The sequence below is a fragment of the Gymnoscopelus braueri genome (assembly GCF_963280865.1).
Source record: "Gymnoscopelus braueri genome assembly, chromosome: 18".
Lineage (NCBI taxonomy): Eukaryota > Metazoa > Chordata > Actinopteri > Myctophiformes > Myctophidae > Gymnoscopelus > Gymnoscopelus braueri.
In genome coordinates this window covers 26332881-26477059 of record NC_137618.1, presented here as the reverse complement: position 1 = coordinate 26477059, position 144179 = coordinate 26332881, and the positions used below count along the sequence as shown (strand labels likewise).

Genomic DNA, 144179 nt, shown 5'->3' with positions numbered 1-144179 from the left:
TCTCTCTCTCTCTCTCTCTCTCTCTCTCTCTCTCTCTCTCTCTCTCTCTCTCTCTCTCATTCACCAGGTCAGGTCTGTTGGTCCAATGGCTTCTCGCTTAAGTGTGTGCCTTAGAACCTCAAGGTTGCCAGTTCAAGCCCCACTGGATGCAGACTTCATTTAAGTTGCATTGCACACAACATGATTGTGTCAATTAATGCAAGTGCAATTGTTAAAGATAACCTGAAATGCTTATTTGAGAGTATGTCTTTTCAATGTATGACATAGTTCATTCTGAAAATAGCCGATCTACAATCTCAAAACTTTTCAGATAGCAACGTGTTTCTGAGCTTGTAGATCGGCTGCTTTCACTGGTTCACTTTTATCTTCAACAGACAACCTCAGCCTGTACAAAGCTATAGCACTATAGGTAGTGTTGCAGCTTGTCAATCCGAAGGTTCAGGGTTCGATTCCTGTTAATGGCAATAGGTTGAGATGTCAATTCCCGCTTCCATCTCTCTTCAATCTATTATGTTTCCAAGTCTCTCTCTCTCTCTTCAATCTATTCCGTTTCCATGTCTCTCTCGCTCTCTCCCTCTCTCCCTTCAATCTATTCCGTTTCCATGTCTCTCTCTCTCTTCAATCTATTCCGTTTCCATCTCTCTCTCTCTCTTCAATCTATTCCGTTTCCATCTCTCTCTCTCTCTCTCTCTCTCTCTCTCTCTCTCTCTCTCTCTCTCTCTCTCTCTCTCTCTCTCTCTCTCTCTCCTCTCTCTCTCTCTCTCACCAGGTCAGGTCTGTTGGTCCAATGGCTTCTCGCTTAAGTGTGTGCCTTAGAACCTCAAGGTTGCCAGTTCAAGCCCCACTTGATGCAGACTTCATTTAAGTTGCATTGCACACAACATGATTGTGTCAATTAATGCAAGTGCAATTGTTAAAGATAACCTGAAATGCTTATTTGAGAGTATGTCTTTTCAATGTATGACATAGTTCATTCTGAAAATAGCCGATCTACAATCTCAAAACTTTTCAGATAGCAACGTGTTTCTGAGCTTGTAGATCGGCTGCTTTCACTGGTTCACTTTTATCTTCAACAGACAACCTCAGCCTGTACAAAGCTATAGCACTATAGGTAGTGTTGCAGCTTGTCAATCCGAAGGTTCAGGGTTCGATTCCTGTTAATGGCAATAGGTTGAGATGTCAATTCCGCTTCCATCTCTCTTCAATCTATTATGTTTCCAAGTCTCTCTCTCTCTCTTCAATCTATTCCGTTTCCATGTCTCTCTCGCTCTCTCCCTCTCTCCTTCAATCTATTCCGTTTCCATGTCTCTCTCTCTCTTCAATCTATTCCGTTTCCATGTCTCTCTCTCTCTTCAATCTATTCCGTTTCCATCTCTCTCTCTCTCTCTCTCTCTCTCTCTCTCTCTCTCTCTCTCTCTCTCTCTCTCTCTCTCTCTCTCTCTCTCATATTCACCAGGTCAGGTCTGTTGGTCCAATGGCTTCTCGCTTAAGTGTGTGCCTTAGAACCTCAAGGTTGCCAGTTCAAGCCCCACTTGATGCAGACTTCATTTAAGTTGCATTGCACACAACATGATTGTGTCAATTAATGCAAGTGCAATTGTTAAAGATAACCTGAAATGCTTATTTGAGAGTATGTCTTTTCAATGTATGACATAGTTCATTCTGAAAATAGCCGATCTACAATCTCAAAACTTTTCAGATAGCAACGTGTTTCTGAGCTTGTAGATCGGCTGCTTTCACTGGTTCACTTTTATCTTCAACAGACAACCTCAGCTGTACAAAGCTATAGCACTATAGGTAGTGTTGCAGCTTGTCAATCCGAAGGTTCAGGGTTCGATTCCTGTTAATGGCAATAGGTTGAGATGTCAATTCCGCTTCCATCTCTCTTCAATCTATTATGTTTCCAAGTCTCTCTCTCTCTCTTCAATCTATTCCGTTTCCATGTCTCCCTCTCTCTTCAATCTATTCCGTTTCCATCTCTCTCTCTCTCTCTCTCTCTCTCTCTCTCTCTCTCTCTCTTCAATCTATTCCGTTTCCATGTCTCTTTCTCTCTCTCTCTCTCTCTCTCTCTTCAATCTATTCCATTTCCATGTCTGTCTCTCTCTCTCTCTCTCTCTCTCTCTCTCTCTCTCTCTCTCTCTCTCTCTTCAATCTATTCCGTTTCCATGTCTCTTTCTCTCTCTCTCTCTTCAATCTATTCCGTTTCCATGTCTCTCTCTCTCTTCAATCTATTCCGTTTCCATGTCTCTCTCTCACTCTTTCTCTTCAATCTATTCCGTTTCTCTCTCTCTCTCTTTCTCTTCAATCTATTCCGTCTCTCTCTCTCTCTCTCTTCAATCTATTCCGTCTCTCTCTCTCTCTCTCTTCAATCTATTCCGTCTCTCTCTCTCTTCAATCTAATCCGTCTCTCTCTCTCTCTCTCTCTCTCTCTCTCTCTCTCTCTCTCTCTCTCTCTCTCTATTCACTGGCCCCGTATTATCGCTGCTTGCAGCTATATTAATACTTGTTTTTCGCTCCCTCTCAATTCAAGGCTAATCTTAGTTCAGGCTTAACCGTGCGGTCGCTTTTTACGAAATTCGGCCGTATGGTAGTGTTTCATGTAAAACAGTCAAGAAATGAATCTCACAGTCATTCGTCAAAGGGTGGCGCTATAGCACTCAATTGAAAATGCCAACTTTGAGCAGGTACAACTCATGCCCTGTTTGACCTACAGCCATGAAACTTAAATACACATATGCGTCTCCTAATGACTGACAACTTTCGTGATCTGACTTTTGACCTCTGACCTGTAGATCTCCCACCATTTTGAATTTTATGAAAAGCAGTTAAAATCTATCTCCTCCTGGGATTTTTTAGCAATCTGCACGAAACTGTTTACACATGAACTTTGGACCTATGCCAACAAAACGATGCAGCGGATTTTCCATAAGTGAAAAAAATGAAGCTTTAATGAGCCAATGAATATTGCAGTTTTATGATAATTATTCATCTGCCCCTAAAACATACATGCAGACTCACATTTCTTTGAAACTTTGCGGTAATGTTGAGGGTCATTCCAGATATCACTGAAACCAATCTTACTCCAATTGGTCAAAGGGGGGCGCTATAGCGATTTTTTGAAAATGCAAACTTTAAACAGGCAAAAGTCATGCCTCGTTTGGCCGAAAGTCGTGAAACTTGCTTACACTTGTGCCTTGACTCATGAGGAACACATGTATCACTTTGACCAGTAAGCTCCGCCCTTAGATTGTCCGCAATTTTGAGCAGTTTGAAAAACACTTAAACCCAGGATTTTTCAGCTATTTGCGTGAAACTGTATCATCTGTCCGATTTCCTTTTTCACAGTTCCTTGTCTGTTGGTCCAATGGCCTCTCCCTTAAGCGAGTGCATCACAACCTCAAGGTCGCCAGTTCAAGCCTCACTTGATGCAGACTTCATTTAAGTTGAATTGCAAACAACATGACTGTATCATTGAATACATGTGCAAATGCTAAAGGTAACCTGAAATGCTTATTTGAGAGTACGTTTTTTCAATGTATGACGTACTTCATTGTGAAAGTAGCCGATCTACAATCTCACAACTTTTCAGATAGCAACGTTTTGTGAGCTTGTAGATCGGCCGCTTTCACTGGTTTCGGTTTCGAGGAGACATACAATTTCTCTATTGGTAAATGGTTTGTGAACGAGTGATCTTAGTGTTAGTGAAACAGGGGCTTGGTTCATAACAGAAGGCAAGAGTTTATGATCTTCAACAGACAACATTAGCCTGGACAACGCTATAGCACTATAGGTAGTGTTGCAGCCTGTCAGTCCGAAGGTTGAGAGTACAAGTCCTGTTAAGGGCAATAGGATGGGATGTCCAATCAATCCATTCTGTTTTCATCTCTCTCTCTCTCTTCAATCTATTCCGTTTCCATGTCTCTCTCTCTTCAATCTATTCCGTTTCCATGTCTCTCTCTCTCTCTTCAATCTATTCCGTTTCCATGGCTCTCTTGCTCTCTCTCTCTCTCTTCAATCTATTCCGTTTCCATGTCTCTCTCTCTCTCTTTGATCTATTCTTTCTCCTTGTCTCTCTCTCTCTCTCTCTCTCTCGCTCTCTCTCTCTCTCTCTCCAATCTATTCAGTTTCCATCTCTCTCTCTCTCTCTCTCTCTCCAATCTATTCTGTTTCCATGTCTTTCTCTCTCTCTCTCTCTCTCTCCAATCTATTCCGTTTCCATCTCTCTCTCTCTCTCTCTCTCTCTCTCTCTCTCTCTCTCTCTCTCTCTCTCTCTCTCTCTCTCTCTCTCCATTCTTAGGCTTACGCGTAGTATTTCTTGAGGTTTGGGGTAGGCATAGTTTTACTGAGGTTAGGGTTAGTGAGGGTTTAAAATGTTAATTTGTTAATTAATTGCATGGTCTTTCTCTCAAGTTCAGTCTTCTATGTTTCTATGGCTTATTGTGCATATTACTTATCATTGCTTCTTTCTTTCTTCTCTCTGCAATCACTGGCCCCGTATTATTGCTGCTTGCAGCTATATTATTGATGCTGTTTTTGCACAATTAAGGTAATTTAGACTTTTTCAACACTCACTGTACACACTGACACACTTTACTTTCTTTACACACTTGATACACTTTTCACTTTATTACTATTGCTTATTGCATATTAAAGGGATATTTCACTTACAAAAAAACTTTTGGTCATTTTATCGTCTACTCAGGCCTTTGTGAGCCCCCCAGACAGTTTTTAAGTTGCTCGATTCAGTATTTAGACATTTGATATTCATTTTATCAGACACGCCCCCTTCCTATACAAACCCATTGTAACTTCAAACTCCATTTTAACCATGTTATTCATCAAAAACACCCGTCCTTGGTTCTGGTGACTCACCCTGCCCCCCTAATACGTGAGGGGGCCTTTTTTTTTCAATTACTTTTTTCATTTATTTTTTTTAAAAAAAATTGAAAATTGAAAAAATAAAATACAGTGGAAAAAATTAAGAAAATAAACGAAAAAAATAATCTGAAAAACACGGCCCCCTCACGCATTAAGAGGGCAGGGTGAGTCACCAGAACCAAGGACGGGTGTTTTCAACGAATCTAACATGGTTAAAATCGAGTTTGAAGTTACAATGGGTTTGTATAGGAAGGGGGCGTGTCTGATAAAATGAATATCAAATATATAAATACTGAATCGAGCAACTTACAAACTGTCTGGGGGGCTCACAAAGGCCTGAGTAGATGATAAAATGACCAAAAGTTTTTTTGAAAGTGAAATATCCCTTTAATTACTATTGCTTCCAAGATTTTACTTGTATTATATCTTGTTTTTTGTTTTTGTTATATATTTCTTCTTGCATGTGTCTCAGATCTCGATGGCACTCGAAGGATGATGATGATATGATATATCTCTTGCACAGTCTGCGGAGCATGTCACACCAACATTTCACTGACTGCATAATACAGTATTTATGTGACAAATTAACCTTCAATTTTGAAAGTGATGCTCAGCATCTATGTGAGTGTGTGCATGTCAATGTTGATCTATGGGGTCAGCAAGGAGACTTTCCCCCTGACAGGGCCAAGTGTTTGTCAAGCAGCCCTAATCTCCTCAACACACACACACACACACACACACACACACACACACACACACACACACACACACACACACACACACACACACACACACACACACACACACACACACACACACACACACACACAGAGGACAGGCCCGGAGCTGTGGGGGAAGCAGCACATCAGTAGTGTTCTCAGGCCTGCTTCACTTTGCTGACGTTGTCCTTTTCTTTCTTCGGCGTGGCCTCATTTGGCTGTTGAACCCCAGTCAACGGCACAAGAGAGTTGAATAAACTCAATGCAAGATCACGTTGAGAGCGTGGACCAGTTCCTAGTCACTTGGCAGTAAGAATGAGGCTGGATTCTGCTGACTGTCCTCGTGTTGGCGAAGAAACATGTGGCCAAAGACCTGTTGTCATGACTACAGCAGTGAGAGACAGTGGAAACTCTTTTTCATATTATACACTGATCGTCACTGGTTCCACTCCCTGTCTGGTCATTTGAGTGTGTGTGTGTGTGTGTGTGTGTGTGTGTGTGTGTGTGTGTGTGTGTGTGTGTGTGTGTGTGTGTGTGTGTGTGTGTGTGTGTGTGTGTGTGTGTGTGTGTGTGTGTGTGTGTGTGTGTGTGTGTGTGTGTGTGTGTGTGTGTGTGTGTGTCTGTGTGTGTGTGTGTGTGTGTGTGTGTGTGTATGTGTGTGTGCGAGCGTACGTGCGTTCCCCCACACGTTCCTGCAAACAGTGTAGAACCCACTGATTTGTGTTGCAGTGTACTCTCCCTGGGTTTTCCTAACCTTCCTCCTCTGTCTCCTTTCTCTCCTTTCTGTCCCTCTCTCATTCATTCTCTCTCTTCCTCCTTTTTCTCACACACTCCCCAGCTGGTCTGGCATGACCTCTATTCTTCATTCTTTCTCTCTCCCCTCTGTCTGTCTGTCTCTCTCTCTCTCTCTTCACTCTCTCTCTCTCTCTCTCTCTCTCTCTCTCTCTCTCTCTCTCTCTCTCTCTCTCTCTCTCTCTCTCTCTCTCTCTCTCTCTCTCTCTCTCTCTCTCTCTCTCTCTCTCTCTCTCTCTCTCTCTCTCACATCTCTCCCACACACTTGTTTCTCTGTGCCAGCTGTGTTCCTGTGTGTGAGTTACAGGGATAATGTAGATAAATCTGACGCTACAGGCTGCATTCCTCTCCTCAAAATGTACAGTTTGAGCATTTAGCAGACGCTCTTATCCAGAGCAAAGTGTAACTTGTGTGTACTTGTACTGCTTGTACTGCTGTTTGGGAAATAGACATTTTGAGGACAATTTCCCTGGTCTTTACAAAGGCAATGGATGTTTTGTGGTTACGAAAGAGAATTAGCCTTATAAAAGAATCAGGTTGGGATAAAAAATTGCCAAACAAAATGTTTAAAAAATGGCATTTATAAACGTTACTGCCAGAGAACGATGCACACCCTGCTGCAGGTAATCTCCACATTCATAGACAAATCCTGCGGTTGGTTATTTTTTTCTTCTTTTTTTTTCAGACATCAGACGTGTACAGTAGCACATACTGTATGTGTATGTCTCTCTCTCTCTCTCTCTCTCTCTCTCTCTCTCTCTCTCTCACACACACACACACACGCACACACGCACATGCACACGCACACACACATAAAGTTATCTCATGTATAAATGTTGTACTCAAAAGTGTAGTAATATAAAAATGTTGTGTCTATGCGTGCACGTGTGTGTGTGTGTGTGTGTGTGTGTGTGTGTGTGTGTGTGTGTGTGTGTGTGTGTGTGTGCGTGTGCGTGTGCGTGCGCTCGCGCATGCGTTTCTTTTTCTCTTTCCTCTCTCACTAGCACTCCCTTTCTCCTCTCTCTTCTCTCTCCCTCTCTCCTCCTTCAGTAGCACAAACACACGGGTGTGGCTCGTAGCCACTGCACAAGCTGTGTTGACCTCAGGGAAACAGCACGCTGCAGACAGACACACAAGGTTGAGGTTCTGAACTGTCGCCTGTCCACAAGCCCCGGGATAGAAGTGATAATGATGATAATGTTGATGAATGGTGCGTGTCTGCCATGTCAAGTGTGGAGAGAGGGCTTCAGGCCTTTTTATGAGTGACACTGGATGAATGGCCCACTTTTCCTCCTAATCTTGCCATGTGTGAGTGTTTGCCTTTGTGTTGTAGCGATGATAATGTGCATATGTAGATAAGGTATGCGCAGACAGAGACGCGCACACCACACACACACACAAATATAGCTCTGCTTGTCCCAGATGGTGTTCCCACACTTGCATTCCTCCAAGGACAGCGTCTCAAAGAAACACCACAATACTGGAGAATTGTTTGTGCGTGCACGTGCGGATGTCAGCATGTGTGTGTGTGTGTGTGTGTGTGTGTGTGTGTGTGTGTGTGTGTGTGTGTGTGTGTGTGTGGGGCTGTGTGTGTGCGTCTTGACCTTTACTCTACAGAGGCCAGGAAGTTCAGTGGAGGCTCAGAGCCGGACCTGTTTTTGAACAACAAGGGAAGACATTTTTCTCTCTCTCTCCCACTCTGTCTGTACCCTGGAAAGCCCGGCCGCTGCCGCCTTCAACCTGATTACCATGATTGCCACAGATGATTTCCTTTCCTCTTAACGCAGGTCACTAATATTATTTCACTGCCTAATAGTCTGGCAAATTATGGCCCGCATGGGAGGAAAGCTAATATGGTTTTCCTTCTCACTCCTGTGCTTCAGTTCAGTGTAGATGGCTCTGTCAAAGCCTGCTTTCGTGAGCGAGAGACGGACAGAAAGAAAGAAGGGAGGGAGAGAAAACAACTGGAAGACAGAAAAATAAAGAGAAAGGAATACAGAGAGTTAATAGCACTAATTAGCATAGCTAGGTTTAGATTCAAGTCATTCCTGTCCGGAACTTGATGGGCCTAATTACCTCAACGTTTAGGAAATGCCTCTCTGACTGTGCAGCACGGCCATTTCCCTCCCTGCCAACGGACACAGCCCTGCCGCACAGCTTCTGTTTTCTGGTACAGGGAATGAGCTGATTAGCCTGGTAAACCCTCCCTCCGGAAATCTCATTTCCATTTGATTCCAGGAGTGAGTCTGGCCTGATGGCTTGTATGGGCGTTTCTAGCGCATTACCAAAAAAACGAGCCTGTCAGCGTCGTCGCACATCGTTCTGTGATTGACAGCGACAGTTGGCCAATCAGGTGGCGAGTTCGAGTGAGCCCGAATGGCACAGAGTGCAGCCTGAATGCAGCCGGCAAAACACGAACGGCAGCCATCTTTTCTGTCCACTATTTTCTCCGCTGTTTTTTTACTTTTACTATTTTGAGGCACGGAATTTACTTATAAGATATCGTTTGGATAGAATTTAGTTGTTCAACTTCATATATGTGGTCAATTAATCATGACAGAGCCTATTTAAAAATAAAAATTTTGAGAACCGGTAGGGGCGGGCAGTGACACGCATGTATCCGAATAAGGCAACCCATTTTGGGCATGGCCGTCTCAAAAGTCCCGTTGCGTCACATTAGTCTGGTGAACTGCTGATTGGCTGAAGGGGAAAAACGATCATTGGCTGAAGGGGTTGTCAGTCAACGGTATTACTCTCGCCCAACTCCAGCCCACAGCCAATATTGCAGAATGGGCGATCAGGCCAGACCGGGCCAGACTCACTCCTGGAATCAAATGGAAATGAGATTTCCGGAGGGAGGGTTTACCAGGCTATGAGCTGACGCCACTTAGCAGTATCCTCGGCACCAGTCAAACAGGCTGCCGCCTGGCCAGTGAGCGAGTGTCCCACAGGAAGTGGGATACGCTCAGTGGAATGCTATGGCGCGTGCATAGTGGGTTATGGGTTTGCTGTTCTTTATTGTCTTAGTAGAGATAGGCCTACCTGTTTGTGTTGCCCAGCATACATGTTGCAAAGGTCTGTTGCGCTGTTACTAATCCTTCACCGGTAAAGCAGCTGCTGCCCTTGTATCTCTCTGTTTCTTCCCTCAAACACTAGGCTTATGTATTTTGTCTCTCATTTTCTGTAAAGCACTTCAGTCAATCTTGGTTGTTTGTAAATGTGCTATACAAATAAAGTTTGAGTTGAGTTGAGTTGAGCTCCATATTGACAGGCCTGTTGGTGTTTAAAGGAGTAGTTCACCCAAGAAATGACTTATTTTCTATCAATTGCACACCCCATGAAGCCTTGAATCCATGGATTTATTTGTGTTTTTGTCACATTCCTAAGCTAATAATTTGATTCCTGTCTCCTACCGGCTAATGTATCCGGTAGGAGACACAAAGTAGATTATTTGTGTCTCCTACCGGAAATACACCCGGGCATCAAATTATTGGTTTAGGAATGCGACAAAAAACAAAATAAATCTATGTATTCAAGGCTTCATGGGGTGTGCAATTGATAGAAAATAAATATTTTTTTGGGTGAACTCCTCCTTTAAGCTTAAAGCTGTTTTTCTATGAATGTAAGGGATGTACATATTCTTTTCTGACTGCAAGGTGAATTAAATGAATTTGGAGCTTGTTGTTCCACTGTCCAGTATGTATGCACCCGTTGCCATATATAGTAGCTTTGGATTTGCTGTAATATTCTAAGATAATTAGGTTATAAGGGCCCTAAACCCCCAACCACATGCTAATATCCAAGGCCTGCCACCGGCAGTTATATCATACATTTTGTTGTGAATTTAGTAAACCCTCGATGTGGTCCTAAGAGTTTTTCCTCTGGCTGGTGAATTATGATTCAGTTGAGCTGTCAGTTCAGAGAACAGGTTGACACCAGTATCACATGGAAGTGAAGTTTATTAAATACATACAACAATTTACATACAAAATTAAATGCACTTATTTAAATTTAGGGTGGAGTACGCAAGGCGCCACATACATGTAACCGACCCCACCTTTCAAAACCGGAACCCTTAACATCGTTGCACAGGAAACAGTGAAGTGCCCCGTCGGATCTTTTTAAAAAAAGGACCAAATACAGGTTCTTTGTCCACCGATCGACTGGAGAAATAGACACCACTTCAAAAATGAGTCCGCTCTCCGGAAGACACGGGGTCTTTCGTGGTTGCCATTTGTCGTATATGGTCCATTGATCAGACAAGAAAAACACTATTCCATAACTATTCCCTAAGTGCAAGAATACAACAAGAATCCAGTTTGAAAGAGGGTTTGTCCATAGAAATGTATTTATTTCCATAGACGTGACACCTGCGTTGCCAGTCCACAGAGTGTACTTAAATCACAGACATTGTACTTTATACTGAAACCTTTGACATATTAGCTCCCCCTCCCAGGTCCATTTCTAACCATTCACCAAGCTGTTTCTAGGAACAAAGGACTTATTAGGCCAACCTTCTCAATCAGCTCAAGAAATTAACATCTGGCTTAGTTTAAACGTGTGACAATTTACTTCAACCCTTATCTATAAAACTATACTTTTACACAAGCTCATATTATGAAATCTTTGTTTAACATCTTATTAGCTTCAAAATAAGACCACATATATATATATTCATGATTGTAAACAGCAGTTAGAAATACAATGATTAAACAAAAACAACAGTTACTTTAAGACTGAATATTTTCCTTAAATTACATTTCTCTTTGTTAACAACACAAGTCATAGTTATCAAGACTTTAATCATTTTAACTACACACTGCAGACCCAAGACTGAAGAATAATCAAAGTGTATATATTTTACTGTTTACTCAGTCATCTTGACCTGGCTTCTAACCATTCACTACACATTTGCTGTCTGTGGCCGATGCCCAAGAAAGAACGATGATTATTCTGATTAGTTCAAATGAATACTTGCCCTGATAATCAAGACAAGACAGAGGGTGTCAATGCCTCTGAACCAAGGAACAAAAGGTTTATCAGAATGACTGTTGTGACTCTCACCTCTCACCTGGACTCTCTAGTGTAGCACAATGGCCAGGAACTCTGAACCGATTGCATTACAGCTGAACCCACACAAAGTTGGGTGACATCTCTCCCCAGCTTACAGTACTTGACCAAAGGTCAAACTCAGTTCCAAGTACAAACCTTCAAGTGTTTTACCAATTAAATGGAATATCATGGAAATCCATGTTCTCATGTTTGAAACGATACTCTTAGTCCTGGATATACCATAGTTCTTCCTTGGCCTACTGGGAGTGTGCATACAAAGTTTGATGCCGATCGCTCCAGTGATGAGTCACACACACACACACACACACGCACACACGCACACGCACACGCACACGCGCACACACACACACACACACACACACACACACACACACACACACACACACACACACACACACACATACTGACGGGCAAAAACATTATAATCTCCTGGCTTCTTTGAGGTTACAGGCTGCAGTTTCCGTCTTGATTCATGGTACATTAGCCCTAAAGTATATTCCGATTGGGATCTGCAGCCCTCAGCATCCAGTTGACTTACAACCTAAGCTCAGCGGTGTAATTCACTGTTCATGACAAGTACACACGGTTCACAGAGAGCGTGTGCAGCATGCAGCGTCTTGTTTTGGCCTTCTCTCGGCTTTCCTTGTATCCGTCTGTCTATTTATTCGTGCTGGTGGTAGGGAGGGAGGGAGGGAGGGAGTGATGGATGACAGGAGGATAGAGGCCTGAGCTTGTGGAAGAGTGAGGATGAAATGCTCTAATATGACAACACTTTATTATTATTCTTCGTCTCCAGTGGGCCTGCGTCCCTGCCAGAGAACGATGCACACTCTGCTGTAGGTAATCTCCACATTCATAGACAAATCCTGCTGTTGGTTCTTTTTTTCTTCTTTTTTTTCCAGACATCAGACGTGTACAGTAGCACATACTGTATGTGTATGTCTCTCTCTCTCTCTCTCTCTCTCTCTCTCTCTCTCTCTCTCTCTCTCTCTCTCTCACACACACACACACACGCACACGCACGTACGCACACACACATACAGTTATCTCATGTAATTTATTGTTTGGAAAAATGACATCAGTAGAGAAACATAAATCTAGGCAAGCATGGACAGAACTTTTCATGGAAAAAAATCTCACTCTCCCTGTCTTTCTGTCCTTCTTTCTCATTCTCTCACACACTCACACAATTACATGATGTAATTTATTGTTTGGGAAAATGACATCGCGAAAGAAACATACATTTGGGCATGCTTGCATGGACCTTTTAATGGAAAGCTGGAAACATTGTGGGATCTCTCTATCTCTCTCACACACACACACACACACACACACACACACACACACACACACACACACACACACACACACACACACACACAAAGAGAGAGAGCAGGTGGGGGGGCTATTGATAAAGCACTATAAACACTCCTGTCCATTGTGTGTTTGGCCTGTGCTGGGCAGTATAATTATGCATGGCTATTTCACCAGCACCCTGCAGTCTCTGCTGAAGATGAAAGGTGCCCCCTGGGCTCCTGCAGGCAGGGTTAGGAGGACAGTGGTTTTCAAACTTTTTGTGCCCAAGGCACACCAATATGGGCGAGTCAAAATCTCACGTTTCAAATATGTTTATTGAGCAATTTGGAAAGCAAAAACATACATGTTCATCTTCAAGATGTGCTCAGTAGTCCCCCCCCCAAACAAACATAAGACACACATAAGAAACAAATACAAATAAGATAAACTAAGCACACATAACCTGCCCCTGACACCCACCCACCTTATCCTGACAACACTCTATACCTAAAAAAACATCAGCACACAACCTACCTTAACAAACGTAAGACAAGACGTAACACAAATTGCCCACTAATCTTGGCAAACTCTCTAACTATCTAATCCCAGCTGTAACTCTAGTTCAATCTCAATTTTTTTATTTGCAACAAAACCATTTCTTATGACAATTGTAATTATTTGCCTATCACATCACAAAATGGTTCTCAAAAGATATAATTAATCTAAACTCTGATGCATAAACCCTGGTTACTAAACATAAGTGAAACAAGGCCTTATTTGAATTAAATAATAGTAACTTAGGGCCCGGACCGCTGGCGTAGCGGTCCAGGCGCCTGGGCTCCGGTGTAGCCTGGTAGCGCGGCGTGGGCTCGAGTGCCGTTCCCGACGATCTTTCCTGCATGTCTCTCCCCATCTCTCTCTCCCTGTTTCCTGTCTGTCTACTGTGGTCTATAAATGGGGGCCGAAAAGACCCAGAATATATCTCATTTTAAAGAATTTATAATAATGGTAACTTAGGCCTGTCATTACCTACTTGTCAAACTATAATAAATATACAATCTTTAATATTTTATTATCCATCTATAATTAATAACCAGTAACCCCATCATTTAAGTTTAAGAGTTAAGGTCCTTACACACCGGGGCGAATTCTTCATGCGAATAAATACGTTTTTTTTTAACCTTATAAAGTCAATGCAAGCGTCCACATCAGTTTCGCGAAGCGAAAAAGCGTCTTTTAATTATTCGGAACGAGTCCGAATTTTGCGTATATTCGCATATTCGCCGGTGTGTAAGGACCTTAAGACCGAATAGATATAAGATTATCTGCAGATCCTGGGATGTTGGCCAAAACCATGGGCATATTACAGCACTCTGCAAATAAAAAAGCAGCACTCCGAGGCTATAAAGTGAACAATTAATGTAGGCTACTGCAGTTCATGTGGCAATGCCATATTCTGAAAAACTCCTTTAGCAGTTACAGTACATGCAGGCACGGTCTTGTCTATTCAAAATAAAATGGCATGCAAAATATGATATTGACATCTGTGTCAATAAAAAGTAGAACCCAGAGGCTATAAAAAATGTACAATTAATTATCATTATTACTGTTCACGTGGCAATGCCATATTCAGAGATCCTCCTATCCCAGTCGCCTGCAACTGCAAGCACAGTCTTTTCAAACGTCATCTGATAATCACAGACTACAACACGATTCCCTTCACCTTGGAAAAAGGTCTAGAGGTATAGGGCCGAAAACCCCAAATACTTGTGAACCTATAGATTGGCTATTTTCGTCCGCGACAATGTCATGCAACGTGTTTATTTGGACGGGACATCGCATATTAATGGACAATACTGTACATGACGTTATGTCATGTCAGTGTCATATTAAAAGCAAGTACTCCGGCCCGGACGGTTGGCGTAACCGTCTGGGCACCTAGGCTGGTAATCCAGCTCGACAGCGTGTCGTGGGTTCGACTCCGATCCCGTCAGCCTTTGCTGCATGTCACTCCCCTTCTCTCTCCCCATTCCTGTCAGCCTATACTGCCCTATCAATAAAGGCATAAAAGCAACAAAAAAAAACAATCTTAAAGGTATCATGACATTCATTTTCACTTTTTTTATTTTCAATGTTTTATTTGGGGTTTTATGACCTCAATTACACCCAAAAAAACTGAACTTAGAACATTCAGTGGATTTTCTGTGGTCTGGGGTTTTCTGAATAATTAGGCTGAAAAGTAATCTGAGCTTGGCCCTTCGACAGTGAGGTCACAGTCGATTAATCCCGCCCACTCTCCTCCTCGCCCCTCCCCTCCCCTATCCTTTCCTTTGGGGGGGGCGGAGCAGAGGCTATGATTGACAGGCAAAATCCCTCACCAGCGACACCCGCAGGCAAAGATTTATTTTTTCATTGCAGTTGAAAAGGCTTTAGAAATGTGAGAGAAAAACACCTGCCATGGATCACTGGAATGGAATTTTCACTTAAAACTTTTTGTACACTTTTGAAGGACCAGGACAAAGACTTTGAATGTGGTGTAAAAGTGAATGTCATTAAACCTTTAAAAAAGCAAGAACTCCAGTACTTTAACTCAAGTACAAATTTGACAGAGCAACTTTCACTTAGTAATATTTGACCAGGAGTATCTACTGTATACTTTAACTTCAGGTACTGCCTGGGGCTGAGTACTTTGTCCACCACTGGTTACAGTTCCTCCCCTGAGGGTCCAGTCCCAGTAGAGATAATCTGGTCACGTGTTAACCTGAGCTCTAATGACAGGGTGCTGCTGCTGGTCCTAAGCTGAACCCTGATCCACAGCTCTGACCCGCCTGGCCACAGGGATGCCAAATGGAGAGGGAGAGTAGGTGAAGAGAGGGAGGGTACGAGTGGGGAAGGGAAGGTATAAGAGATGGAACAATAGACAAGAGAGGGAGGGAGGGAAGGCAGGAGGCTACAGGGGGTGAAATAATTAACAATGAGAGAGGAAGAATGGGGTAAAGAAATGGTGAGAAAAGTATAAGTATAAGTATAGGCCTATAGTCCAACATTCCAGAAGATAGAATAGTCCCCACTTCTTGAGGTTTTATTTTGTATGTATATCTGCACATACGTGGAATTTGTCCTCTGCATTTACCCATCCTATAACTACTAGGAGCAGTGAGCGCCATTCTACGGCGCTCGGGGAGCAATTAGGGGTTAAGAGTCTTACTCAGGGACACACATCAACACATTGCTGGCCTGGAATCGAACCTGGGACAACCAGGGCCTCTGGCTTCCCACTTCCCAGGCGAGCCCACTAACCACTCAGCTACAGCCGCCAGAAGGGGTGCAGAAAATGTGGATAAATCCAAGATACGAAGAGATGTGAAAGAGAGACAGGAGAGTGGATAAAAGGGAGAGAGGGGCTCGTGGGTCAAGAGATACACGGTTAACCACTTGAACCCCAGCTTGCCTCTTCTGGGGCTGAACATTCGCCCAAAAGATTTGTAGATTTTGTAAGCTTGTCGATTTTTGGCAAAGAAATAGGGAAAAAAGCCTCCAATTAGCCTACAGTTTTAACTTGATTCTGTTTTACTAGGAATAGACGGTTTAAGTGGTTAAGGTGCGTGGAGAGTAGAAGAATAAAAGGCTGGGAAGGGGTTGACAGAGAGGGAAGGACAGAGTGATAAAACACAAGGATGGGAGGAGAATTTAGAGCCGGAGGAGGGAGAGAGGAGACAGCATCTGTCAGCACTTAATTATTAACAATGGCCTTTGTGTGTTAAAATAATATTTACACAGGTCTAGATTAGCTCAAAAATATTTATTTCTTATGCATTTGGAACTCTTGCTGAGTGAAGAGTAAAAGAAGGAAGCTTGTTTAACCACTTAAAACCTATACTTGGTTGACCGGAGTCCCTTAAGGCTTTATAGTGACTTTTCTGTTTTCGCTCTACATTAAATATCTTAGCTGATTTTCTAAGATATTTTCTGCTAAGGTTTTCCCCATAATGTGGATGCTGGGGTTTAAGTGGTTCATTGGAGCAGGTTCCCAGGCTATCTGCGGGGGCAGCAGCTACAGCTTATCAGATGTTAACCCATGTCGTGCTTCATCAGACGGTGAGCCAAAGGGGGGCGTCCTGCTCAAGACAGTTCATCCGCTTTTGACAACAAACACAACTACCGCCGCTTCACAAAGCCATCGTGGTAAGCACTTCCCCTGTAAGCACATTTTCTTTCTACGAGACAGAAACAGTCCTACACTGAAAGTACTGTCAGAAAGACTTAGCGCTACTCAACTCAATTACAGTAATTGCGTTTTAAACATTTTTTTGGGTGGATTTCGATGCGGGGCTGGAGGAGGGGGGAGGGGGGTGCAGGGAGATGAAAGGGGTCTGTCTGGCTGGAGTTGTTTACCAGTACTAAGAGACCCTGTGTGCTCCCGCATGAGGCGAGGAACGTGGTTTGGGTGTAATTAAAAAGGCATTTGTGGAGGACAGCTTGTCTTTCACTGGCTCAGCTATATATGTACCCCCCCCCACACACACACACAAACACACACACACACACGCACACGCACACACGCACACACACGCATGCACACACATGCTCGCGCGTGCACACACACACCCCACACACACACACACACACACACACACACACACACACACACACACACATGCTGAGGCAGGGAGGATTGAAGGTGCCCTTTGATTTTGATCAATCCTCCATCAGTGGATCGTTGTTTGTGTGTGTGTGTGTGTGTGTGTGTGTCTCTCTCTCTCTCTCTCTCTCTCTCTCTCTGTACGTTTTAAATTCTCTGTTGGCGACACAGTATTAGATAAGCGTAGAGCAGAGAGGGGTCTATTGTGAGAAGAGAGAGCATGTATTGTGCCTGCAATGGATGCCATTGAGGAACAGAGGGAACAAGTTTATACCAATTGACAACATTCCTCAACAGAGATCACAGGCTCGGACACAGACAAACTATTCCTAGAGACAATGGACCTCACTCTGTGTTCCTGCTAGGTGGCATTATTAGATATTACAAACTTTCATTGTTGGCTCAGTATTTTTCATGACATGGAAACATGTCCTGCTTCTCTCACTGTCCTAAAACAAAATCTGGCTCATTAAAAACGGAGGGGTAATTGTTCTGAGGACCTTTCATCGCCATCAATTTACCCCTGCCTCTCCGTCTCTGTCTCTCCATCTCCGGGTCAGAGGTAGAAGCTACTAATAGCTCTTATCTGTTGATCTTATCTGTTAAACCTCTCTGACTTGACCCTCCCCTGCCATTACTCACCATCATGACAACAGCACAGCTTCAGCTGACAATGCCTTAGTCTGCTGGTTAAACCATTGACCTGCCTACACTGTGAAATACGGGTCAATTTTCACACTAATTAACCACCTGAACCCTAGCGTCCCTATTCTGGGCAATGTCATAATAGGCGAACACTCAGCAGAAATAGGCAAATATTCAGCAAAAATAGCAAATCTTCAAGCTTGTAGATTGGCTATTTAAGGTAAAGAGATGGTGTAGAGGGGGGGAAGGAGGGGACCAAGTACAGACCCCTGGGGCACCCTGGTCAACGAAGTATATAGGGTTTAAGTGGTTAAACCAATACTACAGGTCCATTTAAATACGGGTCCGTTACATGAATTGATACTCAGGATTTTGCAATGTAACCCTGAGCTTCAAAGACTGTTGATGGTGTTAGAAGAACAGGACCGCTCTTCTCTTAAGATTTGATAAAGGTGTTGAATGTGTTCCCGCCTCATCGTTATCTTGATGAGTCTCCCTTCTCTCATTGTCTTCTGCCACGGCCACCCTGACAAAATGATACCCTCCAGGTATGGAGGTGATATTTGCATATTAGCTTCAGTGATGAGATAATGAAGACAGGTGAGGGATGCACTGAAACATGTGAATTTGGAGGTTATGTCATTATTACACTTTCTCAGATCATGTTTTTTTAAGTGGGAAAAAAAGGCTGAACCAAAGGTAGTAACAAAATTTAATGAGTGTGTATGTTAATACAGCGAAGACACATCTTCAGTGGACTGAGGTGAGGTAGTCTCCTATTGAGAAATGTAGACCCGCCTGTATTCAGGTAGGATTCGGAACACTGCTGACAAGTGGTGTTGCCTGAAGCTCAAAGTGCAATATCATCTCTGGCTGCCCAAGCAGGCTTTCTGTCTTCGCTCATCAGGGCCCACTTGAAAATCTCAAAAGTGTATCGCTAATCAAGGGTTTAAAGAAAAAATACCATTCCGTTTTCAACATTTATTTGTGTTGATGTTATTTTATCATTAAAATCTTATATAGCCCACAGGTTGAGAACCCCTGCATTAAACCGCACACCTTAAGGTGGATAACAGGGAAACGTTCTATTATTTCAGTGTGGAAAACTCAACCCTACACAAATTGCGTATGTGGAATGATGTGTGGAAATGATTTGATGAAACTGGAGCGAGAATGAGATCAAGAGGACAGGAGATTTCTGGACGGAGGTACAGGAAGTACAGGAAATGGAGGGATGGAGAGTGGGACATCTTCCAAACGTCAGCAACAGATGGGAGCCAGCCAGACAATCCCATCAATGGGGAAGGAGAGGTCAGCGTGACAACAACATAGAGCCATCTGGGATCTGCCCGGTCACACACGCACGCACGCACGCACGCACGCACGCACGCACGCACGCACGCACGCACGCACGCACGCACGCACGCACGCACGCACGCACGCACGCACGCACGCACGCCACACGCACACGCACACGCACACGCACACACACACACATACTGTAGTTATGCATACAGGCATACACGCACCAGTATGGTCAGAGTCTTTCTCATTTCCTATATGAATCTGTAAATTCTGTAAACTCTGTGACCTTTGGGTGGCCTCAGAGGGGTTATTCTGGTGAGGAGGGTTACAATTAGTCATACACGACCACACACACATGCACACGCACACGCACACACACACACACACACACACACACACACACACACACACACACACACACACACACACACACACACACACACACACACACACACACAAACAAGAGGTCCCACAAAAGAATGCCCTAGATCTGGGGGTCCCATCGTTCTAAATCAGCGTGACCTGACTGTGTGGCCCGTGGGACACATTCCAGGCATACACACTATGTGGGTGTCACGGACATTACTGTTACAATCAATCAGTGTCTTGTGTACTTGCTTTTTAAGTGTCAAATGCTTTTCTAAACAAAAATAAAATAAAAAGGTTGTTCTGTTTTCTGCCTGCGTGGAAATGGCACCAGTTGAGATTGAGATCCATGTTTACACCCTGCTTAAGAGTTCATACACTCTCACGATCCAGAGTATTAATTGAACCACATGAACCCTATAGCATCCCTATTCTGGGCATGTCATAATAGGTGAACATTCAGTGAAAATAGGTAAACCTTCACCGAAAATAGCTGATCTACAAGCTCACAACGTGTGGAGTAGAGGGAAAAAGGGAGGGGACCAAGTATAGACCCCTTGGTCAATGAGGGGTTTAAGAGGTTCATTTGATTGTAAATAAATTACCTAGATTTGGCTGTAGACCACTACAGCACAACTGATACAGTAGATGTGTGGGATTTATTGTTTGTGCTTACTGTATTATTATCATTATTCTTAACTAAGCCATTCAACTCAAACACACCTCTGTGTTCCAGTGACACGTCAGTTCTTACACGTTGGGTCAGGCTTGTTGCTATGTCAGTAAACGTTACAGAGTGACTCACTGTCCAGCCACTGGCCACATAGCCGACCTTGATGATTCAACTGGGCTGAGATCAGCCACATGGGATCTGCTCAGTGATGTTCTACAGTACGTGTTCACACTATTATGTACAGCATTATATTGTAGACGTTCAAGCAACACAATTCAAGCTAGTGTTCTAAATGAGTTTGAAATGCCTGAGGAAGAACACTGGTTGAAAAGACATCGCTTTTGCTGCTTGTATACCTTTCTGCTACAACCTACTGTGTTTCTGGCTTCTTAAGCGATGTTTGAACTATGTCAGAATAGAATAGAATAGAATCAAACTGGTGTTTTGATTCACTGCTAAAACTTTATCCAGTGTGAGTCATCCCAGCTCAGGTAAACCCAGGGCTTTATAAGTGCATTCAGTGCAAGCGGGGGAAGACAGCAGCTGTATCCAGACCTTGGCCTTTGGCCCAGTGACATCATCTTTCTTCACCCAGCGCAGCATCATCGTCCTTCCATCATTATCCTCCTTGGTTACACCCACATGACAAATACCCACCCAGGAACCGAATCGCTTGCAACACAACAATAATGATGCATTTATTTTAAAAGAATGTTGCATTGACGTAACTTCATTCATTGTTTGTCAAGTCAAACAATTCTTTTCAATTGTGATTTTAACACCATAACAACATCTGTCGTGCGAGTGAGTGTGAAAGAACATTGCCCAATAAAATATCATCCGTCAAAGACTAAAGACTAATCTTCAGCTATTATACTTGATTGTCAGACTTGTCATAACATCCTGTGCTATTTGTTATTGAATTTCATCAACCACCTCTCATTCAGTGTACACATTCCACCATGGCTGTCTGCTGCAAAACAAGCTGAAAATAAAAGTCACAAGTCTCTCGTTCTTTAAATGAATGAGTCTTTAGAAAGCCATTCTAGCACCTGCTACTGAGCCTTCCATTCACTACCATAGACACTCACAGCAATAAACTCACAGATGTGTCAGGCCAACACGCCCAGGCATTATTCATGGTGTGTGTGTGCGTGTGTGTGTGTGTGAGTGAGTGTGCACAGGACGCGGTTGTAGGCCTACATGCCTGGCCGCCTGTGTGCATTTGTGTACTTGCATCTGTGTAGCCTGATTTTGACTTTGTTGTATTACAGTGTCGCACGCCGAAAATGCCTGTCTGCTGTCGTGCTGTGTGTGCAAAACATCTGCCTGCTCTGCACCATGTGGCCCTCCCCAAGGTGGAGATGACAGTGCGTTTCATCATGCGAGTGCTATTTGAGGTCATAGGAGTCAGAAGTCACATAGGGAGGGCCGACTGTTCTCCAGAGTCAGCCATCCATTCTTGGCCGAGAGAAAAACTCCTGCCCAGACAGCGAGTCTTCTTCAGTACAACATCGGGTTAGGGAGGTCATTGTTTTTCAGGTCACAGATGAGTCCAGCTGATAAGGAACATGGCGACCATTATGGAAGGTGCGAGACTGTATAGGATCACGGAAATGACAGAAATTGTTGACATAATAATAATGTCCATTACAGCTGTCCACCCACAGTACAGACAGATCTGGACTGTGTCATAACGTTGAATGTTATTATTACCAGAGTCTCAGTTCAGAGTAGTTGTCTGTGCACACATGTACACAGAATAGAGATATGGGTGCTCAGCCGTACAGTGGGTGCACAATAAAATACACATACTATGCATACATGTTCACATGTGCACATTATGCATATGCACACAAACATGCACTCTGAAACACACAAGAATAAAACACATTTACATGCACACATGCATGCACATACCCATGCGTACACACACACACACACACACACACACACACACACACACACACACACACACACACACACACACACACACACACACACACACACACACACACACACACACACACACACACACACACACACACACACACACACACACACACACACACACACACACACACACACACACACACACACACACACACACACTTTCACCCGTCCTTGGATTGCCAGCAGGGACATCTGGCCACCAGTCATGTGAAGACCCAGTGGTAAGCTGAACCTGATATTTGGCTCTGTGTATTTCTGTCTCTTTGTGATGTGGACGCATACATCTGTGCCTGTCTCTGCCCAACTTATTCATAGAAAGACTTTCTTGAGGAGTCTTGCTGAAACCTCCTCGAGAACTCGTCTAGAATCTTTATCGTGACATTCCTAGACTGCAATGTTTTTTAGTAAACGTTCATAACTCCCATCCGTATAACTCCTATGGAAGTATCTTCAATACATCTGTATACCTCCTAAATGTATTCTCAGTATGTCTGTGTATGTCCTAAACCTATCCTCAGTACCTCAGCTGTCCCGTCTCTAGCCTACTTGTGCCTTATACATTTTCACTTCTTTTCTCTGCCAAGCTAATCCACTCTCTCCCCTCTTCTGCTGTCCATCTTTCTCTCTGTGCCTCTATGCCTGACTCTCCTGCTTTCCCACACTTCCAGCCCAATGCACAGCCCGGCCCAGCCACGGGCTGGTGGCTGGGTCTGATGCCAAACCCCAGCACTGCTCCCGGGGGCTGACCCGCTCTGCCAAAAAGGTGCCTGCTGCTGCCAAGTGGGTAGGTTGTTTTAGAAGACAAGGGGTCATATACTGTGCCAACACAGTCTCGCAAGGCAGTGCTGCTTATCACCCAGCCTCTGCCACCACCTCTGCCCCCCTTTTCTCTCTCCCTGGCTGACAGATGGGCAGGCTGTGGAACACAGTTAGCTGTGCCCTGCTGCCTCGCTTTGCCAACTGGACTAAAGAAACAACACGGCGACAGGGCGCCTACGGTATGCCAGCTTCCTGCTCTCAGATTAACACAGAGCTGTAGGCATTGCTAGTAGGCCTTGCCAGCACCACCACCAGCTGTGAGTGGCAGCCACATGCTGCCTGTGGATACTGACCCTTATTATGGGAACTTGAAAAAGATGGCTTCCTCCTTCCCTAGCACCCCAAATTAATTATAGATCTTACATAACTGGAAGGAACCAAAGCAAAGGCTGCATCACATGTATTTAATCTAATGCATCAGATCAGTGACCGTCCAAAGGTGTGGAGGGAATTTATCCTTTGCTTTACAACTGGTTGGTTGCCAAATCCAGACAGACAGCCACATTAGACTCTGAGAGAGAGAGAGACAGACAAGTAGAGACAAGTATCTTGGATCGGAATAGAAGTGCTTCCTTGCACCTGCTGCAGTGCCCCATTATGGAACTAGATGGAAATGTGTCTGCCTGAGGAGAGTGACCTCTGGCCCCTACCGATCAGCTGACCACTGGGCGTTCCTATCACTAAAGGAACCCTCCAGCCACACCTGCTGTAGGGCCAGCAAAGGGTCGCACCCTCCTGTCTCCCACCTCCTCTGGAAATAGACCGTTGCTACAAAAGTTACATAACTATCTGCTTTGTTGAGTGGTTGACTAATGGGCACAAGATACACCCGATTTATAATATCTATTTCAATGTGCTTCTTTGTGTGTGCGTGCGTGTGTGTTGTTGCTGAGTGCTAGGGGGTACATTCTTTGCAGGCAGTGAATGCCAGGCCTATTACTACAATATGCAGTCTTTTTTCAACCTGTCATTCTATTTCGTTGACTGTACAGTCAATTGTAATTCCAGGAAAATCACCTATCAATTGTGAACTATTGGCTACAGCTACACAACTATAGCTCCAGCCTGATGATGACGAGAAAGTTGGTAGAAATATTGCTCATGACTGAAAAATCCACATCAAGTCCAACAAGCCATTTGATGATCTGCCTAGTGAACAGGCCTGAGATCTCCCTAGGATAAGTGAATTGAGAGGGATTGGCAGATATTTCTAGGCCATTGACACTTGGACAATGGACAGTGTTGTTAGACAACAAGAAAATATCACACAGACAACAGGTCTGTGTGCTGCAATGCACATTAAATTCATGTCAGTATTATGTTACCAGTGAAACGTTATTGGTAGAAAAAAAAGATGCTGTGAAATAGGAAGAAAAAAGACACATTTTAAAAGAACAATATCTCATAGTTTATTATCTCTGATAGACATTAGATGTGTTAAATACAATGTATTACTTTCCAGTTTTTTCAGTATTGCTTTCCAGTTTGTTTTTTCAATATGTTCTCAGTGAATTAAGATGTCAGTTCACATTCGTCAGAAGCATGAAACCAGCTTGACATCAGTCAATGAGTGTCAAACTTAAATCTGACCACAGCGGTCTTCTTAATAGCAAGGCAAATATAATTTGAAACAATTATTATTTACATAAGATAAAAAAATATATTTCACAAAAAAGGTATTACTGACAAATTTACAATAACCAGCTCTATAAAATTACAAATATACTTCTATTATAAAAAGCCTTTTCTTTTTTTAAATACTCTTGCTGCTCAAGTTTTGCATGAGGGAGCATAGCCGTGCGTGTGTGTGTGTGTGTGTGTGTGTGTGTGTGTGTGTGTGTGTGTGTGTGTGTGTGTGTGTGTGTGTGTGTGTGTGTGTGTGTGAGAGAGATTTGTAATAAAGATAATACACATTCCAATTACTCTTTGTTGCATCTTTTCCCTCGTCCTGTTTCCATGTTCTAGGGATCACTGTTTAAAACATTACTGTTGTCCTCAATGTCTATTTTTAAAAACTTGTTACTGTACTGTAGTACACCGTAAAGTGTTTATTTAAATCTGAGAGTGTAAAAATGGACCCCCTTAGTTATTACATCAACACTCAGGATTTTACATCGTATATGGGGGTCAGCTGCCATCGTGGAGTCAGTCACTTGGCAGTTGCGGTGCCATCCATCCAGCTGTATCCTGTCCTGTGGTGGTTGGAGGTGTGTGCATATGTGTGTGTGTGTGTGTGTGTGTGTGTGTGTGTGTGTGTGTGTGCGTGTGCGTGTGCGTGTGCGTGTGCGTGTGCGTGTGCGTGTGTGTGTGTGTGTGTGTCGGGGGGAGGAGAGTGCAGGGTCTGCTGCCCAGGGGTCCAGGCATTCACTCCATTCCCTCCGTCATGGCTACACTCCAGGATGGGTCTCAGTCTCCGTGTCTCCATGTCACATGCCTAAAGAGAGACAGACAGACAGACAGACAGACAGTGTTCTGTTTAGGAGAGGACCTACTGGCTCCTCGGACTCTGGCACTATTCTTAGGGGGTCTGATGTTCGGTTTTACAGAATGGTCATCGTAAACACGGGGTGGCCCTAATAAACAGGCCATTCTGCTTTACAGCTGGCTGACTGCCTGCCTGGGTGACTGACTGACTGACTGACTGACTGACTGACTGACTGACTGACTGACTGACTGGCTGATTGAATGTCCAGCTTTAAGATCGCTGGATTTCCTCTTTGCTTTTGAATGGAAAACTTTCAGTGACCAAAAAACACAGGAAATAGTAGGAATTAGGAAACACTGGGATTCTCCATTCAGAGGCAAAAAAATAAACCCCCAAAAGAAGGAAGTGATTCAATTCCTAATCATGTGCTGCTCCATTCCTGAGATTTATAGTCGGAATCCTACCCCAGGTTTTACATGTGCACATTCCATGTGCTCTGATGCAAGTTCCAACACTCACAAGCCCTGTAGTAAAGAAGAGGTCCAAAACAAATAAAGTGAGCTACGTTGGTCCGTTACCAGAGGCGTTCTATAGCTACTAGACTGCTCCCGGTCGCTCTCTCGGGTTACACCGGTACATACATCAACTATCAAGGATCTAGAGCTGTGCATGTACACAGAGAGATAAAGAGTGTGAGTGTGTGTGTGTGTGTGTGTGTGTGTGTGTGTGTGTGTGTGTGTGTGTGTGTGTGTGTGTGTGTGTGTGTGTGTGTGTGTGTGTGTGTGTGTGTGTGTGTGTGTGTGTGTGTGTGTGTTTTCACAAACGTATATGGGGTGTTGTATGCAGTGTTGTATGCGTGCGCCTCTGAACTCCACTTCTTCCTAAGATGAGTGACAGGTGAAAAGGGATACTCCGGCCTAACCCCGGAGGCCTCCTGCCCCCGGCCAAAGAAGGAAAGCACCTCTTTAGCTCACATCATTGTTTCTTAGAAACCTGGGGGGACGCCATGTCACTTTATGAGTGGTCGTTAGCATAGCTTACATAGGGAACACACGTCACCACTAATCTGGGGAGGGGGCAGCGCCAGCGCCTGCACCAATTCATCATGGTCTTTGACAGCCATGCTGCATTAACACTTACTTGCTAATGTCCTGTCAAGGTCAGCGATGAAGTCTTCCAGTTCCTTAGTGTCACCGAGCTTGGCTGTAGGCACAAGAGGGAAAGACCCAGGTTCAGTACATTGACAAAACACAAACTCTAGTTAATTTAATGCAAATTTTTGGAGGGAGTAATGCTGAAAATGTGCGTTTGTGTGTGTGTGTGTGTGTGTGTGTGTGTGTGTGTGTGTGTGTGTGTGTGTGTGTGTGTGTGTGTGTGTGTGTGTGTGTGTGTGTGTGTGTGTGTGTGCGCGAGCGCGCTGCGGTGTGAGTGTGTGTGTGTGTGTCTGAGTGTGAGAGAGAGACAGAGAGAGGACAGAGACCTTTAGGTGATGTAAGAGTGGGTGAGGTCACAGGGGAAAACACAGTGGGGAGTTGAGCCTCTCGTCACTGAAGCTGAAGCTGTTTCTGGCCGAGCGACTCTGCACCTGAGATAGAGAGAGAATGCAGGAAAAAGAGAGAAATTCAATTAGTGTTCAGCTTTCACTGTGCCCTGAGAATCCAGGCTTCATCCTACGCAGACACACACACACACACACACACACACACACACACACACACACACTCACACTCACCACTCACACTCACACTCACACTCACACTCACACACTCACACACACACACACACACACACACACACACACACACACACACACACACACACACAAGTATAGCGTTTTCCAGTTCTGTCTGTTTCACTGGAGGACCAAAAGGTCAGACAACTCCTCTCCTGCTCTTCAAATATGAGTTATGTCTGGCGCATTCAGAGGTCAGTGTTAAGAGTAGAGCAGTCCTGTCCGGATAGGACTGCACTTTCAGTCTCATCCTGCCTCCTCCGTGCATCCCCAAATCTCTGTACAGTTAGTTACATAAGTGATATAATAGCCACTTAGGCTCTGCCAAGCCATATTTCAAGCCGCTACGTGACATATTTTCACTGTTAGTTTGTCTGAGGGAAGGAATAGATGGACTGAGAAAGAGATATCTTGTGGGAAAAGCTCTCTGTGTCTTCTGTGCAAAGTAAAGTACAATATGTGCACTGTCCCTTAAATTAAAATGTATTTAATCTGTTCACCTTCAATTCCCTTTTTTTAAGAAACAGTCTGCACTCTTTTTTTTAAATTTATAGCAGCAGCAGTCTGACAAACAGACGCGTTTCGGCTACTCAGACCTTCATCAGTGTTTCAATTCCCTAATACCAACTTACAATACACACAGAAGTTGCTTAGAAGTGCTTCCCACCTGTGCTATCTATGTGAGTATGGAGTGAGTGACTGAGAGAGAGAGAGAGAGAGAGAGAGAGAGAGAGAGAGAGAGAGAGAGAGAGAGAGAGGAGAGAGAGAGAGAGAGAGAGAGAGAGAGAGAGAGAGAGAGAGAGAGAGAGAGAGAGAGAGAGAGAGAGAGAGAGAGAGAGAGAGAGAGAGAGAGAGAGAGAGTGTGTGTGTGTGTGTGTGTGTGTGTGTGTGGTGTGTGTGTGTGTGTGTGTGTGTGTGTGTGTGTGTGTGTGTGTGTGTGTGTGTGTGTGTGTGTGTGTGTGTGTGTGTGTGTGTGTGTGTGTGTGTGTGTGTGTGTGTGTGTGTGTGTGTGTGTGTGTGTGTGTGTGAGTGCGTGCGTGCGTGCGTGCGTGCGTGCGTGCGTGCGTGCGTGCGTGCGTGCGTGCGTGCGTGCGTGCGTGCGTGCGTGCGGTGCGTGCGTGCGTGCGTGCGTGCGTGCGTGTGTGTGTGTGCATAAGAAGATTAGCCCAGCACTTAAAGCTGTCCTTGTCTATCTGTCTCCTCGTTGCAGAGCTCCAGCAGACCCTGACAGAGTGTCTGAGCTGTCTGCCACTTACCTAGTCTCCCCTCTCTGACCTGAACCACTCCTAGCACTCAGCACCCAAGACAGACACCCAGTCACCCACAGACACACGGCAAGATGGAAGATACTGTCGGAAAAAGTGCCGGCACAGACAAACAACCATACTAGCCTGAGATGATAAGCATCAGCTTCAGGAACTGGGAACTCTTTTACTCTCTCTCCCTCCCTTGTTGTAACTCTATTGCTCACAGACACACACACAGACACACACAAAGGGGTGCATCACTGAGGGTGCACATGTCGTTTGGCCCCCGCTTTCAGCGGTCTATCCATCAGACTTCAACACAATAGGCCGTCCCTGCATGGGACAGGTCTGTCTTCAATAGACTACCATGGAGAGGACAGGGCTCATGCAGGAATCTGATCCTCACTGACAAATCAAGAGGCTCCAGCATGGTTCCTGTGCTTTTAATTATTGGAGGTGGTTTCTGCTAAAGGTCAGTCCTTACATCAACGCCATCAACTTAACTCCAGCGACACCGATAAACGGTGTTGGCATTTCCCAGGTGCCACGCTGTGTAACTGAACTGCCATCCAGATGAACTAATCGTTATATTTTTTATAACAGCAATCAGATTATTTGTTACATAATCTTTTACATGAAAGACAACACCAGCATTTGTGCCAGACTGTCTGATTCCCATTCCGGAGTCAGTCATAATGTGTGATTGGAGAGCTGTCTGGTCTGCAGTCAGCTGGACAGTCTCTCTTCATCTTTAAACTATTCCACAGGCTGCCGTTCTAAAATACTTAGGGCTATAAAGCTCCTTTTCACATCTTCCCCCGGAAATCCCAACCCACTCGCATGTGGTTGGGGAAATTAAATAACTTTGCACATGGGGACCGGGAGCATATTTTCTAACTATATGTAAGCATATCATGCCTTTGGTCTGGGGCATTCCTGGGGCTAACAGTGCAGCTGGGTAAGTAGGTCTTTAAGACACTGTATGGTATGGTAATGTACAGTTTGTAGTCTACGGGAGGGTGTTATATAGTCAGCTTTGTGACAATAAAACTAAAGACTGCCACAGAACGGTGGCTGCCTGTCAATATGCGAGCAGGTCTGCCAAAATATGCAGCAGTAGCTCAATCTGACCCCAAGATCTCTGGAGCAAGATCAAGGATTTCTCCCTCTCTCTTGTCCATGTGTGCATACGTGTGTGCACACGTAACAGCTTGCCAACACTTGAAGGTACATGATGAGGCATTGCACAATTTGCACACATTCGTTTGAGAATTCATTTTTGGACCAGTTACGCTTAATTTAGGCCGTAGTCTACTTTGTTGTAAGTGACTTATTTATAACTGTTATTTTCGGTGAGTGACTTGTGTCATAACTCTTGAGTGAGAGAAAGAGAGAATGAAGTAGGCCTATAGGCTCTAAAATTGCAGACTGTCAGTAGAGTTATAGATGTTTAATGTTGCACCATTGTATGCAGTAAAATCTTCAGTGTTATTTAATTCATTTGCAACTCTGAGAGTGTGCAAATGTAACCAAATGGACCTTGCAGCCAGGTCTAATATCGCCCCAGGGGGGTCCCCACATGATTGGGGTGGGGAGGGTCCCCAGATGACAGTGAAGTGACAATTTAAGGACTTTTACAAGCTTTCAAACAAAAAGAAAGAAGAAAAATACCATTATCAAAAGTAATCAACAAACTACACTATAAAAACTGGTCAAACGTTGGCCAAATTGTCAAATAATATAAGAAAGAGGCTTGAGAACCACCTGTAATATTTATTGCATTTGTACACTTTCTTTCTCTATATAAAGGATGACAGAAGGAAGGTGTTCACTTACTCTCAGAGTCGCTGATGCCGCTGTCACTGACGCTGGCGCTGCTCCTTCTCTTCATGGTCTTCAGGTGCTCGTCGTACCTGAAGTGACGTTTGTCCACCGGCGACGTGAAGTCCTCGATCACGGCGTCGAACTCACACAGCACGTCGGTCAGATCGTTGGCCTCGTTGACCAATTTTGCTGCAGGTACGACAAAATTGACAATGTATTGAGATTAATGTAAACATACTGTATAGGCTACATCCCGAGTGTTATTATTATTGTTCAAAATGTTTTTGTTCAATTTTCAAGTACAGTAATCAGGAAGGAAAATTCTATGTCAAATGAAAACTAAATCCCGAGTGTTAATAATAAACAAATGAATAATACACTGAAGATACATTTACTGCTACATTTCATTGGCCTATAGTTATTTACTGTAGGCTATAGTCAATAAATCACAGATAGCCTACTTTGATGGTATGCCAAATTTAATACATGATCAATGTAGTTTAATAAACATAAAAGCAAAACTAAATATACATTTACCTTGGGATTTCAGTTTAGGAGACTTCATGATTCCTCTCTTGGTGCTTTTTATCATGGGATATTATCCAAGTGTTGTATTGAAATGTTTGTTATGTCCCAAAGTTAAGTCCCAGAGTCTTATTCTCATTCCACTCCTGACACTCCTGTAAAGTCTTCTAACAATCCCGCGCCCGAAGACTGGCTTTTTAATCTCTCCAGCTAGGCTCTTTGGGGCGGAGAGAGAGAGAGAGAGACTCTTGGAGAGAGAGAGAGAGAGAGAGAGATGAGAGAGAGAGAGAGAGAGAGAGAGAGAGAGAGAGAGAGAGAGAGAGAGAGAGAGAGAGAGAGAGAGAGAGAGAGAGAGAGAGAGAGAGAGAGAGAGAGAGAGAGAGAAGAGAGAGAGAGAGAAGAGGAGAGAGGAGGAGGGGGGGGGGGGGCAGGGGCAGAGAGAGAGAGAGATGAGAGAGAGAGAGAGAGAGAGAGAGAGATGAGAGAGAGAGAGAGAGAGACTCGTCACTTGGCTCAACTCTTTTCCCCGGTTGAAGTTACAACTCCCTGGCGTCACTCTCATATAAGCATGTGTTTGTAAACAACTTCTGTGTCACTTGGCGGCCAGAGATGTAATACAGCTGTATTTATAGCCACGAGCCTGTGCTTTTCATACTTTTATCACGAGGCAGATTTTGACACAACGAGGACAAATGGTAACTGATAGGCTGGGCCATGGAAATCAAGCGCTATCAATTTATTGTCCGTTTCACCTTCCTCTCATCGGGCTAAATTGGAGATATTCACGATTAGGCTATATTTTTTGGCTAGTATAGGCCTAGTACTAATGGTGCTCCATAAATATGTTGGCCCACAAAGGCATAGCTACTACTCCTACTTAAATGTGTTACCACAATTTGCTACCACTCAATTTGTATTTTACAGTCAAATAAATAATAATAATAATAATTAATAATAATGAAAATACCTCGGATGACATTGACGAGCTTCGTCTTCCAGCTAAAGTGGGTGGTTTGGTTGTGACACCTAGCGGTGCAATGTAACAACTGCATCCTGTGCTTTTAGCATACTGTAGTAACTCCAAAAAGCAGACGAGGCTACCTGTCAACAAGTCAATTCAATTCAATCTTTATTTCAGACTCAAGGTCCATATCACAGACAGAATGACACATACAAACAATTAAGTTGACTCTGTGCATGGCCTTTCTGGAGAAATAAACGGTTTTCTTGGATAGCCTACATAAAAAGTGATGACTCTTTAAAATGACCTTCCCACTGTTTTCCCTCCCAACTCGACTGAACTTAGTGCAAGCACCATGCTCCTGAGTCAGGAGGACCAAGATGTGATGTCAGGACTCAGGAGCCCTGACATCACATCCAGCATGTATCCCTTCTCTGCTCTCTATGTTTATGTCTATTTGACATCAAAATCACATTGGACAGACCAGATGCATTGCTTGAGTGTTCTAGTGTTGCACATTTTCAACAGTTCAACACCTCTTGTCCGTTGTCCACAGGTGAGGTGTACAGCTCTGACCTAGGTTTTGTCTACAGAGTCTATTTAATGAAGCCAAAAAGCAGAAACCAACACCTGCTTGCTTCTTATCAGCATTCCCCAACACCCCCTGGATCTCCCCAGACAGATCAGTAGCATGCATGGCGGCTGATGGCGCACTTGTAGGGATTTTCACACCTTCAGTGCCAGTTTAACAGGGAAGGCAAATGGACAAATGGGGATGTGTGTTTGCAGCTGCACGTGTCTGTTGACTCTGGGGGCCCAAGGTGTTTTTTATCATGGGACTGGCCTGGGTGTTAAAGATGACACCTTTTACTTACGCCATGCAAGGGATCTCACGTTCACACGCACATGTACGCACGCACATGTACGCACGCACATGTACGCACGCACGCACGCACGCACGCACGCACGCACGCACGCACGCACGCACGCACGCACGCACGCACGCACGCACACACACACACACACACACACACACACACACACACACACACACACACACACACACACACACACACACACACACACACACACACACACATGACTAGTGGCTGTGCTGTGCCCATAACATTACACGTAGATCAATGTGCAAGTAAACATTGCATCGGCTTAACTGGAATAACCAAACCAATGGCAACCAATCACCATGTTTGGTGACGTCACGCGATCTTATAAGACAAAAAGGCCTGTTACTTCAGTCCAGTTCAGTTTTTAAGCCTGTACTGAGCTAATTACTCTTAAGAATGGACTCGACAGTGTGTTATGACTATGAATATGACGATGAAGTGGAGGAATGCAGTGACGATGACACCCTGGAGCTCGGAGAGGTGGAGTTAGTGGATCCCACTGTAGATCCAGTTGGAATCGGCCACAGCCGGGGGGAGGACAACGGCTGCGAAGTGTTGACAGGTGAACAGGTCCACCAGCATATGGTGGAGTGTATCCAGAAGGCCAACGAGGTCTTCCAGAACCCTGTGACAATTACACGCATTCTCCTTAGTCACTTCAAGTGGGATAAAGAGAAGCTAATGCAAAGGTACTTTGATGGAGACCTGGACAAGCTGTTCTCTGAGTGTCATGTTATCAACCCCAGTAAGAAATCACAGACCAGTCGCCTGATCAACACAAGATCATCTGCAAAGGACGCTCCATGTCATATCTGCTATCTAGACTACCCCAACTCCTACTTCACAGGCCTGGAATGTGGACACAAGTTCTGCATGCAGTGCTGGGGAGATTACCTGACTGCCAAAATCATGGAAGAAGGAATGGGACAGATCATTTCTTGTCCCGCTCATAGTTGTGACATTCTGGTTGATGACAACACAGTCATGCGCCTCATAACAGATTCAAAGGTGAAGTTGAAGTACCAGCATATAATCACAAATAGTTTTGTAGAGTGTAATCGACTGTTAAAATGGTGTCCTGCACCTGACTGCCATCTCGTCATCAAAGTTGAGTATCCAGATGCCAAGGAAGTGACGTGCAAGTGTGGCCGTCAGTTCTGCTTCAGCTGTGGAGAGAACTTGCATGATCCTGTCAAGTGCAAGTTGCTGAAGAAATGGGTCAAAAAATGCAACGATGACAGCGAAACCTCAAACTGGATCTCAGCAAATACCAAGGAGTGTCCGAAATGCGACGTCACCATCGAGAAGAATGGCGGCTGCAATCACATGGTTTGTCGGAAGCAGAGCTGCAGCTACGAGTTCTGTTGGATCTGCATGGGTCCGTGGCAACGCCATTATAACTGCAACTCTTACAATGAAGAGGATGTCAAGGCAGAAAAAGATGCACAAGAGCGCTCCAGGGAAGCCTTGCAGAGGTACCTGTTCTATTACAACCGCTACATGAACCATATGCAGAGCCTGCGCTTTGAGCAGAAGCTCTATGCCGAGGTCGAGCAGAAGATGGAAGAGATGCAGCAGCACAACATTCCCTGGATTGATGTGCAGTTCTTGAAGGAGGCTGTGGACGCGCTGGGAAAGTGCCGCCACACACTCATGTTCACCTACGCGTTTGCCTTCTACCTCAACAAGAACAACCAGTCCATTATATTCGAGAACAACCAGGCAGATATGGAAAATGCCACTGAGGTGCTTTCTGGCTACCTAGAGCGGGACATCTCCAAGGACTCCCTGCAGGACATCAAGCAGAAGGTACAAGATAAGTACAGATACTGTGAGAGCAGGAAAAGTATGCTACTACAGCATGTGCACGAAGGCTACGAGAAGAACCTGTGGGAATACAGAGAGGATTGAGGACAGAATCTCCCCATGCTTACAGCATGAGATGGATCTCACGTACATGCACACATGCATGCACACATGAATAGGCATGACAGGGTCCCCACTAGCGCTCTCACTGTCTCTATCTCTTTCTCTCTCAGTTGAATTGAAGTTAATTGAATTTAATGGGGCTTAATTGCTGAAGCAAGTATGAAAAAAAAGAGAAATGTATCAACTGTGTAACAATGCAATAAAAAAAAATAGTAGGTATTAAAAACACAAACAGAAAACGTGTGCTTTTGCTGTAAAAACTAAACTGGGTCTAATGATGGCATGGCTCCTATCTGGATCTTAGACTGTGGCCAGTCTATGATGTATTTATGATTTATGCCTCCATATATGGGCTTAGCCCATATATGGTGATTGTGATTGTATAATTACAGTTACACATTTCAAAACATCTGCACAATATGTGAAGAAAAAAAACATTGCTCCAATGTGGATCTCGGACTTCATGTGACGAGCCTGTGGCGTCAGTCATCTATGACCTGACGTATCTTTGACATATGACTCCAATTTTGGGTAAGGTTTAAGCACAATCACAGCCCCACTGACTTTATTCATTATAGAATTAAAGCCTATTGCAGTGCCACGCCAAAGATATGCACGTAAGTATTTCCTTGGCCTACTGGCAGCCTGCACAAGCAATGTGATCAGTCCAGCGGTTTGAGAATATCTCCAGATAGCACACACACACACACACACACACACACACACACACACACACACACACACACACACACACACACACACACACACACACACACACACACACACACACACACACACACACACACACACACACACACACACATAAATACATTTAAAAATATTTACAGTTCCATTTCAATATGCCGATTGGCAGCATACACAAGAAGTCTGGCGATGGATGGACAGACAGACAGACCAACAGTTTTCTAGTTGGGTGCCTCTTAGGCGCCACACTGTAATAAAAATAGAAACAATGTTTTATTTTCTTCCTCTTTTTTTTCACAAAAGGTATCTGCTCATTCTACTCATTCTCACTCCTAACTCGTATCCCAGCTCATATGTTGGTACATGGTCAAAGTTAGGCTACTGTACCTTTCATGTTCGAGGCTTGACGCACAATATGCTAACTGGCAGCTTTCAAGAAATGTGTTGTTAATTGTGGACACATCTCCCAGGACTCCCTGCAGGACATCAAGCAGAAAGTACAAGATAAATACAGATACTGCGAGATCAGGAAAAGTGTGCTGCTACAGCATGTGCACTAAGGCTTTGGGAAGGACCTGTGGGAATACAGAGGGGATTGAGGACAACAACCCCCATGCAACGGACTCTTGAGTATCTTGACAAAAAGGAGCATTGGTGCAACTGCAAGTGAGTGGCACAGGCCTCTGCCGTGTTTTGTCCCTGGTTTTGTTTAACAAAATCTTCAAAGTAATTATACTGTATATAATTACAGTAATACAAAAGAGTACCAGTAAAGTGTACCAAAATACTAACAACAGAGTGAACTCAATATGAGAAAGCAATAGATCCATGTAAAACCGAATACAGCCTCTTGGTTTGTATTGCATGCCTCCTTTCCCCTCTTTTCCCGCCTTTTTTTGCTCTCGTGGATCTTTGCTTAATTTTTTTTGCATTAGTGTGAAAATGTTTTCAACACATTTGAATTTCCCTGGCCCTGTACAATATTGCCAAAACGTTGTGAGGGTGAGCCTGAAAGATTGTAGGTGGACCAAAATCCGAAAGTCGCCCATTGACTGAGCTGCAACCCAAATGCTCAGAAAGTGCTCTGAGCTCAATTTCAATAACCGATTAGCAGAAAGGACAACCAGGTGTATCAATGAGAACAAAGTCTGGACAATATAATATCTGGTGCTCTTGGAATGATGATACAATTATATATCAAGATAAAATAACTCCCAGGCACAAACAAAAACTGTCTCAAGGAACAAATACAGTATGTATTTATAAGAAGCCTTTATTGTTAGGTAGCTACATAATTAAGGACAGCAACCTATTTAAACCACACAGATGCCATGTTAGAGGCCGGTCCATACTGCTTCTGACAGCTGACGTTTTCAGGCTAGGGTGTTGCTTTTCGATGAGCACAAAGTAAGTTTATGAACGTGCCAAAGTACCGCGAGACTGTCCATCATTGACTGTCTGAAATATCGCAATACTACCGAGCCTGAAACGATACCTGCCGCTGTTTAGATGCCTCATTAAAATGACATACTGTGCACATCGAAAGAATGTCCTCCCTGGGGGAGGACAGGGTTCCCGTTCACCACCACCACCTGTTCTCTCCCCTCCTGATAGGATTTCATCCAGTTCACCGATGTACTATCAAAACCAATTGCCTTCAACTTATCAATTAGTATAGAGTGATTTACAGTGTCAAATGCCTTTTGGAGGTTCAGCATGACCATGCTGCAGTATTTGCCTGAGTCCACCTCACGTTTGATGTAATCGGTCAGATAGAGTTGGCAGGTGTCAGTGGAGTAAGATGTTCTGAAGCCATTGTCCAGTGACTACGGTGTAAGGTCCCCTATATATCATATAAAGGGGAGTCACAGAAATGAACAAAGAACAACCTTGTCCAATAACTGACTTCATGTGGCCAGTCTATGACGTGTCTATGACATATCCTTGATGTATGATATTCCATATTTGGGCAATGTTTCAGCTCAATTCAAATGCCCTACACTTGCTTTGAAAAGGGCCTAGCCGATGAAGTCATCCCTGCCCAAATTTGGGGAATCCAAGCACCATTGACTGCCATTATATCGTTGCTGTCGGGTGGAAACCTCATACCGTATTACTTTTCACAATAAAAATAAGCATCTACAAACATCTACGAGCTCAAAGCGATGCAACGCGTTTTGAGCTTGTAGATCGGCTATTTTTGCTACTTTTGTGTGACTTTCTAGTATGACGAAGTAGAGCCTTAATTTAAGAAAAAACATAAAAAGTATATGGAGATAATAGGTGTATAGAACATAAACAAGTTAATTCAGGAACACTCTGGCCATAAATCGATTTTCCCTAATTTTAGCAAAGCAGAATGCTAAGCAAAATCTGGGAACGCTATGCAAACCCTCCCATGGGTTAGGCCAGGGTATAGCAAGACATTTAATCAGTTCACTTGCAAACTTGAATTACAGTTGAACTTAGGGCAATGCAACATTGAATTTCAGTTTACTTTAGAGCCATGCACACATGCATTCCAGTTTAACTGTTTAACTTTTGAGCCATCCCCCGCCCCCAGCCCCCTTACCCAAAAAGCCAGAAATCTGAACATTCAGTTATTTATGGTCATGGCATTTCTGAATAATGAGAACTCAAACAGGCCACCTGATTAGCCCTCCAACAGTGACGTTATCAGTTAACAGTAGGAAGTACCCACCATGCCGACTCACTTCCAGTGCATGGGCATGCATGGTGATTGCCCCGATTTGGTTATCCCCATTCCCATGCATGTCCATGGGTTGGGAACATGACGGACATGGTGATTACTATATTTGGGCATAGCTGGTGACTTCACGCTATGACATGGATGATCTTTATAAGCACACCATGGATGAGCTTCATAACGGGTGAGAAGACAAAAAGGCTGGTGCTAGTAGTGAGTTTATAATCACCACTAAGAATGGGCTCTGACAAGAGTTATGACTATGAATTTGAAGAAGAGATAGAATGCAGCGACGACAGCCCCGATGAGGAACCTGAGGATGACACTCTGCAGCTTGGAGAGGTGGAGTTGGTGGATCCCGTAGTGGATGTTGGTGGAATTGGCCATGATCTGGCGTACCCCTCCAAAGTGTTGACCGGCGAACAGATCCACCAGCATATGGTGGAGATTATCCGGGAGGTCAATGATGTCTTCCAGAACCCTGTGACAATTACACGCATTCTCCTTAGTCACTTCAACTGGGATAAAGAGAGGCTAATGCAAAGGTACTTTGATGGAGACCTGGACATGCTGTTCTCTGAGTGTCATGTTATCAACCCCAATAAGAAATCTCGGAGCTGTGCTCCTATCAACACAAGATCATCATCTGCAAAGGACATGCCATGTCATATCTGCTATCAAAACTTCCCCAGTTCTTACTTCACAGGCCTGGAGTGTGGACACAAGTTCTGCATGCAGTGCTGGGGAGATTACCTGACCACCAAAATCATGGAAGAAGGAATGGGACAGAGCATTTCTTGTCCAGCTCACAGTTGTGATATTTTGGTAGATGACAACACAGTCATGCGCCTCATAACAGATTCAAAGGTGAAGTTGAAGTACCAGCATATAATCACAAATAGTTTTGTAGAGTGTAATCGACTGTTAAAATGGTGTCCTGCACCTGACTGCCATCATGTCATCAAAGTCGAGTATCCAGATTCCAAGATGGTGAAGTGCAATTGTGGCCGTCAGTTCTGCTTCAGCTGTGGGGAAAACTGGCACGATCCTGTCAAGTGCAAGTTGCTGAGGAAATGGATCAAGAAATGCGACGATGACAGTGAAACCTCGAACTGGATTGCAGCAAATACCAAGGAGTGTCCTAAATGCCACGTCACCATCGAGAAAGATGGCGGCTGCAATCACATGGTTTGTCGGAACCAGAACTGCAAATCTGACTTCTGTTGGGTCTGCCTGGGTCCATGGGAATGCCATGGCAATTCTTATTATAAATGCAATTCTTACGATGAAGATGATGCCAAGGCAGCCAGAGATGCACAAGAGCGCTCCAGGGCAACTTTGCAGAGGTATTTGTTCTATTACAACCGCTACATGAACCACATGCAGAGCCTGCGCTTTGAGCAGAAGCTCTACGCTCAGGTCGAGCAGAAGATGGAGGAGATGCAGCAGCAAAGCATGTCCTGGATAGAGGTGCAATTCCTGAAGAAGGCTGTTGATGTGCTGGGCCAGTGCCGCTCCACACTCATGTTCACCTATGCCTTTGCCTTCTACCTCAGGAAGAACAACCAGTCCATTATATTTGAGGAAAACCAGGCAGATCTGGAAAACAAGACCGAGATCCTGTCTGGCTACCTAGAGCGGGACATCTCTAGGGACTCCCTGCAGCAAATCAGGCAGCAAGTACAAGATAAGTTTAGATACTGCGAGCACAGGCATAGTTTGCTGCTACAGCACGTGCACGAAGGCTATGAGAAGGACCTGTGGGAGTACAGAGAAGATTGATTATCTTGACAAAACATAGAGCGCTGATGCAATTAAACAGAGTGGCACAGGCCTCATGCCGCGTCTCCCTCTGCAAACCAGCCACTTTTTTGTGTATTTTTTCTCCCTGGTTTTGTTTAATGAAATCTTCAAAGTAGTTATATATGTATATTATTTATATATATACATACAGTATAGTACAATAATAGAGTAAGTGTACCACAAGTATTGTTACAGTAGCGACAGCATGACATCTGAGGAGGCAATACCTCCATCTAAAACATAATACAGCCTCTTGACTTGTATTGTAACACATCCTTTCCCCCTCTGTTTTCCTGTCTTTTTTCTCTTGTGAATCTTTTGTTATGGTTTTTTATTGTTTTTTTTTAACAACATGTTCCTACAGTACTATGATGGCAGTCATCTCCATATTTGGGCTAAACCGTGGACAAACTGACAGATGTGTCTGACTTCCAGTAGGCCAAAGAAGACACTCACTGAATATTTTCCCAGTCAACAATGTTATTTAATATTTTTGTGAATGCATTACCTCACGTCCCTGTCCCTCAAGAATAAATATAGGGAGTGGCCCCCATATGGAAGTGCATCTACCAGTTACACATAGGTCCATTTGGTTATATTTGTACACTCTTAAGTTAAATTACTTTAAGGATTTCTGTTTGCTAATTACACCAAAAGTGGTGACCTGCTTAAAACAGGTCTGTGACTCGGTGCTAACTGTTTGTCAATTTCTGCCACCATCAGGAGTAGAATCCAGATGCTTAGTCAGCCGAACAGGTTAGTTTCAATGGGCATAAATGTAAAGGGCCGTTCACACTGAGCACTATAACTATAACAGCGTTCTAAGTCAAGTGGATGGCAGAGTTCACACCAACTATTAAAAAAAATACAATGGGGAACGACAGTTGGTTATCGCTATAGTGCTCAGTGTGAATGGCCCATGCGTCTTCAGTAATAGCCGGGCCTATAGCCAGGTATATGCCACAATGACCGTTTTGCCAGTGTATTCTCATAACAAACTGTAAATAATGGTTGTAAATCTACGCATTGTAATGTTGTTACTTTATGGCAGAGATCTCCATTTATGCACTGGCCTAGTCCTACTATAAATTAAATCTCTGTCTCTCGCAGAGAGGTTCCCATGACATCATAGAATGGCCTCCAGGTACTATGATAATTCACTAAGTTCTCTAGCAGCGGGTACTCTGACAAACAGCCTGTTGTTCCTGTTTGAAACTGGTACTCTGACAACGGGTACAATGTGGGTATTGCATAACTCAACAGGCATAAACCTAGTATATTATTATTCATATAAATGCGCAGAATCTCTGTCTCTGTGTGTGTCTGTCCCTCACATATCTCAAGAACCGTCTGACCAACTGCTTTCAAACTTGGTGTGTGGATCGCCCAGGACTCGAGGGTGTGTTGTGCCATGTGGGAATGCAGTCGGACCAGCGGCTGTCCAGAAAAGAAAATCCAAACATCTCTGTGTCTGTCTGTCTGTGTCCCATTTAATGCCCATATATGGAGATCTCTGTATCTGTCTGTCCCTATTATGCCCATGCATGGAGATCCCTGCTGTCATCAGCATGACATCATAGTGAGGTCGGTTGGTGGCGTGCTGCATGTGAAGGAGACACAAGAACCGGCTTCATGCTTCAGGAATATGATACAATATGTTCATAACACCATGTAGCAGTCTGTCAGGTCTGGTTGGTACCAGCATGAACCAGAAACTGGTTAGAAACGCCCTTAGAAATCAGCAGTGCACTCGCCGCCTCATCCTCACACGGACAACGTACCAGCATCTGAACTTCCTCAAACGACAGTATGTATCAAAAAGCAACAATGACCTTCACCGACAAGCTAACCCTAAACAACCGTCTGTCCTGGCCATGTCCGTGTATGAGAGGGTGCCACTGCCACATATACCAGCCATCGGTCCTACAGTCGCAGGCATCACGCTACACAGAGGAGAGGCCACCAGTAAGATAATAATGCAGTCTGTGACCTCCGCACCCACGGAGACCTCGTTACAGGCACCTGGGGCGGAGAGGACCTCTGAGGAAACTCCCCATGTGCAGGTGGAGACAGAAGAAGCCAGACACGGCCGTCTGCACAGACAGTGGAAGGAGCTGAAGGTCGAGCTGGCTGATCTGCCAGGCGTGTACGCCAGACTTGCCAAAATCAAACTCACAGCACTGGTGGTTACGACTGCCGCAGCGGGCTATGCAATGGCTCCGGTCCCCTTTGACCCCACCATGTTCTTTGTAACTTCTCTGGGGACAGGCCTGGCCTCATGTAGTGCCAACTCAATCAACCAGTACTTTGAGTTTCCCTTTGACTCCAACATGAACCGCACAAAGAACCGCCCCCTTGTCAGAGGACAGATAAGTCCCCTACACGTGGTGTCATTCGCCCTGGCCTGCGGCATGCCTGGGATCACCATGCTCACGTTGGCGGTCAACCCGCTGACAGGCTTACTGGGGGCCCTCAACATCTTTCTGTACACCTGTTGCTACACTCCCCTCAAGAGACTCAGCATCACTAACACCTGGGTGGGGGCGTTGGTGGGGGCCATCCCCCCTGTCATGGGCTGGACGGCTGCCACAGGCTCTCTGGACCCAGGTGCTCTTTTGCTGGGGGGCTTCCTCTACTGCTGGCAGTTCCCGCACTTCAACGCCCTGAGCTGGAACCTGAAGGAGGACTACTCCCGCGGAGGCTACCGCATGATGTCCGTCACACATCCCGGCATGTGCCAGCGGGTGGCCCTGCGCCACAGCCTGGGCCTCATCGGCCTGGCATGCCTGGCCCCCGTGCTGGGTGTCACCACCTGGATCTTCCCTTTGGTATCCCTGCCCATCAACATGTACATCAGCTTCCTGGCCTTCCGCTTCTACAGGAAGGGTGATCGCAGCAACGCGCGCAAGCTCTTCTTCTGCAGCCTCTGGCACTTACCCACGCTGCTGCTGCTGGCGCTCACGTGCAAGAAACCCCACAGGGACCTGGAGAGTTCACCGGCTCTGCCATGAACAGCTAACCGGTTGCACGTCTCTGAGTGGCGCATTCTCGCTCCCATGTCGTCATGTTGACGCTCTGTCAACATAACATTTTGCGTCCGATGTAGAGTATGTACCCCTTTCGTGTACCATATTGACAAGGACAGATCATTTACTATTCTTTGCCTATCACACGCCTCACAGGGCTCAATCATCAGAGACAGACAGTGTGTGGGGCAGGAAATGTGGCAAAAAGGGGCACATGATTGAACATGCTTGTAAAAGCTAGGGAGCTTACAAAAAAACCTATGAAAGGCCACACTACAGCTGAAAGCTCATCAGATGAGGCAACACAGTGTATGTACTTTCAGTTACTGGATCTCTCCTCTGCTGGAGAGAACAAGGTTTGTACCACCTCAGTATAGTAGCTACATGCAGGCCACTGTGGTATATGGTCCGCATGAAAGAACTTGCTCTTATTATCAGTATATAACACGTACCACGTTGTGGTGGCTCAGAGGACAATGTCTTTGTTTTAGGGTCTAATTATTTACCTCAGTGTTTTTGGATGTACTTGTTCATTTAGTGGGGAGGAGTATGTGATTATTAGCATATACTGTAGTGACTGACACCTGTGGGCAAGAACACTCCTTAGTTAGTCACCAGAGGGCACCTCTAACCCACGTTGCACCCAGAAATTCTCCCTCTATTTAACGTTTTAATTTTACTTGTGGCAATATTCCATAAAGACACAACATGAATAACTAAATGCAACTGACTGTGTTGTTTCATCTTACCGCTGCTTTGCATAAGCCTTCATTTACTCTAGTGTCAGGGGACACATCTAACTTAAAACTATACTTACTTCACATAGATATTTCCACATTCAAAATCAGTGCAGATAACATGAGGCAGATTAAGGAAGTTTGGAGGTAAGGGCAGCAGCAGTATTCAGAGAGCTACCTGTCCATTGATGGACATATCTCAACACAACTGTTGGTGACCCGAATTCCATACCATCCCTTCCAAAACTGCATATCCATGCCTCCATGAATAAAATATATATATCGCACCCCTGGTCCATAGTTCTTGAACACATGGGAGATGTGATTCCATTGCTGATCATTCCGTCGGTAAAAGATGACAGTGTCGGGAGCAAATGTCTGAACTGGGTTCTTTCTTTTATCCAGCAACTCGACACGGATTTCATATATACTACCACTGTCACAACGTGGTGCATACCAATCAGATATTGCGATATCAGGCTGAAAGAGGTCCATGAATGAGGGGCCATAACCCTCTTTCTTCAGGGTAATCAGCTGGGACTTTCTGCACATGCAAAAAGAGGTGACAAATACCTTCTGGATGGCCTTATCAGGATGTGGAACTATCGGATCCTCAACTTTCCATCTATCTCCCCCATTGTCCACAATATGCCAGCCAGCCAATTTTTCTTCTGCTCTTGGGTTCTTGAGAAGATTGTGTCTCTTTGTAGACAAGAAGTAAAACAGTCTCCAGTCGCTGGGTACTTTGGTGGCATCATAGAGAATATATCCCTCTCTTCGACATCTTTCTCTCCACAGAGATTGACTGTCAACCAGTTCTTTCCATTCACAACACACTAACCGGCAAACACAGACCAGCTGATGGGGAGGAAGGTTCATGAAGATCTCTTCCAGGGCCTCCCAAGGAAGACCAGTCAGCAGACCTGACCAGACCCAGCTTCACCCAAGCTGTGTGTCAGATCCATACTTCCCTTTTCCATTCCGGTAAAGAGTCGGAAGTGCCGCTGGAACACAATACCGAACCGCTGGAACATCTAATATTTTACTTCTTTACAATCTGTGAGCCAATAAATACTTTGTGCTTTGAGGTGTGATGTCACCAATCATTCCCAAATATGGTGTGATCCAAGCAGGAAGCTTCCAGTCTGAAGAATATATAGCCAAGCAAGTCTTATATAAAGAAGGAATTAACTATCTATCTATGTATTAGGGCTGGCTGTAAACCGTGAAAATGTTTAAATCAGATTAATGACAGATTAATTATTAAATAATCATGATTAGGCTAATCACCATTCGTAACTATGCCCAAAATATTTTTCATTTTTTCTGTATATTTTTGTGGGAACAGAAAGATAACTCGCTCTCGCTCTCTCTGTCTCTCTCGCTCTCACCCCTCGATCGATCAATCTGTCCGTCTGTCTGTCTGTCTGTCTGTCTGTCTGTCTGTCTGTCTGTCTGTGGGAATTGGCTTTGGATGTTGAGGGTCTGACATGAATGGCACATCTCTTCAACATTTCAAAAAGGGGGACCAGAGGGTGTGTGCCAATTATAGAGGCATCACATTACTCAGTATTTCTGAGTAATGTGATATCATAGAATCTATGACATAGATCACTGTTTCCCAAATAGTGGGTCGGGACCCATATTTGGGTCGCGGACACATTTTTATGGGTCGTGAGTAAATATCCCCTTTTTTTCGTTTCCTACATTGAAATTTGTTTTCAAAATAATTAAAAAACAAGTTTAAACAAAATAAATTCACAACTTTTCATCAATTAAAAACAATTTAAAAATGTTTCTAAAATATTTCATAAATACAATTTAAAAAATCAAATAATTTCCCTGAATAAATAATTGAAGTGACGCTTTGTGACTTGTGAGCTTGTTGATCTGCACATTCCACATTGTAGCCACGCCATGTGTATAACATGTTTCTCTCTAGATAGTCAAAGATATCTTACCTTTAATGTTCTAGGTTTTAATGTTATTTGCCGGCATAATTGATCCACTCTTTTGCATACAGATCACAAACTGAAGGGTAATTAGATTTATTGACAAATAAAATAAACTTATACTACTTACATATTTACATTCATTCACATTCATTCATGACACAATGCAATGTATATAAAAGTGTACATTTGGCAATATATTTCCTACAGTATGTAAGGAAAAGGCAATAACACTGTCTTAGGTTGCAGCATCCGTTCCTACCTAGAATGTAACTTGAGTTCTCCTGGCGGTTTGAATACTGATTTATGATACAGTAGAGCTAACTGTAGCTGTTGAACTTCTCACGTACACTTCACGATGAGTTTAGGGAATGGCCTAAAAGCAAGACGTGGATATTTGATCCTATAGATATGCCTGTTTGTTTTCGACTGCACGCACAGACTATATAATGTGTCAGGTTAACTTTGAGTTTGGATGTGTGTGTGTGTGTGTGTGTGTGTGTGTGTGTGTGTGTGTGTGTGTGTGTGTGTGTGTGTGTGTGTGTGTGTGTGTGTGTGTGTGTGTGTGTGTAGGTGGGGGTATGCATGTTCTTGCATACAGTGTACGTTTGTACTGTGCGTGGTACATTAAGGGGTGCATAGCATATGTTTTATTCCCCCCGTCTTCTGCGAGTTCATCACTCAAAGTCACAGCCCAGCAGTTCTATTCTCATGGTGATGGAACTCCTCCAACTCCTGGGGAGGATTCGTATAAAGCGGGAGAAGATGGGAGGGTAGATGTAGTTCTTCACATGACCGTTGTTGTCCGTGTTCCCGATAAACGTCTGGAATGGAAAGGTGATGGACATGTTTTGAATGATTTCAATCATCAACCGTCCGTGTGTCTGTGTCATTCTGTCTGTGAGCAACTAATCTCCCTACAATGACACCCTAAATTCTTCAAAACGGCCTCATGGTGGCACTATAACAGGCAGATTTCTGTGAGCAGCTAATCTATATGGCACCGTTGGACCGATCAGTGTGAAACTTTGCACGCACACTCCCTAGAGGCCAAGGAAGAACCTTGGCCCCAAAGCTTTCACATCAGTCTGTTATAGCGCCACCAGGACACTCTGTCTGGAAAGACTGTAAGTCTGTGCAATGATGGGACTTTGGCCTGGCGTACCTTTGACATGTAGTCCGGATCATCTGTGTAGTCGCTCCAGTGGACGCCATCGTTGCTGTATTGCAGGGCGTAGGAGATCACATACATCTCAGTGCCGATTGATTTGGCACCCTGTGTGATAATGCCAGTGATTTTCTTCACATGGGCGAGCTCTACCTGTAGCCACTGGTACATATTACTAGTCTGGAGAGAGAGAGAGAGAGAGAGAGAGAGAGACAGACAGACAGACAGACAGACAGACAGACAGACAGACAGACAGACAGACAGACAGACAGACAGACAGACAGACAGACAGACAGACAGACAGACAGACAGTGTCATATTCTTTGTGTGAACACACAGAAATAAAGTTTAATTCCTTGTATATGTGAGCATACTCTGCCAACAAACCGTCTCCGATTCTGCATAGACAGCAGTCAGACTGGGACATTTTCATAGAGTCGTGATTGTGTGGTTTTTTATCCCTGAATTCCCTTCCAAATTTTAAGACTGATATTAAATCATGGCTTCACGGTCTATATTTGTATTTATTATTTGGTTGTTTAGGTCAGTTGGGTGTTGTGATGTTTAATGGACCACAACAAGCTTCGGCATTTTTGTGTACAATCGATTTGACACTTTTAATTGGTGATTCTTTGGTGTTTCATCGTGGCCAAAAACGTATTCTATCTATTCTATTCAAAGTAGATTTTCAGCATTTCTGCTTTTACTCAGAATTAACAAAACAATTAAGATACAACTGCTTCTGTACCTCAAACCCACAATGTAGATGGCATTCACCTTACACTGTACCACCATTCCCAGGTCACTCATCATGTTTTTGTGCATTTCCAAGCACAACGGCAGAACAAACAGATGGGGATGGTAGATACAAGTTACTGACCCTCCATCGGCCATTTGAATCACGCATGTGCTTGCTGTGTGTATTTGTGTCTAATCGGTTGTACCTTAGCCTGCCATGCGTTGATGGTGCCTTGCATGTTGAGCCGTGCCAGGGACGGTTTCCAGGGTCCAGAGTACCAGCTGGTGGCGGTGGAGCTGGCCTTAATGCGGCCGTCCTCAATCAGCCTGCTCTCCATACCCAGGGGCACTGAGCAACCTGGGGACGGAGTCACATCAGAGGCAGCTGCTAGTTTGCAGAACTTTCACCACACATCAAAGAAGGTAGTTGCGTTCTCTACAATCTCCTACCGTCAAGCTCACAGCCATAGAACTCCATGCGTAGCGTGGGATTGTTGTAAGAGTTGACGGGGTGGAGTCTAATGAAGCGGCCAATCAGAGGAGGGAAGAAGATGTTCACCTTCGTATCATAGGCTTCCTGGTTCCCAGGGAATATCTAGGTACAGAGAGAGGGATTGTGTGAGAGAAAGACCAAAGACAGAGAGAGAGAGAAAGATAAGAGAGGGATGAAAGAAGGTGATGCTCACTAATGATACTGTAGGGTAAGAAAAAAAGCAGGTGCGCTTCCTCTGGATGCCATAATTTTTAGGCAGTGGGTGCTCAGCTATAAATATAACTTGTATCAAATACCACCGAAGTGGAAAAAGCGGCACTTCAAAATAAAGGATGCAAGGCTCAGATAAACATTCTCATTTATTGGGAACGCTTGACGCGTTTCGGCCTCAGCCTTCCTGAGGTTTAAAAAGTATTATACTGTAGGGTAGGTTGTAGTTTAAAATGTGTTTGGATAATAATAATCATAATCATAAATGATGATGATAATAATAATTGCATCCCCTTTTAATTGTTGAAGGGGTATTTTTTACATTTGCACATACTTGAAATTCATCCTCTGCATTTCCTCATCATAACTATAACTTCCACCCACCTTCCTGAATCTGTTGCTATCGCCCTTGTAGTAGAACCACTTCCTGCGGTCGGTACTGTAGGAGACGGTGTAGTTAGTGACATACTGCGAGTGGAACATCTGCCTGGCTCCCTGGGTGGCAACCTGGCTGATTACCACTGGCCGCAGGAAGTCCACCTGTGGCAAGGGACAGGGGAGACACATGGGCAGATATCAAAACAGGAACGGCATTTACATACTTTGTTATGCATCCATTGTGTCCTCTCTTCCATGCACACGCAAATATAAATATGCCCACCCACACACACACACACACGCACACACACACGCACACACGCACACACACACACACACACACACACACACACACACACACACACACACACACACACACACACACACACACACACACACACACACACACACACACACACACACACACACACACACACGGTACCTGAATCCAGTTGTGTTCCCCCTCTGTGCTCCATGCATTGTATTTACCCTGGTTGTTCAGTCTGGCCAAATGAGGTACCCAGTATCCTTCAGAGGCAGAAATGTATTTATAATTTTGTTCTATTCTTTTGCCCGAACCTTTACATGAATATATCCCCATTAAATGTAGACCTCTTTTGAGTAAGTAAAAGTATTTTGTTTCTTAATTTACTTTCTATTCAGCGTGTTCAGGTGATAACTCAGACAACAATACGAAAGAAAGACAGACAGAAAGAAAGAATAATAAGGGGAGTAATAGAGGGCTGTGGTAAAAATAGATAGATTAGTTCAATTCATATGAATTAAAATTAATTAAAATTAATTAATTAAGAAATCTATTTTCAATGCAATACTTTTACAGGCCACTGTGGCTGTGATACAGTAGGATTATGAAAGATCTGTTACTGGGAGATATACAGCATGGTTACCTCTGGTATCGCTAGCAGTGATCTGATTGTCTTTCACACTCCCTGAACTTAGTCCCAGGGGATGGTCACATTCTAGAAAACATACATGAGCAATGTTACAGAATATGAAGTAACAGAACATAAAATGACAATGAAATTGTGTTCTAACTTTGGTGGTCTAGTGTTAAGTGGGTCGTACCTTTATCTAGAACCAGGAAGAGGGTCTGCATGCCTTTCTGCTGGTTGAAGCCAACCTCTGTCTCCAGCTGCCAAAGGCCAGGCTTGGCTGGCTTCATCTCCAGAGTGGCAAAGCCTCCTGGGACAGAAATGACATGGTAAGGGGACATATTCTGGTTCAAGTGCTTATTTTGGGTTACATCAATAGTCATTGCTGTCAGTTATACAAGATAAGAGTTGAATAACTATCTGTGTTTGTATATATATATTTTCTTTCATTATAATTCAATATTAAATCATTTTGAAGCTGCATATTATACCTCAGCTGTAAGAACACAAACCTGCATGTAGGCACGTGACCGTGCCTACCTAAATAAAATGAAATGCACCTAAAAGACATTTCTGTGACTGCTGGCGATTTGAAATACGGAAAACCAATACATCAGACTGCAATGGACAGGGTGCTAACCAGGCAACAGCGGGAAGACAGCCTGTCGGTAACTCTTTGTTTGCTTGTGGAGGAAGGTCTGTCCGTGGAAGTAGACACTGTGAACGTCCCTCTGAGATCCCATGTTCAACAGGTGCCAGCGAACCATCTGGTCTGTGTACATCCTCAGCCCCTTTAGGCTGTACACAATGCCATTGATGGCTGGGGGACACAACATGGAGACATCAGTGATGACAATAGTGATCAACATCAACATCCATTTCCATCCGAGAGACATTGTATTGCTATTCTATTTGTAATGTATTTAAAGTAGGGTACGTGATATTTTTGGGTTAAAACTAAAAGTATTTTTTGGGGGGGGGGGGGGGGGGGGTTTGTTAAACGGTTAAAGCACTTTATTCTGATTGTAATCATTGCTATAGAGTGTTTGCTAATGTTATAAAGAGCTAAAGTTGTACTATCAGAATGAGCTATTGAGAATGAGCTATTTAACACTTATATTAACAAAAATATATCAGTTACCCTTACCCTACCTTTAATAGTTCTTAGATGCCTATGGGGGAAAGCATTTGACTCAGATGGTCAGCTATATTCTTTTGAAATCTACACAGTGAAATACTCTATGGTAATTGAATTCTGAGATGCTAAGCATGGACCCAACACTGAGGATGTTACTCTGTACATAGGTTATTTTGTCACCATGTGTTTGTGGTGTTTTTTTCAGAAATCAATAGAATATAAATCTGTGAATTATGGAAGCTCTTACAGGGAAACTTGAGGTTCTCTCTGAAGTTGGGGTCCCTGACTGCCCTTTGGTTGGTCCTCTCCATTAGCTCACGGTTCTTGTCATAGTACCAGCTCCGGGTCTCATCAAAGGTCATGAAGAGCAGCACAAACTCCCTCATGTCAGTCGCATGAGGGAGGGTGCCCTCCCGACACACTAGCAAAGGCCCAATCAAACCAGAGTGGATATCCCTCTCCTAGAAAATGGAGTATTTATAGTACTTTGTTACTATTTCATTAAATTCAGAAATAATTCTCACAAAAATATTCAGTGATATACAGGTGCATATAATTTTTTTTTATATTGTGGGAAAGTTTTTTCTATATGTAATTCAAAAAGTGAAACATTCATATATTCTAAATTCATGAAATATTTCAACCTTTTTTCTATTAATCTAGATTATTACGGTATATACAGTAGCTCATGAAAAATGAATAAATATTAGTCATTTTGTATTATTATTTTTCATTTTAAATATTAGAATATTGTATAAGAACAAAATAAAAATTGGAAAAAGGATTTATAATACAGAAATGTCAACCTTCTGAATTTGGCATATTTCGACGGTGCTAAAACAACTAGTAACTGGTTTGCTGACCATGGTATTACTGTGCTTGATTGGCCAGCCAACTCCCCTGACCTGAACCCCAGAGAATCTATGGGGTATTGTCAAGAGGAAGATGAGACACCAGACCCAACAATGCAGACACTATCAAAGCAAACCTGGGCTTCCATAACACCTTAACAGTGCCACAGGCTGATCGCTTCCATGCCACGCCGTACTGATGCAGTAATTTGCTCAAAAGTAACCCAGACCAAGTATTGAGTGGATAAATGAACAACCTACTTTTCAGATGGTCAACATTTCTGTATTATAAATAATGTTTTAATTGGCCTCAATGTAATATTCTAATATTTTGAGATACTGGATTGTTGAGCTGAATGCCATGATCATCATAAAACTAAAAGGTTTGAAATATTTCACTTCATGTGCAATGAAAGTTTCAATTTCCACAATATTCAATTGTTTTGTAATGTACCTGTATAATAAACAAAATCTGATTCACAAAATAAAAATTTCTAGGAATACTTTGAAGCAATGTTACTCTATTTTACTTTACTCACAGGATTAACCCCAGAATAGTAAGCCCAAGTCCGACAGGAAGACTCGTCTTTCGTTGGCCCGACCCTGGCAGGGACCTTCCACAGGTATGTGAAGGTGGAGTTGGGTTGAACCTCATTGTCATATTTATACCAGTATTTAGACTCATCGTCATACTCCAGTCCCTCGGCCTGCTTGTTATAGGTAACCCCATTCGGGTGCAAAGAGTAGGGACGACTGGCCTTGTTTCTGAAGATCACCTACAATCCAGGAAGACCAGGTGGTGAGTGGATAGATTTCTTTTAGGTCATATACCGTAGTTTAGTTATTTGCACATCATTGCTGTCTCAATATTTCATATTTTTATGATATTTCATAAATCAATGGCCTATATTTTATACTTTGTCATATGACATTGTCGTGCAAAAATAGCAGATCTACAAGCTCACAACGTCGCATTGCGACGGGTTGCACGCTTGTATATCTGCTATTTTCGCTACTTTAGGGATGTTTGTGTGTGAAACTGTAGCTGCACTATAACTTCAAACTGATGCTTGGTAAGCTTACCAAGATGCTCTGTCCAACTTCGGCCTTGATGAGGGGCCCCAGGAGGCCCAGGTGCTCCTCCAGCTCACCCCGGATATCTGGGGTGGTGAAGTCACTGTCCAGGTATTGTCGGAACACAACCTTGGTGAACTTGGTTTCTTCCATGCTTTGAAGCGTCTTCTCTTGCCTCCTGTGGTGAAATGAGATTGTGTATGTATGTATTTCTACTTTGTTCACAGTAGCATTGTGCATTTTTAGCAATAATATCCTCAAACATGCCATCTTTCTTTTGACAGTGCATGTCATTCTACCCCAGTGCTTACCTATGTCCATAGCCGCCATAGTCCCAGACTACCTCCTCTGCAGAAATGAAGTAAGTTTTGACGTTGGTGCCAGCTGTTTTTAGGTAGTATTTAGTAGTCTCATCCAGGGTGATTTCTTTGTGGCTACTGTAGGGGTCTATGTAGGACACATACTCGTACTCGTTCTCTTTGACGTCCTCCGACAGGTCGAGATGATCTGGGTCATCCCCAGGTACGTAAAACGTATATTCGCTGAAATCGGGCCGTGGCACACCGATGATCACAGGTGTGTTGAGCAGATCTTCCTTGTTAGAGATGGGCTGTGGCTTGTTAGAGGTGGGCCGTGACCCACGTGGGGACAATCCTGGGTTTAAGCCCCGTGGAGAAAAGGGCAGGACTGGTAGTCCAGTCCTGGCCTGGGGCTTGTATGCTTTCCTCCGCTTGGTTTTCATGGCGTGGCCTTTCTGGGGCCACTGTCTGAGGTTCACCGTCCTTTTGGGTTTCTTTGTTGTGGTCGGAGTCGGTGGAGCAGTTGACTTCGGGGGATCGTTTGAAATATACTTGATCATGTGGTCGGGCAGCTCCATGGGGACCGTCTGGTGTGTACCGTTGTAGATCCAGTTGTGTTCCTGAGAGTGGAGGGAGGTGGTTATGATCGCTTCCGAGCTGTTGTTCTTTAGGTAGATGACCACTTCCTCACTCCCCTCCTCAGAGCTGCTACTGTCTGACGAAGCCATAGATTCATTTGATGATATACTCATATTATTTCCAAGTTCACGGGAATCAACACTGGAATTTGTTTCTTCTGAAGAGGAATTACTTTGATTTCCATACTCCTGTTCCACTGTGGTGTCCTGCGTACCATTTACGCTGGTCATATTACTGCTTCCTTCCACCATCACGTCAGTGCTGGTTAGGTTGAACTTGTCTGTATTGCTGGTGTTAAAATTTGAAGCTTCAGCACTGGAATTGGGCAATGTATGGTTTGCTACATCTTTTGATATATTTAATGTTGCATTATGATTCAACGCTGTTATGTTCTCAATGGATGAAACTGCAGTTAGAGATACATTGCCTGTTGATGAGACATTTTGACCAGATGTCAGGTCTTCATAAATGGAAGTCTCATTCTCTGATGCATATCCTGTCTTGGCCCCTGCATCAGGGACCACCATCTCCCCTGTGGTGTTAGAGGTGTGGTTAAGAGCAGTGTCAGAGTAGAAGACATCTCCTCTTGTGATTTTGTCCTCTGAATCCTCACCCTGGGTCATGTTCGCAGAACTCTGGTTTACACTTGTCTGAGTTGGATTCACTTGCTTGTCCTCCAAGACTGAGCTAGCATTTCCTGATAATGTGTCCGTAACATTGCTAGCTTCTGTAGTTATGTTACCCATAGTAAATGATGAACTCACGTTATGAATTGTTGTGTTGACAAGACGTGTCGATAAGCTGGTCATATTACTGCTTCCTTCCACCATCACGTCAGTGCTGGTTAGGTTGAACTTGTCTGTATTGCTGGTGTTAAAATTTGAAGCTTCAGCACTGGAATTGGGCAATGAATGGTTTGCTACATCTTTTGATATATTTAATGTTGCATTATGATTCAACGCTGTTATGTTCTCAATGGATGAAACTGCAGTTAGAGATACATTGCCTGTTGATGAGACATTTTGACCAGATGACAGGTCTTCCTTCATGGTGGTCTCATTATCTGATGCAGACCCCATCTTGACCCTTGCATCCAGGAGCACCATCTCCTCTGTGGTGTTGGAAATGGGGTGAAGATCAGTTTCAGAGTAGTAGAAGACATCTCCTCTCGTGATTCTCTCCTCCGAATCCTCACCTTGGATCATGTTCACAGAACTCTGGTTTACACTTTTCTGGGTTAAATTAGTTCTCTTGTCCTCCAAGACTGTACTATTTGATTCAGGCTCCGAAGGAACGCTGTCATTCCCCATCTTTCCCTTCTCAGCGGCAGACCTCAGGTTGACAGTGGCGTCCACATCACGTTCAGACACACCATAGTCGAAGCTGGAGAGATCCAACTCCTCCATATCCGAGTTCTGGGACTTGTTCTTATGAGACCTGAGGCCGAGTTCGTCTGGAAACGTAACCGTGTAATCATCAACCACCAAGTCAGAGTCTAATGTGCTATTTGATTCAGGCTCTGAAGGAACGGTGTCATTCTCCATCTTTCCCTTCTTAGCGACAGACCTCAGGTTGACAGTGGCGTCCACATCACGTTCAGACACACCATAGTCGAAGCTGGAGAGTTCCAATTCCTCCATATCCGAATTTTTGGACTTGTTCTTATGAGACCTGAGGCCGAGTTCGTCTGCAAACATAGCTGTGTAATCATCAACCGGAAACTCTTCCTCCTTCGCGTTTTTTAACGTTAACGCCTCCACTTCTTTCTCAAGCTCCTCTTCTTCTGGACTAGGAGGCTTCCAAGTTATAAAGTCTTTGTTGCCCCCCTCATCGTCTTCGTATTCATACTGATAGTCACGGAAGCACTCCACATCCCGGAACTTTACTCTCATCCCTTTGGTTGTCTCATGGGAGTTGAGGGAAGCCAGGAGCCAGATGCCTGATTTAAAGGAGACATACAGCATGCATTTATCATCTGGGGTCTATATTTTAGCCAAATTAGCCACTTGACCCTAGCGTCCCTACTCTGGAACCGAACATTTGGCGAAAATAGCCGTTTTACAAGCTCACAACGTGTTGTGGCTAAGAGATTTTGGTGTACAGGAAAAAAAGGAGGGGGCCTAATATAGACCCCAGGGGGACTCTGGTAAATGAAGTACATAGGGTTTAAGTTGCATACTTCTCTGTGATGACATCATAGCTGACACTAAACTCCCATCTATGCTAAACCAAAGGATTGTTTTAGCTGCAAATGCTAAAAAGAATTAATTTAATCTGATAATTACAAATTGCACAGATTACAAACAACTGTGCAATGTTACATAACAAGTCACTGTAAGCCATGACTGACCAATATTGTCCATGTTCATGGAGATGGTCTCTCCAGTCATGGGGAAGAGGCTGAGGAAGTCCTCTGTGCGTTCATTCAGCTCAAACGTGTGTCCATAGAAGGTGGCTGTCTGGATGTAGTCCTGTGCTCCTATACTGGACATGTGCCACGTTGCAATCTCACCATTACAGAAGCCCAGGGTCTGACCGCTCTCAAACACATAGCCGTTGATCGCTGCAGGGACAAAATAATACATAATAATATGGGTCAGAAATACAATGGGGTAAGAAATACATCACACAAATCTGCTTATGACAGATGGTAGGCCTATGATGTGATATGGTGAATAAGAAAATGTTTGCATTATGAGTACCATTCAGTAAAAGGACAATGAGTTATAGCAAAACTCACTGTGCATAACATTAGACTTATAAAAGTCTGGATCTGCCTTGTTGACTCTGGACCGATCACTGTAGGTACGAATGTTGTCATCCAGGTACCAGCTCTTATTTTCATCAAAGACTGCAAACATGGCATGCTGCTCTTTGTCTGATTTCAGCTATAAAAGAAGAAACATAAAAACTGGGTTCATCTAAGGAAAGTAAAGCTGCACAGGAGCGTTTTCACACTTAGTGTATTTTGGCGGCCCCAAGTGGCAGCGAGAGGTAACATGTAACAAGTGGCAGCGATTGGTAGTGTCACACCAACATTTCACCGCTTGTACCTGTATGAGTGAGTGACAAATAAACCCCGTCTTGATTCTTGTTTTGATTCTTGTTCCACCTTAAAAATCTAAAAATCCTGTGTAGTGCTACAAATACTATAATTTTCACATTTTTGTTTGTTATAGCTCACTGCAAGTTCTCTGTAATAGTGACACACGGTGACAGTGACAACTACCATGTTATCTTACTGACAAAGTTGCATAATGCAGATGTCTTAGCAGTGTCTGTGTGAAACGTGTGATTTCATTACCTGCACATTTCTGACATTGAGGGACTGACTCTTGCAGATGAGGATCGGTCCCACAAGTCCTGAGGCGATGTCTCGAGGTGTGTCCACCGCGCTGTGGTACATGCGTGTGAGACACCGGGAGTCTCCATCCAATGGCTCGTCCTGCTCCACCACTTTCCACGTGTAGATGTGAGTCTGGCCTGGCTGGACGCCATGAGTCTGGTTCCCTGGGAGGACACAGGCAAGTATCTCTATTCAATGATGGATAACTGCAAGGGAAAATGGGGTATGTGCCCTGAGGTAAACATAAAACCTAGCAGACAGTATACAATATGTCTATCTACAGTAAATAACATACATAGAATATGTGAACAAGTACCCAACATACATCTGCATAATGTAGTAAAACTAATATATAGAAATAGACAACAAGTAGTCATACAAGGAATGCTGAGTGCTAGAGGGTGAGGTAGAGTCAGAATAGGTGAGTTTTCAGACTGCAGCGGAAAATGGGGAGTGAGTCTGCTGTCCTCATTGAGGGCAGGAGGGGGGGGGGGGGTTATTCCACAGCTTGGGAGCCAGGAAGCAAATAAAAAGGTAGTATCATTGCTGTCCATGTATGGGATCTTTGTGAATTCGCCAAATTAAGAAATTAGATCAAATCAAGGTCAAATTAAGCAGTAACCGCAATTTTAACATGGAAAAGGAATGAACTGCATATGTTGGTAATGTGTAAAGCCAGAGATTCAGCTTTGTTTCAGCAAAAGTAAAGTTCCCCAATGTTTACATTGGAGTGGACAGCTCATTACAACTAAAGTGAGGAGATTTATTTACAGGATTTGAAATCATATATTAGACATATGCGCAGGGTAAAGACACGTATCAGAATAAGGCACCAGGATGCTCAATTCATTGTTGTATTGTGTTCTATGCTATTCTGTTGTATTTCAGACCATTTAATTGAAAATTACATTTGCAATTTGCAATTTGGTCTTGGCTGTGTCCGATGAATGAATGTTGCCTCTCAAAACACCATCGACAGAAAGACAGTACCTCCTGCAGGGTAGTTGACCCCTTCTTCTGATTTCTCTATGGTCAGTCCATGTGGGTAGATGCTGTAGGGCCTGGAGGCCATGTTCTTGAAGTAAATCTGACAAAGTGCCAGGACAGATGGATGTGAGAGCCAGTGGTGGAAAAGGTATTTTTTACTTATGTATTTTTACTTATGTAAAAGTATCAATACTGCAATGTAGAAATACTCTGTTACAAAAGTCCAGAACTAAAAGTACAAAGGTATTGGTATCAAAATGTACTTAAAGTACCAAGAGTATAAAGTACTAATAATGCAGAATGAACATAAAAAACAACAACTTGATCACAGGACATTGTGCAGAATGTCCAATCTCACAAGTTTTCAGATGTATAAAATGTATACAAATCTTTTGAAAATAGCAGATCTGCAAGCTCATAATGCGTCGCGACACATTGCTATTTTCAAATGGCCAAAATGTGTATAGGGCCGAAGTGGGTAATGTATGTTTTGAAATAATAATCAAAATCTAAAAAGAAAAAAACTAGTAACTCAAGTTTTCAAATAATTTTAGTGGAGTAAAAGTAATACATATTTTCCTCTGAGATGTAGTGGATGTAAAAGTATTGAAAATTGGAAATACTCCAGTAAAGTTTAAGTACAGTACTTGAGTAAATGTACTTAGTTACTTTACACCACTGGTGAGAGACAGTATTTATGTGCTATAGTCAGAGGGTGAGTAGTGGGAGTGTGATGTCACCTTGATAACGTCTCTGATCTGGGCTCTGATCACTGGGCCCAAGATGCCGACTTCATCCTTCCTCTGTTGGTTCTCTGCTCTCATGGTGAACGTATCATCTGTGTACTGCGTGTATAACGCCTTCCTGTACTTTCCGCCTATGCGATTCAAGCCTGGCGTCAGGTAGTCGAGCTTGTAGTCCCTAAAAAAAACATGTACACAGACAAACAAGCAGCTTCAGTACAATCGTTTTCCACTCAACGCTTCAGGGCAGCTCAAATAATAAAACATTAAAGGTGGTAAAGATGTCATTTGGCAAGAAATGCATGTTGCATTGGAAATGACACGCCAACAATAATAGTGAATGAAAAAATGTAATGTAAAATTAGTTCAAGTATTATTAAGGATCAAATCAGTGAATATAATTTTACTTGTCAATGGAATCTGGCATGTTGGGCGCGTAGTTCCAGAGGAGCTCCTCAGCGGCAATGTAGTACTCCCACACTTTGCTTTCACGTTTTTGCTGAATGGTCAGTTTCTGCTTGGGTTCATCAAAGCCAGCACAGAACTTCACATCCACAAAACCATGCAGGCCAGCTAGAGGGAAACAATTATTGATAAAAGTGCAGTAAAGGTCCATTTGAAGGTACGTTATTGCATTTATATTATTATCTTGATAGACTCTAATTTGAAAGGAGGTGGAATTTATTTCAAGCGTTTGTATAAACTCAGTATCCGTGCTTCTTTTTTTACTTATACCAACTTTTTCCTTCCTATCCTTCCCTTCCTTTCCTAATTGTTGTGCTGTACAGAACAGGAAGTTATACAGTGGAAGATACCAGATCTGTAGTGTGATAAATAGAACATACCTTCCAGGTGTTTGGTGGTGTGTGAGGAAAGCATCCATCTGCCAGGGTGAACAGCTGTCATGCTGGCGGTGGTGGCAGAACCACTGACCAGGCCCACAGATGACACTTTATGCCCGTCCTGCTGAAACACCTGTCCGTTCATATGAACAGAGAACACCTCAGGCTCTGAATTCATGCCCATCAGGTGCAGGCTCACAGAGCTGTGAGCACAAATACTGACATCTGGAGGGAGAGAAGGCCACAGGTTATCTATTTTCTCTTGAGTTTACTGGATATTTCACTTAAAATGTCTAGGGGTGAAATGTGAATTGAATTGAACTAATTCATCAACTGACAGAAAATGTATCACATAAGTAATTAAGTCTAATTAGTAATGAATTAATCGGTTTAGTGATGTTACTATTTATGACTTATCTTTTTGCTAATTATAAAATGGAACTTTGTCTTTTTAACTGCTGGGCAATTTCAAGATGTCTTTTTGCATTTAGATAATATGAATATCATTCACCATCATGTTGTACTCTATCACCTCATTTAGGTTCTAAATTAATCACACTGATTAATCAAATAATGGAGAAGAAATTGACAGATGAATTGACAGATTAACCAATCAAAAAAATAATTGTATCAGGCAATATGAACCACAAAGGCCCGATGTGTGAAGTAAACCTGGTGTCACACACCACAAATTATAGTAGACCTACAAGAGCTCAAAACACGTCACAGATGACACCATCGTGGGACGGAGCATAAATTAGGCTGGACTAACTGACCGGGTAGGGATCCACTTGTGTATCCATTGATGGTGTATTTGACTTGGTTGTCTGTGCCGTGGCCTTTGCGGTACCAGCTCTGTCTCTCATCAAACACTCCAAACAGGAACACATATTCGTGGTGGAACCGGAACTGTTCCCTCGACTCGTCCAGACTGCCTGTTGAGAGCGAGAGATAGACAAGACAGACAGTGAGACAAAGACACAGACCGACAATGGAAAGAGAGTGAAAATAAAAGATAGGAAGAAGAGAGTATGGCGTGATGGAGGGAGAGAGAGAATGTGTGTGTGTGTGAGAGTGTGGGCTAAATACTGTATTTGCAATACTATTTCATAACTAATTTCCTCCCAAACAATGTATCAAAATTTTACTGTATGTTGTTTTTGAAGACAGAAGCCCTCTAGTAACCTGACTCTGCCAGATGGGGGCGGTATTGAGTAACTACGTTTCTCAAGCTGAGAAACAAATGTGTGTCGTAAGCTTCTTGGATCTGGAAGCGTCAGGTTACTTGTCTAGTGGGGTTCACTCTTATCTGTCTGCATTCCGTTATGTTGAACTATTGCAAGCAAGGTCATTAGTAACAATAGAGCTGTGTGTACGTGAAATGCCCTCTTGAAATCTACCACTCCCCAAGGTCTCAAGACGTACTCTAAACCTTGCAAACATTAAACAAGACTGAGAGTGATTGTGTTTAGTGATTAATCTCACCAGTGTTCATTAAGCGTGCAGTGGAATTTGCACAACATGGTGCATGTTGTTGCATAATGTACAGTACCTGGCTTGCAGATTATGGTGCATGCTGAATATGTATCTGTCTTGCAGATTATGGTGCATGTTGAATAAATACTGTTTCCGGCCTCCAGATGATGATGCATGCTGCATACATTATACTGTACCTGGCTTGCAGATGAGCAGGGCGCCGATGAGGCCTGAGTTGTAGTCCTGCACCATGCTGAAGTGGGACAGGTAGGTGTAGGTGAGGCAGTCGGGGTCATTTATCTGGGGGGCCACATCTGATGTCAGCTCCCAGTAATACGTGTGCTCTCCATTGGGTTGTACCACGTCATCCTGCTTCTCCTTCTGTGACGTGTTGTCAAAATACTGGGCTCCTGGGAGAGAAGAACAAAAATGTTCATCATCATGATCCAGGAAAGAAAATGTTTTAATTAACTAAAAAGTACACTCAGTACTCTCTGCCAGGACCATGGGTGGAACTCTGTATCTGGGAAAGTCTGTGACGTCAGATATTTATGACATATCTATGACGTATGACTCCATATTTGGGCAAGGTTTCAGCGGAAAATACGACCGTTGACTTCCATTACAAAATTAACTAGAAAATGTGCTCCTCGGAGCACAGGTCTCCGCCAGTACTGTTCCTGATTAATCCTGTCTTACCTATTTATATTACATATTGTCACGTGTCACTTGACCAATGTTAGCTTGGCTGATGGAAGCTCACTTCAACAAATATATATTATTTTTTGAAGTGACACACCTATTTATAGGTTTCTATGTCATCATGCGTCTCGCTAGCCAATCAGAGCATTGGTGACAACAATATTGTCACGTGTCACGCGAAGCTTGACCAATGTTAGCTTGGCTGAGACGGGGGGACACACGGAAGGACAAGAACGAAAACATACTCTCCACCTCTGGCGGAGACAATAATGTGAAATATTTCAAATATATAAATAGGTGAAACAAAATGCATGGAGGTACATCCTTGCCCTACTGGCAGTGTGCACAAGAAATTCTAATACCAGTGCAGGGGTGCAATCAATTTCTGTGTCAACTGGAGTCAGATAAACATATGACTCATGACAAAACATGCTGGAGGTTTAAGCCTAGTAGCACAGTTAATCATTTAAAGAGTTTCCTGTACACAAGTCACAAGTCTGTTACGTAATTTCAGTTATTGAAATAAGCATGTGCCAAAACAACATGTGCCAAAACACATGTGTCCATCCTTGATGGCACATGTGTTTTGTACAGTGTTAAATGTATTTAAACGTTGTCAAATATAAACCAAAACAAGGTTTTCCTCTGCACTATTATATATTAATTAAATAGTGATTAGTCTCAACCCCCCTGAACCACAATCCCAGGAAATTATTTCTTATTACTATTGTCTGTATGTAATGACACAGACAGTTATTTCCTTTGGCTTAACAGGGCATGCTGTTGGACTTCAGTACTGTCGACTGCCTTAATTTGCTTTTCCTAGTTAATATTGCAGAAAAAGACAAACACAGCTGTTTGTCTATTGCCCAATTTTGTGTACTTAAATGAATCAGTACATCAAGAACACCCAGAGTAGGGAAACCATTTGCTTAGTTTTTTTATAGCACGTCTGGTGTTCTTCCGTGTTTTAACAGATGGGTGAACCTCCTCGGCCACAGTAAGTTGCCATAACAGCCATGACACATGTGTAGTCTACGTGTTTAACAGTACCAACCCTCCGACTGTTTCCCGTAAGCGATCCCATGTGGGTGGATGCTGTATGGCCTGTCCGCCATGTTCCTGAAAGTGACGACAATGACCTCTCCCACCTGACCCCTCAGTGTGGGTCCGAGTAGACCTGCAGAGAAGTGGGTTAAAGTTTAATAAGGCTTCTGCCCACTAGCACTCCTCACATAATACTACTAAATTAGTAGCACTATTTATGTGATGAGACAAGGATAGTGGGATATTAGTCTAATACCTCATAATCAGTATCCTTCTAATTGTGTGTGCTGCAGAAAGTAATAAATTATATTGATGTGACAATGCAGTTATTTTCCACATGTTTATTTGTTTGGGTGGGGCCTGGATTGGGAAACGCAGAAAGTTTGTGATGATGAAAGTCAGACAGGCAGCAGGCAACAAGTAACACATTTACCTAACCAGGAGGGATGAGTCTTTGCCTGCTTGAAGCCTCTCTCATACTCCCTGAAGACCACTTTCTTATGGGTGGGACCAGACCTGGTATAAAGGTGGAAGGGGGGATGGAACAGTGACTAACTGCATCACATATTCTCATATATCAGTCACACCAACAATGATTGAACATTTAAAATGAATAAATAACACGTTAAAAGTAGCCTCCCAAATGTTAAAGACATTTTTAATTCAGATTATCAAAGCAAATGACCCTGAATAGTTGCAAATGAGATCCCTGTCCACTCCAAAATGCCTGACAGCCCTACCCGAGTTGTTCACAAAATATACACCTCTTATATAAACAAAAATTATCTATGTATACATTAAATTATCAAATGATTGTATGCTATGCAGTGATTATACAAGAATAAATGTAATGCTACATCTAATTTTAAGCATATCGGCCATGGAGACAAGACCATCTAGTAAACATAATAAACCCATCTCTGTTTTTTGTGTGACAGGTACCCTACCTTTGTGGTCCATCGCCTGAATAGTCCCAGTCAATATTAACAGCGGCGATATAGTAGTGTCTCTCCTTGAGTTTGTCCTCATGAGCTCTTATTGTTGAGAGGACAGTGAGAAGAACCAGGACAGGCAAGAGGCAAGGAGCTCCTGCCCAGGAAAAAAGTCTCATATCTAGGGGTTGGAACTCAGTCTGTTCTGGAAGTCAGGAAACTATGATCTGACAGAGGTCCACTGTGTGCTTTATCTATCACTGACACATGCGCACACGTACATGCGCACACAAATGCTCAGATACACGTTTAAACAGTATGTCCCTGGGCAGTGAACTGAGTCTCAGCTTTTTTTTTCACTCTCCTAATCGAAACCATGTGCATTTTGCTGTGAGTCCCTCCTAGTGGTGTGTCTATTCCTATCCTCTATGCAAAGAAAAACAGTGGGGATGACACAGATTTAATTATATGACGTATTTTGACCACAAAATGTCTTAGGAAAGTTTCCAAATTGTGTTCAGTTCCCAAAACATTCCATAATTGAATTTCATCAGACATAGGATTGTCTTAAGATTTGTGATAGGAAAGGGAATAATAAATGTGTTACTCCACAGCCCGCTTTTCCTAATCTCCCTCTGGCTCTCTCAATTCTTAAATGCTACATATAAAACTGATGATCTTGCTCACAGACATTTTGTCCATATACAATCTAATCTTAATGAACATTCCAACATGCCATGCTCTCTCCATTAAAACAATTGTATTCATTCTTAGGTAAACAAAGCAGAGTGAATAACTAAATAAAATTGTACTTTTAATGGACAGTGTCAATCTTCTATCAAATTGTATAGACTTTCCGTGGCAGCACCGTTAATCTTGTTATTTTCATTTTATTTCATTTTAAACAGTGTCCATGCAGAGCAATGTCTTATGACCTATCCTATAGGTTACAAAACAAAGATCACTAACATCAACATTAGCAGTTTAGCTTGAATCATCATGCAAAGAGGATGTATAACAAGGTGTAACCAAAACAGTCAGTGCTGTTACTCATTGTTAATAGACATAAACCATATTAGTTTTCAATCAAATGTTACATTACATATTGGAGATTTTTCTTTTTAAACACAAGTTTAGAAATGGTACAGATGTAGAGCAGAGTAGGTAGGCAGACACACTACCATTACAAACGAAACCAGGTTATATATTGTCATGAGCACGGTATATTTTCAACCTTATGTGTTGAATATCACTTGACAGCAGCAGAATTCACAAATCTTCTAAATGACCTATGACAATCCCTTTTGTTCTGAAAACACCAAAATGGATATAGCATTTGAGAGAAAATGATCAAAATACTTAAGTCTAGAAATCATACAAACAATAAAATGAGTATATGTGGTTAACCCATGCATGTAACAGTATTTAATGATAGCTCAGGTGGCTAGTAGATTAAATTATTTTGCTAAACATTTTCATTTCTTAACAGATCAGCACAAACAAATGGTCAAGACAGCGCATGTACAGTACAGTAAAGGGTTTTTGAACATTGGTAGGTGCTGAAGACAATACTGGAGGCATGAAAATAAAGGTTAATTAATGTAAACTGAAGATGACTGACCAGAAAACTAAGGTTTGCAGCAGTCAAAGCTAAATGAAATGTAGGAGCTGCAGTGCATCTGGATACAGGCTCAAAAGAATCCTAATATATTGGCTGTGTTTCGTCATTGCACGATTTCTATGAAATGTGTAAAAAGGTAGGTTGCTGCATACAACGATAAGAATGTCAGGGCAATGCATTTCACACTTGAGTTTGTTATTTTTATTCCACCTTTCTTATTCTACAGCTCCTCAAAAGTATATTAGCATGCTTCAAGTGTCAAAAGAAAGGTAATAATCTAGTTTCAAAATATCCAGGTTATTCTCAAAGCCTCTCTATAGTCTCTAAGTTAGCTGCAACCTGTCATTCTGCAATCAGCAAGAACCTAATTTGGATGCTACTGTACCGGAACCATTCAGAGGTTCATCAAATTATAAAATGTATTTTCAATGTGCACATTTGGAAGAATTATATTTTAACAGATAAATTCACATAAAAATTACGCTGTTCCCGTAACAACATAACAGTGGCCAAATGTTAATTAGTAAAAAGTAACGTATAATATTTTGTTAAAACTCAGTACTGTCAATAATCAAATGTTTCCTATTCACCCATAAAAACAGCTCCACTGGCAAAATGGCTCTTTAGGAAAACGAAGATGCCAACAAGCCATCACATTAGTGTGGGTAAAGCAAAACACACTAAAACAAATACAGCATTTGCAGTTTTGCAAATGCTAGAATTAACGGCAAAATAGTGGTATCCAACAGAACCATCTTTACAGAGTGTCCTAGAAATGCTTGCTTAGCCTACCCTATTTTTTTTTTTACAGTACTTATGGGTCTGTTTAAATCCATGGGCATGGCTCAGACCAGAGTGATAAGAGTGGTTTATAGAACACTAGTTGCGGCAAATGAAAGCACAAGGAAATGACTAAATAACAGTGCACTCACAATAACACCAGTATATTATAATATTGATTGATCAAAAATGATCATTATTAGCCAAAGTACACTTTTTATGTTGCTTTACCTCCCATTCTCCTATGGATTTGATCTTGAGTACTTAATGACTAAATACAGACCAGCAGCTAAAGCAAAGTAGAGCAAAAAATAAAGTAAATACTTCTACTCTCACAACCTTAAACAGTCGATTAAAAAAAAGTAAGAAAATGTCATATCCGATAATCCAACCGGAGGCCATTTGCTGCATGTCATCCTCTCTTTCTCCCGCCTTTCCTCTCTCTCTGCTGTCAATATCAAACTTTTAAAAAGGAAAAAAACGCAACTGATTTTGTCCTGCTCCCAAAAATATAAAATATTGTTTTGAATTTACTCAGAAACAAAATGATCAGGTTTGCACACCAGTGGGAACAGAACTTCAGTTCCTTAATATTAAGAACAAATGGATCTTGTGGAGTGAATGGGTGAATCTTCTTTCACACTCGCCTTGAGCATGATGGATCTGCACTGTCCCAGAATGAGTCTTACATCCATCCAGTTTTAAAACCCAAGTGTTTAGTGGTTCACAGTTGACCTACGCAGTACAGCGGGGGTCTTGAAACTGTTTTGTATTCTTTTTCAATTTAAAGTTGTCCCTTGTAATTGTAACAGTTTCCTCCGGTATATTTGATTTTTGAAACATGGAAGGGAGCTTATTTCACCTCCTCTTTATGTCATGGTACAGAAACCTTAAGGGAAAGGTACAACCTTATTTTACTAAACTAAATGAATGCAAATAAAATGGAGTCTGTGTAGAAAGGAGGAGATAGCTCATATAGCTGGGTAGCTGGTTACTTTTCTGTGTATTATTGGTTGGTGGTCAACTCAGTAGTCGATGTAAGGGATGGGTAAGTTGTTTCTTAGGCCTCAGAACTCATGGGGGTTCGTGTGGGACTGGGAGGGAGACGAGCTGCCGCACTGTGCTCTGTGCGGAAACTGTAATCATATTCTTTTTCAATCTCATCTAGTGACTTGATTGTAATGCCCATCAGATCCACTTGCTGCAGGTCACTTGAGGCACAGGCAAACTTCTCGGAGATCATGAAAGGCACTCCATCCATTGCTGTGATGGCATAAAGATTGGAGTTTTGGTGCTCATAGTCTGGCCTGGTAGCATTCTTGCCTCTGAAACTGGCTGGGAGGGTCATGGATATATGCTTAGGCATGGGGGTGGCAGCGTTTTGGGCTGGAGTCGAGGTGGAGTTGGTGTTCTGGACGTTGTTGGTGGTCGGCGTGGGCCCAGCACAGTCCTGGGCCCGGGGAACATTCCCCATGCGATACCAGATCCCCATGTTGTTGAGCTCCCCGATGAAGGTGTACTGTGGCGGGGCCTGCTTGGACCTCCCCAGGATGCGGATGTTGCAGATGGCCGCCTCCGTGGAATCCCGTGGAATGAACTTAATACACAGCCTCTTTCTGCGGAAGGCCTGCTCCTGCGTGTCGACGGTCTCCTGGATAGGGATGAAACCCACGGGCAGGGTGTCTTTGATGTCGATCAGTTTCATGTCCACCAGAACGTTACCTAAATGGCTGTTCTCCTTGGAGAAAGCCCTGGTGAAGCACAGGTACCGCGTCACTTTGGACTTGAAAAGGCCATCTTTCCACAGATCGGCGTCCAGGCCATCCGTCGTCGTACAGACCACATCGTAGCCGGTGGGCGCCCTGTTCCTGGAGGCTACGACCCCCACCCCGGTGATGGGGTCCATGGGCATCTCTGGCAGAGCCTCGGAGAGCTCGCGGACCTCGGGCATGTTGGCACACGGCCAGACGAACAGCCAATTTAGGAAACGCAGTAAAAGAAAATAAAACAAGATCTCCGTTCTTCGTCCTTTGGTTGGGACGTCCTTTCTTTAAAGAACGTGATGGTTGTGGAGAATGGACGTCTCGCAGACAGTAGCCAGCCGATAGATAGATATCTCTATATAGGCCTATATGTTACTGTAACTGATGACGTAAGACGGTGGGTCTGACCGCGTAGAGTATAAGAATGGAATATTTCCGGGACTGGTCATTTAAAAAAAAGTCAAAACATGGTCAATTTCAGCCCGTTTGAGTAATACATTTACAACTAGCGGTTTTAGTGTTTACTTCTCCATTTTATTTATTACGGCTAGCTCTGGGTTCACTTCCGCTCAGAGTCAGACAGACCCAGTGTTGCCAAATTGGGCGAGAGAAATAAGTAGCCACTGGTCTATGAAAACAAGCACCAAAGAAGCGACCACTCTAACCTTTATACATTGGCTATTTGAAGATAGCAGATCTACAAGCTCACAACGCGTCACAATGCGAGATCTAGATCTGCTATTTTCAAAGAAAAATCTTGGGGAAAAGTTAAAATGTAGCCAAATCCATTTTGAATGATTTTCAAAATCCACAAAACCTTTTATGGGGGTCTCTGGCACAAAATAGTTTCAGAAGGTCGGGTCTACAAATATTAATTTTGGGGACCTTGACGTGAAAATGTTTGATTACCACTGGTTTAAACAACATCAGGAAACAAGCCCAAATAAGCAACTACACTTTAGAAACCGGCCCAAAAAACTGCAACCAGCAGCTACCAATATTTACAAGTGACTTTACAGAAAAACAAGCCCAAAGTCGCTTAAATATAAGCAGACATGGCAACCCTGGCTTAGACCGGACATTACCTCACTCTCTTTCTTTGCGTTGTCTAGGGCGGAGTCTAGATCCCATATGGCGAAGGGGCAGCCAGGCTGTGATTGGTTGGTTAATTGGTTGTCAGGCAACCTGCCGACACAAAGGAAACGTCAGACATAAACATAATTGTTTAGAAAGCAAATAGTATAATACTACTGGAGAAAATAGTTTTTAGTCATGATGTTGGTTTTTCTCTTTGATATCTTGGAGACATCATCAGTTGTAGAGACAACTTAACTTTTAGTGGTGGAAGAAGTACACACATTTTTCTACTCAAGTAAAAGTATGAGTAGCCAAAGTGGTTAATTTAAGTTTTGTAATAATATTAAAAATATACAAAGTAACAATGAACTATAGTTGTCAAATAATTCTAGTGGAGTAAAAGTACAATATTTGCCTCTGATATGTAGTGGAGTAGAAGTAAAAGTATTGAAAATTGGAAATACTCCAGTAAAGTAAAAAATCCATCACTGCTTACCATGAGTTTACTGTCACGCACCAGATTTGACAACTAAACACACAAAAATACTATTACATTAAGTTAACAAAGTATACATAAGGAGTAAAAAGCAAAAAGCAACATTACATTGGTCAGAAATACTGAGGGATTTCAGCGGTTGCCGGGAGAACCAAGTAGCCAATCACTGCACGGCTGTCCCTTCTGGCTATGGGAAGCAAGACTGATAACTTCTGTAGTGCGCGTGCGCGCATACAGAATAAGCAGGATTGCCATGTCAACTTATTATAAGCGACTTTGGTCTTATTTTTCTGTGAAGTTGGGTAGGTTGCGGTTTTTTGGGCTCGTTTCTAAAGTGTAGTTGCTTATTTCAGTTATTTGGTCTTAATAGTATTTAAACCAGTGGTTCTGAAACATTTTAATGTCAAGGAACCCCAAATTAATATGCATGTATCCCTTCTTTCTACAGTCTATGTGATTTGTCCACAGACCCCCACATCTGAAAATATTTTGTGCAAGGGACTCCCCCCAATTTGTTTTGTGAAAATATTTCAAAAATGTCCCAAAATTGCGCTATTTTCCCACCCAAGATTATTTTTCTCTTTTAAAAAAAATTAGCAGATTGTAGCCTCGTAGATTGACTATTTTCAAATTGCCGTAGCCCATCACTTCTTTTGGGCTTGTTTTCATAGGCCTCGTTCCTTATTTCTCTCACAAAATCTGGCAACACTGAGAACAACCAGGAAACGTCACACAACAAACAATGTATCTGCATCAATGTCTTGTAGAAACAGCTGGATACTGAAATGTAAGTTAAATCCAAGCATTTCGCCTTTGCAATGTGAAGATCTCCTCGCTATATGATCTGACCACAGACAATGTGTGACTTATTGAAGAGCTGGGCGTTTTGTTTGGTCATTTTCAGACTCTGTGATTGTCTTGTTTTGATTATTATTGTTATAGGTGTCAGTTTAATCTGTGAAAATGATGTTGCATCTTTCAGTTGTTATATCAGTATATCAGACAGATAGGTACGTGTTTTGTGACTGAGTTCTTTCCATGATAATGTACTGTAAACATGCACTTACTGCAGGCAGGTGTATGCTTGTTTTGTATATATGTTGCTATTTTTAGCAAATTTTCTCCAAAAATTACAAAAATATAGCAAACTTATGTTGCTATATTTTTCAGAAATAATGCTTTTGAATAGCCAAAGACATCTAAAATGACACAGATGCTTTCCTGGTCATAATAGGTTAATAATACAACAATATACACCCTCAGCAGTGCTAAGTAACATTGTTACTATTCACTGACTCTACCACCTACAGTATATTCATGGCATACTACAAAATACTGCCATTTTAAACAACAGTATGATAGGCCCTACTATAACTATATTTGTAATATTTATAATGATTATTACTATTCTCATATATTATACGATGAGGATGGAGACCACAACTTTCGAATGAACACAGTCGAAAGCATACTTTCACTCTCCCATTTTGTGATTTCAATCACTTTGGACTTGTATCCTAGAGATGGCTAAGAGACTTGAGATTGAAAGTCTCACTAAGAACTGATTGAAAATAACTTTGTACTTGATATTTAAAGTCATAAAAAAAATCATTTTATAAGTCATATTTATAAATTCCAAATATTATCAAAGTATTCCGCAGCACCCCTGGACTGCCATCACGGCACCCACTTTGAGAAACCCTGCTGTACTGTGTGGATTCTGGTCAAGTGCACCTTTCTAGGGTGGACAGGACGGGCCGGTGCTTTAATTTAATGTTCATATACCATGACAGTAGTACATCAGAAGGCTGTGTTTGTGCTTTCCCTGTGTTAGCGTGGCTTTGAATGTGAGAGGATCGAGCCTCCAGCCCTGTCCCAGCTGCAGCCATGGTCTGCTGCCGTCCCTGCTCCAGGCTGTGCTCCCGGTCGTCTGCCTACACTCTGGCACTTGGCCTGGGCTTCGTCACCTTGGGGACTAGCCGCATCCTGCTGCTCAAATACTCTGCCAATGCAGGTGCCTAAAAGACACTTAGGCAGATAGCGTTACAATTGAGTGTAAATATGGCATTACAATTGAGTGTAAATATGGCAGTTTATCTCTTTATAAACCTGTGAAGTTAGACATCTGCTCCCTTGATCTACTTTGACATTTTGTTCTTATTCATTGTCAGTAACATAACATTTACAAGTGCTGTTTTCTCTAAAAGTCACATAGACGCCCGTGTCGAAGTTTGATGTGCATTCCATCTTCTTGTTAACTGAGTGCTTCTTGTTAACTGACTGCGTTTCTTTCCTAATGGTCTGTGTGCAGAGAATCAGTATGACTTCCTCCCTGCATCTGTCAATCTGTTGGCTGAGGCGCTCAAACTGCTTTTCTGTCTGGTCATGTCACTCAGGGTCATTGTTCAAGGTAAGGCTCCCATTGATTTAAGGGACAGCTGTGTGTTTACATTGGTACATTTGTATGTGATCGAGTCACTGACTGTTTTTCTTTCTCCACAGAGGGCCGCTCATGCAAAGACCTGGGCTTTTCCTCCGGTCCGTCCTTCCTCCGTTTCCTTAAGTGGTCTGTCCCTGCCTTCCTCTACTTCCTGGACAACCTCATCATCTTCTACGTCATGACATACCTGCAGCCGGTGAGTTATTTACCAGCAACAACAATAGGTTCTATGTACACCTGTAGTGTACACACATAAGTGTGTTGTTTAAATCTGGATTGTCACTGTCCATTCAACACTTTGTTTCATGATTAATGCTCAACTAAGCTTAACAATCTGTGTGTTTTTCTGGACACCTAAACAAAATGTTTTTCATATTTAGCTTGAATTGTGGCCCCTGAAAGAGCTACACAAGTAGGTTTTTAGAATGGCTTCTCAAGCTTTACTTTTACACATATTGTTGTGTGATGTCAGAGAGTCTTGAGCCACAAATCACCCAAGTCCTGATGACTACTTAACCAAAAGCCTTTGTTGCCAGTTTTATACCAGGTTTTGGAAGTCCCATCTTTGATGTTCTATGCACTGTGTTGTTGTTCTACTGCTGCAGCAGTAGGTAAGCTCCACAATCAGTATTTATTATCTTTAAACCCTACCCTCCTCCACAGGCCATGGCGGTGTTATTCTCCAACTTTGTCATCCTGACCACAGCCATACTGTTCAGACTGGTACTTAAGTGAGTGTAATGTTCAGTTCTTTTGTGGTTGGACAACGGAGGCCTTCATATCTGTGTGTACCTGATAATAAAAACATAAGTGACGAGGTGACTGCGTCATTCAGTCGGTGCACTTTGCACACATAATAAATGTATGTAGTACATAGTTCTCTATCAATGTTATTATCCTTTGATAAAAACGGTCACATGCAGTGATGGAAGAAGTACTCACATGTTTTACTTAAGTAAAAGTATCAGTACTGCAATGTAAAAAATACTCTGTTACAAGTAAAATTCCAGTATTCAAAGGGTGCTTGAGTAAAAGTACAGGTATTGGCATCAAAATATACTTAAAAGTACCAAAAGTAAAAGTACTCATTGTGCATGTGTCCCATTTCACAAGTATAAAAACATTTTGAAAATAGCTGATCTACAAGCTCACAATGTGTCGCATTGTGACACATTGTGAGCTTGTAGATCGGCTATTTTGAAAAGGCCGAAATATATATAGGGCTGAAGTGGTTAATATACATTTTATAATTATAATCAAAAAAAGTAAAAGTACGTCAAAATTGTATTTAAGTACAGTACTTGAGTACATGTTACTTTGTTTACACCACTGGTCACATGTGTTTCCTCTTCCTAACACCAGGAGGCGATTGTCCTGGGTCCAGTGGGCAGCGTTGGTCGTCCTCTTTTTGTCCATCGTCTCCCTGACGACGGGGTCAGGGGCCAGCCAGCACTCCATAGCCATGCCAGGTCTCCGCTCCTCCCCCCTGTCTCCCCCCTCCAACTCCTGCCTGCTCTACACACAGCTGCTGGATCAGATGAGAAACAGCAGGTATGGCAGTGATAACGAAAAAGATGAACGGATTTGTGCGTTGTACCCACATGATTGAGTATTTTATTGACATTTGTAAAAGTACAGCAGCACAACTGTTAAAAACGCCAAATGGATGAGACACAAAAAAGCCAAAGGCTTGTTTCCATTGTGGTCCATTAAACATTCAACACTCAAACAACTGGACAGACGACAGTGAAACAAACAACGGCACAAAATATAAAATATAATGTACAGTTTAAAGCGATTCATGATATGTTCTGATCACAAATGCGTTGCTCACACTAATATGCCATTTTAACATCTCTCTCTCTCTTTCTCTTGCTCTGACAGACACACACACACACACACACACACACACACACACACACACACACACACACACACACACACACACACACACACACACACACACACACACACACACACACACACACACACACACACACAAATAGCATGTGTTTAGTTTTTACAGCAACACACCTGACGAGAGGGAGAAAGAAAAATAAAGCGAGCAAATGGGAGAAAGGAAAGGACATCGTATTGCTACAGTATTTCATATTTTTAGAGTATACAATATATGAATACAATATAATAGGTTGTGCTATGGAAAGTGTAAACTATCTCTATCCTCGATTTGATGTCTGTCACCTTCTGTCACTGTCGGCCCAGTCTGCTGTTTATATCCCATATCCCAGAGGGAACATGACAATACCGCTGCTGTGAAACGGAATCGGTCACGGCTTGGTCCAGTTTTATATCATTGCCAATGACAGTTTTAGGATTCTGTTGCAAGTTGCTACTCGTTGCGTTGGGATGCTGTGTATCCGTTCACCTTTTTGTCTGACATGTTTCTGCCCCCTGCGTCCCAGTGCCAGTGAGTCGTGGGTGTCGTCCCTCCCAGGACAGGCCTGGAGGGACAAGGTGGTGGAGAGGCTTCGCTCGCTGGGTGTGGGTCACGTCCTGCTCCTCCTGCAGTGCTTCATATCCGCCATGGCCAACATCTACAACGAGAAGATCCTCAAGGAGGGAGACCAGGTCACGGAGAGCATCTTCATCCAGAATAGTAAACTGTGAGTATCCGGTTCACCAATGTACTCTGTTGTACGATGGCATCACGGACCAAGAAATGCAGATCTATAAGACCTATAAGTGGGCTTATAGACTGGCTGTTTTCGGTGTGTAACACAGTTGCATGATGAAGTATAAATCAGTCTTAACGGCTTGACGACATCGGGCAGTGTTGATGGTAGATGATTGTGATCACTTAGAGATGGCTAATGTGGATAATCCCGTTCTATTTTGCAGGTATATGTTTGGCTTGGTGTTCAACGGTCTGACCTTGGGGTTGGGCAGGGAGGCACGGGGACTCACCCTGCACTGCGGCCTTCTCCATGGGCATAACATCTACTCCCTGGGGCTGGTGCTGGTCACTGGTAATACACAGTCTCAAAACAAGAATAACATAACCATAACTATCAAGTAATGATATTAAAGGACAATTTCGGACTAGCCTTTTCCTTACCTTTTATATGATGTTATTATGTCCTAGGACGAGTGATACAGTAGATAATTCAGCTTGTAAACACGACGGCGGCCCATTTGGGACAAAAACACTGGCCAATATGACCGTCAGATATAAAAAAAAAAAAAGGATTAAAATACGCGATCTAGCACACAGACCGTCCGCTCGGGTTTTTAGCTGCGGTGGACTCGGGATGAAATGTTCTACTGTAACACTCGTCCTAGGACATAATAACATCATATAAGGTAAGGAAAAGGCTAGTCCGAAATTGTCCTTTAATAAATGTTGGCTTGATAAAGTGTGCTGAATTATCTGTGCTAATCTGTAATTCAACAGCATCCGGGCTTTGCATTTAACATTTGAGAAAGTAATCGTACACCATACAAGTATCAGTATTTACTGAAACCATACAAGTCCTGTACCTTTACAGTAGAGTTTTGGTTCTTAACCGCTCCCAAATATCTTCTATCTTGTCCTCAGCCGCCCTGGGTCTATCTGTGGCCTTCATCCTGAAGTTCAGAGACAACATGTTCCACGTGTTGACAGGCCAGATCACCACCGTGCTGGTGACCACCCTCTCCCTCTTCCTCTTTGACTTCCACCCCTCTCTGGACTTCTTCCTGCAAGCCCCCATTGTGCTGCTGGCTATCTTCATCTACAACGGCAGCAGGCCCAAGGACCTGGAATACAGCCTGCAGCAGGAGAAGCTCCGTGTCATCAATGGAGAGGTGTTTGAGCGCTCGAGAGGGGTGAGCAACGCAGGGCTGTCACAGTCAAGAAAGTGTACTTGACAATTAATTGTCACAAATAAATGCGATTAACAATTTTAATTGTGTTATTTGGCATTGAACACTTGAACAAATTTGTACAGAGCAGATAAGACGAATAACTTCCAATATACAAAGAAATCATGAGCAATGGCCAGTAACAAATGATTAATGTACTATGGCCAAAATAGGCCATATTTAATCATTTCTACTTTCAAAATGTATTTAAAAATCGTGGAAATAGCCCATATACAAGCTAGTAATTTCCGCAATTTTTGAAAATGTAGGAACATTTTTCAACATGGAAACGATTATGACGATTATGCAAAATAATTGTGATTATCTCAAATAATTGCGATTAGGTGATTATTTAATAATTGTGGCAGGCCTAACATACGCACACATTTAAAAGCTTGTTTTCCCTTTTTGCACGCCTTTCACAGTCGTCATCCCCAGCCCACTACATTAGGACACACAGACCTAGCTTTGTGTGTAAACCCTGGGGCTCAATTCTGTGTAATGTGATTTCTTCAGTGTGGAAAGAAACCTGATTCCCTTCAATGAAAACAGCATTTAAACTCATACCTCGCTTAACCTGATTTGGTTAACGCAGTGAATTTCGTCGGGGAGAGAGGACGGAGCTGATCTGTAAAAGGGGCTTGTGAGGACACTGACCTTGAGTCAATATTGCTTCTTGGCAGCTTTATTACCTGCATCTTGCCATAACAACAATATTTTTGTGTGAATGGTATGGTTTTACTGGAACCTCTTTAAAAGTGTATCGTGTAAATTCAGAATGTATCATTGGCATTCTAAAATGTTGATTTGGCAAAAGACCAGTCTAGTGTCAAATGTTTGGAGGCTTTGTAAAATTGCCTGTTAAAAATGAGCACAACCCTGATATGAAGGCTCCCCCCACTTTTCTGTTATTAAGGTAGTAAATCCTCCAACTTGGGACTTCTAAATTTCCACCCTCCCCTCCCTCCTGTGCAGCATCAGGGTGTGGAGCTCTGCATTGTTGCTGGCCCCGCTGTCATGCCGCAGTGTGTCCACGTAGGTGGTGCACCCACTCCCCTCCTTGCTGTATCATAGGTTGGCTCCCGCAGTATCAGTGGGCTTATCATCAGTTCGACCTCGACCGTGTCGGGTGGAAAGGGAGAGGAGAGTGACGGAGGGACGGAGAGAAAGATGGGGAGAGAGATACACGCAAAAGCAACTATACCAACAACACTAAAAACCGTAAAACTATCACAGCAATAACAATAATACAAGTAGTAGCAAGAACTATGACGGCAATAACAAAAATACAAGTACCGGTAGTAGCAACAGCAGTAGTAAGAGCTATCACAGCAATAACAATAATACAAGTAGTAGCAACAGCAGAGCTATGGCAGCAATGATGATAATAATAGCAGGTATAAAAGCAGTATAATATAATAACAATAATAGTAAATATAATTGTGTAATCTAATATATAATGGTATGATAATAGTATTATAATAATAATACTAATCCTAAAATAATGTATAATGGTATAATCTAGGGTTCGGAACTATGCTAACTAACTATGTCGTTTCCACATTCAGTGCAGTCGGTGCGTTGTCGTTTCCACATTCAGTGCAGTCGGTGTGTTGTTGTTCCCACATTCAGTGCAGTCGGTGCGTTGTCGTTCCCACATTAAGTGCAGTCGGTGTGTTGTCGTTCCCACATTCAGTGCCGTCACATGGGAGACATGCCGTTATTAGAACCTGTGTGTGTGTGTGTGTGTGTGTGTGTGTGTGTGTGTGTGTGTGTGTGTGTGTGTGTGTGTGTGTGTGTGTGTGTGTGTGTGTGTGTGTGTGTGTGTGTGTGTGTGTGTGTATTTATTATTTATTTACCTTCATACCTACCTACTGTACCTACCTTTTTGGAACATTGTCCTGCATTGACCACAAACAGTGGTGGATGAATCGTTTGTGGAACTTGACTACATTCTCGGGTGTTTTGTGTTGTAGGATGGAGAGGAGCTGCAGAGACTGACAAAGCCCAACACAGACAGCGAATCAGAAGAGGAGTCTTTGTAGTGCTACATTAGAACATGACTATAAACAACCACACCTGTGGTAACTGCAGGTATGTTGACAGTACCAACCCCCCCCCCCACACACACACACACACACACACACACAGAGAGTTAATCCACAATACAGTCTGTTACAGCATTTACAGTATTGTAGTTGTGTAGTGTGTGTCAAGCTCTGTTGGCCTTGTGGGATTCCACTGGCATTGTGACAGAACTGTGAGTATTGTACATTATTCTGCAAATGGTGCCTGTCTGTATATATGATCGCTGTAAATTGTAAAATGTGCTTTGAATTACTTGCATTGTTCGCTGTCACTGGACAGTTTGGAGCCAAAGGGATTCTGATATTAGACAATTTTATTTTCTGGTATGAGTGATGATGAATGTGGGGATTAATGCAACATGGAAGTTTCATAGAAGATGTTACTGTAGTGTATAGCGTATGTACCTTATGTAATCCATATACTGACACTCACCAGAAGCTTCTTTACCCTCTCCATTCACTGTTTCACAAACCGAGTCTGAAAAACATACTTCTAACTGATGTATGAAGCAAGCTTGAAATGGAAGCTTATAAAATTAGCAGTCTTAGGGATATGTCTTTTGAGTGTTCTATTTATTTGTTCTATAACCAAAGTGGATGTGTCTAGCATCAGACCAGCTTAAATAAAAATCAGACTGCCTCTTAATGGACTTCAGAATAAGAGTTGACATACAATGCATGATACATACTTTGAGTGGGGGAGGGGAAGAAAAATCTTCATACAGTACATTGAAATGGTCAACAAACATTCCATAATGCTTTAACAAATAATCTGGACCAGCCGTTTAACTAAATTATATACAGGGGATGTGATTTTCAATTACCGTTCAATATTCAAAACAGTGGCGTGATATGGGGATAACCGGACCATCAGCATGGACAAAGTGTCCATGCTGATGGTCCGGCTATCCCCATATCAAGAATTTTGAAAAGCACAAAATACAGTCCTTAACATATTTTCCGACCGATATGCCCATATATGGGCATGCTCATACGGGCATATACTGATGACATCAGAAATCATTCTCCATATATGGACGTTAAGGGGACACAGCCAGACAAATATAGAGATCTTCATAATATGGTCATAAAAGGGACACAGACAGACTGATGGGTATAACAGGTGCTTCGACAGGTATTACAAAATCAGGTATTGTTCATGACTTGCTGCCCGTTGTATTCTCAACTCATATTGATTGCCTCTTGCGTACATTGGGATTAATGGGCTGTGTTGCTCAACTGTGGAATCCTTTGGACTTTTAACCCCTTTCTCTGTCATACTGTTTGCATGTTTGTTTCATAACGTTTAAGCTACAGCTGTATGATTTTCAAACCCTCTGTAATAAACGGTGAAAAGGACAGACATGTACTGTATGTGTGTTGGGTAAATGTTTGTATGGGCTGATGTACAGCGGTTCACAGCGCTCTTCCATTTCTGTACACAGCATCATGCCTAGTTTAACTCTGAAAGTGCAAAAATGTACCTATAACACATTGGTTCTTAATGTGGGGTCCGGGGTCGTGAACATTTGTGAAAATCTTAGAACGTCTATATATTTTTAAAGCGAACATGTTTAACTCAAATCTTTACTTCTGGGGATCACTGTCACAAAATACGAGCTGGGGGTCCGCAGCCAAATATGTATCATTTTGGGGGTCCTTTACATGAAAAAGTTTGAGAACCACTGCTGTAAAAGACAGGTAGAATGAAGTAAATGAATGAGGGGAACAGGTGTATTGGTGGTGAAGAAATTATGGGTGGACACTGACAGTAGCCTTGGGCGGTATCTATTTTTTTTATACGGTACCTTCATACTTTCCTGACATGTATATGACAGGTATATGACAGTATTTGTGTAAAAAGAAATAATATATATGGCCCATAGAATAATGAATAGATAAGCGTCCTTCTTCTATATCGTCTCTGTTGGGTGAAAAACCTCATGTGTCCAAAACTGCTACTTTCTTCATGATTCAAATTCAAAAACTGCAAAAGTAGCTGATCGACAAGCTCAAAACGCGTCGCTTTGCGCCACGTTTCGAGCTGGTACTTTTGATGTTTTGAGTGACACCAGTATGATCTGATGTTAGAATATGGAGATAAGAGGTTTCAGCAACGATGTTCAGCATACCTTGCTGGAGGATCCAATGACACTTGTTGCCGACACATCTGTGGGCTGAAGGAAGAAGGCGTGTGGGTGGTGGAGGCAGACTGGCAGTTGAATAAAATCAACTGCTTTTGTAGCTGGAAGAAGTCATCCAGTGGAAAATAGCAGATCTACAAGCAAACAAAGCGTCGCATCGCAAGCTTGTAGATCTGCCATTTTCGAAAAAAGTTTTTACAAATTTGGACGAATTTGACTTTTACTTTGGTATTTAAGTAGTAGTAGTAGTTCTACATTGCGGTATTGATGCTTTTACTTCAGAAACAAATATGAGTTTTTTCCACCACTGAAGTCGTGTATATATATATATATATATATATATATATACTGTATCTGGCATTATTTAGTCCATATCTAGTCATGAATTTAATTGATTAGCTATAGGAGACGTATGAGTGAGTATAAATGAAGCGGGAGAGTCGGAGTGGTTCTCAAACATTTTCAAGTCAAGGACCCCCAAATTGATATTTATTTGGCCGTGGACCCCCATTTGAAAAGGCTTTGTGCCAGAGACCCCCAGAAAAGAAGATTCATGTTTTAAAAAAAGAATCTCAATTTATTCAAAATTCTACTTTTTCAATATTGTTCAGAAATGTTCAAAAATGGCAGATGTACAAGCTTGTAGATCTGCTATTTTTGAATAGCCAACATATAAATGGCAAAAGTGGTTAAAATGTATACTTGCTGGGGACCCCCTGGAACCCCCCACGGACCCCACTTTGAGAACCACTGCCATAGGTAAGACCAGGACAAGGATATGGAAATGATGAGAAGGACGTGCCATGGGTTGAAGTATCAGTTTAATTTCAAGACGCCTATCATTCATTATTCCATCGTTGTTTTCAAATGCTTCAATATCTACCATTTTCATTATAGGGCTCATTAATCTACATGTACATAATGAAATGTCAAACATAAGTCCATGTGTCCCTAATAAAATTTGTTGCCGTTTGAGGTGTCATTCACCACGGCAGGCCACTAGGTGGCAATGTTACACAGAAGATCCTATAAGTCAGCAACTTCTTGATATGAGAATTGTTGCCATTAATGGTGATATTTTATGGATACAATTAATAACCAGTTCAGAAGCGGTTACTGGTAGTAAACACACATTTATTTGTCATGTAGAACAATAGAGTATAAATAAGAACAGTGTATAGCAACAGGAACTTTACAAAAGAGAAATAACATGTCGCCTTCTTTCAACATGGTAATGGATAGCTGTACCTTGAACGCAACAGATGTCCAATAAATACATTTATGACTTATTTTAGCCCATTATCTACAAAAATAAAGGTTCTTAAAGCAATACTTCACCCAAAAATATGAACATTCTGTGTCATTAATTACTTATGGCAGTTGAAACATGGATATGGTTTCTTTGTCCACAAGACACACAAGGAGTTTGCCAGAAAAAACTAGGTTTCTCCAAAATAATTTAAGTCAATGGTGACTAGTTCATATAGTTAAAAAATATTGCCAATAATGACCATAAAATGATTTCCACAGCATAACCCAAGTCTCCTGAACCAAATAATCGCACTAAAACAGCCATTGTTTTAAAAATATGGGATTGCTTGTACACACCCAGGCCTCATGGAGCTCTTTCCATAGCGTTGGACTCTAAATGTGGCATTGTTTCTGTTCTTATCGAGCAGAGCGTTAACACATGGGTTTGGCTTCAGAAGACTTGGATTATGCTACATGAGCTGTATGAAGTCATTTTTATAGACTTTTTTTATTTAACCATTTTTGGAACTGGTCACAATTGACTTCAATCAATTGTGTTAGAGAATGTTGAAATTAAGTTTAGCTAGAAATCTCCTTGTGTGTTGTGCAGACTAAGAAACCTACAACTGGCATGAGCGTGAGTAGATGACAGAATTCTCATTTTAGGGTGAACTATTAAGGATAAGGTGAAATGGAAATTTGGCCTGAAGGGCAAGTGAAGGAGATGAATAATGTGACGTGCAAAAGACTGCGTTGGAAAGTTGAGATGTGAAAAGAATAAGATCCCTGAACCCTTTACATTTTCTGACCAAAATAGTTACCATTACAAGCCTCACCATTCTCTTTCAACATATACACTAGCTCTGAAAGAACTAGACAGGTAACAGCAGCAAAACTGAGACCTCCATTAAGTGCTACAATGTTCTCCGGGCTTTCACCCCCACTGAGCCAACCACCTTTTAAGGGTTATGGGTCAAATGAAACTGGGCAAATAACACCAATCACCCTTCTTCAGCACAGAACACACACACCGATTAGTAACCATAGCCCTGGTGATAACCATCCTGGTAACCGTGTTCGTATCCGTGCTGATGGTAACCGTAGCCGTCGTCCTCGGGGCAGCGCATGCCTAGCGACTGCTGGATTGCCATCTCCTGCCTCCGTAGCTGCATAGAGTCCACCAGGTCATAGACGTTGGCCATGGACCACATGTGCGAGGGGTACCAGGACTTAACATTGCCATCCTTCCCTACCAGCAGCATGGAGAAGTACTCTGGGCTGATCTGGAAGTAGTTTCGGATGTCCTTCACCAGAGGGGCTGATAGACCCTCACGCTCCACTGTGGCACTGCCTGATTGGGGCAGAGGTATGGAATAGGGATATCTTTGTTTAAAAAAAACATGATGACCTAAAGTCTAGGCTATTTGAACTGTTAGCTTAATCCAGTATTTGAGTATCGTGAGAAAACTTTAACTTGGCTTCTCTAAAACCTTGCAGACAATCTAGTTTCTACCCTCTTGCATAAGCTTGAATCTCCCCTCTCCACAGTAAAAAGCCAACGCCTGTCTTGGTTAAGAGCTCCCAAAGGTAATCTCTACCAGGACATTTGAAATGAAAGGGATGACTGTCATATTTCCACTTTGACACCCCCAACCACAGCAGTATTATGCATGCTTATGCAGCTGTGAGGCTGTATGCAGATGGTCTGTCTGTGTATAGTTGAGGTTGGCTCCCTGAGATGATCAAACTCAGGGAGTTCCTCAGGCAACACGGGAGAATAGTGATGAAAGGAGGGGACTGGGGTGTAGACTCAGGGGTTGGGGGCCGGGGCCCAAGCAGGGGATTTGATTCAGAATGGTTTTAAATAAGGAGGGCTGCAGGTACAGTATGTATGACTTGTAGCAGCTATTTGAAGGTGAAATACTGTATATACTCTGTAACTGTTAGGCTTTAGTCTTAGTAGTTAGTATGTCAATAAAGGCCAGTGTCTTGTCTGCTGTGTGTCTGCTGTGTGTGTGTGTGTGTGTGTGTGTGTGTGTGTGTGTGTGTGTGTGTGTGTGTGTGTGTGTGTGTGTGTGTGTGTGTGTGTGTGCGCGCGCATGCATGCAATGGCATGTTTACGCTTGTTATAGCCAAGTCCTAATCTACTTACCATTGATTGGATAGAGTTCCAAGACTCCACCCATATCTGCAGCCTCTGTGCCGACCAGCTTCAGGATGGAAATGTGTCTCAGACCTGGGTCACCATGGAAATGCCAGTTATATACAAGACAAGACAGACATCACAGATGGCTAGATATCTTTGAAAGATAAAGAAAACCAATTTTGTAGATGCTATATACAGTACGCAGACCACCTGTTTCTTATCCATCCATCCTTCTGTTGATCCCTAGCTGATTTTGAATGGTGCCTGTTTATTATTGGAACCATCCTAGCATTGGTAATGCAAGGGAGAATGTGGTGATCTGGAGAGTGCAGCCAAAGAACACTTTCCTCAGAGGAGAGCGAACCCACAACAACCACACGAGAACACTGGCTTGCCTAGGTGAAAGCCAAGTGCTGAATACCCAGATCAAACCTTCCAGGACCGTGGCCCAGTCAGCAGGACAGGCCTTTGTCTGGGAGAGAGAGGGAGGGTACAGCCCTGGGACTATTCCCAGCCAAGAGCTACACGGGAGGGGAAACAGTCCACATAGCTTCTGGTCTGGGTCTGATGATAAGCAAGACCTGACTGTTGTCCCAACTACGGACAGATAATATAGAAAAACACCCATACCAGGGTACTAATGAGTAGTTCAACAGTACATGCAACCAGTTGTAATGAGTCTAAGGTCCAGAGTCATAGTTGTAATGAATACTCATACAGTATGTCCCCACAATAATCATGTATAATGTATACATGTTTGGTAAAATAAATTAGAACTGTATCTGCAGCAGGAACAGGACTGCATACAGATGACAGCATTATTGGACTTTACTGAGATGGGAAGTTTGTTTGCAGTACACTTAAGTGTATGAAACATAAATCTTTCAGACAAGTAAAATCCTTGAGATTTGTGAAGTTTACATAAATAAGACACTTTTGGAGATGTTATGGAAATACTATTTGAGTCAAACTGTGGAAATGTTGACTAATTGGCAGGCTGAAAAGTCTATTGTCAGTGAAGGAAAGAGCTTGTTATACCCAGACAGAGCAGCCATGTGCCAGTACTGTCATCTGGGATCTCTCTGCATTGCATTTTTACACACACGCACGCACGCACGCACGCACGCACGCACGCACGCACGCACGCACGCACGCACGCACGCACGCACGCACGCACGCACGCATGCAGTGTACACTCAGCCAGGGATATATGCACACTCACGAAAACACATTCATAGGCAAACAGTGACATGCACTCACACAGTTCCTGAAAGTATCTGGAGAAATGCTGTAAACAGAAACGTTCCTTGTGATCAAGCTTTCCCTGTGGTGGAGCCATTAACATATTTATAAGTGGTTCGACTAATGTTTTGGATTTCTCTGAGAGGACATAGCCTCACACCGGGGTAAATCTAAGGTCACTGTGAAACATCACAATATGATTGTTTCTTCTACATAGACAATGGAATGAGTCTTCTGCTATGCTTTTCCACGTGTGATGAAAAGGAGAACAGACTAGGGCTGCAACAATCAATTATCATCTTAGTGATTATTCTTTTGTGATGCGTTGTGAGCTTGTATCTGCTATTTTCACATTTTTGGGGAAAAATAAAATAAAATAAAAAATTTAAGCTGCAAGCAGTGATGACCAGGCCCTCGCACCTGGAGCAATGTGATTCCAAAAGTAGTAGTTTGTAAAAGTATACATATGTACAATAACTTACAGTCACCAGTAGGCGGTGGTAAGACTATGGTTCACTCACTTTGATTAAAAAAGTGGTTACTCGGGTAAAACAGGTGGTTGCTACTGTCCAATAGGCAGTTGCTAAGGTACAATAGGTGGTTGCTAGGGTCTAATATGGGGTTGCAAGGGTAAACCCGGTGGTTGCTAGGATAAAACAGTGGTTTCTATGCAGTAAATTTTATTGGGCAGTTACAGTTCACCACCAAACCTCCTGTTTGGTGGCGAAACATGGGCGTTCGCCACTTCGCCACAGACATGCCGTTTCACAAAAGCTCATGCTTTTGATACATTTTCATCCTTAACACATCCACTGCCAAGGGCTAATCTCATAATGTACTCACCAGTGCCAAGGTGTTTTTGTTGTTTTTTTGTTTTTTTCATGTCGCCATAGATCTTGTTAAAATCCTTAAGATTGAGCGCTACACGGTCTGTTTACATCCGCGAGATCTCCCTGTATCTCCCAGTGAAAACCACGTGTCAAACGGGGCATCCATGTTTGAGTTAGAGCGGATTACGTTAAACAGTGAAATGCGAGGAGAAAAAACTACAGGAAGAGAATTGAGTTTCAGTTTCGTCTGTAGAATGGGAGCGGGCGTGAGCGTCAAAACCGGATCCCAAATAATTCTATTTCCTGTCATCAAACCGGAAACGGAAGTGGATCAAAAAAAATCCGCAGCCCGTAGGGCTACGGTCTCGGCGCTTAACAGTTGGATTTAACGGCCCGTAGGACTACGGTCTTGGCAGTTAATGTGTTAAGGTCTTTTAAATAGACTGAGCGAGTTTGAGGTGGATCTGGTTATCCTCCCAGGAGGAGATGTTAAAGCATGAAATGACATAAAATGCCACAATAAACCCAAAATGGCTAACTTCCTGTTGGGTTTAGGTCATAAATCCAAGAGGCTTTTTTGTTAGTCCAGCCATGATACATTTTTGTACATGTAGGTGAAATCGATTAAATCAATTAGTTTGATTAACTGTTGCAACCCTAGAACAGACTCCCAAATAAGTCTATCCTGGGCTCACGATGGGTCGACTTCAGGCAGTAATCCGATTGGTTCTGATGGCTCACCCAGGTTACAGGCCTGGCTGGACATGGCGTAGAGCTGCTGCTGGTAGGCCCACTCCTCGTCGTTGGGGGAGGAGATAAGAAACAGACGACGCCTCCATCGGAACCTGCAATCAGGGGAGCATTTTGGACGAGATCTAAGTGGCATGACAGCAGTGAAACTTCTGTACGACATACAAGTTTGTTCCCAGAGACCAATATATATGTTCCCGTCCTGTCGGTGCCAGATGGTGACAGCCCGGAATTATGGTCAAAAAAACCTGCCAGATCTCTGCGCTGTCATCAAACTGGAATTCTGGTTTCCATGGAAACAAAGGACAGTCTGTCTGTTTTAGAGATCTCAGGGAAAATATGGGAGAGCAGTGAATCAACCCAGAAGAGTGGCTGTGGCTGTGCTGCTTTTAACATACACACATGCTCAAGTGGGTGGCACGCAGACACACACACACACACACACACACACACACACACACACACACACACACAGAGTGAAGCCTATAAGGAATGCTGTAAATTGTGGTCAAGCTGATAAGTGTGAGTGTAGGAGTCGAGGAGCATATCTTTGATGGGAGAAGAAACATGTTGATATCAACACACAGTGACATTTCTTTCAAGCTGGCTCTATTGTGGTCAACCGTCCAGAGGATCTGAGTCGGGACATGCAGTATCCTTTAAGTCTACTAGTTACTAGTGTATCCTACCTGGACAGGAAGTTCTCCAGAGACCTGGGTTTGTCCTCTTTCTTGCAGACCACTCCGTCTCGTTTCTGCTGCTCCATCTCTCGGATGCGAGAGGAGAAGGTATCAACATAGTCGAACACGGCCTTCATGGCGATGGGAACCTCGTAGGATTGCTGTCAGGAGAATTAGGGATGGGGGAGGTCGAGAGTTTATTGGGAGATGAAGCAGAATTATGAAATTGTGAAATAAACCCTGGGAACGCCACAGTGGACAAAGAAATAGGCTCGAATTTCTACTCCTGCGAAAGGTTGTGAAAGTATTTTCAATAAAATAGTCTTTGCCATATCCCATGCATTCTTCATAATAACTTCTGGGAAGTAGAGAGGCACTGGGTTCAACGTAGCACAACTTCAAACTTGATTTAAGAAATAGCCCATGCTTTAAGCAATTTCAGCATGAAAAGTTATAAATATGTGAATATTCAGTTGCCAAACTCACACAAAAACACATAAATTTACAGCCACAATTTGCAGTTGTGCTGATTCCGCTGCGTAGGTGCTTCCAATTAATTCACACCTCCTTCTCTGTCTCTCCCCTTTGCTCTCTCTCTCTCTCTCTCTCTCTCTCTCTCTCTCTCTCTCTCTCTCTCTCTCTCTCTCTCTCTCTCTCTCTCTCTCTGTCGTACCCACACCCAGTGCCCTGCAGTTTCATAGACTTCCCAGTATTTCTGTCAGCAGCAGCATGAACACTGGTGTCTTTGTTAAATCTGTCTGAAAACAGCTTGCCGATTTACCCTGGCACACACACACACACACACACACACACACACACACACACACACACACACACACACACACACACACACACACACACACACACACACACACACACACACACACAGCTGTTGGCCAAACGTCATGTTGTGTGAATTAAAACAGTGTTTGGTCAAGGCAGGATGTTGACAGTACAAGGACAGGTCAGTGGACATGACAGGGAGCTAGCCCACCTCCAGAGAGTAGGCGTGGGGGGAGAAAGGGGCAGAACGTTCTAATGGAAGTATAGAGCATGTAAGGAAAAGCATTCAAGGACCATACTGGTGGTCTAGTACACCTAGGTCTCTATGTTTAGCTAAGGATGGAGCATGTGAAGAAGGGCATTACAGAACAATACCTGTGGTCTAGTTCAGTGGTTCTCAAAGTGGGGTCTGGGGACCCCCAGGGGTCCTTGAGGGAGTTCCAGGGGGTCCCCAGCTAAATGATAGATAGTTAGGAACAAAATTGACCCTTATGGGTCACTCAGAGAGTGTACAAATGGAACCAATGGACCCGTCTATTTGGTTCCATTTGTACACTCTCAGAGTTAAATTAACACTGATTTTACAATATAAATTGGGGTCCCAGAGATAGAAAGGCCATTAAATGGGTCCGCAGCCTAATGCATGTCAAACTGGGGGTCCTTCAAATTAAAATGGTTGAGAATCACTGCTAGCCGTAAAAATCTTCTCTTATGGGGTCCTTGGCGTATCTTTTCAAATGGGGGTCCGTGGGCTAATAAGTGTCAATTTGGGTGTCCTTTAAAAAAGTTTGAGAACCGCTGGTCTAGTTAATCTAGGTCTATGTTTAGCCCAATGACTATGACTCACGTTATACTTGACATGACTGATGACCACTTTCCAAAGCACAAAGCCATTGGATTGGATACCATTCATTTCAGTGCGGAATGACAATTGGCTCAAAGAAACCTGAAACTTGTTGAGGTACATGATCCAACACACAACATTTCACTGCACTCTTTTTGTAAGTTTTACATTATTGTTGCATTTTAAAGTGTGGATTGATTTGAAAAGTCTAGCCAAAAATTGTCCTTGGAGGGGGCGTCCCGTGGAGACTGGGATTTGATTCCTCCACAGTGCCTCCGGCTTGGCTAGGCGCTGCAACAAACAGTGACAGGGACTATACAAACATGGGGAGAATTGGCATAATGACAAAATTGGGGAGAAAAAATGTTTTAAAAAATATTTTTGTTCCTGTAGAAAAGATGGATTTACAAGCAAAATTCAAACGTCTGTGACTTCTTACCGGTGCACTAAGGTTTAACCAAAATTGACTTAATAAATATGGAAAATGTAAACAAACACAAAATCAAAAAATATAGCCATTACCAGAAAAACAGTCTACGTTATCTACAACATACAGTATACCGTTATCTGAAGCTTTTAATAGACAGTGACTTGTATTTAGAGTTGTTCCGATACCGATACCAGTATCGGAAAAGCTGCAGATACTGCCTAAAATGCTAGTATCGGTATCGGCAAGTATGCCAGTCTATGCCATTCTGATACCACGTCATTTAATCACATGATGATATTTCATTTACAGTCATATTTTGATTGCTTCAGTTGATGTTGCACGACTGTTTTATACTCTTACTGTACTATTTACAGTATATTTGTACTAACTTGTAGCTGCACATTAACAATTATTAATGGGATTTGTTTTTCAAACCTTTTAATTTAAAGGACCCCCATAAGAGTCCCTGGACCCCACTTTGAAAACCACCGTCCTAGATTATTTTTAAATCACACACTGGTATCGGATCGGTACTCGGTATCGACTGATACCGGTTCCAAGTTATGGGTATTGGAATCGGTGTCAGGAAGGACATTGTTTGTACATCTCTGCTTGTATTGACGCCAGTATGATCCAAAGAGTAAAGACATGCACGCAAGCACACATGCACGCACACACACATACACATACGTAGTACCCACACACACACACACACCGGACTATACCCAAGCAGGCAGACCAGCATAACTGCTGTAGATCAAGACTTACCTTGACTCTCATGTCTGTGTCAGTGAGGGCCATGTAGAAGTCATTGTGGGTCATGCCAAACTCCTTCCTCAGCTCAGTGATCAGGTCCTGGTTCACCAGATCTTCCTGACGAAGTCCCTTCATGGTTTTGTCATTCTCTGGAGATCGGAAGAGCCATTGGTCACATTTTGCATGTGTTTCGGTCAAGAAGGTACAGTACTGTATATGTTTCATTATATACTGTATTGTATGTTTAATACTTATTTGAAATGGTGGGTTAAGAACAAAGTTAAGAACAAATTATTGTGTCTGTTGAATGCTTTCTGACTGTCTGAGTAGTACAGTAATACAAGAGGGAGTGGACGTCCTGCTTCCTTTTCATTTGTTTAATTCCAAAACATACGCAATGGTAATGTCGGTACGAACACATGCAGGCACACTGCACGCATACATCTATATAAACACAGACACGCATGCATGCATGCACGCACGCACGCACGCACGCACGCACGCACGCACGCACGCACGCACGCACGCACGCACGCACGCACGCACGCACGCACGCACGCACGCACGCACGCACGCACGCACGCACGCACGCACGCACGCACGCACGCACGCGCGCACGCACACACACACACACACACACACACACACACACACACACACACAGAACAGAAGAGAAATCATCTCATTCCATCTTTGTCCCCAAAAGATGTTAATTTGAGGTTTGTTCTCAGAATGGAAGATTGAAAATATCAGGTTTCAGTACCAGTCCTGACATGTGTGCAGAAACAGTATTTACGTAACTTGTCTTTGTTTTAACTGTAGGCAGCAGCACATCAAGAAGATGATTTATGACGGCAAAGAGGGGTCATGATGTTTCAGAGCCAAAGACTGGCTGCTTCATTTTTTGCCACATTTGGAAGAACACCCCTTTGAATGAATCTCTGAAAACCCCCTCTAACGAGGCTGAGAACTAAGCTTGACAATGAAGAGCAGCATGTCAGCTCGCAGAGTGAATCAGGGACACACTAGAGACTCACAAAGACAAGCTTTTATTCACCGGCTGAGATCTGAGGCTTGGTCTAATGGCTTAGACGAGAGTCTTACTGAAGCTAGCATTTATACAGGCCGCAGCCAAAGCCTTTAATCACGCTGCCTGTGTACGCACACGCACACACACACACACACACGGTCGCAAACACACACAGACACACACTGACCGATGCACTTGCACACACCCATAGATGCATAGTACAAATAAAGCACACACGCAGCACACACATATAGACACTCACACATTTCCTATGGAACATACAGTGTGTGAGGAAATGTCAGGAAAGCCCCGGCACGTGCCGGACACAGTAGGGTAGGCGGTTGACTGCACATAGTGACAACACAAAATAAACACAAACACACAGTAGCCTACTATATATACACATAATATCTACCATGTTAGAGCTCAATTACTTTAGGTTAGGTCATCAAATGGGAAATTCATTTTCCATAATACAGGACTGAAAGAACCAGTTGTTTGTACACACACACACACACACACACACACACACACACACACACACACACACACACACACACACACACACACACACACACACACACACACACACACACACACTCAGTTAGACGTACATGCATACACCGACCCTCCAGCTAGTGAGTGGAACAAAAGTGTAACCAGCGTCAGAGTCTAACTATGGGTGGGTGTGTGTGTGTGTGTGTGTGTGTGTGTGTGTGTGTGTGTGTGTGTGTGTGTGTGTGTGTGTGTGTGTGTGACCTCACCTCAGAGCCCTTTCCAGCATTCCATCTGGATAGAAGCCTGTTGTCATGTGGAGTGACAGACTAATAAAGTTTTACAAAGTGGGTTTGTGTATCCTGAAATTAACACGCGCTAACCAAGGCCCAGGGACTGAGAAGACTGTAAAATATCTCAAAATACAACGCCGCCAAGCTCAAAATGACAAAGCATGTCCTCATAAAAAGGGTTTAATAGTACAGAGGTTTAGCTCCCTCTATATTAGTAGCTTGAGGTAATTTAATAAAAGGGAGACTCTAAAAGCCTTAATAATTGTATGGTGATCTAATCGAGTGTGTGTGTGTGTGTGTGTGTGCGTGTGCGTGTGCGTGTGCGTGTGCGTGTGCGTGTGCGTGTGCGTGTGCGTGTGCGTGTGTGTGTGACTGTGTGTGTGACTGTGTGTGCGTGTGTGTGTGTGTGTGTGTTTTAGGATGTTGAGAGACCATGTGTGGGAGTGATGAACTAATTGTCTGTCTACAGCGTATCCATCGCTACGCAGGAAGCACACTTAACTCATGTCTGGGATGATAAACTACAAAGGTATGTACTCCTACCCCCATACATGTGTGTGTGTGTGTGTGTGTGTGTGTGTGTGTGTGTGTGTGTGTGTGTGTGTGTGTGTGTGTGTGTGTGTGTGTGTGTTGGCACAGACACACTGTTTTAATCAGTGTGTCTGTGCCATGGATTATGAAATGAGCTTATGAATGTAGCAATCTGCTGCTAAACCGTTACATGTTAACCCACTTGAACCCCAGCATCCCAATTCTGGGAATATCATAATACCGGTAGGCGAACATTCATTCATACAAAATTGGCAAACATTCTGTGCAAATAGCAGATCTACAAGCTTGTGAGATGTTAAATCGGATATTTTCGGTGAAAATATTTGGTGTAGAGGGGTAAAAAGGACTGGACCAAGTACGGACCCCTGGGGGACAGCGGTCAATGATGTACGTACAAAATCTTCATAGGGTTTAAGTGGTTGAGCCCCACTAACTTACACTAGATGTCAGACACAAACAGACACACTGGGCATGCCTACCTTGCCACTAAACGTAGTATATTATACCAGTGATTCTCAACCTGTGGGCCGGGGACCACTGGTGGGCAGGGTATTGCAAATGGTATTGCAAATGGGCCCAAATTTCCAGCATTCCATCTGGATAGAAGCCTGTTGTCATGTGGAGTGACAGACTAATAAAGTTTTACAAAGTGGGTTTGTGTATCCTGAAATTAACACGCGCTAACCAAGGCCCAGGGACTGAGAAGACTGTAAAATATCTCAAAATACAACGCCGCCAAGCTCAAAATGACAAAGCATGTCCTCATAAAAAGGGTTTAATAGTACAGAGGTTTAGCTCCCTCTATATTAGTAGCTTGAGGTAATTTAATAAAAGGGAGACTCTAAAAGCCTTAATAATTGTATGGTGATCTAATCGAGTGTGTGTGTGTGTGTTGTGTGTGCGTGTGCGTGTGCGTGTGCGTGTGCGTGTGCGTGTGCGTGTGCGTGTGCGTGTGCGTGTGCGTGTGACTGTGTGTGTGACTGTGTGTGCGTGTGTGTGTGTGTGTGTGTTTTAGGATGTTGAGAGACCATGTGTGGGAGTGATGAACTAATTGTCTGTCTACAGCGTATCCATCGCTACGCAGGAAGCACACTTAACTCATGTCTGGGATGATAAACTACAAAGGTATGTACTCCTACCCCCATACATGTGTGTGTGTGTGTGTGTGTGTGTGTGTGTGTGTGTGTGTGTGTGTGTGTGTGTGTGTGTGTGTGTGTGTGTGTGTGTGTGTGTGTTGGCACAGACACACTGTTTTAATCAGTGTGTCTGTGCCATGGATTATGAAATGAGCTTATGAATGTAGCAATCTGCTGCTAAACCGTTACATGTTAACCCACTTGAACCCCAGCATCCCAATTCTGGGAATATCATAATACCGGTAGGCGAACATTCATTCATACAAAATTGGCAAACATTCTGTGCAAATAGCAGATCTACAAGCTTGTGAGATGTTAAATCGGATATTTTCGGTGAAAATATTTGGTGTAGAGGGGTAAAAAGGACTGGACCAAGTACGGACCCCTGGGGGACAGCGGTCAATGATGTACGTACAAAATCTTCATAGGGTTTAAGTGGTTGAGCCCCACTAACTTACACTAGATGTCAGACACAAACAGACACACTGGGCATGCCTACCTTGCCACTAAACGTAGTATATTATACCAGTGATTCTCAACCTGTGGGCCGGGGACCACTGGTGGGCAGGGTATTGCAAATGGTATTGCAAATGGGCCCAAATAATTGGCAAAACACTACAATTTGAATGATAATATAACATGAATATAAAATGATTACTTTTTTTTTCTTTCTTTAACCCATTCAATCCGGTAACGCATCTACAAATGTTTTCTAAATCCTAACAGTTTTCTGAAAACCGTACGTTGGTATAATATCAGTGGTTCTCAAACTTTTTCATGTCAAGGACCACCCAAAATTATATGTATTTGGTCGCGGACCCCCATCTCAAAATATTTTGTTTCAGGGACCCCCCAGAAGCAAAGATTTGAGTTACAAATGTTAGCTTTGAAAAATATATATATTCAATGATTCGCACAAATGTTCATGAGTGCTGTGAGCTTGTATATCTGCTATTTTTGAATAGCCAAAGTATAAAATAATGTCAATAGCTAAAATCAAAAATAACACAGATTTGAATGGGTTGAAACCTTAAAAGAATGAGTTTCATTGTGATACCTATGAATAGGAACTTCAAGTATAGGCCTACTATGCTAGTTCCATTGATCCAAGCCGGAACACAATCGATTGATTGATCATTAAAATAAACATCCTCTGAAAATCCACGCAGGTTTGGGCTGCCGTGTCATGTGGTCAGTTGGGTGGGCCGCAAACGCTTTGGACATTTTCAAGTGGGCCCTGATCCAGAAAAGGTTGAGAACCACTGTATTATATCTGTATGAATTGCCACTTAAAGAAATATTGGTACTACTATGAGACCGGAAATTTGTCTTGCAGCCATGTGTGCGAATAACAACTAACACACTGGTCCAGTACACTGTGAACACTGTGAACGCCACAGTAAAATCAGTGTGGAGATTCCCACTTAGATTCACAGTCGGCCTGGACCACTGGCGTAGTGGTCCAGGCACCTTGGCTCCCAAGTAGCCTGACAGTGCGTTGCGGGTTCGAGTCCCGATCCCGACGGCCTTTGCTGCATGTCACTCCCCATCTCTCTCTCCATTTCCTGTCAGACTACTATCCTATCAATAAAAGCATAAGTTCATGTGAATCTGAGAGTGTACAAAAAGCACAGTTTTAGAGTATCCAGAGTTCTTGTACACAAGTCCGTATTTTTCTTCTGAAATTGTGGCACATTAAAAAATAAATACGACCTGTGTAAATCATGTTTAGACACCGCCTCGGAAACTGTCATCGGCCATTAACGTTTTCGGGCCAGGTTTGATTTTCTGCGTTTCATCTTGTCTGTATGTTACAGTGTTTTGAGGCTGTATCCTGAAGAATGAAGCCTATCTGCGGATTCAGGAAAGGCTCCCCTTTCCCCTTTTTTATGTTTTATGTTTACAACTGAAAGAACCACACAAACATCCTCAGTGCTTGATGACTGTTTTGTTTTGTTCTGCGAAATTTTCTCAACCAATAGAATCATACACATTAGACTCTGTGTACAAGGTGGCTGTGCATAATGATTTTTATCGGATGACGGATAAAAAAAAAAACGGATACAGAAAATACGTACTCAGTATGGAAGAACTTTTACGTTCACACTCAGGCCGGCACAGTAGTTGACGAGTGTAGCTTAGAGACAGATATTTTGTCAACACTGTCTAGTATCATCTATAAAGATTACTACACAATGGTGTGGCTTTGGTAGGCAGTGAGTCTTCACAATGTTATCGTATCAGCAGCACTCACTTTAAGCATTCTGGACTGAGTTCCTACACAATGCAGGTGTAGCAGAGTAACCTACTAACCTTGCCTGGAGCCAAGAAGCCTAATTCCGCCTGGCCGGGGAGGAATTCCACTTTGACTGAGAAGTTTGGTTTCCCATGAGGGAGGCTGGTTTTTAACCCAGTTAGCTACAATTGTGCCTTGACTAAGATCTGGTTTCCTGATGGGGGCGGTCAAAGACGGGATGAATGTAGTAAAGTAGCCCTGCCTGTAGCCCAGAAGCCTAATGTCTCCCTTGGCTAAGGGAGAAATCCCCCTTGGATGAGCGGTAGGTAGATGATTGGTTTCCTATGTGGGAGACAAGGGTTTGAATCCAGGTGTTCACACGGCCACCTGGAATTCTTCTTGTGTAGGAAGGTGAAGTAAGGACAGGACAGTAGAGGTGCTAAATGACACCAACAGTGCCTTTCCCCTTTCCAGCAACATGTGGATTAAGTTGCCACTGAACTAGATTCGAACTGTGCCGCAGTGTATCAAGTAGTACTTGATACAGTAAAAGGGATCAGATAAGACCATTGGGGTGTGTTTGTAGTGATCAAGGTGATGCAAGAAATCTTAATACAGGACAGATACAGTAGTATAGTTTGAGGAGAGGAGAGAATAACAGAACATGTTGTGTTGGCCACATACCCAGCTGGTAGTGGTCTATCTTCATGGTGGAGTTTGTGAGCGAGCCAAAGATGGTGATGATGGTCACCTTTCTGATGGCCATCTCACACACCGTCTCCAGGTACTCGTCTCTCTGCTGTGCGTACATATTGCTGTCCTCATAGGGAGAGGTGATCAGCTGGGGGGGGGGGGGGGTGGCATACGTACGGAGGAAGACATGAGAAAAGAGAGAATGTAAAATTAGCCTAGACTTTTTAGCCTAGAATTTTTATACAACTTAAATTAACACTCCAGATTTTGCTGTGTACCCGGGCGGGTGTTTTTCTAAAACTTTATGGTATTACATCAATTCGAAATATGTGCATGCACATACATGCACACATTAGCGGTGTGCTCTGCGGATGTGGTGTTGTTTACATTAAGCTGCAGGGAGAGGATGGGGGCCATCATGTTTTCCCACCCCGCCCTGAGCACTGCTGTGATAAGAATCTAGACCAGCTGCAAAACACTGCCATTTATACTCTGCCTGCAGACTGCAGTGCAGCCTGATAGCTAGTAGGAGATCTGAACCTCTAAGATCTGAGCTCTAATAGAACAGTCCAGGGATTAAGTCTTTTTGTAGCCGGAAGGATCAAGTTAGTTAGTTTGTTCACTGACAACGCTGTGTCAGCAAACTGACAAACAAAAATAAGTTTTACTGTTATGTACCTGTACACAAGATGTAACACTAAAGCACAATCTTGAACCCTGACAAGCTGTCAGTGAAGCTCGTTCACTGACAAGCTGTCAGGGAACTAACTAACCAACTTGATCCTTCCGGCTACAAAAATACATCATCTGTGGACTGCTCTATTAGAACAAGGTTCACACGAGAGATGTTGAGCATGTAAGAGTGAATGTCAGTCTGCTTAAATAGGCTGCATAGACTGAACCATGACAATCGTGGCCGTATGTGATTGGAGGTTGTATGAGCGTGGGACCGGCTTGAGTTCTGTACCTGCTTGAACTACTGTGATGCTCCACTTACAGTAGTATCCAGTGCACAGTATTCAGTAGTTACTTAGTTACATATGATCACCATAAAAGGGCCAGTGTGGCATCTTGACCATAACCATTTTTTAACACTACAAACCAATCCCTCTCCAAGTCAGTGAAGCTCTCTGTGGTGAGCTATTTTCTTTATGAGAAAGGTTTCTCAAAGATTGCCTCATGAGGGTAAAAAGGCAAACTTCAATGGAATCTCCTTCTGATTGTTCCATAACAGCATAATTGTATGCTACTCTGAAATGCTTGCATTTCCAAAAGTAGTTGAGTACAATATGGCATCAGACATCTACACACGGTAAGTGAAAGTAGAATGACTGGTTTTAGGTGCAAACTGGACAGACAAAATGGAAAAAGCTAGTCAATATTTCACGGTAGATGAGAGTTATAAACTAAAGAGTTACTTTCCACCCCATGGTAGTTAATGTTGTACAAGTGTGATGTCATGTTCTCACCAGCAGCCGTCTCCTGTTCTCAAAGTACTCCAGGAAGGAGGCCAGAGATCCCTTGGGAGGAGGCGGCTTCTTAGTGGGCTTCAGGTACTCCTCTTTCTCCTGGTGCTTCGTCAGCTTCTTCCCGTTTTTCTTTCCACCATTCTTCCCCTCCTTCCCCGCCTTCCCGCCTCGCCTCTCTGCCTTTTTGGCGGCCTTGTCGTTCTTCTTCTTCTTCTTGTCATGTTTGTCGTGCTTGCCCTTGCCCCTCTTGGCAGGGCTCAGGTCAACGTAGGTGTCTGTGTCCTCAGGGTCAGTGACCGTGGGCTTACCCAGGTCAAACTTGTCCTCATACTCATTTGTCAGCACCTACACAAAAGGGGTGTGGCAACGAAGAAGGTCAGCGGCTCATATCGTTAAGCCCAAAAACAGATCGCTTATTAATTTCACTATGATCAATTATTTTACAATGTTAATTTGTATGCAGTTTTAGAGTGGGTCTCTAAGGACGGCAATGATGCACCATCAATCCATCAATTTATTGGTCCCAAACAAGACATCTCGAAAACTACTTGCTGGATTTCCATATAATTAACTGTGCACATTCATGTTCCCCGGAGGATATACTGTACCCTACTGACTGTGGTTGTCTTGTGCTGACATTTCTAACTGAAAACAAGATATCTCAAAATCGAATGGGTGGATTGTCGTGAAACTTGCTGAACTCATTCATGCTTCCTGATGGATTAATCCTGACAATTTGAGTGATGCCATGACCTTTCTTCTAGCACTGCCTTCAGGCCAAAATTCTTTGCTAGCAACTTGTGTGATGTTGGATGAAAAAAACAGTGCAGTGCAAAAATATGCAGAGCAAAGTGTGTATATTAATCTCCTGTCTATGTACAGTAAGCGATGTTAAATAATAACACAACGTATTGTTGATCTTGCACCGTCGTAGGCTAAATGGATTTAGTGTGTTACACATGACAGTAACGAGGTGGATAAAACAATCACTGTGTAACACGTATGGATTATTGTAATACTTCCAATGTGACGAGTGACGACCCATTTATGAAGAAATCACCCCAGTGTTTCAGATGACAGTGGCAAAGAGAACGAGTCGGGTAGGAAAGAATCTCCTTCATTTTCAGCGTCTCCAGGCATAATCATAGTTCAGAAAGATCAAACTTCATAACTAAAACATTGGGGGGGGTTTATAGCAAACATTCGCAGCTCCATGTTGTCGTAGGGAATGCGCGATTTCAGCATTATTTCTCTCTCTCTCTGACGTTTCAACAACACACGTAAACAAATAAACAACACAGTATTGTTATAACTGTGAACAGACATGACTAGGAATTGTCATGTTGCCTAAACACATCTTTACTTTAAATAAAGCCTTTAGTTTTGGAAACTATGGCTTTGAAACATTTGACGTGAACAGAATTCATTAACATCCCTAATATCTACATACATATATACTGTACATACATACAGTATACATGGATTGTATAGGACTTGTGAGAGAATTCATATTTGTTTTACTTATTTTTTATAATATTTTGCAGCCACATTGTTGTTTTTAGTTTTGCTATTCTTTTTTCTATCTTCTTATGGGATTTTTATCATTGTCACACTGGTGAGGAGGCTATAAGAACAATAATGTAACTCTCTGTACTGTTGCCACAGGTGTATTATAATAATAATAACATTGTTTTTTCTTCTGTTAAACAAACTTTACAGTTTACTATAAAGTGTACTAAATCACCTTTTCAAGTCCATTTTTCTTCTTGGAAGGTTTGGCCTTGGTGGGTTTATGTGTGGTGGTGGTGGGCACCAGGCCGGCCTGCTTGCGGCTGTGGGGCTCTCTGCTCTCCTTGTCAGTGCGGTTATCTCCAGACGGCGTGGTCTTGGGTTGGAATCTCTCCCTGTCTCTACGGTTGTAGTAGTGGGGATCACTGGTGGTCCTGGGGGCTGGGAGCCAGTGAGCCGTGGTGTGGGCCTTGGTAGTTCTCTGGGTGGTGGTGGGGGTGGTGGTAGGTCTAGTGGTGGTGGGGCGCTTTGTGGTGGTGGCTCTTCTGGTTGTAGTGGTGGTAGCTTTAGTTGTGGTTGTTGGTCTGGTTGTAGTGGTGGGAGCTTGGGTTGTCGTTGTGGTTGGCCTTGTTGTTGTTGTTGTGGTGGTGGTGGTGGTGGTGGTGGCAGCAGTGGTTGCTGTTGTGGTCTGTGTAGGTCTCCTGATTGGTTTCCTTATGACCTCCTTTCTGTCTGGTTTCCTCTCTACTGGTGTGTCTACTGGCCCCCCTGTTAGGAAGTCGAGAGAGCGAGAGAGAGAGAGAGAGAGAGACAGAGAGAGAGAGAGAGAGAGAGAGAGAGAGAGAGAGAGAGAGAGAGAGAGAGAGAGAGAGAGAGAGAGAGAGAGAGGGGGGTGTCTTTATGTAGCCTAACTGTAAATATGTAATGTTGTAGTTTATGTGTATGCTATGGCAATGTTAAATACATTGTATCATGCCATTAGTGAGAGAATATATTGTTTCATTCCAAAAGCGACATGCTCACTGTTCTGACATGCAGCTATTTTAGCAGGTCTACAATCATTATCATCATAATAATATAATAATACTAATAATACTAATACTAATACTAATACTAATACTAATACTAATACTAATACTAATAATAATAATAATAATAATAATAATAATAATAATGTGATGGTTGATTGGAGGTAAATATTCTAAATATCATAATGTTAAACTGTTCTCAATCATTAGTTAACTTACTTTCAGCGATGTAGATAAAATGTATTAATGACCAAATCCATTCACAGACTCTCCGTTGGCCTCAGACTGTTATGGCCTAAGTCAAGTGAATTGTTTAGTTTTTTTTAATTACCACAAGAACCTTGAAAAAGTGTTTGTGGACTCAATGACTGTCCTCTGGCACAGATAGAAATGACATTGATGCTTGGCATGTTTCCCTCTCACCTGTGACCGTACCCTCTTCCACCTGTCCCTCCACACCTGCTCCTTTACACTTCTGGACGAAACCTTTCTGCCGGATCTTCTCCAGCTTACGCATGGGTGACTGGTCGATGACCTCGTACATGGCCTCGAGCCTCACAGGGTAAGGATATCGCTCCTCCACCTGCAAAGTCTTCCTCAGCAACACCATCCCAAACTTACCTGTCCAGGTACAGGAGATCAGATCACAGCGACGAAAGGTTAAATGGTGTGATGCATGTTTCTGTACAATTTTGAATCTTCAACAGATGAATTTAGTTTTGAGAAGAATGCCAGGTGGGCACAACACATACAGTGGGCTATATGAGGCATGCAGACAGGTCAGGTTCTGTGATCACAATAAACGTGTTTGTTGTGATCACGGAACTTGACCTTGTCTGCAAAAAAAATTATAATGTAGATTAATTAGTGTCAATCATTCCTTACCTTTCTCCAACTTGAGGAAGCTCATCAGTCTCGGGATGAGGGCGGTGTCCAGGGGCTCCTCCATCACCTTGCCCTCTGGGGTGACCCTCCTCACCTTGCCCCCCATCTCCCCCTCCTGGTGGAACATGACGACTTGGTGCACGTGCCTCTCTGCCAGTTCGCAGTACACGTCGGGTTTCAGGAGAGACATCATCAGCCGATAGTAGCCGTCCGAGTCGTGAGGCGCCGAGATCACCAGGACGCGGTTTTTCCCCGCGAAGCTCGCCAGCAGGTTCGGCGAGCCAGCGCCGCTTGGCATTCGGGCGACCCTGGCTCTCGCCCCAGGAGTGCCCTCATCGTTTTGGGGCATCATGCCACCCTGTCCAGCTACGCCTCTCCCTGCCATTAGCCGGGGACGTCCTCCCTTTCCCTGTAGGCGTAGGCCTGTCACAATTATTACATAATCGTCTTATCGCAATTATTTGAGATAATCGCAATTATTTTGGCATAATCATCATAATCGTGTTGAAATCATGTTGAAACATTTTCTCTCATTTTCAAATATTAAAAAAGCAGAAATAGCAGATCTACAAGCTTACAACACGCCACTTTGTGACACATTGTAAGCTTGTAGATCAGCTATTTCTGCTATTTTTTACATGTATAAATTATTAAATATGTCAATACTTTATTTGTATATTTAAGTTATTTGTCATAATCTGCCCTGTGCATTTTTTTATTAGGTAGCCTAAAAGGCGAACAGAAATAAACATTTTATTCACATGTTCCAATAATGTTCAATGTCAAAAAACACACAATTAAATCGTTAATCGCAATCATTTGAGTGACAATTAAATCGTCAACTTAAATGTGTAATCGTGACAGCCCTACCTGTACATGTCTTGTCCTGACAACAGGGGGTACAAAGCTGTCGTCCGCCTGCACCCCATCGTCTGCACCTATAGGACTGAGCACCGAGACAGCGGACGCTGCCCCGGGACGTGTGCCACCGTTAACGGCGAAGCGTTCCCTGGCCCCTGCGCCCGCCTGGACACCACGTCCCCTTTTAGCGCGTAGGCGCAACGACATGCGTCTGAAGTGACCCTGTTTGCTCTGTTTGTCTGCCTCACCTCCTGTCCACGTTAACAGGCATATCAGAGCGAAAGCAAGTGCAAACGCTCCCCGCATAACTGGGTTAGATGTCCGATCAGGTACACACTCGGAGAGGAAAAGGAAAGATCCAGTGGTGGACCTGATGGGATCTCAGTGCGTCTTTTAGTGCATTTGAGCGTCTGTCTGGTGATTGTTCTTAAGTGATGAAACGCACAGTGCAATTGCGCATTGGTTTGTTTCAGAGCATGATGCCTGCAGCAGAAGAAAATCCACTTTTAACAGTCTGCTCTAAACTTTACTGAAGAGGTGGAAGTGTTAACAGATAGATTCACTCACGTTCGCGGGATGTAATTCCTCCACTGTCTCCAAAACATCCAGAATTCTATGAATAATTGAGCCCAGAGAGGGGGGGGAAAATAATGAAAATGGAAGGCAATCAAGTTTTACTGTAGCATCTCATCACATATCCAATCAGGTTGATGATGATTACCCCCATCCTATTCATCAGTGAATACAGAGCAATGTTAATTTCCAACAGACAGTAAGCCTGATCTTTTGAAGGTGAAAAAAAAATCACTTATTCAGAAAAAATAATGGAACTTTACGCAGGCTATAGGTCTGGGTCGGAATTCAGCTAGAAAGCCTGTACTGATCGAGCGCCTGTAAAGGAAGACGGGGCTCCGCTCTTTCCCAGCCTGAACTCTGGAGGCTTTCCCAGAAATGTCCACACAAACCTCAGCCTCCGGGAGCAACAGGACCTGCCCCTGAATGGGTGGTTGCCAGTTCAGACTGTAAACCCCCCGTTTTAGTGGAAATCAGTTGTGGAAAAAGTACTCTTATTAAAGTATTCTTTACTTAAGTTTGAATCAATACTGCAATGTAGAAATACTCTGTTACAAAAAGTCCGGAATTAAAAAATTTACTTGAGTAAAAGTACAAAAGTATTGTTATGAAAATATACTTAAGTACCAAAAGTAGAAATACCCATTTTGCAGAATGTCCCGTTTCACAAGTTTTCAAATGTATAGAATGTAGGCTATAAAAACCTTTTGAAAATAGCAGATCAAAATAGCAGATCTGCATTGTGAGCTTGTAGATCGGCTATTTTCAAATGGCCGAAATGTATATAGGGCTGAAGTGGTTACTGTAGGTTTTGTAATAATAATCAAAATCTATACAAAGTAACTAGTAACTAAAGTTTTCTAATAATTGGAGTGGAGTAAAAGTACAATATTTGCCTCTGAGATGTATTGTGGAGCAGAGATAAAAGTGCTTAAAACTGGAAACACTCCAGTAAAGTAAAAATACCTAAACATTGTACTTAAGTACAGTAGTTGAGTAAATGTACTTGGTTACTTTCCACCACTGGTGGAAATGTATTTGTAATAAACTTGGCATCCTCTTTCCGGGGAGGTTTGAACTTTTATAGAAGCAACAAGTTAGTATTACTAGTTAAAAAGAAATGTTCACTGTATGTTGTGACGGTTTCAGTTACAATCACACCTACTTTAACCCTACTTTCCTCAGGGAAGATACCATGTTCCTCTTGAGAGGGAACACCCCCTAATTACCTCCCCTACATCCAACATGATGATATCCCAAAAATAAACCATACTTTCCCCATTGCACCTTGTCCAAAAGGGATTGCCATATTGTGAGAGCTCCAAGGACACGGGTCATTTAGAAAAGTACTGAGAGCTGGTGTATATTTAGACAGAGCTCGACAGCTGTTTACTATCTCCCTACCATTTTACAGTGAGCATGGCAGGGTAAGTGAAGGGATGCTTTTACTGATGTTTATTGACAACAAAACGTAATTACAATCTCTGTTTATACCATTTTATGATCCCTCTTTTAGCCCACATCAGACCTTTTCTGTTTCCTCTTTTTTCTTCAAAGAAAAGTAACATTTCCCAGTTTGAAACATTCTAATTAGGGCCCATCCTGACTCAAGGACTCCCCAGCAAGTTCTGTAGTCTACTGCACATTGGTGTGCTCGCAATATGTCAAGATGCTTGTTTTAATGAAGATATAGCGTTCAGTCTAGCAGTATGCAGTTTATTGATCGTTTCTATCTTCCAACAAAGTCATTGGCTCTCATATGGTGCAAGGATTTATTATTCTCTCTACATAAGTCAGGAGATTGAGAAGTGCTAACAAATTTGAAACAGCTGGAAATAATGAAAATTCCGGGTCAGCCTTTAGGACTGATGCTGAACTAATTAAAACTTGCATATAGGGACCTTTAACCCTGGACCATGCAGCCCAGCTCCACGCATCCCCGGCACGACCGCACTGAACCTAAATGCAAACTCACTGAGGAACCATGAACACACAGTCACTGACGGACCACCTGGTACTCTCTTTAGCCCTCATGAACATCCTCTAGGAGGGGACAAGAGGATGTTGGCCTCACAATTACAGTATATTATGACAGACTAGCCCTGCAGGCTACCGAGTTATATGCACAGAAAACAATGGATGCTACTCATTTAACAGATACCGTAATCAGAATCACATGCAGCAGTAATAATGCTGATATTCCAGTGAGAAGGGCCTCAAGCATCCTGCTTTTCCTCCTGATGTCAGCAGATAAGACCCAGAAGAGAGGATCAAGTATTATTTCTCTTATTCTTGCTGTATATTTAAACTTGAGAACAGACCCACAGAGACAAGGGTCATGTTCTGTCGGGCTGGGTTGTGTTTCCCATGAGGCAATTTCTTGGTTCCGCTCAATTTGAAACTTGTATTGTTACAAATTGATCTGAAAATAGTAGACCTACAAGCTCACAACACGTCACATCTGCAACGCATTGTCGGCTTGTAGGTCGGCTATTTTCACCACATTACCCTGCCGTGTGACCAAGTATCAATAGGGCTAAATTTAGGTGTTGCTGTCAAAATCGCATACTGTAGCTCCTAGCCAGCTGCCTGTCTACTGCCTCCTGTTCTGAATGATGGGAGATGGGTTCAGACCAGTCTGAACATACGGAGGCCATCAGCGGAGCTCTCTCCATGACTTACGCTGTAATTACAGTCTCTGTGCTGAAACACTGTAGTGCTCTCTGCCCACTAAAACAGACTGCACACTCTGCATCAACCAGCATCCAAATCATTTACAGAACGTCTAACCAAACCATTTTATTTCCATCCGGACAGATCTTTATTACAGACCATTATCACAGTCATAGACTTGAACCAGTAGCCTCTTATAAGCATTCGCTCACACACATATGTATACAGTGCACACGCACGCACGCACGCACGCACGCACGCACGCACGCACGCACGCACGCACGCACGCACGCACGCACGCACGCACGCACGCACGCACGCACGCACGCACGCACGCACGCACACACACACACACACACACACACACACACACACACACACACACACACACACACACACACCACAGACTGCATTCAGGAAGCAGATGAATGGGCTTTGCCAGAGATTTTATGTCTTTTAAACACTTGCTACATGTGGTATTCACATGCACAACACACACAACAACAAGGCCATAACTCATGATGAGCCCCAATACAGACTCAGCAGATGGCAATCTCTGCTCTCTTCTCTTAATAGAAGTCATTGGATAAGGTGTTTCGAATGGGCCTTTCACTTCCAGGTCCACAGGTCAGGAGGTAACAGGGGTCAGGCAGATTTATGTATGGATGCCTGTTGTCTTGACTCTAATGTTAAACGGGTGTCCAGAAAACGGTGTCTGCGTATAATATGTGTTTGTGCATGGTTACTTGTGCATGAATATTTGTGTGACAGTTGCTTATATGGTGCTATACTGACCTGACCTCTCAGTGAATTTCAATATCTCATTTAGCAGACTTAATTCTATATTCTGATTGACTAGCAAATGGGTTGAAGAAAACATTTGGCATTTTGATTTGGTTCTGCGTACGACCATTTTCCTGTGAGAGTCAAACCATTCACAAAAAAAACGCCAACCCACACAAATCTCTCAGTCATCTGTACTTCACATGTTATGCTCAAAGGGTTTTCTGGATGTGCGTGATGGATGTCAGATTTAGTGCCTGTGAATAAAACTGCATGTCAAAAGCGTGGTAGGTCTCCTCACACATTCTCAACAAAACAATTAAATTGGCTAGCGGCGCACGGGCCCATAGAAACCTGCAGCATACCTCATTTTAAGATGGTTAAGATTCTGTAGAAATGGTCACAGCTCGCTGTTTGATCCTGACCAATATTATTCAATCGTCTTACCCTTTTCACTCCCAGTGGAATGTAATGTTTGTTGTGGTTTGGCTTGACGGTGTGACATATGATATGGAGAATAGAGACCCTATTTCTGTACCACTGAGTTTTCAGTTTCAACAGAAATAGCTGGTGAGGGATCAGTAATATCTGTTTAGACAGTACCTGTCTAAACTGAGAGCAGATCCAGCTGGTCAGTTTCAGTTACTATTCTGAGATGTTGGATATATGCCTTATCAAGGATAGAACACTATAACCTGACTCTGAACCATGTCTGAGGGAGGGAAAAGAAAAGGGGAGGGTATGACGGATTATGATCCGTTGCTATGGTTTTTAATAAAAAGCTATGTTATTGTTTCATCCCAGCATTTGTGCTGGTACTGTAGTTACCTACTTTGTTTTGTCTTCCCTGTTCTCTCTGACTCTCGCTTTTATACCATCCTTTGTCCCCAGGTTCCTGCCTTTGATTGGTTCGTTCCCCTCCCTGTAATGTATGGACCGGATAATGAGAAGATTCCAGATTCATATTGATTGAGAGAAGTCACTCCAGGCTTGAACTATATTTCAAAGGTAAGAGCCATGTGAAAAAAGCAATGAATGTCCAGGACAGGAATGTCATAGGTTACCTGGGCTACCTGACTGACGTGGCTGACGTAGGAGAGGCTGAAAGGCTGAGGAGATGGGTATCAGCTGCTTGGAATGATTAGCAGAGAGGAATGCATCTTAGTTGTCTAGGAATGCCTAGACAACGAGAACTGATTGAGCACATAATAATAGCATATGTACTTGGGTAATTCTGCCTCGACAACTGTATATTGGGAGGACAGATTGGTCTTTTTACAGTACTAGAGGTTCGGGCCGCTACACAACCCTCACATCTACGGTACAGTTCAGGCCGCTACGCGGCCCTCACACCTACACCTTAGCGGATCCGACTAATATGCCCATATATGGGTGTATCAGAGGCACCCAGTGGACACATTCGCAAATCGGTGTTGTTCATCATCATCATAACACATAATAATCAAATCTCCATGTCTGTGCATTTGACCAGAACTCCATATATGGTCATGGTTGATGTGGAGCTCAGTGGCGGAACAACTCAAAACCGGGCCGGGAGGCACAGCACAGTGATCAGACCCCCCTTGCGCATGCACGCACGCGCAAAACTTTGCGGGTTTTGGGCGGATTCGGTCACTTTTTGGGGGGCTTTTTGTCACTTTATTTCACTTTATTATTTTTTAGGGTTAGGGTAGGGTTAGGTTAGGGTTATGTTCTTATTTTTGCCTGATTTTACCGATTTATTATCTGACGGCACGGGCCCGCGAGGGTCGCGGGCCGGGAGGCGGCCGCCTCCCTGGCCTCCCCGGACGCTCCGCCACTGGTGGAGCTCCTTATATGGATCCTGATTTATATGGATCCTGATTTGTTTGAGTCTGATGTCATGCTGTCACAGTCAGCATGACACACACTATATTTGAGTGTAGCTGCAGTGGGAACTCTACCTATATATGGTTAACTGGTTATACATCTGAGTCATAGTGAAATTGTGAACTGAACTCTATATATGGTTAATTATGTCTGAGTCATAGTGACGGTTGGGCCCCCAATGGCTGAGGTGGTTCACCGACTGCATGAAGATTGAATGCGTGGCTACGCCCATGGTCGAGCTGTTCCCGGCGGCGGTGACCTTCCTGTTTAAAATGTAGCTGAACATCCTGGCCCATCTCTGCTTTCTCCCAGGCAGTTAGTTTGCTGTTCCCCACTAATTTGACTCTCTCTGTGTGACTGTAACTCTGAGCTTAACTGATAGCATAACCCTTTGTTATAGGCTGTGAGTATTGTTTGCAGCCTGTGTACTGTAAACTTACGTGTGATGGGTAAATGGAGTAGGTAAGAATCCCAGTGCATCTTGTAACAGAAAGGTCTGTCTTTGTCTGAACACCCAAGGTAAGGAGTGGATAATGCTACTCACTGTATTTAGGCTTTTACGGCATGGCTCTGAACGAGGTAACTACTGTATCTATAAGAGTGTGTCTGTCCGGAGCCAATCAACAAATGTGTTGTGCACACTGTCACAATCCAATTCAAATATGTTCTATAGTTTTTGGGTGGTGTAGCCGCCCCTATAAGTGGGGTTGGGACACCTCATTAGTATTAGTTTCCTGCACTGTGATTGGCCCACTTGGCCCACTTTCCTGTACTGTGATTGGCTGACTCTATTGGCTGACTCTATTCAGCACTGTGATTGGCTAGCGAGACACATGATGACATTAATAACCTATAAATAGGATTATGCACTTCCAAAAATGATTTTTTTTTGGAAGTGAGCTTCCATCACTATGATGACCACTGTGATGACCACACCGCCCACTTCACACTGGGTGTGATTTTTTTTATTATATAAAGGGGCTTGGATTGTCAAAATGTGGGCATGGATGATGTCATCGGCTAGACTCTTTCAGAGCCAAGTCGTCTATAAGGAAGAGAATGGCGGTCGAATTGGGCTGAAACCATGCCCAAATATGGAGTAATAGATAGACTGCAGTCCTAGACTCACCACATGAAGTCCGAGATCCACTTGAAGCCACGCCATTATTGGATCCAGTCACATACTCCTGTTTAGCTGAGTGTGTGTCATTTTGTAAATAGAACTTTGTACCTTTTTTGGGCGGTGAAACCGCCCCTATATGTGAGGTTTGGACATTGCACCCCCCCAACCCTGCGCTGTGATTGGCCACCATTGTACCCCCCTAACCCTGCACCGTGATTGGCCAATCACAGTCTATTCAGGACTGTGATTGGCTAGTGAAACATGACACATGTGCATAGCCCTATAAATAGGGACTATGCACTTAAAAAAAAACACATTTATGGGGTTTTTTTAAGTTAGGGGTGTACAATGGTTGGTCCACAATATTACTTTTCTTTAAGTGAACTTCCATCACTGTGATGACCACTGTGACCACACCGCCCACTACACTTTTGTATATTTGTACAGCTTTCATTTCAGTTCACCTTTAGTTGTTGTGTTGTTTCCGTCCTTCCTCTGGTTCAACAGCCACATTACTCACAATAATCTTCTTATGTTGTTTAACCCACATCATATCCCCTTAAACATCCTGGGGTTATAACACTTGACACCGATGCTGTATATATTGCACTTAGCTATATAGCCAATTAAGTGCTTAAAAAGAGAAGCACCAAGTCTAATGGAGGCCGCCCGGCTAGGAATATGCACTGTTGTTTGGGAAACATCGTCTCACTCCACAGTGACACCCTGACCCTAATGAAGTGTTGTTGACACAGCATGTCCAGTTCTAGGGCACCATTCATAAGCACTGTGACCTTTGACCCCTGCCCCCATGACCTCTGAACTCTGTCCCTATTTTGCCTGAAGCCCTGACAGGTCAATGAAAGGGAGCCCCCACCCTGTGACTTAATGCTTGTCCAAGAGCACAATAAAATCTCCAACGTTAATTGAAGTTATAAATGGATAAATGAACTCAGCATATGCTCGCCAACATGCACGGACGGCGGACGCACGCATGCATGTCGCACACACACAAACAAACACACACAAACAAACACACACACACAAAGCCACGCTAACACACATAGGCCTATACACCCACACTCACTTGACTTGTGCACACAAGTATGTGCACATTTGTACAGCGGTTTAGGGGAATTACTTAGCTGGGAAATGATGCGCTCACAGAGTTTAGGCGTGGGTTTGGCATTGGGAGACCATTGAGTAAGAGAGTAGATAAACTCACGCCACAGTCTTTATGACATGCTTGTACTGTAATCGCAGAATTCAAATACAGAAGAATACTGCACACTCAGTGCTCAGTTTTGATTTTAAATATGGTGTAGGCTATGTGATATATATATATATATATATATATATATATATATATATATATATATATATATATATATATATATATATATATATATATATATATATATATATATATATATATATATATATATGACTGAATGAATATTTGTATTTATGTGTCTGGCTGCCTTTCATAGCCCATCACTTACGGGATTATTCAGACACAAAGAAAGAGAGAGAGAGAGAGAGAGAGAGAGAGAGAGAGAGAGAGAGAGAGAGAGAGGAGAGAGAGAGAGAGAGAGAGAGAGAGAGAGAGAGAGAGAGAGAGAAAATAACAAGGAGAGAATAAACAGAAGACAGACTTGAATGTTTAACTTAGACAAGGTGATATAGGTATTAAAAACAGGTTAAAATTCCTATCATTCATTATTTTAGAGTTCAGTAACAGGGGTCTCTCAGCTCTATAGTAAGCAGAAAATGCACTTTCAGGTCAGGATACCAATTGTATCCAATTAGGAGAGAAAACGTCACAAAGATAATTTATCAGCTTTTATCAGTGTTACTGTTCAAATTTGGTCTGCCACTTGTTTATCCTGTATCCTGTATGAGTTCTCACTCCTGATTGCATAACATTGCTATCACAATCTGAACATTTATTTTCTGTTTACTAAAGAGCTGGAGAGATGGGGAGACCCATTACCAGCCTATAGCAATGATTACTATCAGAATATAGAGCCATTTAACACTTAATTTTCAATGAAATATCACTTGCACCAACGTACCATTTATTTTTCATGCATTTATTTATTTTAATTACCAATTAAATTCTAAATGAGCTGCATTCAATGTACAGAATTCTTCTCTATTTGATTTGGGAAAGCTAACCATGAGAACAAATGAATCAGCCTGTATTCTCTATCATAGTTCCTGGTACAGTGTAGTACCAAACTGAACATGAGTACATGAGATACACAGATGGATACAGCCTTTATTTAGTTCAAAATCTGTTTATGGAAACCTGTCTGTTGTCCAACTATTCTGTTTTAACTCTATCCAATGATCTGTTTTTCTTTTTAGTGCTTTGTACATTGTCAGCATATTCTCTACCTCGACTGACGTTAGTAAAGATGACTGATAGAATTAGATATAAACATAATACATTTAAGAAATGCTGATTAGAGAGCTGGAGGAATAACAGATGTCTAGTGTATTTGCCGTAAAGCCTTATTTATACGTTGCTGTACAGGGGTCATGTGCTGAAAATAGCAGATCTACAAGCTTTTGTTGTGAGCTTGTAGATCGACTATCTTCGGCACACAGCACCATCATACAAGGCAGTATAAATTCAGCCTAACTAGTCTAATGTTCCTCACATACTGTAGTCTCATCAACCTGCTTCTGAAGCAAACTCCTTGTCTGCTGGAACCCGCAACGTTTTTCAGCTTGGAAATACATGAAAGAGAGGTGCTGGGTTTAGAAATAGAAGGGCAGTGCTTACATTTGACTGAAATAGCCTAATGATTTTCATATGCCATCATTTAGCAGAGCTCAGTTGAACTGCAAAATAAAACCTCCCAAGATAGAAATGTGCAGACTTTGATACGAATCAGAGGCCTGCATTAAAGGAAAAGTTTCAAATTCGGAAACTCCCATTACCTCTATTTCTCCCCAGTATCTCGTATCCTCTCTCTCTCTCTCTCTCTCTCTCTCTCTCTCTCTCTCTCTCTCTCTCTCTCTCTCTCTCTCTCTCTCTCTCACTCTCTCTCTCTCTCTCACTCTCTCTCTTTCTTTCTCACTCACACACTCTCTCTCTCTCTCTCTCTCTCTCTCTCTCTCTCTCTCTCTCTATCTCTCTCTCTCTCTCTCTCTTCACACACTTTCACACTTTCACACACACACACACACACACACACACACACACACACACACACACACACACACACACACACACACACACACACACACACACACACACACACACACACACACACACACACACACACACACACACACACACACACACACGTACAACGTACTTTCAACTTCGCTCACTCACTCTCCATTGTTCACTTCATTTAAATGTGTGCCACATTTTCCACTGGATTTCCACAGAATATGAGCTCACGAGCTGGTGTATGAGAGAATACACCAGCAGTGACTGTGAGAATCAGTGTGTGTGTGTGTGTGTACACTTGTGGGTGTGCATGTGGTAGCGGCTGATGGGCGTGGAGCTCCAACCTAACCGCCAGTGTTTTGCTGAGGGCAGAGACCCTGTCCACTCGTGTAGTGCACACCTTATGCAAACAGCACGCCCTGAAACCCCACTGGAAAATACTGTATTATACCTTAACATTGTACACTGTTCCAGAGAGAGAGAGAGAGAGAGAGAGAGAGAGAGAGAGAGAGGCACGCACGCACGCGCACACACACACACACACACACACACACACACACACACACACACACACACACACACACACACACACACACACACACACACACACACACACACACACACACACACACACACACACACACACACACACAGAGAGAGACAGAGACGGAGACAGAGAGGGACAGAGAGGGAGATGAAGTCATGGCCAGAGGAAATGCCTCAGGAGTTGCACAGAAACACAGAAAGTTTTACATCTAGTAATAGTGTGCTGATAATAAAAGTAACCACGTGAACCCCAGCGTCCCTGTTCTAGGCATGTCATATAATAATATTATTATTATTAAAATAGTAGATCTACAAGCTCACAATGGGTCTCGACACAACACTTTGTGAGCTTGTAGATTGTCTATTTTCAGCGAAGAGATTTGATGAGTAGGCCTATAGACCTCTGGGGGACCCCAGTCGAAGTATATAGAGTTTAAGTGGTTAAGCTATTATCCTTTACTTTTTTATGACTATGTACTGTACCCTTTTATTTGTTTGGGGTGGGGATGTGTTACTTTGAGGGGAAGGTGTGCATGTGCTTGTATGTGTGTGTGCATATTGCGGTTTGAGAGAACGGGTATGTATCATAGCTCCTGCGATGCAGTAGCTCATGGGGATTCGAATAAACAAAACTAAAGCAAACAAGCATCTGTCCCTCCATGTACATTTTTGAAAGGAAGTCAAATACCAAAATTGAGCACATTATCCATCATTATGTACAAGAATATACAGATCTGCTATTTGGTTAACCAAGTAAACCCTACATACTGTACTTTGTTGACTGGGGTCCCCCAGGGGTTTATACTTTTTTCACTCTACATCTAATCTCTTCGCCCCGACATAGCTACAAGCTCACAACTTGTTTCATTTATTTATGAAGGAGAGTTGTCTTCCCCTTTGTGCTTTTCCTGTATTGCAATTGACACGTGAAAGCAGAGATGGAGACAGTGAAGGGGAGACACGAGGAAGTCTCTGATGGTCTTCCATCTTCCATCTTAGGCCTTAACCACATAAACCCTAGTGTCCCTGTTCTGGGCATGTCATAATAGGCATTCAATTGAAAATAGCCAATCGACAAGCTGACAACACGTCGGAATGAGACACATTTTGAGCTTGTAGATCGGTTATTCGGTTATCGATATTTGCTATTTGACGTACAACAAAGTAGGGTTTAAGTGGCTAACCATTACACCATTATCACCCACAAGACTGCTTTTTTACTTTGACCTGTTCAAGGTATGAAGCTTACATAGGTTCAAAGACAGAAGGCTAATGTTGAGGCTAACATTGTACTCTCACCGGAGGTCATATTTTGACAAATTGCACTGTATGCAGTGATGATCCTTTGTAAACTCTGAATCGTGTTGTGCAGATGCCATTCAGAGAATACCATTCTAAACGTTCCTTTTCACTGAAATCCATCCTCATGATGGCAGACAACGTGTCCATTGACAAGTGTGAATAGATTCTTCAGTGAAGTTTGCTCAGCTAAGTACCCTCTAAGTGTGTCAACCCGCGGATGTATACGGGTGTATATTTGGATGATTATGTTTATGTGTAAACCAGGCTCTGAACCGATGACCTCTTGGCCATGACTCTTATTTCCCCGGGCACTGCACCACGAGGTCGGACCCATTCATCATGTCAATAGAGAGCCTTTTATCGAGTAAAATGCCATAGAAGTCCTGTGGTGTAAAAGCACAGACCATGACTCAATCCCCACATGATCCTACCTATAGAACAAGGCTTCCCATAATGACCCAAGCATGTGTAACTCTCAAATCTCACTTGTTCCATTTCCTCCACCCAGCACTGCAGACATATTATGGCAATGACTTGTTTAAGTGTGAACATGAGAGCTTATGGAGGAGGTTTGTCACAAAGCCACAGAGGATGAGAGGGGGAAACGGCTGAAAATGACCACATTATAAGCTAACACACACACACACATACATGCACGCACGTACGCACGCACGCGCGAGCTGTTTCTCTTTGATCCCAACAGTCGTTGCACCACAGGTAAAATCACTGGTATGACTTGACTTGAACATGACAGTGTTTTATTTTCAACCTCCAATATGGGTCATGGGAGCCCAAGAGGCAAACACTGAGCAGCGATTTGATTCCGTTTATTAATGTGTCAACCGGGTGACCCCCCTACTCCCACCCCCAGACCGCCTCAGCAGAGCCTCGGGAGAAACACTTAAATTAATATTATGACCCGTATTTCCAAACCCAGGGGGACAAAGCACATTCCTGCATTCCAGTGATTTGGAATGGGAGAGTGGGAGAAGAATGTTATTGTTGCCTGAGCTCTCATGTGTACAGAAGCAACGTGTCCACATGACACCACAGACGGATCAGTTCCAGCTTTGTTACCGCAATGCTAATGGCCGTGTGTGGTGCACTGTGTGAAACGTGTGAAAGCGTTTTTCTGGATGACAGGAGACTGAATTGTCCAAATAGAATAGAGCAGAAAATAACAAAATAAAGTACATTTGCATAGGATGCATATCGCTTGAGTTTGCTTTGTATTGGCTGTATTGACATGGCCTTTACATTTCCTTACTAGCTGAAAAATCACATTTGTCATTTGCCATTGAAAGTTGAGTCAGAGCGAATCACAGCCTTCTCTAAGAGATGATGTTGATTATATGGCAGGTGTTCCTATAGACCCCTTAACAGACGACGTCACACTGATAAGAACCAGTATGCAGGCGCAGGCCAGCACCAAATGAAACCCATTCTGTCATGTCTCGCTAGGATGAGCCTCACTAGCCAACACACAAGAGGAGGTTGAATGTACTGAAACCAGCGCACCCCGAAACAATATGATGGGAATTGATTGCATGAAACAATCACCTGTGCATTCAGTCTGGTAAACAAATAATTGGTCTATATAATCTGAATCAGGGCCCACCTAAAAATCGCGGCCCACCCATCTGACAACTTAAAATACTACAATGCAGGTCCACAAATAACGATTTTTAGCAGCCTCTGCCGGTCATTACTGTCACTGCAGGCCGTTCGTTTATTCCTGCGTTACCCAGAATTCCATTTGTTTTCACCGGAAGACGGAAGCGTTTCAAAAAGCGTTCTTTTAATTGTTTTATACTATCTGTGGATCGTTTCTCTTAGCCAGTGGAGCTTTAGTTACCGTGAGCTGTGTTTTCTTTTTCTGTTGTTTTTCGATCCTCAAATCCTACAATCTCTTAAAAACAGCGTGAGATTCCTTTTTGTTATTAGCGCGGTAGTTCCTGGCCAAACAGGAAACCGGTGCGGTAGTTCCTGGCCAAACAGGAAACCGGTGCATTTCCGTTTCCGTTTTCCGGCCGGATGACGTCATTTTCACGGGAATGGCTAACCTAACCACCGTTTCAATAGAAAATAGTTTATAATAGGCTTTCGGGGGTGAAATTCATGGAGTGGGTGTTGTGAGCTGCCACTCACAAAAGATATACAATTTAACTTTAGTTTTGTTGAAAAGGTTACCTAGTATTACTTTAAAGGTAAGGTAAGATATTTTTTGGTTAAAACAAAAAGGTTTTTGGTTAAAGCACTATATCTAATAGTTATAATTGCTCTAGAGCGTTTGTTCAGTAACACAAGTCTCCCCATCTCTCCAGCTCTTTAATAAACAGAAAATACATTTTCAGGTAGGTGACAAACTTTCAGCCAATCAAGAGAGAGTACCCATTTATCAGCTTCATTTTTATAGTGTTCCAGTTCCAATTTTGTCCAGTTCCAATTTTGTCTGCTCATTTCTTTGTGTCATCACTTCCAATTTTAATGTTATGTCATCAATGCAATCTTAGTGTTTTGCCAATTATTTGGGGGTCACTTGAAATATCCTCACAGCCCAGCCCACAGGTTAGGAATCGCTGTTCTATGGTTTGCATTTCTATACCCATAAGTCTAATTATGCAGCTGCAGAAATTGGATAATTAATAGCAGACTTCCATGTTCAGAGAGCACTTGGAATGCTTGATACACACACACACTCAGCATTTACAAATCCTCGCATAGCTTACTTGCAAAAGTAAATGACAGACGTGATACAATGCAGATGAATATTAATGACAGCTACTCAGCTATATGGGGGAAATGTCCAGGCTGGACAGCTGAGGTTAATGTTTACAGTAGTTTGAACTTTATGTTTAACAGGAAAATCATTAACAGGCCAGTAAATATTTTAGCACTTTCCTTTCTTACTGGCTCTCACCAAGGTACCATTTTACTCTGCCCTCGTTTTGACCCATTCTATAAATGCACAAAATCTCTGCGCATGTGTGTGCGGTACTTTCATCGTTCCCAAAAGGCATCGTTCCCACCGGGCATCGTTCCCAAAGGGCATCGCATCATTCCCAACGGGCAACGGCTTAGTTTTTATTACTTGCTGGTTGTTATTATAATTTAGTAGGGGTGTAAATCTCTGATCTCACCATGATTCAGTTTGATTATGATTCTTTGGGAAACAATTCATTGCATCTAAATATCACCATTTGATTCAATTTATTTTGAAATGATTAATCCATTTCAATGCAGAAATCACAAATTTAAGAAAATAGTAACAAAATGATAGACAATACAAATGTTTCACCATGCTTTATTTAAGTGCCATATTTAATTACATTTTATTTTGTACAGTAAAATAAAATTATCATCCATTCTAATATTAAGTCAATGCAGTTGAATTGCTCCCTTAAGATCATCAACAGTTAAAGTTTAACTTGTTTAAGTGCTCATACAGCCTTTATATATTATTTTCATCTCATGCCCTCATGTTTCCTTTTTAAATTTCCCCATACGGTTAGTATTTCAGCATGTAACTGTTTGTATTTCTGTCTAATAAAATATTCAATCAATCAATCAAAAGTATTTCAGCATCACATCATTATTTCATTAACTCCATTATTGTTGCATATCATTTCCTCGATGTGTGTAAGGATATTCCTATCTACTGCGCGGCTTTTCAACCATCTAGTATCTCTTGGAAACGGGAATTAGTGACTCCGTAGCAGCATGTATAGCATGGACATTTCTGTCCATGTTCAAATTTCACTATGGACAAATTACCAGCATGTATACATCATATCTTTTAGATGTACTCAGAAGGCTTTGGGAAATCTGCCAACTCACCTCCTCTGACAAGGTAATGGATGAAACCAAATTCTCGAGGATACATGTTAAGTCATTGCTAGCTGCTTGAGAGAAAGTTAGTGACAGGGAATCCCCTACTATTTCCTTTTTCCTAGGCTTTTTACAAGGAGTGTCCAGGAGATTAGCGATTAGTTCAAGCAAGTGTGTTATGTGGTGTGCTCTGTCCAGACAAAGTGTTTTTATTAAAAAAAACTAGAAAAAGAGCTCCTCAGAGCACAGGTCTCCGCCAGGTCAGGTAGGTTATGTGGGCCAGCAGCAATGTTCGGAATTCGTTCATTATAGAGGTGAGTGGAATCTGTAGAAGTTGAGGGATTAATGTTGATGAAGTTATTGCACAAAATGTTGATTTGTGGGACAAGCCACTCCTGCAAACTTTAGATGCCAATCTTAACCCGTCAGGATGGACGATTAAAAATCGGACAGATCCGTCTCGATCACATGACTATAGACATAATGTGTACCGATTTGCGTGATGTTTGGACACACATACTATTAAAATCTTTTTTTTTTGCAAAAAACTGTTTCCTGGTGGTGCTATAACAGGCCGATGTGAAAAATTTGGGGCAGAGGTTCTGCTCTGGTATCCAGGGAGTGTGTGTGCACAATTTCATGTCGATCGGGCCAACGGTGCCTGAGATTAGTTGTTCACAGACGGACGGACACACACACGGACACACGGACGGACGGATGTACAGACGGGGCATAGTCTCGGCCTCTGTTGTGTACTATCTTAATACTACATTTGGAGTTTTCAACTACTTTTGAACTATAGGACTTGAATTTTGCCATGACCATAAAAGACCCCAATTTATGACTTAAAAGAAAGCTCCTCTGATAAAGCTGTTCTTTGCCCATCGTGTGGGTCTTGACTGGGTCAGAACCACAATTTAGTTCAATCTCCCCACTCGTTGAGAAACACTGCGGTTTAATATTTCCAGAGTTGAGGTCTCTGGTTTCGTGCAAGCTACAGTTCCTAAGGGATGAATAATGAACAAATTCCTTTGTCTTGAGGAGGCCTTTTTTGTGGTGGTGCTGACTGCTGAGGCAGAGGCAGAGGTAAAGTGTGGTGCAGCTGGGTCATGGACGAGGCAAGGGTAAAGTGTGGTGCAGCTGGGGCTGGTCAAACAAACAGGGAGAATACATCCCCATACTCAGCTGAGTGGAGCTGGTAAGTACCAAAACAGTAAAAGTCCCAATTTACCACTAGGTCAGCTCACTAACATCCTTACTGTCTGTTATGTCTCTGTAAACATTATGACAGTATGCCATTAAAAGTATAATTTCCACATTCACTTACTGACCTCAGATCCTGACCTAAAAACATGGCTTTCCTCAAATTATAACTTGATTTAGGTAATCTTATCCCCTACTGTCTTGCCCCCTGAGAGTCAAACAACACACTCCCTGTGCAAGCTTCCGTAGGAAGGACCCCCATTGGAGTGTCATCCTCTGCCCCTCGCCCACACCCCCCTTTTTTTGTAAAGATATCTTGAATTGCTTTTAGTATTGTTGCTGATATGTAATGTACTAGAAATTGGGGCTGCTATGCGGCTCTCACCTCTAGAGTTCGACACCTACGTGCCACTGCCGATGTGACAGATATGGCCATATATGGAGATCTGTGTCTGTCAGTCCTTGTCCCTTTTATGGCCATATATGGAGATCTCTGTATTTGTCAGTCGTTGTCCCTTTTATTCCCATGTATGGAGATCCCTGATGTCATGAGTATATGCCAAATTGCCCATATATGGGCATGCTAGCTATTCATAGGGGTGGGCAATATGGCCAAAATATCATATCACAATTTTTGTGAGGCAGAATCACGATCCACGATTGTATCACAATTTACAGACAGATAGACTGCTTGTCAACTAGTTTTCAACGGTTGTATTTACCATACAAAGGCATCAGAGCGAGCTGGACAAAGATGTGCACCTTATAAGTGCCCCTGTGTCAGTTTGAAGTTTTTTGTTTCCTACCTACTTGCTGCTACATTGGGGCGGAACTACTTTTTTGCAGTAGTGTTTCCGCCCCGGACATTTTTAAAGACGCATGCTAAAGGTCCTTACACACCGGCGAATGTGGCGAATATACGCAAAATTCGGACTCGTTCCGAATAATTAAAAGACGCTTTTTCGCTTCGCTTTTCCGCTCTTTCGCGCCATGTACGCTTGCATTGACTTTATAAGGTTTTAAAAATAAGCGTATTATTCGCACGAAAAAATCGCCCCGGTGTGTAAGGACCTTTACACTTCATCATCATCATCAAACATTAATAATGTTGTCTTTGGGATGTACATGACATAAACATTACAGAAATATTACCGCAACTTGGTCCCTATATTGGCGTACGGATATTACCGCGAGTGACTGCAAAGAGAAGATAGTAAGTGCAACATTATTACTCACTTCTTTTGGGCTTGTTTTCATAGACCTTGTGTTGCTTGTGTGCCCATAAAAGACGATAACGTGGTTAATGTTTTCATTGGGATGTGCATGACATGAAAATTACGGAAATATTAACGTGACTGGGGTGGCTAAGTATATGGAATACGGACATTATAGCGAGTGACTGCAAAGACATAGTAAGTGGCAAATGTTTAATTACTATTAGCCATTTTGGCTAATCTCGCTAGCAGCGTTCCCTTCCGGTGTGGTTCGTACTGAGCCGAAATATTGCTGAAATAAAATAAGTATGAATAAATATGTCCCAAAGAGCCAAATGTATAGTGAACAATTAAAAGTAGACGAAACAAAGCCTATATGTATGATGGACGTTGTGGCGAACTTTGTCTGAACATTTGACATGTTCTTTTGGTAGAACATAGCTACATTGAAAAGAGGACAGTGATAAGAGGACACAAAAGGAAGTGCTGAATTAGCCAAATGTATTAATAGATTTTATGTCTAGATAAATTGAGTATAAAGGACTTCAATGGAAACAAGCCCCCTGGGGCATTTTGTGTTATCCTTTTAGCATAGCTTTTGTAACTGCACTGCTGTACCGTTTCCTAAACTTGCTAATAAAGTATTCAATCAATTAATCAATCAATCAAACTGCTGTATATTGTAACAGAGAGGACCTCTGTTACTATGTTAAACATGTACTTGAACAATATTTGCACAGCATATGGGCACTTTAGATATTGGCACTTTAATTATTTGCATAGTTGTATTTTGCACAGTCCTGATTTTATTGTTGATTGAATACATTTTTAACTGAACATTTTGAATTGAGTTTCCTGTTTGTTGAGCTGGCCACTCAGCTAAGTAGTTCCACCTGGAGACAAATGTTTAGTGGTAATCAGGAGGAGCAATGCAATGTGTAGAATAGAATGAGTGCAATAGAGACTTGAGTGCAATACAGTACTGTATGTATGGTGTAAGATGGGTAATGTTGAGTGATGATTGGAATCTTAACAGTTAAGGCGGTTACACACCGGCGAATATGCGAATATACGCAAAATTCGGACTCGTTCCGAATAATTAAAAGACGCTTTTTTCGCTCCGCGAAACTGGTGTGGAAGCTTGCATTGACTTTATAAGGTTTTAAAAAAAAACGTATTATTCGCATGAAAAAAATCGCCCCGGTGTGTAAGGACCTTTACTGTTCAAGTGGAGCCGTTCTGTCCAGTGTAATTGGGCTGGACCAAGTCAGAATGGCAGAGGGGGTTTGTGATGTGTTTTAGAGTTGCTTATGGTTGTAGTAGAGGGGAAAGAGTATTTTGTAGTTCAGTCAGTTTTAATATACTTGTGGGGGTTAAGGGTATTTAAGTATTTATGGTGTGTTTATTTATGTATTGTATGTTTATTTATGTTATGCTCTGAGTTAGAACACCCCTTATAGTGGTATGGTCCAAGCTGGCTCATTAGCTCAGCTGAGCGTAAAATGCTGTCTCTTGCCACAGTTGATGAGAGGTCTGTTGAGGGTGAAGAGCTACTGTGGTGTCCATGTTCCTGTATGTATTATCTGGTGAATAAATACACCTTCTGGTTGCAACCTAGTAAATGGCACATCCTCACATATATATTTTGGAAACATTACAATAATTTCCCCCAGAGTGACATTTGAGTACTGATAGTTTTAATAGAGTAAATGTTCAGAGGTCAGGGTCATGTCACTGTATAGTTCTATCATACCTTTCTCTTCTTCAATCGCTCCATCGTCCATTCATCATATAACACCTCTCTCACAGAAGACCACCAGTACACCATCAATCAACATAATGTTCTTAACTCTGCCCTTTGGCCTCAGGTAAATGTTTCTGCTTGTGAGAGAGAGAGAGAGAGAGACTCTCTCTCACAAGCAGAAACATTTACCTGAGGCCAAAGGGCAGAGTTAAGAATATGGACTTTACTTAAAGTATGCAAGATCAAGGGTTGCTTAACCTTATAGTTAAGACCCCATTAAGGTCCAGAATGCCTCATAAATGTAGCCTTAGCTGTAATACATGTTAAGGCCAGACTGCACCAATGCAACTCCTTGCAACTGCCATTGGGGATAATGGTTGCAAGGAGTTGCAAGGAGTTGCATTGGTGTGGACGTGGTCCACGACCACTGCCTCAAAACAATATTGATTTCATTTGATAATGTGCCCATCCCAAGCAACCGAGTGTGTGTGTGAGAGAGAGAGAGAGAGAGAGAGAGAGCGTGTGTGTGAGCGCTACGGCTGTCATCTTATTCGTGTCCACGCATGTGCTGTGTAAGTGGAAGAATTAGACGCATATCGCGTAAGAGCACTAATGGCATAACTATTGACGTGATGATACAAATACAAATACAAAGTGTACGAAAATATGAAAGCAGCACGCATGAAATGTAGCTAATTGGATTTAAGGGGCTGACACTATAACGCCTGCCCGCCTGCCCGGGGCAGGTAAATCAAATGGTAGGGCAGGTGAAATTTGCTATCTGGTTGCCCGACGGGCAGGTGCGTATTTTGAGTGGGGATGCAACAGTTTTTTGTTCGCTATACAACACAACACGAGATATCCGTCTTTAGGCGCTCCGTCTCCCCCTCTCCCTCTCTCCCACCACACACACACACACTGAACCTGCGACGCGGCGAAAACAGCTAATCTACAAGCTCGCATAATACTGAAGACACGGGCACACAACTAGTTATATATCTCTGCTGTTCAGCCTGAAACCGCTAACTCCAAAACGCTCATTGTTCAGGAAACGAGAAAACAAAATATAAGTTTTTCAGGAAATGAAGAAAACCTTATATTTTTAAAACAAATAAATACTGCCTCATCAAAGTTGGTATAGTGACTTTATATATTGTATACTTGCATGTGTCATTATATTATCAACACTTTACCCAAATCGCGGGTAAATCAACACTTTACCCAGCGCTAGTGGAGATAGTAGTTTCAGACGAGCAGAAATCAAGCAGAAATGGAGTTGTTGTCCAAACACTAGCTCCACTTGCTGCTGAGGGAGAGGTTTCAGCGCGACAGAAATGCTATGAATGCCTTTCTTCTTGTCACGTTGCTCTCCTCATTGAACACTTCATAGATTTTAGAAATATAATTACTTGTTTTCATAACATTAGCGTCAGTGCTAAGTTTGATAAACAGGTACACTGCATAGTTTTAACAGACTACGGGGAGTTTGTAACGTGATCCTCCTCCTCGTTCACTGCGCAGTGCGCTCTAGTCTACTCATGCTGTTAAAAGGCAGCTCTGTAGAGGAGAGAGGGGAGTTGTTTGTTTTTGACGGACAGTTTGAGGATCCAATGGAGTTGGGAGTTTTCGTCAGAGGCGCTTTTTAATACTTTTCATTGGTTCAAATGTTTTGATTTTTTACACAGACGTAAAGGGTGTTCAATAGCGTTGATTTATGAAAAAAAAAAAAAAAAAAACTGAAAATGGAGTTATCTGGTTCCGGACACTGACGATATATAAATCACCGGGTTGCAAAATCACGTTTGGAATCTAGTGTGAAGAGATACGTTTGTGAGAATGTGGAGTTGATGACGAGCATGGCTGCTTGCATCCCACCCGCGATATAAAACAAAAACACCCGCTGACTTTTTTCACATGTGCTGCAGATCCCTACTTGTCCCCAACCGACGTGTGAAAATACAAGAAGCAACTTGTAAAGCCTTCCTTATATCAGTATCAGTTCAAAACAGCAGCAGCAGTCCAGTACCTCCGTTTGTTTATTGAACGGTCAAAGCTTAACACGTGTCAAGTCAGACGAACGTAAACCCTTGACTTCTGGTCGGTGGACATCAAAATAAGAGCGCTTTGTGAAGTTATGGGAGTGGCTTCACACTATGGTCTCGGGTGCGCACTCCAGACCGCTTGGCAGGTGTCGCGCTAGTGTGAATGTTGCATATCGTTCCCCGAAACGGATCACCGACAGTCTCGGATCCGGATCATGCGTATTTGGCTACGGTACGCTGCAATGTGAAAGCAAGCGTACCGTTAGACGGAAGTGGCCCGCTATTTGTAATAGGTGACGGTATATAAACTCGACAAAAACAGTCAACAAAAACACGTCGCAGATCAATCCACAGGGGTTCAACCATGGCCGGATCCCGCAGTTAATTACTGACCGCCGCTCCCTCCCGCAAGAAAAAATTAAATCCCATTCTGTCCCGCGTCATCCCACGGGTTCATTTAACATTTACTCCCGCCGCATCCCGCGGGTTAATTTCATCATTAAATAATAAAATGAACCCGCGGGATGATGCGCTAAAACCCGCAATATTTATATATAAAACTTTTTTTTTATTATATAAAACATTACATACAGAAAAAGAATGAGAGCGCGAGAGATAGAGGCCGTGTCACGGCCATATAAGGACAGCAACAATATATATATATATATAGGTCGCAGCACAATTTACGGTACACTAATTTGACATAATAAGCCGTTATTACAAATAATGTGTTTCTTATTAGCAATAATGTTTTTTTATTAGAAAGAAACAAACGTTGTTATACCCTTATTTTCCACTATTATCCCTTAATTATGTTCTAATTAGAAATTGAATGAAACGTAACAGACCTAACAAAGCCTAATAAGACCTAACAAAGCCTAATAAGAACCCCGCAACTACTAACTACACGATGTGATGTTAGGCTACTATTAGTCTACTGTAAGGGTTTCGTTAGAACAAATGTGTTCTTTATTAGGCCTTTATTTAATGTTATTTCCACTTACTTCAAGTTACTTTACATATAATTACAACAGAACTGTACCGTAAATTGTACATCAGCCATTCCGGGCTAACTTCATGACACATTATATTCTTCCTACCTTTTTTGCTTAATAAAAATGATTATGTTTGTAACCCCTGGGTAATTTCCCCAGCGTTAATATGTGCCTATTTCAAAACCTTAGTAGTAGGCAGGCAATTTAATAAGTCAACAGGTCTTTAGAAGCTAGTACCACTTTAAGAGATCAGTCTAACTTGTAGCTCCTGTAGGGGCTATCTAACTTGTTGACTGATTGGTCTTTATGACGGTCCATCACTTTTCCAAGCATATGATTGGTTGGGGGCGGGACGAGCTGGGATGTGTGTGTGCTTAGCCAATTTTAGACGGAGAGGTTTTAGTGTGTCTGAAGGACTCACATAGTGTATTTAAACGGGATCATTATGTGACAATCGTACCACTAAGTGCATAAGTGATGAATGAGTTTACTCATCTGTATTGATAGTGTTTAATATTTATCCTGTTTGGAGTCAAGACGAGTCCTGGTTTAACGTTACTGTAGTAAGCAGGCGTCTCGAGTTACACTGTTGTTAGCCTCTCATGCTAGCTGAGCTAACGTCCAGTGTGAGAAGCAACACCGGGATCGTTTTGGAATATAAAGATTTTCGGACACTTGTTTTATATATTTTATTCAACGTTTGTCAGAGAAATGTATTATTGTTAATTGTCAAGGTTTGTTTTAGTTTTTTTTTTTCATAAAGTGCTTGGAGTGGCAAAAGCTTAAAAGAAATGTGTCCATAATACTGGATTTCATTGTCAAAATGGCTTATTTTGCAGTGAGTGAAAATAAAATAAGCTGCAGCAATTGTTTCAATTTATTAAGCTTTCCGAGTTGATGTTATGACCTATACAGCAACCAGCCACTAGGGTGTGTTTAGGCTATTTTGTCTTCACCTAGCCAAATGTATTGAGAAAGTAGCCTAAGTTAATATGCCTCATGTTTTATAATATGTAATAGTGAGCAGTATAGCAGTCATGTGCAATGGGCTTCCATAACATTTCTGGAGCAGGTAAGTTATTTGGAAGTAGGCCTACAGTTTGTCAGAAATTAGACTAATAATCAGCTAATATTGATATATAACGAGCATGCATTCTCCTTTCATGACGTTAGCATGGACTGGCTGGTGTACAATTTACGGTACAGTTCTGTAGTAATGAGAAGTAATTTGTTCCTAATAACAACATAATAATTTGTATTAAGCAAAAAGGTAGGCAGAAGTATAATGTGTCATGAAGTTAGCCCGAAATGGCTGATGTACAATTTACGGTACAGTTCTGTAGTAATGAGAGTTAATTTGTTTCTAATAAGTACATATTATTTGTTAAGAAGCAATAAGGTATGTGTCCTGATGTTGGCACAGAATAGCTGATGTACAATTTACGGTACAGTTCTGTAGTAATGACAGGTCATTTGTTTCTAATAAGTACATATTATGTGTTAAGAAGCAATAAGGTATGTGTCCTGATGTTGGCACAGAATAGCTGATGTACAATTTACGGTACAGTTCTGTATTAATGAGAGGTAATTTGTTCCTAATAACAACACAATATTTTTTATTAAGCAAAAAGGTAGGAAGAATATAATGTGTCATGAAGTTAGCCCGGAATGGCTGATGTACAATTTACGGTACAGTTCTGTTGTAATTAGATGTAAAGTAACTTGAAGTAAGTGGAAATAACATTAAATAAAGGCCTAATAAAGAACACATTTGTTCTAACGAAACCCTTACAGTAGACTAATGGTAGCCTAACGTCACATCGTGTAGTTAGTAGTTGCGGGGTTGTAATGTGACGGTCAAGTAAGTGGAAATAACATTAACATTAGGCATTATAAAGAACTTGTATTTCTTATTAGGCTTTGTTAGGTCTTATTGGGCTTTGTTAGGTCTTATTAGGCTTTGTTAGCCTCCTATAGGAATCTGTCGAATAGCGGAGAACACCATTTCAAATAACGCCTTTTGTTACGTTTCATTCAATTTCTAATTAGAACATAATTAAGGGATAATAGTGGAAAATAAGGGTATAACAACGTTTGTTTCTTTCTGATAACAAAACATTATTGCTAATAAGAAACACATTATTTGTAATAACGGCTTATTATGTCAAATTAGTGTACCGTAAATTGTGCTGCGACCTATATATATATATAAAAGAAAAGACGTTGAATTGATGTACTTTATTTAGACATGAGACATGAGAAACAGTACATGGAAGTACAATTCACAATACAAGGTTTCAGTCATTCAGTCCGACTTCACTGTATAGGCTACTATAGTTGCCTTTTCATAAATGATATATTTTTGTACTTAAGCTGTCGTGAAAGTTTATAATATTTAGAGAAATTTAAAGTTTCAAATACAAAAGTAGTAGTAGTTGTGAAGGTTAGCAAACTGGACATTTAGACTGAATGTTTCCTGTATCCTCATCTTGCGCTAATGCACACAAGTGTTTCACCAGGTTTTATTGTCTCCGCCAGGCCGAAAGGCATGGCGAGAGTATGTTTTCGCCCCTGTCCGTCCGTCCGTGTGTCCGTGTGTCCGTCCGTCCGTCATTCTGTCATTTTGTGTACAGCTAATCTCTGCCACCGTTGGCTTGATCGCAGCGAAACTGTGCACACACAGTCCCTGGATGCCAGAGCAGAACCTCTGCTCCAAATTTTTCACATGGGCCTTTTATAGCGCCACCAGGAGGCCGATTTGTGCAAAACACATTTTTGGACAGTACTCCTACAGATTTTGGCCCAAAATCCGGCAAATCGGTACACGGTATCTCTATAGTCATTTAAAGAAACGGCTCATTTCAGATTTTTCATATTCCATCCTGATTGGCAAAAAATGGCTTTCAAATTTTGCAGGAGTACTCCGTTTCGAACAAAATGCCTCAAATCATGAACACAGCATGCAATTTCCGTGAACATTTGCACACACATTCCCATTAGGCCGAGGAAGGAATGCCATTTGAAAACGTTCAAATCAGCCTCATGGTGGCGCTGTAACAGGCCAATTCGTGCTTTTACTGTACCTATAACTGCACCGATCAGTGTAAAACTTTGTATGCACACTGTCTAGAGGCCAAGGAAAAACCTTTGCCCTGCATTTTTCACATTTGCCTTTTATAGCGCCACCAGGAGGCAGACTTATGTAAAACACATTTTGTGATATTAAGCCTTCAGATTTGATCCAAATTTCACGCAAATCGGTACACATGATCTCTATAGCCATGTGATCAAGACGGATCTGTTAGATTTTTCATATTCCATCCTGATTGGCTAAGATTGACATGTAATGTTTACAGGAGTGGCCCGTTTTGAACAAAATGCCGCAAATCATGAACGCACCGTCCGATTGCGGTGAAACTTTGAACACACATTTGCACTACGTTGAGGAACAAATGCCACCCTTTTAACATTGGCCTGTTATAGCGCCACCAGCAGGTCAAATTTAGCAAAACACATTTTTAGAACAAAATGCCTCAAATCATGCATGCAGTGTCCGATTGCTGTGCAAGGCCTAGGAAGAAATGGCACCCTTTTCACATTGGCCTATTATAGCGCCACCAGGAGGCCACAATAACCTACCTGACCTGGCGGAGACCTGTGCTCCGAGGAGCACTTTTTCTAGTTTGCTCTGAGTCACTCTGGAAAAGAGCATCTGTTCAACGCCTACATTGTGTCAACATTTGTGACATTTAAAGCAGCGATTCTCAGCGCTGTGAGGATATTGCTAAACATTAATATAAAAAAAAAATATATATATATATATAGTTTATACACTATATGTTTAATCCGTTAAGACCGGGAACGAATCTGTGTCATTTTAAGATTTCTTTGGCTATTAAAAAATAGTAGATATACAAGCTCATAGCGCGCCACCGAGTGCCGCACTATGAGCTTGCATATCATTTTGGCTGTCCTTGACATGGAAAAGTTGGAGCACCAACTTATATAGCAACATACTGTTAGGATTTAGAACAAAATATTTGATGTGTATTTGGCCGCAGACCCCCATCTCAAAATATTTAGTTCCAGGGACGCCCAGAAGCAAAGTTTTGAGTTAAAATGTTTGCTTTCAAATAATACATATTCAAATATTTGCAAAATGTTTCAATATTTTTCAAAAATAGCAGATCTACAATATATATTATTTGGGCTGTTTTTTTGATGGCCCAAAGAAATCTTAAAAATGACTCAGATGCGTTCCCGGATATAATGGGTTAAGCCCTTTATCCATATTGTATATGTTGGCTATTCAAATATAGCAGATGTACAAGCTCACAGCGTGTCACTTCGTGCTGCGCTGCGAGCTTGTACTGTACATCTGTGTACTATGTATAATGAATGATGTCTGCGTGTGTGAGCTGAAATAGGGCAGCCATGTTAAGGGAGAACCTTGAAGATGGAGGGGGATGAAGGCATCTTTTCATACAAATGGCGCATTTATATAGCGCCTTTTATCCAAGACGCTTTACAATGACTGTGCATTACTGTACATTCACCCATTCACACACACACACCGACTGCAGAGGAAACCATGCAAGGCACCAACCTGCTTGTCGGGAGCAATTAGGGGTTCAGTGTCTTGCTCAAGGACACCTAGGCACCAACTCCGAGCCTGGCAACATACTGCATGTTGCCAGGTGTGTGTGTGTGTGTGTGTGTGTGTGTGTGTGCGCGTATGTGCGCACATGTGTATGAATGTACACACAACACTCTCTGTCTGTCAGCTGGCATGCACCTGATTTTATTTCACTGTATGAAGGAGTCTGTACAATAAATGTCCCCCATGCATTCTGTCCAGATAGACTGCTGTAACCCCCCCCCCCCCCCCCTCCACTACTCAGTGTTGAATTCGGCCAAAACAGTCTTCTTTTTCTTATCAAGTCAAGTTTATTTACGTAACAACAAATTACAACAAATGTTATCTCATGGCACTTAACATGAAACAGCAGTGGTTGAAACAGCAGTTGTTGTCGTAAGTGTGCTGCAAGTGAGTGCTGTCAAAGTGTGGTCCTTGAAGGGCTTCCAGGGGGTCCCCATAAAAATGTGCAAATATGGCATCAAAATCTGTTTAACCACTTTAACCCTATATACATCGGCTATTTTCAACAACAAGAAATCTTGGTGAAAAAAAACATTTTTTAATATTCTTGAAACATTTTAACAACACAAATCTTGTATGAGGGTCCCTGGCACAACATAATTTTCAGATGGGGGTCCGCTTCCATATTAATTTGGGGGTCCTTGACATGAAAAAGTTCAGAACCACTTCAGAGACCCAGACATTCTCCTATGAGCAAGCACTTGGCGACAACAGCAAGGAAAAACTCCCCTTTAACTTGAAGAAACATCAAACACAACCTGGCTTTGTGTCTTGTGTTTTTGTCTCCGCCAGGCCGAAGGCATGGTGGAGAGTATGTTTTACCCTCTGTCCGTCCGTGTGTGTGTCCGTCCGCTCACAGCTAACATTGGTCAAGCTTCACGTGATATGATCACAATATGTAATATAAATAGGTAAGACAGGATTAATCAGGAACAGTACTTTCTTTTATTATATTTTGATTAGTTTAATTTGAGAACGGCTAGGTGTGCTGTCATGCTCGTTTGAGCACAGGTAGAGAGCCTATTTCAACCAATCACATTGCTTGGTCAGAACTACCTGTTGTAAAATTTTCCTTTCACCATGTCTAAGTTCCTATTTATTAATATCACGTTGATGTTTTAATATCAATGTTATATATTATCAATAACATCTTAGTATTTGACCAATTATTTGGTCCCACAGGTTGGGAATCGCTGCACTAAACTGAAGAGTAGGATTTTTTATTGTTTTGTATTGATAAAGTCAATCCCGCCGCTCCACCAAATCACTGATACATATTTGGATGTCAATATGATATCATATTGATGTCAGAGTTGCGCCATGCAGATGCCAGCACAACTGAATTTACATCACTGCAACATCATTGCCTCCATATTAACACAGAAAGCTAAACAGTTACAACTTGGATTTAACAAGACCCAGGTGGAAGTAAACTCAAGGGAGCATTCTTGAGGAGGCGTTAAATAAACGTTTTTTTTTTTTACCACCACGCTCTGACTTCTGACTAAATGGCTTTATATTTGTCTTTAACCGAAGAGGATTTATCCTGTCCTGTGTGTCATGACATATTTAAAGAACCTGTTCTCCTGTCATGTAGCCACAGCTTCTGTAAAGCCTGTCTGCAGGAATGGCTGGAAAGGAAGGAGCAGGAATGGCTCGAAAGGAAAGAAATAAGGAAGTGTCCAGTTTGTAGTAAAATGGCTTCAATGGATGATCCTCCCTGTGTTCTGGTCCTGAAGAACCTGTGTGAGACCTTTTTAGAGGAGAAACACAGGAAAATAGATCATGAGGAGGAAGTCCCTGAATCACTGAAGCTCTTACAGGGGAAACTGAAGATCTTTAATAGAGTTAAAACAAACTGTGACCAAGCAGCAGAACACATTAAGATCCAGGCCCAGAACACAGAGAGGCAGATGAAGGAACAGTTTAAGAAGCTTCATCAGTTTCTACAACAGGAAGAGGAGGCTAGGATCACTGCACTGAGGGAAGAAGAGCAGCAGAAGAGTCAGTTGATGAAGGAGAAGATTGAGGGTCTGAACATAGATATATCAACTCTTTCAAACACAATCAGAGCCATAGAGGAGGAGCTGAGAGCTGAACACATCTTATCTTTGCAGAACTACAAGGCCAAAGTGGAAAGAGTTCAGCTCACACTGCAGGACCCACAGATGGACTCAGCAGCACTGATAGATGAGGTCAAACACCTGGGCAACCTGACCTTTAGAGTCTGGGACAAGATGAAGGACATTGTCTCTTACACTCCTGTGATTCTGGACCCCATCACTGCTCATCCCGGACTGTTCCTGTCTGATGATCTGACCAGTGTGAGATGCGGAGAGGAACAGAAGCTTCCGAACAACCCAGAGAGGTTTGACTACTGGTTCTCCGTCTTTGGTTCTGAGGGCTTTAACTCAGTGACTCACAGCTGGGATGTTGAGGTTGGAGAAAATAGACGCTGGTGTGTAGGTGTGACGGCAGGTTCTATTCAGAGGAAGGGAGACTGTAGGGGAAACAGTACGGGTCAGTACTGGGCACTAAACTCACATGATGGTGAATACTCAGCAGTCTCCAGAACAGAGAATAATATCCTTGTTCTCTCAGGGAAGCAGAAACCCTGGAGGATCAGAGTCCAGCTGGACTGGAACAGAGGAAAGCTGTCCTTCTCTGATCCTGATACTAACACACACCTACACACCTTCACACACACTTTCACTGACGCACTCTTTCCATCTGTTTATAATGTTGATAGTGTCCCTCTGAAGATGTTACCAAGGAAGATCAGTGTTAACTAGAAAAAGTGCTCCTCAGAGCACAGGTCTCCGCCAGGTCAGGTAGGTTATTGTGGCCTCCTGGCGGCGCTATAATAGGCCAATGTGAAAAGGGTGCCATTTGTTCTTAGGCCTTTAACGGTGTGAGGGCCACGTAGCGGCCCGAACTCTAGATGTGAGGGCCACGTAGTGGCCCGAACCTCTAGAAAAAAAACATTTAAGCAATATTATACGGCTCGGCCTCGTTCCTGACTGTCGTGCCAATAATCACGTTAACGCACACCCTCTCATGTAATATTGTGATTATATAACGGTTACCATCAAAATAAAACATATACAAATGTTTTCATATTGTGGGGCATTTCGCTATAACAACCTTTATGCGAGTGTTATCTCTGTTATAGTCCAGTCAGCGCTCGACAACTTTCCCCAAACTGAACACATAGAGAAACAAAACTTAGCTCAATCTCATTGTAATTAAGATATTAGATAGGGAAAAAAATGCTGAATTTAGCTACTACGTCTGCAAACTTCCCATGCAAAATGCTAGCCTAGCCACTTAACCGGCTCTGCTCTGCCAAAACTCCGTCTGATTAGCACAGCTGATTTTTGTCTCCGCCAGGCCGAAGGCATGGTGGAGAGTATGTTTCACCCTCTGTCCGTCCGTGTGTGTGTCCGTCCGCTCACAGCTAACATTGGTCAAGCTTCACGTGACATCACAATATGTAATATAAATAGGTAAGACAGGATTAATCAGGAACAGTACTTTCTTTTACCACCTCGCCTGGCGGAGACCTGTGCTCCGAGGAGCACATTTTCTAGTTTGTGTTGTTTCTCATAAGCGTACATCCGTTGTCCGTCAACAACACAGCAGTCTGTGCCTTGACTTCTGTGCGCTCACTGCGCTGAGCGCTCAGTGCGTTGACTCACTCCCCAGCCGCAACCCTATATTTATGCGCGACCAGCACAAACATTGTCGCATAGTTGATGACGTCTGTGTCCACAGGGGAACCACTATGTGCATGCCGCCACCTATAGGATCGGGGGTATATATGCAAGTGTTCTCTGGTGCGCAAGGATCTTGGCCAATGTGAATGCAGGCCAGCTGGTAAAGGCCATTCGTTCTCGGGAACGGTTCGAATTGAAACGGACCCAGTGTGAAGCCGCCCTAGTGTCTTCCTGTCTGTGGAATGTAAAATAAGAGCACTTTTGGCCTACTGTATATTGCACTGTTTTCACTGTTGCTACACTTAAAAATATAAAATAAGTGTTAAGGTAGGGTAAGTGATTTTCTTTTGTTAAAATAAGTGTTAAATAGCTTTATATTCTGATAGTACTCATTGCTACAGAGTGTTTGTTCAGTAACATGAGTCTCCATGTCTCTCCAGCTCTTTATTAAACAGAAAATGCCTTTTCAGGTCAGGATACCAATTTTATTGAATCACAGAGAACTTACGACAGGATACAGATTAAACAAGTGAAATTGGAAGTGATGACACAAAGAAATGAGCATGTAAATTTGGAACTGGAACACTATAAAAACTAGAAAAAGTGCTCCTCGGAGCACAGGTCTCCGCCAGGTCAGGTAGGTTATTGTGGCCTCCTGGTGGCGCTATAATAGGCCAATGTGAAAAGGGTGCCATTTCTTCTTAGGCCTTGCACGGCAATCGGACACTGCATTCATGATTTGAGGCATTTTGTTCAAAAAATTTGTTTTGCTAAATTAGACCTGCTGGTGGCGCTATAACAGGCCAATGTTAAATTTGTTCCTCAACATAGTGAGAATGTGCGTGCAAAGTTTGACCGCAATCGGACGCTGCGTTCATGATTTGCGGCATTTTGTTCAAAACAAGCCACTACTGCAAACTTTAGATGTCAATCTTAGCCAATCAGGATGGAATATGAAAAATCAAACACATCCGTCTTGATCACATGACTATAGAGATCATGTGTACCGATGTGCGTGAAATTTGGATAAATCGGAAGGAGTAATATAAAAAAAAATGTTTTACATAAGTCGGCCTCCTGGTGGCGCTATAAAGGCAAATGTGAAAAATGCAGGGCAAAGGTTTTTCCTTGACCTCTAGGGAGTGCGTTTACAAAGTTTTACACAGATCGGTGCAGTTATAGGTAAAAACATGAATCGGCCTGTTATAGCGCCACCATGAGGCTGATTTGAAAATGCTCAAGTGGCATTTCTTCCTGGGCATAGTGGAAATATGCGTGGAAAATTTCAAGGAAATTGCATGCTGTGTTCATGATTTGAGGCATTTTGTTCAAAACGGAGCACTCCTACAAACTTTGGAAGACATTTTTAGCCAATCAGGATGGAATATGAAAAATGTGAAAGACCCGTTTCGTTTAATGACTATAGAGATACTGTGTACCGATTTGCGGGATTTTTGGACAAAATCTGTAGGAGTACTGTCAATTTTTGGGGCAGAGGTTCTGCTGTGGCATCCAGGGAGTGTGTGTGCACAGTTTCACGGCGAGCAAGCCAACGGTGCCGGAGATTAGCTGTCCACAGACAGAATGACGGACACACGGACGGACACACGGACGGACGGACAGGGGGTAAAACATACTCTCTCGCCATGCCTTTCGGCCTGGCGGACACAATTAAGCTGATAAATGGGTACTCTCCTGATTGGCTGAAATGGTGTCACCTACCTGGAAATTTATTTTCTGTCTATCAAAGAGCTGGAGAGACAGAGAGACACCTGTTACTGAACAAACACTCTATAGCAATGAGACTTTTTGTTTTTACCAAAAAGTATCACTTACCCTACCTTTAACCCAGGGGTAGGCAACCTTTATTATCAAAAGAGCCATTTTTGGCCCAAAAGATTATTACAAATCTGTCTCGAGCGGCTTTTTTGTGCGCTTTTTCTGGTGTTTCAAAATAACTATTTTTTTTATTGTTTATTGTAAGCAGATCAAGTATACCAGTAAGCCAGAAACGTTGGTGGTGAAAGCAAACAAACCAAGCATTAATAAATTCTTTATTTTCCTTCAATGATTAGTTTTTTATTTGTTTCTGGTGTATGGGCGACACTTTTTTTACTAACAACTTAACTTTAATAACTTAACTTTATGCCTATAGTAAAAAAAAACAGAAAGAAAACCTCTTATTCCTTTGCATACTTCTTTGCCCAAGCAACTGGGAGCCACGGGAGAGGGCCCAAAGAGCCACATGCGGCTCTAGAGCCGCAGGTTGCCTACCCCTGCTTTAACCCATAGTCATATTCATAGCTATTTAGATATTTGGCATAACTATTGAGGTATGACATTTTCACATCGTGCAGCCCCATAATTCGCAAGTAGAAAGTAAATAAGTGTTTAATTGAACAGTAATTAAATTTAACCTATCATTTTATAAAGGACGATTTACTTTTCGGGCAAGTGGGCAAGACCTGTGGGCAAGTAGAAAATGACCTGTACTTGCCCGACGGGCAAGTGCCTCTGAGACCTTAGTGTCAACCCCTAGTCACTATATTTATGCATAGTTTGGAGGCAATTGCACTACTGGTGTGCGAACTGGATAAACGAAGTACGCCTTAAGGTGGCTGGATATACTGTATACAGTATATTGGAGGGCCGGGATGGGTGTTCCGACAACTACATTTCTCAATGGAAGAGTAGAGAAACAACTTCCTAACCACTGCAGATGAGCTAGTCATAATATCAAAATTAAATTTACTTGAGTAAAAGTCCAAAAGTATTGGCATTTAAATGTACCAAAAGTAAAAGTACTCATTATGCAGAATGTCCCATTTCACAGGTTTTCAAAATGTATGAAAATATCTACAAGCTCACAATACGTCGCTATGCGTCACGTTTTCAGCTTGTAGCTTGAAGGGAAAGCCAGACTGCATGGATGTGTGTCCTTCTTCATTATATCATCATAGCTCATGAATATGTATGCCCATGCTGGGCAGGCATAATAATATGATATACCATAGGTGTATATTATACAACTCAACAGTAACTAACCCATTGGAGCACATGTGAGAGTGAAGGTTGCCTTTTCTATAATTGAGGTGCAGCCCTGATGTTTGCCTGTGAAGGGAACACAGTATGGTGTGTGGGTAGGACTACGGTGTTTGAACAGTGCATTCCACAGCCAGGCTTTAGAATAACATTCCCTGCATGCACAGCTACCGGTAGCAATGACCCCATGCGCCCCAGAGACCGCTGATCTGGGGCAGTACAGTCTGGCACACATACTGTACCTGTACAGTCGTACATTATGAAAAATTAAGTATACAGCAGTACTGCAGATCATGGCATATCCACACACAGTCAGCATAAAGCCGGCTCCTTGTAGACAACATGCCCTCAAACATTTCTCTATTCACTCTCTCTGTCTTTGGGTACCCAGTTGAAGGGAGTACTCGTATGTTTTTTCACGTGCTGACTGCTGACAGTTTGACGAAAGGTTGATATGTACCTGACTGTGGTTTAGGAAAGGTGCATGAACCTCAGAGTTGCCCTCTGCGTTCCTGTCCTGGACCTCTTCGAGTGCGATTTCCTCTATGATGCCTGGCTGTCAGCGGCTCTGCTCTTGACCTCAGCGTTCTCCTGTGTCTCCTATTGTCCAGGTCACTTAAAGGAGCAGGCCAGCAGCGCTTTGAATCTGAAGAAGGCTTGCAGAGGTGGCCATGATGTATGTGTCCATTTTTGTTACCATACTCTAATTACTTTGCCGAATTATGCACACAAACACACACACACACACACGCACGCACGCACGCACGCACGCACGCACGCACGCACGCACGCACGCACGCACGCACGCACGCACGCACGCACGCACGCACGCACGCACACACACACACACACACACACACACACACACACACACACACACACACACACACACACACACACACACACACACACGTGACAATAATACCTTTGTAACCCTGAAACATACATGCTCATTCACAAGGGAAATACTGTATTTATTTACACTACAGATGTTGACACGAGATGAAAGGAATATCAGAAACAGAATGCTTTCTCCTGGCCATGCACCTTGTCCTTTATCCCAAAAAACTGAGAATAACAAGTCTGGCTCCAAGTCTGTTCTCAAATTAGAAGTCTTTCTGATAAGACATTAAAGCACACACTGTAAGCTCCATAACTCAGGAAGTTACATAGGACAGGAACATCCTGTCTGGTGCAGAATGACCTGAGGTGTGGGCAAAGCTGACAGTCAAGTTTATCCTTGAGAGGATTTAGCACTTGAACCCCAGTATTGCTAGTATTCTGGGGGAACGTTGGCCGTTGTGAGCCTGAAGATCGGCTATTTTTTGGAGAAGAGATTTGGGTGAAAAAACACCAAACACAGTTGCAACTCTAGAGTGTGTTTTAACTTGGGTATTGAAGTCCTATTTTACCATGCTGGCATTTTTTACCATGCTGGCATCCAAGCACTACCCATGTCTGCAGCATGGCATGCTGCAGACATGGGTAGTGCTTGGATGCCTCTAAGTACTTCCCATGACTGCCAGAAACACACACAAAATCTTTATACTTACACCTATACAGTACCTACTTTAGTGTTTGTATACATACAGTGTGCAGTGTGCACACACTATTCCCATTGCCATTGATGACATGAGGGTATACACTTTTGACTTTTTGTCTCCGCCAGGCCGAAGGCCATGGCCGGGGTCTGTCTGCAAACATTTTTTTTTTAAATTATTACTCCAACAGAATTTGTTCAAACATCACGCAAATCGGTACAGATTATCTCTATAGTCATGTGATCGAAACGGATCTGTCAGATTTTTCATATTCCATCCTGATTGGCAAAGACTGGCTTCCAAAGTTTGCAGGAGTGCCCCGTTTGGAACAAAATGGTGCTTTTCAGCGTCCGATTGTCGTGAAACTTTGCACGCACATTCCCACTAGGAAGCCCGAAATGCCCTTCATTTTTCAAATTTTCTCATCTCTTCACCCATAGGTCATACAATCAAAATACTTTTCCCCTTGGATACCTTGGGTCAATACGCAACTCTCCAAATAAGCCATGCCCAGTTTTCCGCCATGTTGTGTTTTGCTACTACTCCTACCGATTTTGTCCAAACCTCACCTAAATTGCTACACCATATCTCTATAGTCCTGTGATCAAGATGTATTTGTCAGATTTTTACCAGCTCTGCTGCAAGCCGCTGGTCTACACACAGGCATACCTCAGAGTCATCATTCGAAATTTGCATCGAGATGGTCTTTAAGCCAATGGGTAGACCCTGCTGCCTCATTTGCATCGAGATCGAAACACAGCTGAGCTGCCTGCTGTTACCCCCCCCCCCCCCCCACACACACACACACACACACACACACACACACACACACACACACACACACACACACACAGACTGAACGCTTTGAGGACCCCTAAGGGTCTGTAGGTTTTTGTCTGTAGGTCCCAGGGACCCCCAAGGACCCCTAAGGGGGGGGGGGGGGATCCAGGGACCCCCTGGGTACTTTTTTTTTTTGTCTGTAGGTCCCCCTGCTCGAAATTTGACCCTGCAGGAAACACAGCTGAGCTGCCTGCTGTTCCCCCCCCCCCACACACACACACACACACACAGACTGAACGCTTTGAGGACCCCTAAGGGTCTGTAGGTTTTTGTCTGTAGGTCCCCCAAGGACCCCTAAGGAGGGGGGGGGGTTCCAGGGACCCCAAGGGTCTCCAGGGACCCTTGGGGTACCCAGGGGGTCCAGGGACCCTGGGTATTTTTTTTTTGTCTGTAGGTCCCAGGGACCCCCAAAGGTCTCCAGGGACCCCTAAGGGGGGGGTCCAGGGACCCCCTGGGTATTTTTTTTTAATCTATTTTTTGGTCTGTAGGTCCCAGGGACCCCAAAAGGTCTCCAGGGACCCCTAAGGGGGGGGGGGGGGTACCAGGGACCCCCTGGGTATTTTTTTTTGTTTTGGCGCTGACATAATTTCCCTGCATTCTCTACTTTTTTACATTACATTACATTACAGTCATTTAGCAGACGCTTTTATCCAAAGCGACTTACAATAAGTGTATTCAACATAGGTAGGGAACGAAAACTACTAATCACCAGAAGTCTTTAGTGCATTTTCTGCAAAAACAAGCAACCAAGAGTATACCTAGCGCTAAGGTAAAAGTGCAATATATCAGCTACCTATTTCCTTAAACAGATGAGACAAAATAGCTAAATCAAATGAGCATGAGCTAAAACAAATAAGTGTATCGACTAAACAAGATCCAATAAACAATACAACAATAAAAAACAAGCGTTCGTACAACTAGTTAACAACAAGTAGGTCAGGCAGAGAGGAAGGGTAGTGTTTCCTGAAGAGGTGAGTTTTCAGCCTGCGGCGAAATATGGGCAGTGACTCTGCTGTCCTAACATCAGTGGGAAGTTCATTCCACCACTGTGGGGCCAGAACAGAAAAGAGTCGTGACCGTGTGGATCGGCCAGAAGGACCCTTGAGTGACGAGGCAATCAGTCGCCCCGAGGTGGCAGACCGAAGTGGTCGGGCAGGGGTGTAGGCATCGAGCATAGCCCGGAGGTAAGAAGGAGCTGTTCCTTTCACTGCCCTATAGGCTAGCACCAGGGTTTTGAACTGGATGCGACCCGCTACGGGGAGCCAGTGTAGAGAACGGAGAAGGATGGTTGTGTGGGAGAACTTGGGGCGGTTGAACACCAGACGAGCCGCAGCTTTCTGAACCAGCTCCATAAATGTTTCCATTACTATCCTTAATTTGCATTTGTGAAAATCACTTTCATTTGCATCTTTATTACTCATTTCAAAGATACATGTACTACTGTCTTGTTTACCTCAAAATGTTATTGCTCCATTCCTTCAATAAAAACATCTACGAACACATTGCCTCTGATATTATTTTGTGTCTTGCACAAATACTTTCCCATCTTCACATGACTCTACTTATAATAATGACTGCGTGTTTGACATTTTGCCCTGTACATGGCTGCTCTCTATCCCTCTTTCTCTTCACCTCTCCCCCCACTCTGATGCTGCAGTTGACACTTTTCTTTCTGACAGCCCTATCAGGAACCAGGTCTATGAAAACAAGCCGCGCTTACAAATGCAAAATACAGCATGCAGCTGGTATAATATGACTGTCAGTCATCATTTCTTGTTAGATTCCATTACGATTGACTACGATTAGCTTTCAAAGTTTGCGGGAGTGGCCCATTTTGCACAAAATGCCACACCGCTCGGTGAACCTCCACACCAAATGCTTCAAATCATCCTGTTATAGAGTCACCATCAGGCAGATATTTGCAAAACACATTTCTTGCTACTATTCATACAGATTTTGTACAAACCTCACGCAATTCGGTACACCTTATCTCTGTAGTTAACACTTTATGTTTTCAATCACTAGTTTAAAGCTAGTTTAATTATGGTCCCATTAATTAAAACATTTATGATAAAGTAGGGTATGTTTCTAGGGCTTTCACTGGTTCTACCGAGTGAAGACCCGCCCTCGCTGCGGTTGCAGCCAATAGCAGTCGCTTCTGGTTTCATTTCGGGACCGGAAGTTCAAAGATGGCGGATCCGCCGAAAAAGCGAACCCGCCGAAAAAGTGGCTTCAAAACGGTCTGTAGAAACCAAAGGGGCTCGCTTTGTCCATATATTTTACAGTCTATGCTGTAAACCTGTGATGTGACAATTAAGTTGATTATGATTCACTTGCTACTCCATGGAGTGATGTATCCCCCCCCAACCCCCCCACACTCGGAAATCAACCTGTTCAGTGAGGACACAGGCAGAGAAGAGGGAACATAGAATGAAGACAGGAATTTTAACAGAGTTTTACAGGGACACTGTGATACTTTGCCCCAGGGTGCTTCTTTCCTGGGGCAGAATTGTGTGAGAAGCCTGGGCTCGGCCAGTCAGAATGACCTTTATCCTCCATGTCTGTCCAGATACTAAACTGAAGTGAAGAGACTTTTATATGCTGTTGTGTTTGTATGTAATGTTTTTGGTACATTAACATCGGAAATTAATCAGAATATCAAAACAAGAGCGAGGAAGCTGGAATGAATGGCAGGCTATGGAAGCATGTACTCTAAAGCCTTGAAAGCCAGTCAGTACAGCACACAGCTGCTCCTGTGATCATAACAAACATACTGTACAAAACATGCATTGCCTGTGTGTGTGTGTGTGTGTGTGTGTGTGTGTGTGTGTGTGTGTGTGTGTGTGTGTGTGTGTGTGTGTGTGTGTGTGTGTGTGTGTGTGTGTGTGTGTGTGTGTGTGTGTGTGTGTGTGTGTGTGTGTGTGTGTGTGTGTGTGAGAGAGAGAGAGAGAAGTGTCAAATGTGAAAGCAAATGTGAGAGAAATAGAGTGAAGGGAGGAGGAAAAAGGGCAACGGGGTGTCCAATATACGCTAAGACCTTCAACATGAGAGGAAGTTAAGCGATATCGTAGCCACTACAGCCATACACTGCAGCCATGGGACTGTTAATCAGCATTACAGTAAACACAAGGTCAGCATCACAGTAAACACAAGTTCTGATGTCATCAGACTAGTGTTTCTCATCCATCCTGAGATGTATTTGAAGCCTGGATGCTCTATGTCAATGTTTGTTTTTTTAATGCATGAATTATGATCCTGAGTCAGGATTTGTTTTTACTTGTCTTTAGACACAGAACTTTGTCTATTTTAAAACACCAATTTTTCAAGGAGTTCTTGAGATGTCCACTCAGAAGGACAGCATGCGTTTGTGTGTTTAAAAGGATCCCTGGCTAATAAACCAAATATCATATATATATAATCAACCTGCGATGGGTGTTGTCCCTATTAAGTGAAAGATGAGCTAATAATTAAAATATTTAAGGTGTTTTTAATTTAAATTGTAGTTATAGAGGGCAATTATAATGTATTAAGGCATATTTGGCTTTTTAGCCAGGGATCCTTTTAACACATTGGGTGCCAGCATTTTTTCATAACAACTTACGTTGGGTGCCAGCATTCTCCCCATTGACTGCGCTTTGCTGTTTAAAGCTCTAGACTCCACGAGGAGCAAATCCATGTAAAAAAAAACATCCATTCATGTTGCGCGATGACCCTGGCTACAACCTGGAACGATAACATTTCACTCGCGAGTTACAATGGGGGGGGATCGCGCATCGCGCATGACCGGTTTTCCCCACCGGAAACAGATTCGGAGATATAGGTGTTTTAAAGAAGGAAATAGACAGGAAGTGGATGGCAGCCATGTTTTTGTTTTTCCGGTGATCTATCTGGCCTATCCTTCTCAAGATCACAATGGGTACTCCCAGAGCTGCTCTAGCCCCGCCCGTGTGGAGAAAAACGAAAAAAACAAAAAGACATATTTCACGGTCTGGACCGTGTTCGGCACCGGACCGCTACTCTGCGCAAACACGGTTCAGACCGTGTTTGGCACCCGATGTGTTAACTGACAAAAATAATACGAATTTAACAAACCAATGAATAAAATTATATGAAATAAAATGCCGTAAAACTAACATAACATAAATCTAATACTATTTATTGACGAGCTCTTCACTCCTCAGCTCAACAAATGCAAAACGCATGAATAATAGTGCTTCTATTGTCAACGGAAAACCGAAATAGACCACTTCTACTCTCAATTGAACACCAAAATAAATGCAGTAACATTAGTGATTTCACTCTACAGTACCTGCCTCACAACCGCAAGGTCACCGGTTCAAACCGCACCCCGGGTAGGTTACTTTTCAATTTCATCGCACAAAACACGACTGCATCAATTAGTGCATATGAAATTGTTAACACATTGATTGCCAAGATATTAAACATAGTTTTCTCTTTCTCTTTCTCTCTCTCTCTCTCTCTCTCTCTCTCTCTCTCTCTCTCTCTCTCTCTCTCTCTCTCTCTCTCTCTCTCTCTCTCTCTCTCTCTCTCTTTCTGCCTCTCTCTCTCTCACCAAATAATATTGTAAATAAGGGCATGGCTTCATTAAAAAAGGGGGAAAAATCATCTTTGTGTGCTCCTTTCTCACTGTTCTGTCTGTGGATCGAATAGCTCAGTCGGTAAAGTGCTGGTAATGTGCCAGCCTATGAGTCCCTAAGGTCAAGGGTTCGATTCCTGTCAATGGCCATGGTTTGAAGTGTCCATGAGTGAGGTTCTCAACCCCAATTGCTCCCCTCCGTACTATCCACAATCCCTCTGCTCAGCTGTTGAGAATGCTCATTTGTTAATTGCATGGGCTGCTTTGTCTCAAGTTCAATCTATTCTGTTTCCACGTCTTATTTTGCTATTGTTGCATATCGCTTTTTGCCTTATACCTCGAACCCGCTTATTGCTGCTTGCAGCTATATTTGTAGTTGAAATAGAGCCAGAGATGCATGACGTCCAATTTACTGGACAGATGATCAGTCATAATTTCCAACATACAATCTATACTTTTTTATTAGATGTTACTTGATGTCAAAAACCTTTTTTACCTATAGTACAAGGGTCTCCTAGAAGGAATGGATAGATATTCCTGAAATGCATGTTTACATTTCTGTCAGCCATCTTGGATGTTGACAAATTTATGTTGCCGTTAGAACGGCTGGCCAGTGGGTGGCAGTGTATGGGGTGATGCTCTAGCGTCCACTGTGGTGGCTAATGTGTAATGTGCAAGTGCAACTTGCACATTCATATAACCGAAAATGGCTTTTCCACTGCAGTGACCAGTATGCATGAAATTGTTGAGTTTGGTCTCAGAAATAAGAAGACACCTTCTTCTTCTAAATCGATTCTTCCCCCGGACAATTAGGCGTATGAACAAACAGGCCGGAAAATGCTAACTAGGAATACTGTGGGTCAGTTTTATAACCACTGCTGTTTGTAGCGTTATGTTGCACGACCAGGTCCGGGTGTCTTTCTATGGACATCTGTGTG

General features: G+C 42.8%; 10 protein-coding genes across 10 annotated transcripts; 5 read left to right on the top strand and 5 right to left on the bottom strand.

Annotated features, from left to right (window-relative positions):
- Positions 1 to 24549: 24549 nt before the first annotated feature.
- Positions 24550 to 31098, bottom strand: rgcc (regulator of cell cycle). Its single transcript, XM_080456989.1, is given in 7 exon segments — positions 24550 to 25595; positions 26727 to 26789; positions 27067 to 27117; positions 27120 to 27153; positions 27155 to 27171; positions 30402 to 30578; positions 30927 to 31098. Coding segments are annotated over 7 exon segments (405 nt in total). The 5' UTR covers positions 30982 to 31098; the 3' UTR covers positions 24550 to 25587.
- Positions 31099 to 33176: 2078 nt separating this feature from the next.
- LOC308073493 (E3 ubiquitin-protein ligase arih1-like) lies at positions 33177 to 34691 on the top strand (the record flags this gene model as incomplete). Its single annotated transcript, XM_080412423.1, has 1 exon — positions 33177 to 34691. One exon carries the CDS (start codon positions 33177 to 33179, stop codon positions 34689 to 34691), a length of 1515 nt encoding a protein of 504 aa, XP_080268549.1.
- Positions 34692 to 38358: 3667 nt separating this feature from the next.
- LOC308073492 (E3 ubiquitin-protein ligase arih1-like) lies at positions 38359 to 39903 on the top strand (the record flags this gene model as incomplete). Its single annotated transcript, XM_080412422.1, has 1 exon — positions 38359 to 39903. One exon carries the CDS (start codon positions 38359 to 38361, stop codon positions 39901 to 39903), a length of 1545 nt encoding a protein of 514 aa, XP_080268548.1.
- Positions 39904 to 41579: 1676 nt separating this feature from the next.
- Positions 41580 to 42935, top strand: LOC308073296 (protoheme IX farnesyltransferase, mitochondrial-like; the record flags this gene model as incomplete). The annotated part of the gene is made up of 1 exon (XM_080412174.1): positions 41580 to 42935. The coding sequence occupies one exon, from the start codon at positions 41580 to 41582 to the stop codon at positions 42933 to 42935; it is 1356 nt and encodes a 451-aa protein (XP_080268300.1).
- Positions 42936 to 43861: 926 nt separating this feature from the next.
- On the bottom strand, positions 43862 to 44667 carry LOC308073295 (F-box only protein 6-like; the record flags this gene model as incomplete). The annotated part of the gene is made up of 2 exons (XM_080412173.1): positions 43862 to 44610; positions 44655 to 44667. 2 exons carry the CDS (start codon positions 44665 to 44667, stop codon positions 43862 to 43864), a joined length of 762 nt encoding a protein of 253 aa, XP_080268299.1.
- A 1580-nt stretch (positions 44668 to 46247) lies between these two features.
- On the bottom strand, positions 46248 to 63774 carry f5 (coagulation factor V; the record flags this gene model as incomplete). The annotated part of the gene is made up of 25 exons (XM_080412172.1): positions 46248 to 46463; positions 46805 to 46987; positions 47752 to 47903; positions 47996 to 48140; positions 48633 to 48788; positions 49069 to 49154; positions 49535 to 49606; positions 49713 to 49829; positions 50160 to 50339; positions 50905 to 51118; positions 52048 to 52284; positions 52592 to 52760; positions 52894 to 55459; positions 55871 to 56083; positions 56261 to 56408; positions 56825 to 57030; positions 57857 to 57953; positions 58594 to 58774; positions 59004 to 59169; positions 59442 to 59663; positions 60215 to 60373; positions 61112 to 61324; positions 62674 to 62796; positions 63097 to 63179; positions 63611 to 63774. 25 exons carry the CDS (start codon positions 63772 to 63774, stop codon positions 46317 to 46319), a joined length of 6399 nt encoding a protein of 2132 aa, XP_080268298.1. The 3' UTR covers positions 46248 to 46316.
- A 628-nt stretch (positions 63775 to 64402) lies between these two features.
- On the bottom strand, positions 64403 to 68333 carry LOC308073824 (multivesicular body subunit 12B-like). The gene has a single exon (XM_080413000.1). The coding sequence runs from the start codon at positions 67945 to 67947 to the stop codon at positions 67057 to 67059; it is 891 nt and encodes a 296-aa protein (XP_080269126.1). The 5' UTR covers positions 67948 to 68333; the 3' UTR covers positions 64403 to 67056.
- Positions 68334 to 70023: 1690 nt separating this feature from the next.
- slc35a5 (solute carrier family 35 member A5) lies at positions 70024 to 79068 on the top strand. Its single transcript, XM_080456948.1, has 11 exons — positions 70024 to 70119; positions 71167 to 71346; positions 71644 to 71742; positions 71835 to 71968; positions 72436 to 72503; positions 73135 to 73323; positions 74196 to 74396; positions 74632 to 74759; positions 75329 to 75597; positions 77610 to 78606; positions 78642 to 79068. Exons 2-10 carry the CDS (start codon positions 71220 to 71222, stop codon positions 77676 to 77678), a joined length of 1284 nt encoding a protein of 427 aa, XP_080313074.1. The 5' UTR covers positions 70024 to 70119; positions 71167 to 71219; the 3' UTR covers positions 77679 to 78606; positions 78642 to 79068.
- A 1909-nt stretch (positions 79069 to 80977) lies between these two features.
- On the bottom strand, positions 80978 to 102443 carry ccdc80 (coiled-coil domain containing 80). The gene is made up of 11 exons (XM_080412368.1): positions 101773 to 102443; positions 100903 to 101311; positions 100441 to 100638; positions 99225 to 99757; positions 97481 to 97825; positions 96003 to 96159; positions 89589 to 89725; positions 86773 to 86924; positions 86075 to 86178; positions 83268 to 83351; positions 80978 to 82466 (listed from the first exon to the last, which is right to left on the bottom strand). Exons 1-11 carry the CDS (start codon positions 102067 to 102069, stop codon positions 82150 to 82152), a joined length of 2733 nt encoding a protein of 910 aa, XP_080268494.1. The 5' UTR covers positions 102070 to 102443; the 3' UTR covers positions 80978 to 82149.
- Positions 102444 to 131202: 28759 nt separating this feature from the next.
- LOC308073293 (nuclear factor 7, brain-like) lies at positions 131203 to 132297 on the top strand (the record flags this gene model as incomplete). Its single annotated transcript, XM_080412171.1, has 1 exon — positions 131203 to 132297. The coding sequence occupies one exon, from the start codon at positions 131203 to 131205 to the stop codon at positions 132295 to 132297; it is 1095 nt and encodes a 364-aa protein (XP_080268297.1).
- Positions 132298 to 144179: the final 11882 nt, after the last annotated feature.

Coding starts and splice junctions, on each gene's coding strand:
- slc35a5 (XM_080456948.1), top strand. CDS start 71,220: ATGGTCTGCTGCCGTCCCTGCTCCAGGCTGTGCTCCCGGTCGTCTGCC. Junction 71,743..71,834: donor ACTCAGGGTCATTGTTCAAG/GTAAGGCTCCCA, acceptor CTTTCTCCACAG/AGGGCCGCTCATGCAAAGAC. Junction 72,504..73,134: donor CTGTTCAGACTGGTACTTAA/GTGAGTGTAATG, acceptor TCCTAACACCAG/GAGGCGATTGTCCTGGGTCC.
- LOC308073824 (XM_080413000.1), bottom strand. CDS start 67,947: ATGCCCGAGGTCCGCGAGCTCTCCGAGGCTCTGCCAGAGATGCCCATG.
- ccdc80 (XM_080412368.1), bottom strand. CDS start 102,069: ATGCGGGGAGCGTTTGCACTTGCTTTCGCTCTGATATGCCTGTTAACG. Junction 100,639..100,902: donor CTTCCTCAAGTTGGAGAAAG/GTAAGGAATGAT, acceptor GTACCTGGACAG/GTAAGTTTGGGATGGTGTTG. Junction 82,467..83,267: donor GGAACTCTATCCAATCAATG/GTAAGTAGATTA, acceptor TGCCCCAATCAG/GCAGTGCCACAGTGGAGCGT.